Genomic DNA, 109,603 nt, shown 5'->3' with positions numbered 1-109,603 from the left:
TCATAGTCCGGCTTGACTTGGTATCTACTCGGATCTTTAGTCGACACAGTAGCAAATTGAAAATATCGGCAACCGCTTGGACCGCCTTTTGGAAAGCAAGTGGGGAAGCAACACCCTGCGAAGAGGGGCACGAATTCTTGGAGACATTACACACACACGCACAAAAAGAACCCACATGACAATTTTGGCCAATCGTTCGTCACCCTTTTTTTAATACTAAAAATGCACGGTTTTGAAATCAAGACCTTGCAAAGGAGGAAAATCTACAACAACTACGAACATTATTTGCAGAGGCTTTTTGACTTCCGAGGTAGTACTGGAAAGTTCAGACATAACGAAAGTGTTCTAAGGAAAAGACAGAAAAGTGACATCTCGTAGAATTGGAGAAGATCGTGAGCATTCTTGGTTGGTGATCTTTGGGATCTAACTCTCTCTCTCTCTCTCGAAGAGATCTTAAAAAAAAAGGGCGAAAGGGGTCGTCGAGATGTTCACGTGCAATTAAGGGTGACGTTGTACGAGGCAACGGGGCAGGCTCCTTAACTACTCACTCGTGCAGCTTTTACCTAAATCTCTCCTCTTTCATATCATAATTAAGTGATCGTAATCGCGATGTGTTGTTTCTTTACACGGACATGAAGCTGCGGTTCAGTTGGGGGTCGGGGCGATTAAAGAAAGAGGGGTTTGTTTGCTTACGTGTAAAGTGAGTGACGACGACGTCGAGTCATTGACTACCGCCTCAATTATTTGGCAGGGGCCTTACGTGGATGGGATGGTGCATGTTCCCCCCCGCCCTTGTTTTCTAATACCGGACTTTATGATATCGCGACCAAGACTCAAAAATAGGTAATGGGGAAATGGGAGGAAAATTATTCATATTACGCTCGATTCGATCATAAATCTTTTAATTTTATCGCTCAAATTCTAAATATTTTCGTGTTCTGCCAATTGAGTCTATCCGATCAATTTCAATATGAAAATGGTTGACGTGGGCGCTCGCCGTCTTAAGTGGCGCGGCCGACGCCGAGGTGGATAATTATTAATAACATCTCAATAGTTTTTTTTTTAAATTTTTAAATTTCTTCTTTTCCTTTTCTTTGTTTTTTTATTTTATTTATGGAAGTGGCAGGCGAGAGCCCGGTGAAAACGTGAAAATTCCAGGATTCGGTCGGTAAAATTAAAAGGTCTAGGATTGAATTGACAAAAGTGCAAAAGGCTTATGATTATCTGGACAATTTTTCCTAGACTTGTTTAGCATTGCTTAGATGAGATCGAATGCGCCGCGATTATTCTGATGATCGGGAGGATGGAATTGAAGTGGGATTATAATTTGGATAAGAGGAAAAAATTCACTAGTTAGGGTTTTGCTTTGCTTGCTGCCAATGCAACGGGGGCGATGGATCCCACAGTGTTCATCCGAGTCCATGTGCAACGAGTCAACTCCTTGCCTTCTTCCCATTTCCAACTCACTTTCTTCATTTATTTATTCGGTTCCCTAACTCTTATCTTATTATGAATTATTCAATCATTACGCCTTGCCCATCACTCCCCCAAAATAAAATAAAAAAATAAAAGAGAGAGAGAGAGAGAAAGGAAGGAAGAAATCTTGGCACCAGCCAGTGCTGTACCACCACTTCAGTAGCAAATTCACCTATCACCTACCTACCCAACATCATTTATGTCTCTTCTCATATGTGTGGATAGATCGTCTTCGTTGCATTAAACTAACATTGAATACGCTTTTAAAGACAGGGCAGAGACTTGGAAAATATACACAAGAACAAGTGTGATCGGATCGCATTTTGATCCCCCGACCCTGAGTTCTGAGATTAGGAGTCCGCCGCCGCGATACGGCTACTATCGACTCAGCTCGATAGACTCCTTGCCCCGAGGATCGGATCCGAGGGCCGCTAGCGAAGTCCCTCCCCCTCTCGAGTCCCTATCGATGCGAGAGACAAAACAAGCGCGAGAATCACCACGGGGCTGCTCAAAATTACATGACAGGCAGTATAATGTCGAGCGAATGCGCGTTAAATTAGGATAAATTAGCCGTCCCACGAGAAGGCATGCCGATTGCAAATGGGAGAGGAAGACAGCTCCACGCCCTGGAATTTAACCACTTCTTGACTCCCTCTCAAGTTGACGAGTGCAGCTTCGAGAGAGATAAGTCATTGTGGTTGGTCTGGCGCGAGATCAAAAAAGCATGCATTGAATTCCCTCATTTTTTGCAACGTAGCCCCCCGAATGAACAGATTAGTGGACGTCTGTAGCTGCTGTTCATCGTGGGCAGTTTTTACAGGTGAGAAGATTGATGTTTGGTTGACAAAATTAATTTACGAGACATGCGATTCAATCGCAGTTTATTTGGCCGGCCGACGCCGACGTGAACAGTTTATAATAATATATATTTTTTATTTTTTTCTTTCTTTTGTTTGTCTTCCTTCTGTGGCCGGCGAGAGTCACGGAAGGGCGAGGGCCATGAAGCTCTCGCAAATAAAAAAAGGAACAAAAAAAGGAAATTATTAAAAATTGTTCACGCTAGAGCCGACCGATCAAATGGACCGAAATGACGTAAATGCGAAAGGCTTAGGACCCAATTAAAAAAAAAAAAAAGGTTCAGAACTAAATTGGTCCAATTACAATAATGTCAGGAATTTTTTGATAATTCTTTTCGGTCTGATGCACGATATGTGCATATGGATGTTTGGTATTTATTATTGTGCCTTCGATCAATCGAATGGAAAGAGAGACGAGAAGCCAAAGTGCTTGGCAATCATGTGGTGAGCTTGATGTCTTCATGTTCGAACGATTGAAATGGAAATCCAAGTTTCCATAAAGGGAAAGGGCGAATTCGGGTTAGAGATTTTCACGGCCAATAATTCTGGTGTCCCTAATGATTAGGCGGGACCGTGATAATTGCACGTCCATTGGCAGTGGCATTATTGATCCTACTACCCACATTTCATCATCGAAGTTAACTAGCAAACAAGTTTGGATCTAATTTAACTAGTTCATGATGCCTCGTGGGACCAAAACTATCTTCTCATCGACACGTGGCTTGTGGGATCGAAGTGCGTACTCGTCGAATCAACAAATTTCGACGCTTTTCGAGAATGTCTTTGCCCATTTGGAATGAATAATCGATTATTTCGGCTCACATCAGTGCGAACTCATCAAAAGTCGCACTCCTATGACCCCCAACCAAACGGATACGATCCTAGATTAGTTTTGAAACCGCTTAGGGGAGTTCCAATCAAGATCTTCCAATCGACTGACGGTGACCAGATTTCTCGCTTGAACTTGACGGCCCACAAGACAAATCCATCAAGATCTTACCCTGCACCCCTCCTCCGCATTTCCCTATTCGACTTGGATTCGGTTCGCAGAGCCCGAAGTCTCGAGTTCCACTCTAATTTCACGGACACAATCCGAGAAAATAAGGGAGGAATCCACTGTCGAATTTCTCGCTCAGAGGAAAGAAGAGCATATGGATTCGAGTTCCTTCAAGTTGGCTTCGGCCTTGTCCTCACACTACACCAGAGCCTCTTCCAAGTTCTTCGGACCTTTTCTTCCGATCCACAACCAGAACGCAAACGATCCTAAAACAACCTCATTCGTCGAATCAAGCCCATGCCGAAACGTAAGTGGGCTTTTGTCGAGGCCGCAAGAGCCAGATCGAGCCACGGGGACGGCTGGCCCACGATCAAGCAGGGTCGACAGTAGCTATCCGGTTCTTGCTGCATGAAGATCCAGCCCACTCTTGTCGATCCATAGAACGAGGAACAACGTTGGACTGTTTGCCTCGTGAATCACTCCGGTCGTGGGACACGGGGTCAAGTCAACTTCGTCTTCGCCAAAAAGAGATACAAAGGGAAGCCAAAAGAGTAGTAGGCCTACCTCCTGCGATGTTCGGCATCTCGATGGTGGTCCACTAATGAGGTGGTGTTCATCTTTCGCCAAAGCAATGATTCTGATCTTGTTGTTTCCCACTTTACATGTGCTTATCTGAACCCCGGCTTATGCAATGTTTTTTTTTTCCAGTATTTATTCCCCTCGAAGGGATTATCTAGTGCGGATCAACATCACTAAAAAGCCACACAAATAATTGATGTACAAGACATGTTTCGTACAAAAATAGCAGCGGCATAGATTCTACGTGACGGTAGCTATTGAAATATATAAATATTAAACCACACATTCTTCTATCGGTTTAAACTTTTAGAACAATTAACTGTGGTCTTATCAAATCTTTTATGGTATCAGATAGGAGTGAGTATGGACCGGGTGAGCTGGGTCCATATCTAGACCTTGAAACCGATCATGTTATAACCGGTTCCCAATTTTTGGAACCGAGAACCGACCCTGTTTGTCTTGGAACCTGTTTTGGAACCGACCCTATTTTTCGGTCTAGTTTCGGGGTCTACCCGAGAACCTGTTTTTCTTTTTTTTTTTCATCAAAATAATATGAACATCGATGAAATGAGCAACAAAAATTATAATCCACCAAAAGCAACAATCCAAAAAAAATAAAAATAAATAATAGTATGATCCACCAAAAGTAACAAACCCTAATATAAAAAATAAAAGTTACAATCCACCAAAAGTAACAATTATCCTCCAGAATGCTGAATTAACATAGTGCAAGTCTTTCTATCACACTTCAATTTTCGTTGTACCCATTAAAAAATAACTAAAATTGTAGGATCCAAATGACGTGCTAAAAGACACCACATTAAGCGCGCATGAACCAGCATGAGCATAAAACCAAAATCATCGACGAGGAGACATCAGAACCGGAGTTGTACAATTTTTAATTGCCCCCACAAGAACAATCCGGCGAAAGAAAGTAAGAACAGCAAAAGATCCCAAAGAACAAGTCCACTGAGCATAACTCCTCCTCCAAGAGTGATGTCACGAGCCAATTTACTTGGTACGAAATCTCTCACAAAGACCTGAAATTCCTACATAAAGAAAAATAAAAAAGAAACCATGCTCTAGAGACAAATGCAAAAGTGCCGATCGATGAAGTCTATTTACTTACCACAAAATCGTAGTTTCCACAAAATGAAGTCTATTTACCAATGATAATGTCTTCGGTAAGACAATCCAAATCTAAAAATAAAAAAAGAGATAAGAAAAATACTCATTCAATAAATAGATATGCGAATGAATTACAAGAGAAAGAAATATACACAACTTATCCGACTCAAACTTTTCCGCATTCTCGACGCACTCTTCAACATTAATTGGCAGGCGAATGACTCTCAACCAATCTTGAGTGCAAATCAGACCTTCCACCACTCTAGGAGTCAAAAAACTTCGAAAGTTGTCAAGCACACGGCCCGATGTACTAAAAGTCGACTCTGAAGCAACAGTGGTAATGAGAATAGACAAAACATCTCGAGCCATTAATGATAAGGTTTTGTACTTTGACCCAGTACTCTTCCACCACATCAAAAGGTCAAGATTAAGGACATTTTCACTTTCAACTTCAAGATACCGATCAAGCTCAGATTTTTTTGTCATCAAATGCATTTTTCTTCAAGTGAAGAAACCTTTTTTGCCAAGCTTGGATGACATGGTCGCTGTTACCTTCATTGTCACCACTATTGGAACCACTACTACTAGTACTCACACTCGAACTACCAAAATTTCGTTTCTTGGAAGAACCACCAAAGGATTGCTCATAAAATACAAACAAACTCTCCAAGGCAAGCTTCACCTTATCATGCATCTCATCAATTTTCGCTTCATCATCATACATTTTTTCATAAATGAACTTCACATAATGCAACTTTTTTGTAGGATCCAATGCAACCGCAATCAACACCGTCATATTCACTTTATCCAAACTCCCATAATACTTGTCAGACTCCTATTTCATTTTTGTTCCCATAGCTTTAAACTTAGGGTCCAAAACATTCGTTGCATCATTCAAATATTTATACAAAAAAGCTATCTCCTCAAAATACTCATTTGAAGTAACATATGAACTCCCCGACATCCGTTTGGTAGCATCATAAAATTGTTTCAGAAATTTAGAAAGAATGATGGCATTTTCCCAATCTTCATCTTGAGGAGCATCATTGTCAATATCCCTTAAGAAAGATAAATCATCTTCTTCCATTCTTTTAAAAGCTTTTCTAAACTTTATGGCAGTATCCAACATTAGATAAGTAGAGTTCCATCTAATGTTAACATCAAGACAAACTGAACCCTTGTATGTGATCATTTCACTCTCAATACAAGATTGAAATGTTTTTGCTCTCATAGGAGAACTCCTCACATGCCTAACTACGTTACGGATACGTGCAATAGAATCATGCACCTCTTTCAATCCATCTTTTACAATCAAGTTTACTATATGAGCTGTGCACCTCATATGTAAATAATCACCATTCAAGATTAAAAACTTTTCACTTGAGAATTTTTCCTTCAAATAACCAACGACCACATCATTGGAACTAGCATTATCCATGGTTATTGTGGATACCTTTCTTTTTATTCTCCACTCATAAATGCATTTCTCCACCATCTTCCCAACCTCTCTACCCTTGTGACTATGCATCATCACAAAATTGACGATTCTTTTATGCAACTTCCAGTTTTCATCAATAAAATGCTCAGTGAGACATAAATAGTTTAAGTTTTGAATGAAACTCCACATATCAGTCGTAAGTGCAATCCTAGAATTAAGCTTGCCAAAGTAAGCCTTCAAACAAGTTCTTTCACTCAAATACAACTTCATACAATCTCTAGCAAACGTAAATCGTGACACATGCTGGAAGAGAGGTTGTAATTCAGTAACATAATCACGAAAACCAACACACTCAACCATGGAAAAAAGTTGTTCATCAATAATGATCATCCGAGCAAGCATGTGCCTACTATGTTTTTGGTTAAACTTCCATGTTGTTAAGACATTACCACCACTAGTATTTTCCCATACCTCGCCAGCCGTATCTTTGCTACGTGGTGCAAAAATGGTTTGCTTCTTATCCGCATGAGGATACTTTTTGCACTTGCTTAAGTGCTTCCGCATAGTAGATGTTCCATGATTGACATTATATTCATACTCAATCCCACAGTGAATGCACTTTACCTTAATTGTTTTTTGTGTCTCATCATCTATGATTCTCGAAAAGTGATTCCACATCTCCGAGTGATTAGCTCTCTTTTTGCTAAGAGGAGGACGGGAGCTAGGCATCGTTGCCTTGTTTGTCGCACTCATGGTCGATTCCACTTCAACTCCATGGAATGGCAATTCCATCATTTCACTATGTCTATGTACTTCCATTGATATGTCTTTGTCTTGGTCCATCTGAAAACAAATTATGCAACAATGTTAGGATTCTACTGAAAACAAAAAAGAAATCTATTCACTTCCCTATCTCAAATTGCAGATTTAAAGCAAAAACAATGTTCTGTCAAACTTTCAAGAATCGGAGAAAAGTCCAACTAATACAAAGGGGCATCTCAATGCTAACATTGGGAACTCAAGACTCGAGAGCATAAGCTAAAACAAACTTGGCACAAATAAGCTCAAAGAATATAGAAGAGGAAGCAATCACAACTGCAAAGTTACGTGCATCATCTACCCATCATTCAATGGCCCGAAAAAACAATCTACTACTAATAAAAGCAAACGTAGAGAAGGCATGACAAGTTTTCTTTTTCCTTTTTTAATGGCTCGGTTTCACAGTTATTTCTCGTAAGAATACTCGGAGAAGTGCATCAAGAAGTTGTTTATCCTAGTAGTTGGGTTGGATTACATTTGTTATCGCAATGCCATTTGTCCTGAAACTCCCAGCAAACACATGGTGTGCAAGGGATGTTCGATGAATGCAATAAACACTATCGATGTCGGTGCGCTAAACACCATCACCGAACCGTCGCTAGCAACACGGAACCACAAAAAAAAAAATAGTGGTCGTTTGAGCTTGCTCAAATGCTACGATTGGAAAAACCATAACATATCTTAATAAGAAAATCAGAACAAAAACAGCATAACTCGAAGTTTGCTTTCGTGGAGCATCCGCCGAAGTTGGCAAGGGAGGTGAGACCATGGAGAGGGCCGACCACCGACAAGGCGTTCCGTTGTGGAGGTGAGGGCTGTGAGGCAACCAAAGGGTGACGCTAGATTGGACACTACATTAGGGTTTCTTTTTTTTAAAAGTAACTAAAAATCGGTTTTAAAACCGATCCGGGTGGGTCTTCACCTAGAACCGGGAACCAGACCGGTTTCAACCAATTCCCAAAAATTGGGACTGAAACTCGGAGTGGTTTGAGCAAGAACCGATTCTCGACCCTATTTTTCGGGTGGGCCGATCCGGGTTCTGGGTAAACCCGGTGCAGTTGCACACCCTTAGTATTAGAGTAAGATGTCCCGAGTTCAAATTTTTCCAGGCTCCTATTTACCTCCCCAATAAAATATTTCCACGCTTAGTACTAGACAAAAAGATCCGACTAAGCGTGAGAGGGAGTGTTAGAGTAATTAAATATTAAATCACGTTTTCATCTAACAGTTGGTCGTGGTCCCATAAAAGCAGCCTAAGCTTTTAGAGCAGTTGTGGTCCCATAAAATCTTTCATGGTATCAGAGCAAAAAAAACTCGATACAATCATGTCGAGATTTCCATTTCCTTCAAACATCAATGTGACAAATTTTGTCACGACGTAAGAATCATTGTAAATGATGATGGAGATCCCATGCGGGAAATAATGAACAACCCTAGTTAAAAAATCAAAAGAAGGTCACTTAGTCCTCGTCTCTTCTCGGCAGAGGAGGTCGTCCGTCTTCTGGTTCATCGAGAGTCAACCCCAGTTTTGATTTTGCTGCGGCTTTCCGGTGGTGGCATTGCAGAGGATACTCTGCTTCATTTTTGTTTCTCTATAGATGGGAGTGTCTCTCTTCTTCTACACCAAGTAGTGATTATCAATCGCCACGTCATTCGAAGATATGCATCCGCTCGATCGTTTTGACCTTCTTTTGCAAGTGAACACCGGCTCACATGCATCATCGGTTTGCTAAACCTCATGCAAAACTTACATGATATAAGCATACATATAAACAACTTAAGTATACAAGATGCCACTAAAACTTGTCCTGTGTAAGAACATAGCCATTGTTTTATCTTTGCTTTTAGTTTTTTTTTGTGAAAAAAACCCCAAGAAAATATTGGGCTTTTTTTTTTCCCAAAATAGGTTAAATTTTTTTTTTTACCAAATTAGGTTAAAAAATATATTTACCGTTTTGGTTTATGAAGTCATTGCGGAGATATATCACTAGCAGAGAAAATATTTGTATAATATCAGACAGCTATATCGGGATTCAAAGAGTAATGGACACAGAAGGGTGGTGTCCTCCACATGGCCACCATAGGTATTGCATTCGGCATGTTGTCGGTAACTATAATAAAAATTTCAAAAATATCTAAGGCAAACAACTCATTGAAATGGCAGGTAAGTTTTCGAATTTGTAAATTTGATGAAACTATATGTTCATAAATTTGAGTGTGAAGTACTTAATTCTGTTGTAATGTACGGCTTACGAGAATCAACAGTGAAAGTTCAATCGCATCATGAGCTGAATTAGGGAGTCGGATTTACGCACGGTTGCATTGTGTGACTAGATTCCAAGAGAGAAATGGACCAAAGCTTATGATGAATGGATGAGATATGGATCGATGACAACAAATTTAGTCGAATCAGTCAACGGGATGCCGAATGGTTTTCGTGCTCTGCTAATAATAGCTATGGTGGATAAAATATTCTATCGGTTAGTCCACTATTTTGATACGAGAAGAACGATGTATATGATGCGGTAGGCAAACGAATGGGTATATACGCAATTTGCGGGTGAGACGCTCAAGCAAAACAGTCAAACCGCAAATAAGCATGAAGTGACATGTTTCGACTTTGATAGTGGAGCTTTCAAAGTTGAAACTGGATGTGATAGATCTAGAGGATCAGGGGGCAACAAACACACGGTGCGCCTATACCTGCGAACGTGCACATGTGAGAAATTTCAAGAGATGAAAATCCCATGTTCGCGATTAATTGCAGCATGTCAAACACGTGTAATTGATTATCATGTGTACGTAGATGAATGGTATACATTGGATAAAATCCTTCAGTGTTATCGGTACATGTTTAATTCGTTGGGATATCCCGCTATCTGGCTTGAAGATTACGGGCTGCCATTACTACCCGACCCGAATGGTATTAAGAAAAAAGGAAGGCCCCGTGTATCATGGATATGTAATGAGATGGACTGGAGAACGCCGAGCAGCAGCACTTCGTGTAACCATTGCATAAACCGTGGAAATTAGGGTACAATAGGCAAACTTGTGCATACAGATCGGCTTGAGAATATATCACGATTATCCGAATTATGCAAATTAGATACATGAATTTTTAATATCATAATTGTGCAATATTTATTAAGTTCCTTTGTTCCACTTGTAGATATGGCATATAGGACTTACATTCAGCCGGAACCTAAGGATGATTCACTACTTATACGGCGGGCTCGATATAGATCACGAGCCATATGGGAAGCTCGGGTAATTGAGGAATTTAGCAGTTGATCTGTCATTTGTAACATTAATATCAAAATTGCTACTAACAATTTATGTCACATTTCACAGATCTATCAAAATGAAGTCTTTAGATGTCGGCAATCGACGCTACACGTAGATGAATTTGATCGGCGCATAATCCCGTATCTTCGACCTTCATGATATTACGGAGTTTATATGATGAGATTTTTTCAGCTTGATTGACATTTGATTACTGCATTGGTCAAGCGGTGGAGGCTCGAGACCCACACCTTCCATATGCCGGAAGGTGAATGCACAATCACACTACGGGATATTGCGGTGCTTACAAGGCTTCACGTTGATGGACATGCGGTTCTTGACCCTACTAAGATGAATTGGGACACTCTCTGTGATGATCTACTTGGTTGCGTGGCACGTAGATAAAGTTAAACTGGTTGAGACAACGCTTAGTGAGATTCCGGACGATGCCGATGAGGTCATCATAGTACAGCATGCTAGGGCATTCATTCTCCGGTTGCTTGGTGGATCTATTTTTGCGGATAAATCATGGGATAGGGTTAGTGTTAGTTTGTTGTTTCTTCTAATCTTGGCGCACCTCGACGGCTCTAAGCGGTATAGTTGGGATTCAGCAATACTTGCGTGATTATATTGGGAGCTATGCGGTGTAACCGATCCATCATCGCAGCAAATAGGCGGTGCTCTACATGTATTGTAGATTTGGGAGTGTAAGTGCTTCAGATCTGTTTCCCCATCCCTGACGAATCATGACCCTTTACCATATACATCTCTCGATAGTCGATATATGATCTATTGTTTTTTCAGTTCACAAGTCATTAATTTTTTCTAATACGTACAATATATGAAAATCCCATGTTTTTTGTTTATGCAGCTGGAGTCAAGGCCGATAGACAACGGAGGTCCCCACACATATTTTGCTACATCTACTCTACCAACTAGATAGAATGGCATCCGCAGATGTAAGTAATAATAGCAATCAATGAGTTTAATATAATGTTAGCTTTTAAATTAATTCTTCGTTTAATTTGATATGTTTTATTACGATAAGAGATTACTTGGGAGCTCTACACCGATGATATTCTAGAAACTCTACCATATTACTGCCTGCGGGGACAAGACATTTGGAGGACTCGTGTTCCACTCATCATTTGTTGGCTAGTTGAATGACATTTTTCAGGTCGAGTATTTCGTCGGTTTGATATGCGACGAGCAATACCTACTCCTCCCCCGTGATCATAAAACCTTTCATGATATTGAATTAAGGCCGATTGCGAGGGATTGGGTAGATAAGCACAAACGGTGGATTGATATGTGGGACAATCGTGTCGATTATATAGTCTATGGTGATCCTGCAACGAAGCCACTTCACTATCATTCGGGATATATGGAGTGGTACCGTAAACATACACGGAAGTGGATTTCTATGAAGGGAGCTGCAATGGGTGCAACGGTTCGTGCAAACACTTTCAATTTAATTCATTAATTATTTTTTAGTAACATAAATTATTGGCATTTGATAACTTTTGTTAATTTTAATATAATTGCCAGGGTGATGACATCGAACAAATCTTACATATGACAGATTCCGCCGCTCCATCTCGTTAGGCTTGGGCGGCTATGAAGAGGATAACTAGGGTAATGCTATATGCTCGAAATGAGAAAAGGCGGTTAACAATGACGCCACCACCCAAACCGACAACTATATCAGCACCTCTTTGGCCCTACGAGGATGATCCACCCGAGACTATTCAGCCGACCCAGAGAACCACTCGAGCTCATCCAGTTAGTGATGCCGTCTCCTATCTCTTGGAATATCATACGACAGATTTCACTTCGGGGTTCACTCCAAGGTTTAGCCAAGCAGATTCAATCCAAGGTTCACCCGGTTTGCCGGCCCATTTCACGGGGGATTCGCTTTTCAATTTCGTGACAATCAATAGCCTCAGACTCCGGCTACTTCTCCAACTTCATATGGATCCGATTTTTCTCCTCTTTTCCCATGCCCTCCCACAATAGGATATGTACCGTTTGAGCATGACATATTTTCTCACTTTGATGATGCATCCACATCACAAGATATGCATTCATTATCTACATATCCTACTCATCCGGATTCTCGTCCTCATTCTCGGTACAATATTAGACTCGCCGAACAACGGAGACGACTCGATTGCGGAATAGGAGGTCATGTACAAGGACGATATCATTAGTAGATATAATTGTGATTAACAATTATTATCTATTATGAAAATCCTATATTTTTCATATATCTTACCAATTTTATTTTATGAATATTTTAAATTAATTACATAAATACAAAATTATTTATTAATTATATATCTTAATAAATTTTTTAAATAATTATTGATAATTATGTTACAAAAATAAGGTTCAAAAGAAAAAATTATAAATAAAATAAATGTTATAACTATCAATAATTTAAAAAAAGTAACAAAAATATGAAAATTTTAAATTAAAAAAAACCCCTTCGAGACATTGCCACTCTTGAGTGAGGCCCTGTTCGGCGGCTTAGGTGTCGCGCAATGTCGGTTTGGCACCTAAAGTGCCGAACGGGTGTCGCGCGGCATTTTGATCGCTGCGCGATACCCATTTTGGTAAATATTTTTTGTTTACCTAAATTGGTAAATTATTTTTTTTACACCTATTTTGGAAAAAAAATCCGAAAATATCCATTGTTAAAGAGTACGAAAGTCAGGTATGGAGGAGGGCGGGAGGGGAATGTTCGGGGCTTCGAGGCAGCCATCAATTGTGGTGGGGGGAGTCAGCAAGCATTGTCGTAATTTCTCCTCCTCCTTTGAAGGTGTCAAGTCGTACTCATTTCCACGAACCCTAGTCTTTCTAGTGAATGACCCCCACTTTCCTCCATAAAGCTAAGCTTTTTCTATACCTATTTCGCAGAAAGATCTAAATCAAATACTAACTTAGATATCTCTCCCCACCCTTCTCTTGGCCAAAACAGAAGACCTTTGTTCTTCATTTGGCGAAATAGCTCATCTTAGCTTTGTGATCTCCCCTTTTAGCCTGCCAGAGAAGATGATGAGATCAGCACACAAGACGAATAGTCGTTTACTTTAACCCCTTTTGGGTTAATTGTTTCTAATGGTTTAGGACTGCAGATTTCCCCCACGACAGGAATCGTTAGGCGGCGTTGTACTTTACTTAACACTAGTAAAAAGACCCCCACAAGAAGTGAGAAAAAAAATTATTGGGACAGGTTCATTTTCTAAGTTGGGATGATCATACGGTGGACAGCCGGAGTAGAGGGATTGCATGGCAATTGGCAACTCAATTTTTTCGTCGCATACTTTTTGATGGTACACGATTGACTCGATTTAACGGAATTAGTCGTTAAAAGAGTTAAGCCAAACCCTGCAAAATTGGAGACAATGCTGATGAACTTAAGCTTTTCATTCTGATGAGAAAAGGAAAGGAAATGGGAAACCTTTGGAATTCTTGCATGCACTCTTTTTTGTATCCTATAGTGGAAACCATATATTAAAAAAGGGAATAGATACTGTAACTTCTCAACATAATATTTACATACGACTTGCGTTCAATGTGATGATCTCTGCGGGGGTCTAGGGAGACACATTTGACAAATGATAATGAATCATCATTAGCTCCTAGGAAAGAAGATCAACTTGGGAAGGAACCGCACAACATTGGGACAACTCCAAGCCTTGTCCTCCATAGTGACCGTGTTTCACGATCCTCACCCGAACGCGTCGCTATGCCCACCACCTGCTCTCCGACTCCATATGGAATACGCTCTGAAACCCTCCTCTTTACTTCACAATCTCCTTCCTATAAAACCCCCTGTCGACCCCCCCACCATTTCATCTGTGTCTCTTTCTCTCTGTCTGCTCAAGAAGAGGAAAAAGAAGGAGAACAGAAAGAGAGAGCGAAGCGAACTCGAATCTGATAAATAGTGAAAAGGGTCGAGTTTCGTCGATACGCTATGTTGCCGAGGAGTCGGACTCTTCCGTCGAGAATTCACAATGGAGTCGTAAAGTTCAAAACTATATAACCTCTCTTACTTCGGATGGAAGCGCTGCCTATTGTTAGTTCCTTACGATTACTACTATGCAGGTGGAAGAGAGGCATGACATAAGGTCGTATTTTCAAGTGGAAGCCCAGCCTAAGCCCCATGCAGAGAGCGAAGCCATGAACCCTCAGTCCAACTACTCCAAGTGTTTCGACGACGATGGCCGGCTGAAGAGAACAGGTCGCTCTAGCCTAAGCTACGTAGTAACAAACTTTTAGCTACTTGGATCTGTTTAGCACAGGATTGTTCCATCTGGTTCGGATTATCTTTTATTCATAGAGAAAATAAGAAACTCAATTTAAAAAAAAAAAAAAACAGCTGATAACAGTCATCATACCATCTGTTGACATAGGTTGAGAAATTTGCAGGGACGTTTTGGACGGCGACGTCGCACATAATAACTGCAGTGATAGGTTCAGGAGTGTTGTCACTGGCATGGGCGATAGGCCAACTGGGGTGGGTTGCAGGCCCGGCGGTGATGGTCCTCTTCGCCTTTGTCAACCTCTACACCTCCAATCTTCTCTCGCAGTGTTACCGTACCGGCGACCCCATCACCGGTCAGAGGAACTACACTTACATGGATGCTGTTAAGGCCACCTTAGGTAGGCCTTTTCTAACGCCATGTATCGCAAAGATTTTGCATTCTTCTCCCTACTAGAAGAGATGGGGTAAGAATGTTTTCTTGAAATTGTTTTGAGTATCGAACGCATTTCGCAGGGGGCAAAAAGGTCATGCTATGCGGGATAATCCAGTATCTCAATCTATTCGGGGTTGCGATTGGGTACACCATCGCTGCATCCGTGAGCATGATGTGAGTCCTATCGTATTTGTCAAGTACTTAGTTCAATTATTTCAGTTTAACTTTTCGGACTCAATTGAATGTATGACACAGCATCCATGTGCCCCATGATATAAACTTCATGTAATAAACTTCCCTTTGCATAGTTGTCCGAAGCTCTACATCGTCGTACCAGTGGTACAAAACTTACTGCCATGCTCTTCTATCTGATTTTAGGGCAATAAAGAGATCGAACTGCTTCCACAAAAGCCACGGGAAAGATCCGTGCCACATGTCGAGCAATGGGTTCATGATCGCCTTCGGAGTGATGGAGATTTTACTATCTCAGATCCCAGATTTTGATCAAGTCTGGTGGCTCTCCATTGTAGCAGCCATCATGTCTTTCACTTACTCCACAGTTGGTCTTGGTCTTGGGATTGAAAAGGTTGCAGGTGAGTTGGCTCTCTCATGTTCATACACACAGTCATGCATACATGATGCACACAAACTCATATATGATACGAATTGCTCTGAACCGTCCTCCTGTATACAGTAGGATTGGTCTCTCCAGATGCAAAATCCTAACACTTTATAAATTGCAGAGAATGGGAACTTTCAAGGAAGCCTGACCGGCATAAAGATAGGGACTCCAACACATGCTGGAGTTGTCACTTCAACACAGAAGTTATGGAGGAGTCTCCAAGCTCTGGGAGCTATCGCTTTCGCATACTCTTACTCTATCATTCTAATTGAAATCCAGGTACCCAGAAATGTTTCCTAGGAAGGTGATGTTTCGCTACCTTTTTCTTGATCGGTTCGAGCAGCTCCAGAAATTTGATTCAGTGAGTAACCACGATCTCCTTTTCTTCTATTGTCAGTTTGATTGTGTTGGTGCTTGTGCAGGATACAGTCAGGTCACCTCCTGCTGAGCACAAGACCATGAAGAAGGCTACTCTGTTCAGCATCACAGTAACCACTGCCTTCTATTTGCTTTGTGGATGCATGGGCTATGCTGCTTTCGGAGATCTTGCTCCCGGAAACCTCCTGACGGGGTTCGGGTTCTATGACCCTTATTGGCTTCTCGACATTGCTAATGCCGCAATCGTCATCCACCTCGTGGGTGCATATCAGGTGAAATTTCTACAGAAACTCTAGTCTGACAATAAAGTGTATACATGATTATAAGCCGACATATACAAATTTTTGGGAACTACTGTTGTCAACAGGTCTATTGCCAACCTTTGTTTGCATTCATAGAGAAATGGAGTGCAAAGAAGTGGTCGAAGAGTGACTTCGTGACTGCGGAGTACGACATACCTATCCCTTTCTTCGGTGTGTACCAGCTCAACTTCTTCCGACTGGTATGGAGGACACTGTTTGTTATCCTCACCACAGTCATAGCCATGCTCATGCCCTTCTTCAATGACGTTGTCGGGATCCTCGGGGCCTTCGGGTTCTGGCCTTTGACGGTGTATTTCCCTGTGGAGATGTACGTATCGTCGAGGAGAATCGGGCGGTGGACGACCATGTGGGTGGGACTGCAGATACTGAGCATGACATGCCTCTTGATATCTGTAGCTGCTGCGGTTGGCTCTGTGGCCGGAGTCGTGCTTGATCTGAAGACATACAAGCCTTTCAAGACTACCTACTGAGATTACGGATTAATCTGTATACAATACAAGCATAGTTTTGGACTCTTGAAGTTGTTAAGTGGGAGAGGACAATAAAATAAATCTCAGATCTTCCTCGAAAGGAATAAAAGATAGGATTTCCTTGCAGTCTTTACACAGTAGTCTTTCGTCGGGTTACCCTTTTTGAGTCTCTCCTGAAATGTCCCTACAAAAACTGAATTAAAAATGTTTTCTTAGATCATGATCACATAAGTTACGCGACACCAACGTCGTAACAAACAACTGGTCCAGCTCAACAATGATTCAGCTAATAATTCCCTAAACTGCAGAGACTAAACTAAATTCTGCGCAGGTTAAGCCTTTCCTTGTGTTCATGATATTATGAGATAAAGGCAGGGAACTGCATGCACATTCACCAAATACAGCCAAGGAAAAGCAACAAGCAGATTTCAGAACAACTGCATTAACCCTCTGTTACAACCACCAGAAAAGATCACCCCCTAAATATATTACACACAAGAAGGAAAGACAGAACTCCTTTTTACATGATTATGCAATGTTTCATCCCTCTATCTCTCTCCCCCTCTTCTCCCCTTTCTTTTTTCCATACAAATGTGCCTGTTCTCTCTTAAGATAAGCAGCCACAAGGAAGAGAGCGCTTCTCAACTATCATTCTTCTTGCCTTTGGCCTTCACTTCAGCAGAATTGGCCTCGGCAGCAGCTTTTACGAGAGTCGTGGGTTTCAAAACGCTCTTTGGATTAATAGCCTTTCTAATCTTAAACACAGCCCAAGCAGTCCCGATAGCATGTCCTGCAGCATCTAGGCCTTCGTTCGTTGCATGAGCCGCTTGTTCTCCATACCTGCGTTGCACAACAGAACAGACTTAAAGCCCCGTAGAACTTAAACCTTCTGACTTCATTTTGTCAGAGTAAAGAACGAAGAAATGTTGTCCCGGGAAAAGATATCAATTCTTATGCAGAGCAAATAGAAGGATATCTTGAGCAGCAATATGTTCGACTCATAGCAAGTTAGCAACTAATCTTGGTACTCCTCATTGGTCGTTAGGTCTACTTGGCCTTTACGTGACTATTAGCCAAATGATTAAGATTAAGAAAGGACCTGTCTCAAAAGCAACAACATAGTTATTGCCAAAAGGATGATTCCACGAAGATGGGACGCTAGTGCTATGCAACTTGCCCAACAATATGTATGATTACCCCAAGGAACATAGCCCCAGTTATTCCTCCAACACCAACTATTATATATGCAAGTGGAGTCGTTAACTCGATCATATTGTGCCAATATACCTCTGTGAAACAAGTCCTGTTGTCACCACTGACGTAGTTGACATGACATTCTTTCCAGCAACTTCAACAGCATCGCAAACCTTATCTGCAACAATACCAACAAAAGGGTAAATGAAAATGACCAATCAAAGAAGTATAGTATATAGTCTCCAAAAGAGTAAAGACGTTAAGAATTCCCACCAACTAATTTGTCAGCAAATGAGATTATGACTTCTGATTTCCTACTACATGGAACTTTCACCTCCAAGTTAAAGCTGCTTCGACTTAGAAGGGGAAAAAAACAGAGAGAAAGTAGAAGACGCTGCTACTGATCCAGTCCTTCTTCCAGGCAACTATGCACAGTTTTAGGCGCCTTTTTTTTATCTCTATTAAAGTCAATTCCACAAACTCAAAGTACGTTTTATCAGTTGTTAGTGTCTATCAAACTTAGCATCTTATATTGTTTCCCTCGAAAAAAATGTGATGAACGGTGACACAAATCCACAGATATGAAATTCAAAGATGGTGCCAGGTGACGATAATCTATATAAAGCTCAGTGGATAAGTGACTAGCAAAGGTAAAATTACGGAAACCATACTACACCCATTAACTTGTGTTACCACTGTGATAATTGTCGACTTTTTATATAACTGAATCATGAATATATGCAGACAGAAGGTAAAAAGGCAATGGTGACCTCATTCAGCAAAGGGACATGTAGTAAAGTCCGTGAAAATTGATAAATACAGTAGTGCTTCAGAAGAAACATTTATTTCAATTATATGATAGAAATAAAGACCAAAACAAGATGGAAGACTTACTAAACCCATCCAAAGAAGCAAGCACAATCTCTCCTGGAAGGAGGCTAAAGAATTTCTTGCCGGCTCTGGAATTTACAATTGAACCAGTGATGAAGCCGGATACTTTCACAACTCCAGTTAGGACTCCAGCCGCCACTTCCTCTGACATCTTCGTCAGTTTTTTAACCCTGAAAAAGTTTAACAGAGTTGCACTTCATCACAGAAAGAAACTAAATATACTGACGTGATCAAGATCCAATATGGAAACTATACAACTTAGCAAGTTGTCAGCTATCGAGTGAAGACACACAAATTATCAGAAGAAGTGACAATAAAGGTCAAGGAATCCACTTTGACTTTCACTGAGATCATCAAACGTCCAAGCACGATGAACTATCATCAAACTAGGGAATACATAACACTGCCGACTGCTAAACTCTCCCGCTTCTTACTAAAATGGAGATATCTTCCACATGAAACCAATCATACAACAAGCCATATTTAACCCGATGTAGATCAGAACATTCAAACAGCTCCAGAATACATCTCAAACCAATTTACCATGACTATTACTTCACTTAAACTTAGTCTAAACTGGTGAAGCATGTTCACATTGCAGGGAAACTCAAACATTGTCATCAAATCCATGCCGGTTGTGCACAAAGAACACAGTCTATAAGCAGAGACTACAAAGAACATTCTGAAAAAAGAACCTTGCAACCTAGTACTAGAATATTACAATGTCACGCATCTAATGACACTTAATCATGTACAGGCGACACCTATCTAGAAGAACTATATCCATCTTGTTGGTAGAACTTTCGGGGTATTCAGCGAACTAGTTACAAGCAAGTAGCGAAAATGAAAGCATCAAATGCAACATTACCGATATCTTATTAACCCTTTACTAGAATCAAGTAAATTTCGTAAAATGTATCTTTGAAAGAGTAAAGGAATGGAAGGACACAAACAAGAGTAACCAACATGCTAAGAGGACATCTGTTACCTTTTAATCCTCTTCATGGCTCCTGCACTGATCTCCGACTTAGAAGCTGGGCCCAACCTCCTCCTTAAGAACTCATCTGCCCACTTCAATCTATCCACTGTTACATCGCCACACCACAGAATCCCCTTGATCAGCTGCCCTGACCCGGCTGCGATCAGCCTTGCGACCCGCCCACTGTATTCCTCCACGTTGGGCGCCAGCGCGGTCCAATATGCGGCCGAGTTCTCTTCCACCAACTCCTTCTTCTCCTTCGACCTCAAGTCGTCCGGCGATAGCTCCCTTGCCACCATCTCCCATTTCTCCATCTCCTTCACCTCCTGCACGGAAAAGCAACTGTGCATCTCCAAAACCCTATCAAATTCCTTCAACAAACCCTCTTGCCCTTTCGCGGCAAAAGTCAATCCATAGTTCAGCATTTCGAAATCGTCGCCCTCCTCGCGGTCATCGTCCGAAACCCCATTCGCGGGCACGCGCAGAGTGAAGAAATAGTGGGTATCGTCGAGCTTAACTGCTGGCTCGTCCTTCGCTAGAGGCCACTGGATTTCATCGCCGACGCGCGCGAGCACGGCGATCACGTTGTCGCCTTGCCGGAGGCCGACTATGGTGAGTTCGCCGCAAGCAAGTTCGATACTTTTCTCGGTTTGGATGAGGTGGACTATTGCGCCGGGAACCTTGACAAGGGTTTCTTCAGATGGTTGGGAATAAAGGTTGTCGCTTTCCTGGAAGAGGTTCTCGGCAGCTTCTTTCATGTCGACAGGAGGGTACAAAGATGAGGAAGAAGAAGACGAAGTGGGGGTCGCAGGGAACGGTGACGTTGATTCTGGGTTGGAGAGGATCACTTCTGGGTAGAGCGGGTTTGTGCGATTTTGAGAGCGTTGTGGCGAAGACATGGCAATACAGAGATTCTATGAGCCTGCGTGCGTTTGGTGAAGATTGATCGGATCAAGCAAAGTGACACAGAAGGTGCTTATGAAGATGGTGAAACTTAAGAGGGAAGAAAAATGGTGGACTTGTCGGTCAAGGATTGAAATGCACAGAGAGAGGGAGGTGGGGAGAGACGTGTCCGGAATAGAAGAGGCCGTGTGAAAGCGGTTTTTTAACTGTTCTTTAAGAAGATGAGCTTCTGTCCCGCGCTTTCATGCGATTCCCAAGTTTTATCGGATGTCTCCGAAGAGACATGCGATTCCCAAGTCGCGGTTGGCTTTTTTGCAATTATCAAAATTGGAGAGTTTGCTTGTTGCAGATTATGAAAAAAGAAATAAAGATTGACTTTTCATCGGATCGATTTGATTCCAATCGCGAGTTATCTGACCAAGATTTTCGCAGTTAACTTTGTTGTTTTGAGATATGCAAAAGTCGCGTCTTTGACTCTTCGTTCTGTAATCCCATGATCTTCAGGAGCAACCGAATTCGATTTCAACTGAAGAACATTTGCACTCTCTGCTCACCTTCTGTTTCTAGAATCGCCAACCCCTACGAGCCCACGAAAATTTTGAGCAGCCACTTCAAGTTGGGTAATATCAGTGAAGCAGAAAAGCTGTTCGAGAAAATTCCTGAGAAAGATGTAGTTTCCTGGTCAATCATGGTTCATGGGTACGCTAAACATGGGTATCACGAAAGATCCGTGGAAGCTTTTTCTCGAATGAGAATGTGCGGTGTGGTCCCGAATTCTTTCACCATGGTTGGAGCCATCATAGGTGTTGCAGGTTTTAGTGACTTGTGGCTCCAATGTGTTCATGGATTGATTGTTAAGAATGGGCAAGAGCATAATTTGATTGTTGGCACTGCATTATTAGATGTTTATGCGGGGTGCGGAAATATTGGTGGATCTTACAAGGTGTTTCAGGGACTAAAGAACCCAGGTTTGATTTCTTTCAATGCGGCCATTACTGGGTTTGTGTATAATGATCTTTTTAAGGAGGCCCTTGTGCTGTTTAACCAACTTAGAATGGTTGGCCTTGTACCTGGTATCGCGACAATGGTGTCCATTGTCCAGGCATGTGCTGCTTTAGGATCACTGCAACTAGAATCTGTTCACTGCTTGATTATGAAAGTTGGTCTTTCATCACATGCATCGGTAAATAATTCGATTCTGAACATGTATTCTAATTTGCTGGACTTATCTGGTGCTTCAAAAATATTTCATTTGATGGATAACAAAGATATTATTAGTTGGGCTACGATGATGAGTTTATTTATCCGCCTTGAACGTGCAACTGATGTGATGAAGCTTTTCCATGAGATGACTGCTGCTGGTGCCAATCCTGATGTAGTAGTTGTTATCAACCTGATCTCTGCTTGTGCAATACTAGGAGATTCAACTAAAGGTAGACAAGTACAGGCTCAGGTTATTGTTTATGGGTTCGTTAATGAGGTTTCTATTCTGAACTCTCTTGTTGCAATGTATTCGAAGTGTGGTCAGTTAGATCTTGCAAAAATGGTTTTTGATCGTACATCCAAGAAAACAGTAATTTCTTGGACAGCGATAATTTCAGGATATGCACATTTTGGACGTCCACATGAGGCTTTGCGCCTCTGGGTAAGAGCACGAGAGGAAGAAAATTTTCGCCTTGATTCAATTTCATTGGTTGGTGTTCTAGTCGCTTCTGCAGAGCTTGCTGCACTGGATCTTTGCGAGCAGCTTCACTGTCATGCTTTTGGATCTGGTCTTTTACCATGTAGAGCAGTCCAGAATAGTCTCATATCGGCATACTCAAAATGTGGGCTCATGGAACCGGCTCTCCGTGTGTTTGAGGAGATGGGTTGTCATCGGGATATAGTCTCCTGGAATGTAATATTGAAAGGTTTTGGAGTTAATGGTGCAGGAGAAACTGCAGTAAGTTTCTACAATGAGATGAGGATGCAGGGGGTGGCTCCTGATAGCGCGACTTACTTGATTGTCTTGAATGCTTGTAGTCATGCCGGGCTGGTGGAAGATGGACTAAGTATTTTCAATGAAATGGCTGATGAGAGCAGAATTAGGCCTCACGAGCAGCATCTGCGGTGCTTAGTTGACTTGCTTGCTCGTGCGGGATGCTTGTCAGTTGCGCATGGCTTTGCTGACAAAGTTTTGGAGCAGGCGGGCCCAGACGTTTGGAAGGCCCTGCTTAGTGGGTGCCTGGTTCATGGAAATGTGGAGCTTGCGGAACTGGCAGCGAGAAGGTTGTCCAAACAGGAAACGAGAAAATCGGATCAAGTTGTGCTTCTGTCAAATGTTTATGCATCGGCTGGGAGATTTAAGGATGCTGAAGTTCTGAGATCCAGTATGGAAAATGAACGTTTAACAAAGAACGAAGCTGTCAGCGCAATCCATGGAAGGGTGCATGATTTTGGATGAGATTGCTTATATGAATAAGTTTTATTTTGTCAGCCTGGATGGGCGGGTTTTCATGCACGAATTCACTGAGGATCCTACCTCTCTGTTTCTCATCAATTGGCAATTCGGTCAAGGGAGTGTTCTGTCCTGCAAAAATATTTTGCTATGAGTGGTCCTAGGAGAAACATAAGAATAAATGGCAGAGTTACTCGAGCAAGTTTTCACACTCCATCGTATTGGACAATGCTGCGCAAAATTTCCTTCTCAGGCTTCTATGACTACCAGCAACTAATGTGTAACCTGGCCTGTTGCTCCCAGTTGGTTCGACAAAACTATGTTCACTCAGAAGAGTTGATTGGTGATATTCACCTAGATGACAATTATATAGCAGCGTAACATCTCAAACCTGAAGCAGGAACCATGTTCCTCTGACATGACATCTCTCGTGGAGAAGCATTTGTCCAACCGGGAAGTAAGGCGTTCAACCTAAAGACGGAGTAGGGCACTTGAGACACTCGGGCATCGTTCATTTGTCAGAACTGGGGACTACATTTAGAGAAAATGGTGGAAATCCATTTGGAATTTATCCTGATGTAGGAGGATGCCTTGAAGTTAAAACTTCTCCTTACAGAGCAAAGCGTCCGCTAAGTAGAGCTGTGATAGTCTGAAGGAGAAAGAGGGTATTCCATATCAGATGATGATGATGATTGAGTTTGATATAGTATTGTCTTGGTGGGTACCACTGCGGCTTTAATTCCATAACTTCTTTCCCAGATCGATTCGCTATAAACTAGGAGCAGCATTAAAGCCGAAGGAGTGGATCAAAACTCATCGGTTGAATTGCCAGATCTAGGCGCATTGCATTTGCAGTGGACCCCGGAACGAGCGTTCTTCTGGTGGATATAGTGAGTTATGAGGATATCGGATTTGTCTAGCGTCATACTGGAAATGTCTCTGGCTCAGTATTGTGTTGATCATGAAATCACTTGAGCTGGTTGGATTGTTCTGTCCTCAGGGAACCAGGTGGTCTTCTCTGCCTCTTCTCCTTCTCTCTGCGACTTTGACCCTTCATAGTAGTATCTGTTCGCTCTAGTCATCGACGTAGCGACGATCCTTCAATGCGATTTCTGCTCCTGATGCTGGAGGAGCTGCCGTGGAGGCATATGTTGGCACAAGATCACTAGTTGCAGAATCCTTTGCGACGAATACCAGGTCATGATGGATTCCACATGATTTCGAGCCTTTGGAAATACATGTGCAGCTTCAAATTCATCACACAGCATAAAATTCAAGTGGCGAATTATTTGTATACGTGTTTCCGACAATGCATGGGGGTGAATTCTCCTGAATAACAATAGTTAGCATGTGAGCGTTCCGAATTAACAATGCACAACACTATATTGCTTCAAGTAATAATGGACAAAAGATTTGATTTCACTAATGATCTTGCGCTCGCTCAGAATAAATAGGTTGAAAGATTGGAGATAAGGCTGATTACGTCAGAGAATTGTGCCAAGTGAAATTGGCCTCCCCACTCAAACAAGAGAATCAAATTTCGATCTAAGAATGCAAGATTGTGCAAGCCACGCGGGAATCCAACTTGACCTAAAATGATCAGTCTCTCTCTCGATTGATTCTTTTAACTTTATAATGTTAAAAGAAATATTTGATATAGTATCAACAGATTCTATGATTAGTATCTTATAAGTCTTAAATATTTTTCTTCTCGAGGGAAGAACGGTCAACATTATCATTTAAATCGGGTAAGCACATGTGATAACACACCTGTCGTTTTAAATTTTGGCGAATGGAAAAGAGCCTAACCACTCGTGCATTTGGCGAAATTACGTCAATCGCGTATACCTTTCCAGCCTTGAAGGATTGGTGGATGGAACGCGAGTTATTGCATTTTGCTAGGGAGGGGAGGTCTCGGTCGCTTTAATGCTATAGCTCTGATTAGGCATGGCGACGAAAAAGGGCTAAGGCCAAGAAGATCCTGCCATTTCCATCATCATCATCATCATCTTGCTTCAGCACACGCGGGACCCATCGTCGGTCGCTCTTGGTGAGCATGATCTAGTAAACTTCATATACCTGGAAAACTTACTTCTACGGAGAACGTGAAGAGGAGTTGCCTTCTTTACAAACAATTTTTATCGTACCAGAACTGAACGAACCTCAGGGCTTTTTTCCGGGAAATTTTTCCAAATTTTTTTATGTTTTGAATCGTCTTTCTAGATTTGATTCCCGTCATTAAAAATAGCGAGAGGATACGGGAAAATGAAGAAGAAAGGGCAGTCGGTGGGTTTTCGCAATCCGACCAGACAACCGACTCTCTCTCTCTCTCTCTCTCAACGGCTAGTGAATCTTTTCTCCTCCCGAGTCAGCGGACCATTGTTCCACACCCGACAGTGGGACATCAACCGGAATTCAAAATCATTTAACAAATCCGTTTCCATCTGTATTATTATACGAGAATGTTTCGGATTTGAGGTTTGCTCCACACGCTTATCAAAAGTGCTTGTGCTCAAATTAGGAGGAAATAAAACAAGAAGGAAAAGTGCGACAAGATCACTTCTGCTCGAATCAGTTCAAGCCTCCTTCGCAATCTGACTGTTTTTACATGACGTTACTGAGAAGTAAGAGCATGTGCATCATCAGAGTGAAAAGAAAGTCTGCAGTTAAGCAGGAAAAAAACTTCAACTTGCATATGTTAAAGACTACGACACAAAGAGAGCCCAATCCCTACGCTTGAAATACGTTCTCCTCGCTCTTACTTCACACTTGATTTTCCCTAAGCAACTCTTCCCCAACTATATAACATAAAGCTAAAACCCATCTCCTGATCAAGAACCGCCATTTGATCAGAGCAGCGAATCTGCAAGCCTAACCGTTCACATCATGGTTATTTCCGTAACCACGATGGGGCTCCTCACCACGTGCTTCCCGTCGGACCAAGAAAGCGACCCGAAGGCCGCGCCGGAGTCCCCGAGCTCCAAGTTCCGGGTATCAGCCGTCACAGTCACCGTGTAGCTCCACTTCTTGACGGCCTCTGTGAACACCAGCTTGGCCGGCTTCACGCTTATGGTGACCCCTTTAGGCGCCGACTCGACCTTCACCTGGTAGACTGCGTTCGGTTGGCCGACATTTGTCGCAGTCCTGATGAACGTCTTGCTCTGGACCCCGGCTGACGATGTCGAGAAAAGGGCGGATATCGACGGGTAATTCAGGTTCTCTGGTAAGGGCTTCTTCTTGGCAGGGCAATTCGCCGGCGATCGAGTGATCACCTGAATGACCTTGTTGGAGTAACTGATCCCGCACAAGAAGCTCACATAGTCATCGTTAGTAATGTCATAGACTAGTCCCGGGTCCATAGCGAGATCAAGATCTAGATGCCCTGCACCGAAATCGTAAGGGCTCGCAGGCTTCCCAGTGGATTCATCACTGATCAGCTGGTTCCTGTTATCAATCAAATTGGCCGTGGTCATCATTGCCGATCGGATCATGGCAGGGCTCCAATCTGGGTGCGCCGACTTGAGCAACGCAGCGGCGCCACTCACGTGGGGACAAGCCATCGAAGTCCCTGACAGGATGTTAAACTCGGTCCTCCTCTTGTCTGAGGCCAACCCAGTCGGACCCACTGCGTCTGTCCAAGCTGCCAAAATGTTCACCCCGGGGGCAATCAAGTCTGGTTTCAGGATTTCCGGGTTTAGCCCGTTCGGGCCTCGACCCGAGAATGAGGCCACTACTGGAGCTGGCTTGATCCCGATCTGGGTACCGCGGAAATCGATGGTTGCAGTCGGGTTCGCAGTCGACAAAATATAGGACTTCACTGCATCACCCTCGTTAGCACCGAGTGCAGCAGTGGGAATGACATGAGCATCACCAACTAAGCCTTCACCATTAGACATTCCATTCGCGAGAATCATGCCGACGCCACCGGCTTTCTGCACCACCAGGCCTTTCGAGACCCGGGCACTGCTGCCACGGTCGCAAATTACGATCTTGCCCTTCACGAGATTCGGATCAAGAGAATTCTCCATACACAGGGAAACAGATAAAACCCCTGATTTGCCAGGATAGACCAGGGGATACATTTTGCCCTCCAAGGACGGTCCAGAATACAGGGACACGCCGGATAGCCTGACTCCGTTGCCGAGTGTCACGTCGGCCGGGAAGTTCCGGTCGATTGTGCCAGCACCCACCGTGGTCAGCCACGGGGCGAGGTTTGTCACCGACATCCCGTTCGGCCCGTCATTGCCCGCCGAGGACGAGACGAAGACCCCATTTGCAACGGCCCCATACGACCCGATTGCGATAGGGTCTAGATAGTACGGCGAGGAGACTCCGTCTCCACCACCGATCGAGATTGATATCACGTCAACACCGTCCTTGACGGCCGCGTCGAAGGCCGCGAGGATATCAGAATCAAAACAACCAGAATCCTTCCAACAAACCTTGTAGGACGCAATCCGTGCTTTCGGCGCGACCCCCTTCGCGATCCCGAAAGCGTAACCGGCCATTGAAGCTTGGAACGTGTATCTTCCAGCAGCCGTCGACGCCGTGTGCGTGCCGTGCCCGTCGGCATCTCTGGGCGACCTGTATTAGAACATTCACAAAAAAGGTACTAAAATCAACTCAGTTTTGCACAGTGTAGGACTGAATCAGCTCAAGAGCTGCCAATTATATCAGATGAATCACCTGAACTCGACCGTCTCGTTGATGCCAATCGCCGGACCGGCAGATCTTCCGGAGGCCTCGTTCCCTTTAGAGAAAAATCTCGCTCCGACGATCTTCCGATTACAGTTCCTGGAAGAGAACCGGACACCCGCCTCGCAAACGCCCTTCCAGCGTTTCGGCACGGGCCCGAGATTGCGGTCCGAGAAGCTGCGCCGCTCGGGGGAGATCCCCGTGTCGAAGACGCCGATGACCATGTCGGACCCGTAGTCGGAATCGGACCAGAGGCCGCGCTGGTTCCGGAGGCCCAGGAACTGGGGGGAGCGGGTGGTGTGGAGGTGGCGGCGGCGGTCCTCGAAGGCGGCGAGGACGCTGGGGTGGCGGAGGAGGGCGGAGGCCTGGGGCTGGGTGAGGGTGGCGGAGAAGCCGTGGAAGACGGTGTCGTAGGTGTGGAGGATCCGGGCCGGGTCGGCGAACTCGGAGGAGTACCAGTGGTAGTGGGTGGGGAAGATGGAGGGCTTGGAGGTGGAGTCCACGCGGACGATGTAGGTCGCCGCCGTCTCATCGGAGGAGCAGTGGACGGAGAAGAGGTAGAAGAAGGAGGACAGGGAGAGAGCCAAGAAGAGCGAAGAAGCCATCAGAGAGAGAGAGAGAGAGAGTGGAGTGGGAGTGAGTGAGTGAGTGAGTGAAGTGCCGACAGCGAATGGGAGTGATATAAGGAGAATTATTGTCTTAGATACATTTTCTAAAATTAGCTAATTTTTATCTTTAGAAATAATATTGTATTGTTTTTGTTTTTGTTTTTGTTTATGATAGGTTAATTCGATTAAATTAATGTTTGTCTGGGGGAGTCGGGGAGGATATGGTTTTGTCGCTTAGGATCAAAATGGCTCCACGGGTGAGTCAGCCTAACTATCTGCGGGCCCTCTTTGATATTTCAACCCCTCTTTTTCATCTTTTTTTTATTTTATTTTCTTTTGTCTGCTCCCATGGGACCCCACTCATGGATTTTCTTTTCCCCATCTTTCAATTCAATTTTGATTCCAAAGGCCCTTTTCATTGTTGAGATTGCGAAATCTTTGCACCTTCCAATCGAGCGCTTCCACCCACGCCGAATCTGAATTCGAGAATCAAATGTGGGGGTTTCCCGATTATAGACGCCTGAGCATATTCCGTCATCTCGTTTGATCGGCAACGTCGTGAAAATCAGAGTATTCGGGATAGTTTTATTCCTTTCTTTTTTATTGCTTGAAAATGCAATAAATAACGGTTGGTTTATTGTAGGGTGCAATCGTGCATGCTGTTTGAAAGACGCAACAACTTCAAAAAGGTGGGAAACAAAAGAAGGGGGTGGTGGTGGTTGCTTTGAATTCCATGTTCACGCAGATTTGACCGATCAAATGTTAAATTCGCGCATCCATGAAGCTCTCATGCGGTGCCTAACGGCCGAAAATTACCAGCAAGCCCTCTTCCTCTCAGCTTCCGGTCACGTGCCTAACAGGCGCGTGGTCCCCACCGTACCCTCTCGGGCCCCTTCCTGTACTATAAATAATATCCCTTTTGTTAAAAATATCTTCTTCGCGGGGCCCTTCTACGGGATTTTAACTGTCCGTCTTTCTTCATTCTTTCTTTTCGAAGTTTCTTATTAATCCATAAAGGATTTTTTTTTTCTTAACCATACTTAACAGTTAACGGGTAAAAATTTTAAATGGAGAAACTTACTTTTGTATTCCGTTTCTTCAAAAGAAAAAAAATCGCTAAAAACGCTCCTTAGTGAATATGGCCAAAGAGCATGCTCGAAAACTCTTGAATGTACTCGCATTTGTTTAGGGAGAGAAAAATTAATTAAAAAAATGTTAGGTCGGCATTTTTGTGTTAGGCAAATTGACAGTATTGACGGAAGGACTTAATTGCATTAATTTGATAATTTTTAGGACTTGATTGCATTTCTTAAAAGTTTTAAGACTCAACTACACTTTCGTGATGATTTTTAAGACTTATGATATATTTGTCCTGCATTTATCCTTAATTTTATCTTCAAAGTTCAATTTGCAACTTGATTTCACTTACAATCGTGGCTTTTTATATTTTATTTTTATCTTGTTGGGTGTCTTTTCATCAACAAAAACTCTAGATTCATTGGTTGGGCATCGTAAATAATAGGCGATTCTATGTAGAAAAGTTTTCTTAATTGGCGAGTTTACTTCGCAAAAATGGAATGATTTGAAAACTATCTTATTAGAATCAATGGTTTGAATCTCTTAGAAAAATTGGTATTCTGAAGAAAAATTCATTATTAATAACAATTTACATCTATTGAAAAATAAAAAAAACATAGATGGGTAAAAAAAGAAAAATAAAATTGAGCCCCGAGACCCAATCTCCAACAAAACTTAAATTTGACTTCAAGAAATCCTAAGGGTAGCTTTGTAACCTTTACAAAAAGGACTGGAAGAGGCCGATCTGATCCTTGTAGATAATATAAATTATGAAAAATATCGAAATACAACGTTGATCTTGATTCACTTCCTTGCTCGATCATAGTTTGGTTTCTATTTGGGGATGGCACAAATTACTCATATACCACCTTGAACATCCGAAACCAAATTGTACTTGCACATTTCTCTTACTCAACATTTTTGGGTATTCAGCACTTCGGCTTGATTGATATTGACGAGTGCAAATTCTGTTCAGGTAAATAGAGTTAAGACTCCCTCTTTAGTGTGGCTAGCACAGACTTTCAAGATTTCTTTTAGGACAAGATGTCGTGATATGGTAAATCAACCGTTCCACCACTCAAACGGAGTCCTCTAAGATAATTGTCTGTACATACCGACATTGGACTTAGTCAATGATCTTTCATGGTACTTTCTAAGCTGCTAATTGTTTGCTGTTAGTATGCTAACACGTTCTTTGTTTGATGGCGAGATGAACCGACTTAGAATGGACTCGTCTCCTTTTTTCTTTTTCTTTTTTGTCGAATCGCAGTCATTTAAACCACTTCTATCAAGTTCTCCAGAACTCTTTTCTTTATTAATACTTGATAATCGTTCGACGGTCGCTTTACGTCATGCTGTATATTTAATTACTGCTTTTAAGAATTGAATTATATGCTTCATGAATCGTGAATTTTTTTTTCACATTTCAGTGGCAAATAAATAGTACACGAGACACCATTAACATAGTCATTATTATTAGGGTTAATATTACGAAAAATCCCAAATTGATACACTCGTGATAAATTTACCAAAAACTATTTTTTTTAACACAAAAAATTTAAAACCGATACACTTGTAATAAATTTACTCCAAACTGATACATCCGTGATAAATTTACTTTATGTTAGTTTTCATTAAATCTAACCGTTAAAGTATTAAGTTGTATGACACGTGGTAATTGATGGGTATATCAATTTGGAGTTTTTACCCTCTATTTGTCACATGTGTATCGGTTTTGAAATTTTCGTGGTATTAACCTAATTTAACGGGAGATAAATTTATTACAGGTGTACCGGTTTGAGATTTTTGTGGTCAAAAAAATTAGTTTAGGGTTAATTTGCCACGGATGTATCGGTTTAGGGTTTAAATAGTTTGGAATAAATTTGTCATAAGCTGTACCAATTTGAGATTTTTGTAGTCAAAAAAATAATTTATAATAAATTTATTATTAGTGTATTAATTTTGAGTTTTTCATTTTATTAATTCTTATTATTATTATTGCTATCATTACCACTATTGTCATTATCATCATCTTTTCACTTTTTGTGAGAAAAAGCGGGGAACAACTTGACGGGCTGATGAGTTTTGTTGAGAGGCTTTTTCCTCCTGCTTTTCAGGCCCCACGTAGATGATTGGCACAACTGGAACCGCGACCTTTTAGCTTTTGATCCAACGGCAGTGACCCATGTGGGAGGCTGGCCCACAATTACTGGACGGTTAGATGCCCGCATGATGCAGAAGTTCCGGCACGTGGAATGATGATCGTGGGATCATGCACTGTTGTCCGATAGTATCAAATTATGAATGGGCCAAAAGGGCGAAGGAATTCCGGCCTAAAGTTGGCGCAATTGACGGAGAATGGGCAAAACAAAAAAGGGGACGGTGCCTATGTTTTTGAGCCTCAATTTCTAATTTTCTTACAAAGTTCGACGTGGAAAATTGCTTTGACCTTGCTCTTTAATTGAAAAGAAAAAGGAGATGACGATGATTAGTACATGGTTTTGGATGTGAATTGATTTCCAGGTTGTTCGAGGTAAATTTTCTGGAAAAAAGGGGATGTTTTGGTCCAACGGGTAACTGTTACCTGCCTCACTCCTGGGTATATCAATGCTTTCAAAAAAAGATAAATTCTTGTCCAGTTCATTCTTTTGCCACTTATGATCAGAAATCATCCCTCCAAGAATTCCGAACCGAACTCGTCCACAATACGATGAACATCATCAGACCATAGCCCCCGCCACCCCCAGACTCGTCCGCCATAACCCAACTTGTCCAAGCAAACACCACATGCGGACAGACTCCAATTTGAGGTCGAAGCCCCGAGCCTGAGCATGCGACCATGGAAGCAAATGAGATTATACGTAGTTTTACCTTATAACTTAGGAGATTTAAATCAAGGTTTATCTGCGGCGGAACTGGCAGAGACTTGAGAAACAATCTTAAATAGGTGGAAGAAGTTGTTGGATGGATTTTAGCCTTGTTCGTCTCCTAGTCCCAATAGCTTATTCAGCACTCGCATCCACAAGAACTTTCTGAAAAATTCTGGATTTGGATTATTAAAAGGAGGTGTTTCGACCGGAGAAGTTAGTCCTTTTGTTTGGTTCAATCATTGTATTTCGTTTTCAAGTGTTTTAGGTTACGATGTTCTAATGTCAACCAAATATACTTTAGTAACCTATGATACATGATTATGCTCCAACTTAAATCGTAGCTTCCTACCTTCAGAAATTATGTAAGGTTCTTGTTTACAAGTGTTTGCCTTGAGAGAATTTGTCGAGGGTGCATTCGTTGACCGCACTTTGGCATGTCAATAGTTATAGGTTTGTGAAAGTTTTAAGTATTCCAGATTAAAAACAACTTGACGTTCACTCAGCCTATTCCGATCGTGCGATCATTGATCCGGCAATCCACTTCGACAATGATATCCTGTATACCAAATTACATGAAAATCAAGCAATTATAACGCTCATGTCCAAACAATTTTGCTTCTCTAAGAAGTTTTATAGGGCAAAATATCATAAAACAACTTTGTGAAAGAGTTTGGTTAGGATTTGAATGCTCTTGTATGTTCGTAAATAGGTTGACTGTTGTTGGGGGGAAAAAAATCGCTTGAGTGACTCCGGCAACATATTTCGTACGCTGAATCAATACGTGGATATGTTTTAAGCATATTCAATGTCTATTTCTCGATTCTTGCCGTCTTTCGCGGCAGTACTATACTTTTTCCTCTCACCCATGGCATCACCGATCAGATGACCTGCAATTTTTTTTATTTGCAATGAAATATGAGTTCGAGGTTTTCGAATGAAACCTGATTAGCCTCAAATCATCGATTTAGGGCTAGGAAATGGCTCAAACGACCTGCTTCTATATGCTTTTAATGATGATTTCCTTGTGTTGCTTGTTCTTTGGCTTGATAAAGTTTCAAATTGTTGAAAATCAGTGACCGGCGGAAAGTGCACATATTGAATTAGTACCAATTCAATTATAAACCTTTCAATTAGATCAATTCAATCACAAACCTTTGTGTACTGACACTAGTTGAGTGAATTCAGCCCATTGTATTTTGTTGTAGGATAAAAAATTTGTTTGCTGACGTGGAAGCCGGCCGTCCTACGCGATACGATCGACGCCGACACGGACATTTTTAATAATATTTTAAATATTTTTATAATTTTTTTGGTTCTTTTTTTTCCCTTTTATGTGCTTTACTTCTTTTATTTTTTGTTGTGGGCCAGCGAGGGTGGCCAACTGTGGGCAAGGACGTCACAGCCGTTGCAAGGTCTAGGCGAGGGTCGCCACGCCCTCATCAACCGTTAGGATGAAGGCTCGTGCGGCCCATCACCCCTCACCTATAGCCCTTGCTGGCCCTTAGTCAAAACAAATGAAGAAAAGAAAAGAAAAGAACAAAAATTTATAATAAAAATAAATAATTGTTAAAATAACATTTAAAAATGTCCATGTTAGCGCCGATCGTAAAAATTTATAATAAAAATAACATTCAACTTAGGTATCGAAAATGCGTCAATGGAAATATTGGCGTAACTAAGTTCCCGTTTTCAAATCTCTGATTTCGTTTGAGTCGTATGGCTTCTCCCACCGCCCGACGAGATTTCCGATCTATCTTTCCTAAATATCGGTGGCAACTCCAAAGCATGTATACTTATACACATGTCACCCGACCACATTAAGGTCGAAACCGTCTTTAAATCCCACCGTCGCGAGAGGTGAGGACTTGGGAGAGTCCAAACCGACCTATGGATCACCACGGATCTTTGGGCATGGTAATCACCCCTAAACTCCTCGGCTCTGCTCGTTGAGAGGGTCGTGACATGCACCAAAGAAGGGGAAAAATAACCGTCGTGCATATATTCATTTCTCTCCCTAATCTTCTGTGTTCTGTCTTATTTTTTAAAAAGCATATGTACATATGTGTGTTGAAAATCCCTATGGTTAAATTTATGCATAATTCGTTTGAATAAAAATGATGAATCAAATTGTGTGTTCTTTCTTGTTTATTAAAGCATATGTATATGTGTGTCGAAGATTCAGATAGTTAGATTTATGCATCGATCATTAGAAGAAAAATGATGAATCGAATTGAAATTGGCACTAAAGAAGGGGGAAGAATAATCACCGTGCATATATTCATGTCTCTCCATACTCTTTTTTGTTCTGTCTTATTTTGTAAAGCATATGTTTATATATGTGTTGAAGATCCAGATGGTTAAATTTATGCATCGATTATTAGAAGAAAATTGGTGAATCGAATTGAAATTGGTACCAAAGAAAAAGGAAGAATAACCATCATGCATATATTCATTTCTCTCCCCACTCTTCTGTGCTCTATCTTGTTTTGTAAAAAGCATATGTATATAAGTGTGTTGGAGATCCAGATGATTAAATTTATGCATCGATTAGAGGAAAAATGATGAATCGAATTGAAATGGGCACTAAAGAAGGGGGAAAAATAACCAACATGCATAGAGAATCTACTAAAAATAGAGAAATGGATAAATGGGCTAGACCCCACTATGCCGTATGTGTCACGGGCCGACTTATCGAAACACGGGTGTGCGCGACTAATTGCACGATTATTAGTCGCACTTATCAATAATATTTTGTTTTGTTTTTTTTCTATAATTAAATAACAAAATTAACTGTTGAGTCGTACTGACATTCTTTCGGGCTATGTGGTCGGGTGGTTGGCTCATGGAACCTCCGGTCCGTAACACGTGTGGGTGCGCGAATAATTGCACGATTTTGGCACTATTATTAGGCCCACTTGTGAATAATATTCTATTTTTATTTTTTGTAATTATAATAATAAACTAACTATTGAGTCACACTTCAAGTCTTGTTAGCCTTCAATGCCCTCTTCTCTTTGTTTTTAAATGCCCAAAAGTTCATCCCCTACATCACCAACTCCCTAGTCCTCCTCACAATCTTCTCAACCCTCCATGTGTTCAAATCAAATTCAGAAGGACGCATGGGGTTTCTAGTGAAAAATATGCACTAGAGCTTGTGTGCACCATCGGGGCCTCAACTGATTACCGACTTGTTCTATCCCTTACCGAACTTTTTTTCATGAGGGTCATAGAGAAGGAGACGGTTGGGGCAATTTTGGACATGGTTGTGTACCAATCTTCACCGTCCAATGTGATTATTATGGTGGATTTTTTGCAAGTGGTGAGTGGGAGCATGTGGGGAGAGAGATGAATGGTTATGAGCTTGTGAAGGTGAGCTATGTGATGAACTTGGTCAGGATGATAATTTCTTGGCAAGGGTTCACGCTCGGCTCGGTCGGTTGATATTTGAGTTTTCGTCTCTGTTCTCAAACTCAAATGATGCAATGGGGTTGCCGATTATGCCCGTTTCTTGCGGCCACGTTCTTTAGGGAGAGGATGGATGGCGTCAAGGTGATTGCTATGATTTCGGTCATTTGGGAAGTTCATTTTGTTGATGTTTGTTTACACAAAAGTGCATTTTCCTTATCCTACATAAGAAAGATGGGAGAGTGCAAGACACTTTATTAGGTAAAGGCTATTATAGTTTTTCAAATAGAGAAATGGGCAAGTGGGCTAGAACTCACTATACCCACATATGTCATGGGCTGATTCTTGGGATTGAACCGTGCGGCGACCTACCGACGTTTTTAGTCTACCTCTGGTCCGTGACACGTGTGAGTACGCAAATAATTGCACAATTTTGGCACTATTATTAGGCACACTTGTCAATTTTATTTTTATTTTTATATTTTGCAACTATAATAATAAGTTAACTATTAAGTCCTACTGACATTTCAAGTCTTGTTGTTCTTGCGGGCTATGTGGTCCAGCGGTTGGCTCACGGAACATTCGGTCCGTGACACGTTTGGGTGCGCGAATAATTGCACAATTTTAGCACTATTATTAGACGCACTTGTTAATAATATTTTATTATTATGTTTATTTTTTGCAATTACAATTATGAATTAACTTTTGAGTCCTACAGACACTTCAATTCTTGTTGTTCTTCCGGGCTATGTGGTCGGGCAAGTTGGTTCACGGAACTTCTGGTACGTGACACATGCGGATGCACGAAGAATTACACGATTTTGGCACGATCATTATTATTATTATTATTTTATAACCAAGGTGTCCGGGCCAGCTTACGCGCACCTCGGTTATTCCTCGGGAGAGACTAACACAGCAACTCACCACCATGACCCCCACATTTTGGCTCGATTATTAGGCGCATTTATCAACAATATTTTTATTTTGTGCAATTGTAATATAAATTAATTGTTGAGTCCTATCAAAACAGTGTGACTGTTCACGGGACGGTACACGATAGTGGCAGGTTCAAAGCAACTACGTACGATGGTTGCGCGACGGCTAGGCTGGCGGCTCTTTCTTGTTGGAGGGGAATCAAAGGGGGATGTGTGTTATGATTTTCCAGTGTATTGGGGTAAATTTTCTGGAAAAAAGGGGATGTTTTGGTCCAATGTGTAACTTTTACTTGCCCCACTCTTGAGTATATCAATGCTTTCAAAATTTTTTCTTCTTTTCCATTTCATTCTCTCGCTACTCATGGTCAGAAATCATCCTTCAAGGATTCAAATTTACTTATAGCTTCAACTGGGAAAACACCATGTGCTAAGTAAAATTTTAATGAAAACCAAGGAAGAGTTGTCGTTAAAGAGACCATAATGTTGAGTAAATATAACATACTCGGAAACTTATGTCCTTAATTATACACTCATATAGTATATATTATATCGTTCATTCAATTGAGTCATGTGTATGAAATCCACAAGTCTTACAATATGTCTAGTTGTCTACCATGCTTTCATTATATCAGAAAAGGGATAGCTGATCTTGATTGGCTTATGTCCAAAAAAACAATTTCAATATTTCATGTACTTTGAAGGAACCGCGTTTCATGTATTAAAACTAACCAACAACGAAATTATAAAATGAAGACGGTGCATTTTTAAACGATGGGACTCATTTTTCGATAATCTTTTTACTTTGTCAAGGCCAGAGTAATGCAAACGCATCGATTTTTTTATCACGCCTGAAGTATCGAAATCGAACATGGGTGACTGTTAGTTTCTCTAGTTATCGAGTAATCTTTTGGCTCCAATGTGCGGGTCGACAACATAAGAAGGTGGTTAATTACCGGTGACAACGATGGAGATCATTGATAGGTCTCCTGTATTTAATTTGGGCATATGCGCGAAACACGCATTGATTTCAGTAAATCTCCCTCTTTGGACTATGTCTCTAAGGTTGAATTTTGACTAGTTTTCCGACATGATTTGGTAGTTGAGTTGGTGTCGAATGCTGCATGGAGCAATCAAAGTTCGACATGATTTGCCGGAATGCACGCAGTTAAAATGCGACTTTCTCGTGATTAAAAAATGTAGGTCTTAATAATGACTAGATGTGTGCTTGATTTCCTAGTGAAAAAGTGAAAGAATTAAGATATGAAGAGAATAAATAAATATAAAACATAGCATCGAAAAAAATTTGATTGCCCTGAGCTCGAGATAAGTTATTTGAATTGTTACGTCACGATATGTCCATTTTTGATTAAAAATAAAGAAACAATTATGCATGTGCAATTTCGAACACGCATGAATTGTTATGTCACGATACGCCTATTATCGATTACTTCGAGGGGCGACTTTTATTTATTTTTTTCATTTTTTTTCTGATTTTCCTCCTAATTTTGGTGATCATCATTATAGTAAGTTGGTGCGATGATGGGAATGTCCTTGGTGATGGGCCCATCCTCGTCCTATGATCGTTTTTTGGGTATGGATGGGCCTTGTTGGTAGATGGGTTTTCACCTCAATCATCGATCATCATTTTCGGTCCCAAGACGATGCTTTTCTTGTCATCTCGGCCAATAATTCGCAGTCTTATAATTGCTTTCCCTAAACATAAAATCCAAAAGATAAAAATATCAAGGGTTAATACCACGGAAAACTAAAAACCTCAAACTGGTATACTTGTGATAAATTTACCCTCCGTAAGTTTTCATTAAATCTAACTCTCAAATTGCTATGTTGGATAGCATGTGGCGCTTCATGGGCTTACCAGTTTGGGATTTTTACCCCATGTTTATCACAGATTTATCAATTTGAGATTTTTCGTGGTATTAGTTCTATTTAACGGAGAGTAAATTTGTACCTCAACTTGGGGTTTTTCTTGGTCAAAAAATTTAGCTTAGGGTAAATTTGTCACAAAAGTACTATTTTAATATTTTTGGTGGTTAAAAAATTTATTTTATGGTAAATTTGTCACGGGTATACTAGTTTGGGATTTTTGGTGGTCGAAAAAATAATTTGGAGTAAATTTATCATAGGTGTATCAGTTTGGGGTTTTTCATGGTATTAATCCAAATATCAAAGCGAGGAGAATTTGTAATTGGGGGCCCGAAAGATCCAAAAGCCCAGCCCAGTCAATACTCAGAGCCCAGTTCACATATAGTTTTCGCTCAGAGGGCGTGCTGTTCACACACGTGGCCGTCCCTTGCCGTGTCAGCTGTTGGATAAGCTCAATTGCACAGAAAAGTTAATGGGATGGGTATTCTAGTTCCTGTCCGAGAAGATATCACATGCAATTTTGACGCCACGTCATCCTTGCCGTACTTCGTTCGCATGGCGGCACGTGTTCATGCATATTTATTGGTTCAATTATTTCTCGACTTTCGAACTATTTTGAAATTCGACCGAACTTAATTGAAGCCATCTATAAGGATCACGATCTTTCAATGTCTCAATCGCCTCGGCTTTGCATGATTAGAGAATCGCTTCCTCTAATTAGTGAAATACAAATAAGAAGATTGACAATTTTTCGTCGTTAGGTTACCGAACGCCATTAGCCGAAATCCTTATTACAAGATTAGAGAGTGGGGGGGATTAACTTACATTAGTGCGCCAAGTACCCTAGAAAGGTAAGAGGCCAAAACATCAGGCAAATCAAACACATCTACTTGGAGTTATTTAAATAAGAGGGGGCCCCCCCACAACAAAAAAAAAAAAAGGTGAGATGGGGGCATGGCATCCTCGATGATTAAGGTAATTCATCAGGGTCGGATCTACTTGGCCCGGTCCATAATCACATCAAAGCCCATCTCGGTCGGGTCGGTCGCCTGGAGCTCGTAATGGATACCCTCCAGCGCTCTCCTCAGCCCATCTTTGGAAGTCGCATACAAAATCTTTGCTCTAATTCTCGACGCCGCCGGTGACCTGAAAAAGCAAATAATTCGCGCCAAAATTAGGATCATCTATAAAGTGGAAGAATTAGCTAATTATCACTCCGCAAAGCGCAAACATCTTCACGTTTTTTTAGCTCGTTCATCTCCGATGATGCCCGCCTTGCGTTCCATGTGATTCACGACGTTAGTGTATCCCTTCATTGAACTTGATCATCATGCTAGTGAGTTTGCTTTACACGATCGCCCATTTCCGCCACTCGCCGGAGCAATTTCGACCCCTTTCGAACCTGGGTCAATGATCTCGGCACGGACCTATCTCATTGAACCTAATCTCCGACGCGAATTGATGCGACACCGGATCTGATTGATCTACCGGCCGGTCCGAATGGGAAATGCACCATCATGAGATGGTGGGATCCAACGTTACCATTATTAAAGTTGACAGCAGAATAGAAAAAAAATGAAAGTTGTTACCGCACTTGCAAATAAAGCCAGATTATAAAGTGTAATCTGTGATTAAGATTGATTAGCACCTATCTTTATTCTCTCTCTCTCTCTCTCTCACCATACTAGAAGACAAGTAAGGTCAGATTCGAGATCTACGACTTTGTGGGACAGCTCTTATCAAGTTACTTAGTCTAGAAAACTATCTAACTTTCAATAAATCTCAGGCATTCACATCTTATAATTTCTCCAAATCTCCGATTATGATTCGGTACGTGCAATTTCGTACGCATCATTACGTCATTATGATGATTGTAGGAAGCTTAATTTATACGCTAAGGTCAATAATTGACATTCTTCCATATGACTCCAAGTACGTATTGATCTTAACACACGTCAGATTTTTTCACAAGGGACAGATTGATTGGTCCCACTAAATTATAAGCTAAGGAGAAAGATATTAAAATATGGGTCGTGATCGAGAGCATGAATATGATATACGAACGTTTTTGACGTTTTAACTGAGAGAGAGAGAGAGAGAGAGTGGGACGGGAGGGACGGACCATGCAATGAAGAAGATCTTGCTCTTCCGGCAGTTGTCGACCGTGACGAAGTCGAAGTCGAAGACGGCGTACCGGCAGTCGTCGTCGGGGAGGGACGCGGCGAGCTGGTCGAAGCCCTCGCCAGGCCCGCCCACCTTGTCGACGGTGACCAGCCTCGACTTCTCATCGATCTTGAACACGATGAAGCGGTGCACCTTCTTCCACTTCATCTCCATGAACGAGCTCTTGCACTCGTCGGCGACCCACATCCCGGTCGTCGCCTGCGCTTGCCCCGCCGGCACCAAAGTCGATGTTAACCCCAAATCGAATCGACAGACAAGACAAGCTCACGGATGGATAAGAAACAAACGAAAACATTCGGAAGAGAGAGAGAGAGAGAGATCGAAATCGAATTTACCATCTTGAAAGCCATGGCCATGGTTGATGCGGACGGAAGGATTTCCAAGTAGAGAGTTGTGTGAAATGCTTCTTCCTTCTGTGCTTTTTGTCTCGGAGGGGAAAGGGGTCTGACCAGGAGGAGGGAGAGGCGCTTCTTGATCTTATATAAAGATACGAGGGACTACAATGCCACTAAATTTTGCGCATTATTACAAGTTTGTCCACCCCATAGGGTCATCGATCTTGTGCTATTACTTTGACCTCGTTTTTATCCTCTTCATGTACATTTTTCATTTTAATTTTTTTAGCTATATATTTTTTTTTAATTTTGGACTTTAGAAAGTCCAACTTGGTGTCTGCATTTGGTGGATTTGCTTTGTGTTTGATTTGGCATCAGCCGGTGGAGTGTCTGCCAATTCAGCTCATATTTCCCAATTTGCACCCACCAAATCAATTAATGAATTCCTCTATTTTGGCAAAGAAGAACCACATTAGGGCTTTGTCAATTAGGGAATCATGATATCAATTTGAAAGATTTCAATTGAAAAATCTTGGTTTCCTACCTCTTTTCCCCCCCAAATTTTTGTACCAAGTATTGTACATCATCATGCTTAACTAAGATTTGACAACCCAAGCATCATATCAACCTGATAAGATTCTAATTGAAAGTCTTTTGGTTTATTCTCTTCTCATTTTCCCCATTTCGCATCGGACATTGCTGAGTGGTCATGTTTAAGTTAAGTGTCACGATCCGAGCACGATTAGCACCACTACAAGAGTGACGAACCAATCGATAAAGCCTTAGAAAATCACATCAATCACTTAAGCAAATAAATGGGGAAAATAGCCAAAGAAGTCCTAAACCTTTAATTAGGCTAATTTAGTCTTAGATTTTTTCATGATTTGCCAATTCAATCATAAACCTTTCAATTGTGCCAATTTAGTCTCAAAATTTTTGACGATTTGCTAATTTAGTTCTTCCAACCAATTTAGACCAAAAGTCTCCGATGTAGCGGTCTAGTCGGTGCCGATTATCCTAAGTAGAACGGCCGGTGCTTACGTGATTAAATTTTTAATCGTTTTAAAGTTTCTTTTCTCAAAACTTTTCTCGAGAACCAAAAGATTTATCCAAGCATAGGAAATGAGAATGAGATATGGTGGCATGGAGTGGTCCCATCTCGGACTTTACCCCCGCATACCCGCCTCTCTTACTTTCTGTTCCCCTTCTCCAAAAACCATAGTCTTTACGTGAAAGCAAAGCAAGATTAAAAAAACTAAAAAGTTAAAAATAAAAAAAATAATTTTTTTTTTTTGTTGCCTTTTTTGCAATTTCAAGCATGGATAAGGGAGAGGAGACCAGGTTAGTGGACGAATGGTAAGGCAAAAGTCGTGAATAAGCCTCGATAGAAATGAATCAAAATGCATTGCATGTACATCTTCATACGATGCCTCCAACCACCGTTTACCCTTGATTGCCATGATTGCTTTGTTTCCCCATTCTTCAACACATGCATTAACTTTTGATGATTTCGCATCCCCATGGATTTGTGAGCATTCCCATGATCATTCCATGTGGAAAGATGAGGGAGACATTCTCTTTTGATCATGTGGTAAAATACTATGATATGGTATTTTATAAGAACGGGGCCTCGGAATACACGGCGAGCGTCCAATCGGAGCTTCCATCATGTCTGCAAAAAGGCGAGCCTGTTAGGGTTATCGGTGCGCGCGGATGCGTGGCTGTTGTGTGATCGGAAAAGTCAAATTTCGATTGATCATATCGTTCTAATAAAGAAAAACCCTTTCGGATTTTTACAAGGGCAGCACCGAGTTTTGATGTTGATAATCGCAAGCTCGAGAGAGAGAGAGAGAGAGAGAGAGAGAGAGAGAGAGAGAGAGAGAGAGAGAGAGAGTACAAGCACGAAAAAACGAGTGAGAGGAAAGGCGTACAAGCACAAAAAGACGAGTGAAGGAAGGTGAACGGATGTGGTTGGGGGGAAGACAAAGCACTCATGTGGATCGATGGAACCACACTTTGACGAAAACCACGATCAACAGGCCCACAACTGACCGAGCAGATTGCATTTGTTCCTAGAATCTCACATACTTCTTCACATGGTCCAAATCCCACACGACAGATTTACCGGTTAAATCCTGGGTGTGATCATATATGGCCATGGTTGATCTGCGTATACCTGCTTCTAGTTTAGTTGTTTAGCTTCTTCCTGGTGGAAGCACCCCATTGATTGTCCAGCTTCATTCTTGCTAAATGTCCCTACTTGTCATTCACAATCACTTGGAGTTCCTGGCCATCTGTCTGTGATTTTACAGGATTCTGGGTAATTCTTCTCGGATGGCATAAGTAATACCCAAATCTGAAGACACAGCATTGCTGAACATATTAACATCCGAATGCAATCTTTTTTTAGCTGCCAGCACCTGGAATGTGAAGTCCTCGTTTATCCTTTTTTTTTTCCCCTCAGTTCCTGCTTCGATCGGGATGATAGATTCTTCACAACGAGGAATGCAGCGATGACTGGTTCGAGCTAGCCCTGAAGACATGCTTTCCTGCCTACGATATAAGAAAAGAGACACTCATGATATGTGCGCAACTGCCCACATTATCAAGAAACCTGTTCCATTTCATGCCTTATTTTGGGAGGTGATGCCCGGGACACTTACTCCTCAATGAAGCCACAATTGATAAAGCAATTTCAGATAATTTTTCCGTGGTTCTGTAGTTTCCTTTCTAAGGAGAGAGATTTATATACCTGGATGGAGATGAAATCAGCTAATGCTCCTGTTTTTCTTTTGTAAGCCAAACACTGCATGACAAACTTAACTGTCCATCCCTTGTCAAAAGAATCACTCTTTATTGACAGCCTCAAAATTGTACAATCCGATAATTGAAGGTTGAACTTGCCAACCGGGCAGTTATTACTTTCACAGAGAACAATTGGAATTACAGAAACACAGGATTTCAACACATGATTACTCATACAGCATGGGTCCGCGAGACGAGAGACGACCTACTGTTTCTACTGAGGGGAAGATGAACATAGACCTCGTGGACATCCTGTTTACAGACTTCCCCTCTATCCCTATCTATGGCATAGCACACGTACACGGTGTCTATCACATTGTCTAAAACATGGATAAAGAAACACAGCACCACAATCAGCAGCACCCATGCCAGAACTGCCAAAAGGTAAGAGTCCACTCCAAGGTCGCTTACGCCTTGTAATATAGCCCACACCTGAAAATTCACAAGATCAGAGTACAATACCAGGCTACCAGCAATGAGAGGAGGGGAGGGGGGGGGAGAGAGAGAGAGAGTGGCCATATTATCTACGGTGTTCAAGGTTCTGTTTGGTTTGTGGTGGTGGTATTTTCAGTCCAAACCAAACTTATTGGTGGGAAAATCTCAACCAGAACCAAAGCAAACCAGTACACTTGCAACTCAGATCACACCAATAACTTCGATTTGTTATTGGTTTATTCTGTTTCAAACCTCTACGATCAAGTCAATGTACAAGTGAGAAGTTTAAAACATACTAGAAAACTTCAATGCGCAATGTAAATCAACCAAAAAAAAAAAAAACAACTATTTTTTACACGCGTATTGGAAAAATGAATACAATCCAATTAATTATCAATAACATTAAAAACATTATCTAACTAAATATAAGAACCACAAAACATAATGGAAAAATATTTAGCAAGTACTACTTGAGATCAATAGTCAATCAATAATGAGCAATTTGAGAACTAGAAAACTTTCACATAATAGTTTAGAGCAAACTTAGATGGGAAGAACTACAAATTTTATTGGTGGAAAGGAAAATAAGTTTACTTATCAAACTTATGAGTTTGGTCGACCAAAAAAACAAAAAAACTTATCAGGTTGGTTTGATTTTATCGGTTTCAGCATTATAAACCAGCAAAAACCAAACCAATGACAAAAAAAAACAGAAAAAAAAAAAAAGAGAAAGAAAGAAAGCAGACCCAAAACAAAACCGATAAACAAATATTAACAGTTTTATTAGGTTTGGTTCGATCTAGAGCAAGCATTTCAACTCTTATGAACATCAGAGTGGTGCCATCACTTTTTTAAGTCAGAGGAGGACTACCTATGTCGAAGCAAATCAAGAGAGAGTCCACGATCTACACCAAAATCTACTCTTCATATTTCACTATGATTCAAGGGCATTGGTTAGGGTAGTCCGTATATTCAGATTTCTATGCTCAAAAGAAACTAGGGTCTTCAGTGTTGACTTAGTCAGTTGATCAGATAGGGCAATAAAAAGGGGAGCCACTCAAAGGCTCAATATATGTGTTCTGAACACCTGTGACTACATGCTTGTGAATGTCTTGAGTAGCACATAAGTCATAAAATTGGATATAGGGACCGCAAAGACGACAACTTGAACAAACTCAAAATCACTCTCGACATGAGACGTTCAAATGAAAGACTTAAACCTGATTTCAACCACTTACCACAACTGCATATATTGCTGAGAATACAAAAACAATCCCCCCTAGTAATCGGGTTGAAATAGTCTCCACAAAGACAGCAGAAAGGAGATTGCGCTTCAAAAGCTCATATGTCATCCTAGCAGATGTGCAGTAGGCTTCACCTGTTATGGCCGCAAAGTTTATGGTGAACTTATTTAAAAAATCAACGGCTGATAGTAAGGTGTTAACACAGCAACGAAGCACAAGGTTCACGATTCCAGGGGCATCTTCCCGTTTTGCACCATCAACTGCAGTCCGCACTAGGCGAACTACACAAATAAGCAATCCAGAGAGACATATTGTTCCCGAGGAGGGACCAAAAGCATTCCTGTATGATCACAAAGAAAAGGCATTTTCAATTAACATGTCATTACAATTTTATCATTTTCAAAGACAAAAATGTCGCCAGAGACTTATAATGTTTCTCTCCAACAACTTAGAGGAATAATGTTAGAACTGCTTAATTTTTTTTTTTTTTTGGTCCAAAGAACTGCTTAACTTAGATAATGGCTATAATGCTGGAACTGCTAAGGGCTAATCCACCTGTGAGTACGTTAACCAGACATTCATGTAAGCTTTTAAAAGAAGTAAATTGCTATTGCCCTCTGACAGAAATAGAACTTTAAAGGGAATTATTTTGATTCAACCATTCTCCCAATAACGAAAAAGTGTATCATGCCTGAATCTAATTGGGGTAAATGCAAGCTCAAGCTAAGGACTCTCTCTCAGCCTATTCTGGGCGATAGTAAGACATAGCTCATCCTCTAGGCTATCCACTCGGAGGAAGATCTTTTCGTAATGGATGACAAGGTAGTCGTAGAAGTGAAGCCTACCGCCACACCAACCGTCAAATACAAGATTTGGCCCCTTTTCAAAGATTTGATGGTGCCCCCTAGGAGGGCAGTCTCCCACAAGATCGAGTTGGAGCCTACGTATGAATGACAGTTGTTACCGGAAACAAGTTAAAGCAATCCTACTTACTAAAACTACTAATGAAGCAAGAGAATCATGTGGGTAGTAGTGGAGCCTTTAAAAGAGAGAGAGAAATAAATCCAAGAGGAAAAAGAGCATAATGAGAAGCAATGCCAGAATCAGAAAAGAAAATGGCCAGAGAACATTCTATCGTTCAGGCCATTCAAGAAGAGTTCAAGGCAGATAGAAAGTCCATATTTTCAGAGACAGCGAATGACTACCGAAGACGGTACTTCCAATGCTCTGCGGTGGCTGGTACTAGAAAAAGAGAGCTGCGTTCTGAGCTTATGTAACTGAAAAATGGTTTATTGCATTTCTGCAATCTACAGGGCTGAACTTGCTTGAGTCTCCTCAAGCTTAGATCATGTGCAATCAAAATTTCGTATAGCATATTTCAATTAGCTCCTCAAGAACAGTGACAATGAGTGGAGCGGCACCTCACAATGTTCATGAACATTTACATCAGGGAAAACAATTTACCCGTGCAATCATCCTGCAGCATTATACCCCCGAGTAGGGCAGTCTCATACGAAGAAGCATGGGTGACTGAAAATGGAAGGTATTGGAATTATATGTCACTCCAATGTCACATGGACTTGATTCACATTGGTGAGTAAAGATTTGTAAGATATTAAGAATTATAGAGAGGCTAAAAGCATAGCCCAGTTATGGTGACTACAAGTCCATTCAACAGCCCAACACAATGTTGAAAGCTAAGTGAAAAGAAGAGTTCATGCAACCAAAGGACAAGATCAACACTTCCAAGTTGATTGATAACCAGCAGACACGTTTTCTCTTTCCAATTTCTATTGTGGATATCTAGTCAATTGTTCACATTGATGTATCTACAAGGGTCACTTGGCACGCATGCATTAACACCTACAGCAATATTACACAAGTCCCATTCTAGTTCCACTGTCCCCATCAATATCTCGTAGTGACTCAAGTCAGTTCGACCGACTCTATGTGTGATGGTTATTGATAGTCCTTCTAAAATGTTGCTCATTCAATATTTCCCAGCTATAATAGTAGATGCAATCAAGAGCGAATCCACTCTTTACTAAAGTTGGTGCACAGCGTGTCTATGGTTATGGCACATGTGTACATTTCTTGCTGACTCACAGCATTGTAAGACTAACCATCTAAATTGTGGACATCAACAGCTAATCTGGGTAAAGGTCAAAATATTGCCGTATGGAATCTTCTAACCTAGTTAGGAACCATCTTCTTTTCACTGAACAAGAGAGAGCCTGCAAGAAACCGCGTGAGAACTTGTAGGAAATTACCTTAAAGAACTTCTAATACTCCTCCTTGGAGCTGTATCCTCCTTGGAGAAGTACCACTGGGCAATGGTTCCGCTGATCACATAAGCCTGAGCTTCGATCGTCACCGTCAAAGACCACATCATAGTAAGGATCGCCAGTGCAAAATAAGCAGGCACCCAGCTATCTTGCTTCCATTCACAGGTGTACTCTCCATCCGATTCACTCGCCACAATTTCCCCATTTTGCCTGGCGAGCACCAAGAACACAACAATGGGAGCATAGTAAATCAACAAACCTAGAGTCATACACGGCAACACCCCAAACAAGGCCAAATTCCTCGACAGAGCATCAGAGGCGACCCCAATTATCGTCACGGTGAGCTCGATTCTGTGCCAATTAGCCACAAAAATCCAGACGATCACCCCAATGACCAAGAACACAAACACCAGCACCAAAATCCGATAAACCAAGGGAAAATCGTCGCTGCAGCTAGAGCTGACCGTGCAAGCAACGAACCAATAGACATTCAAGAAGACCGGAATGAGCACGAAGAAGGGTAGCAAGGCGTAAACGACCTGCTTGGTGTAGTGCTTGAGCAACAAGAGAAGCGAGAAACAAATGGGCACGCTCAAGATCAAAGTAATAACAAGAACCCATATCAAATCCGTCAGAACAGTAGAAGATAAAGAGGAAGAAACATTAAAGGCGTTACGCCAAGCAAGCGAAGTGGAGTTCTTGACGCAAGACGAGGAAGTGGAGCTGTAGGAGTAAGAGGAGACGTCGGAGTACTCGGTGTTTCTGTGGAAGATGGAGAAGATTCCGAAGGCGAACGTGAGGAGGACGAGGAGGAGGAACAAGACGAGGAAAGGGAGGTCCTTGAAGGGTCGAGGGCCGTAGTTGTAGGTGATCTGGAGGTACTGGGTCGGGTCGGACTCGGGATGCGGGTCGGCTTCAGGCGGGGGCGTGGAGAGGAGCGGCTGAGAGGGCGAGGAAGAGTCGTAGAGGGAGGAGGCGGGCCTGTTGGGTTCTTCCGTGCTGCCCATAGCTAGAGAGAGAGAGAGAGAGAGAATCAGAGAAGATGGAGCTGCAGGGGAGAGAGTGACAGCATATGCGTTTGTGTGCGTTGACTGGTGCCACCGAGAGAGAAAAGGAGATCAACATGAACATGGACACGAACACGGGCTGGCAAGCAAGGTCGGCTGTAAAGAGGAAGATGGTGAAAATTTAGCCACGGCTTTTCTCCTTTTTTTTTAATTTTTGTTTTCTCTATCCTTCTCGTCGACTACTGGTTTGGTGGCAACTGGTGTGGACCAGGAGCAGTTCTGTCAGGTGAAAAAGTCGAACCTTTGTGTTGGGGGGCCGGGGGGGGGGAGAAGAAGGGAGCTTTGAGAATATATATGATCACCGTTCTGTTTTTATAGCTGAGGCTAACTAATTACAAGTCATTAGGACAAAGTAGGCGCGTTCTATCTTCGGTTTGTCAAGAAACCGACTTTCTTTCATTAAAATGGAGAGGAACTTGTCGCGAGATGGGAACAAGAGAGTAATAATGAATCATATCTTGTACCTAAGTCAGAATCTTATCTTGTCTTAGTTTAAAGAAAATAACTAGTCCAACCAAACCACTGCCACCAAACATTGTCGCATGAGAACTAAAAGCAGCATGCTCTTCCCAGCGGATCACGAACTTTCCCCCTTCGAACTCGAAATTTTACCTCGCGCGGTTCTCCATTTGAATAGGGCATAGATCTTTATCACAAGAGAACACCTTTTCCTTCCCCTCCTATCGGATATCTTCCTTTTCTTTCTTTGTATGATAAAAAAAAAAATCATTTTAAATAGCTAAATCTGAAATCATAAAGTAATAAATCAAATAAGAGATGAGTCAAAATCAGAACGAGTGATCCGAATATGAGATTGCTTATACGGAAAAAACCTAATGGGCCGCATTTTCCATGATCTTTCATCGGAGAACTCCGCAACCTTACGTCTTATTTCCAAAAAAAAAAAAAACAAAGAAAAATTATCCACTTCTAATTTTAGTTAAGTCTGCCTGCATATCAATCCATAGTTTTTCAACCAAAAAAAAAAGTACATAGTTTAGAACCCATCTCTTAAAGACAAGGTTTTAGGAATCCTATAATCAGAGATCGATGGAGAAGAACGCTCATTTCTTCAATTCCGTAATGAACAGGTTTAACATGCATCACGTCCTCATCACCGTTCCATCAATTGAATATATTCTTTGCATGTGTAATATTTAAAACTAACACAAGCACATCGAGCCCAAGACAAATACCAAAATCAGGCAAGAAATTCCCCTCAGGCGCACACTTTATCTGTTCAAACTTTGTATCAATCACATCGACCGGGAGGTGAAATTCTTATCAGGACTCGTACCTCGTGGACTTGGTGATGAGACCACACTCCTGTAGATTAGCTCGTGAATGGAAGAGCAGACCAAAGCAAAAGGCCAGAAAAATAGTTGTGTGAACCTATTCATCTACAAAGAATACACCGTAGAACTCCGGGTACAAAATAACAACCCTATGGCATTTCCAAGAACTGTGACACTGTTAATTGTGACCGTTGGAGTTAGCTGGGGTAGCCAGCTTTCAGGACAAAAGACAAGGGGCGACATATGTAGATCAAAGGAGAGAACCTCGCTTCTAAGTCCAGGTAATGAGATTGGGGCTCTCATGCCAGTTAGCCTAACTGCGTGTACCCAAAAATAAAAGGTGGTCACCTTTCCTCGTCCCACTTACTTCTCGGAATCTCTCCAGAGTCGGCGACTATGACTTTCTTTCTGGGCTTTCCATTGTATGTTCCAGCTCCACCTTCAATTGCATAGACAATGTCCATGCCTTGAATTACCCTGCCGAAAACAACATGCTCTCGATCCAACCTGACACATTCAGAAGAAATGAAAGCAAATTAACCTAAGAAAAACAAAAGTAACGACGACAAAAATGAAGAATGGAAACTCAAGAAACTCATGTAAAATACTTAATTTTAGAACATCCTGCAGTCAATTTGTCTCTTTGACTGCAGGTGCAGTGTCTCATTCTTGAGTAAAAGCAAGAAAAGAAGATAGAAGAAATAAGACGCCACGACACGAACTTGGAGAGCGAATAAATATTTAGTGACACCTATTCAAGTCTTTTATTCGACAAAACTACTTTTTGGCTGTCAGCCATAACCAGATTGACCAAACGACCTTGGCATCCAACCTGCAGAGTAGTTGAGATCTTAAAGGACTACATGAAGCCCGTAAGGCACTAGAAATATGAATTTTATGAACCACGTTTATTAGGGAACACAATACATCTTATAATCTAAATAATCCACATAAAGCCTTACCAGCTGGCTTTGATTGTGGTAATAAAGAATTGAGATCCATTAGAGTCAGGGCCCGAATTCACCATGGAAATGACACCTGTAGTTTAAAAAGAACAAAGACGTCACAATTTTTTAATCTCCACAATATCCAAGATTTGTGACTGTAATGACCCAAAAAAGACTACTCAATCATAAAAGAACTGACACCTGCGTGGGAATGCTTTATCCTAAAATTCTCATCAGCAAAGGTGCCACCATATATAGATTCATATCCTCTTCCATCACCATAGATAATATCTCCACCTTGAATCATGAAGCCAGATATTATACGGTGAAAAGGTGTTCCTTTGTAGTGGAGTTTTTTCCCACCGGCACTCTTGCCCTTTTCCCCTACAATTATACAAATTAGCGGATGCTAGTTAAGATGACTCAACATGCTCTTCTCAGCAGTTCTGGGTGCACTAAACAAAATGCTGTCAAACTGCTAGTAAGAAAAACCACATACCTGTGCACAAAGCCCGGAAATTTTCTGCAAAAGAAATAACTAAAAGTCAGGCAAAGCTGCTGCTTGCGCATATCATAAATGCCCAAATATGAGAAATATCTCTAAGAGAAATACAAACATCTGGATCTTTCATAAAAAAGAAAAAAAAGGTGTAGAGCCTCAAAGAAGAAGAAGATTGGGGTAGTTGGATACGGATCTAAGTATCTGTCATCGAAGCAGTACTGCTTTTCAATTTCCGGATCATCTAAGCAAACTGGTCAAAACAAACATTTCCATATTTAGGGCAGCCCTAATACTGAAACTGAAAATGGGAAATGGTTACTCTCAAGCTCATGATTAACAAATGACAAGGCAACATGACTTTGGTAGAGACACACTCAGTACTTACGAACCTACAGTTCTTGGCACCACCTCGCCATATAATCCAATCACAATTCTACCTGCATAAGAGTGTAATCTTAAAAAGGTTAGATCATTGATAAACAGCATCCATTATAGCAAGCAGATGCTCAAATTGTTTAAGTCGCCATGGTCTATCATTGCAATTCGACACAGAAGTCGATATAATTAGGAAAAATCTATATTGAGAAGTAGAGTCAAATTCCTACAGATATTGAAAAAGTTCTACATATGATGGTGAGTTGTTTCGCCTTCAAGGCGTGCCTCGGGTAAAACAAGAACCACCTAGAACCAACATATTTTGCTCAACAATATGCGGAGAAATGACCTCATAGATAAACCTGATTTTAACGAAGAAAAGACAGTATAAAAAAGGAGGGAAGGGATTTTAAGAATGGATTTATGAAACCTTGTTTGGTTGGTTTGATAGGAGAGAAAAGAATGGCTTTGGAAGGATGTCTTTTTGCTCTCATATAGTTGATTTCAGTAAGTTTTTAATCCCTCTGAATCCCTTCAAAAGTGATGGCATTTTTGAGAGATTTGAGAGTTACTATTGTTCGTGGCCTTTTTTTTTTCTCATTTCCTTCCTTTTTCCTTCAATTTTCTTCGTCCCATCCAGACAATGAAATTGCCATTCCATTTGTTTCCATTTCTTCTTCTCATCCAGTACTTGTTTAAATCATTCCTTTTCCTTTCATCTGACTCCATCCAAACAGAGTGTAAAAAGAGGGAAAAAGAGGATTTTGCTATGAAGAAGAGAAAACAGATACACAGAAGATAGGACATAGACACCTGCACTTGTGCTCACATGAGTAGACAAATCGAGGTGTGTGTGTGTGTGTGTGTGTGTGTGTGTGTGTGTGTGTGTTTGAGAGAGAGAGAGAGAGAGAGAGAGACCGAAATGCTGTTCTTCAATGTCAACATCCAAGTATACTCTGTGGGTAATTTCAGGCACTTCTTCTTCTTGGTGGTCTTGGTGGTCCCCTCTCTAAGCATTAAAGAGGAAGTAATTAGATTATCCATTAGTACTAGAATTACAAATAGCATTTTCTGCAAGAGGATTAACTAATATAGGTAAAAAAACACTTATATAGCCAATAACGCTGTCGCTGTATAGGGGTGATATCCCCTCGGTATCTTTCCAATAGAATAATGTTTGTCTTTTGCTAATATAATACTGCCGTGGGTGTCGAAGAGACTATCAGCGAAATATGAAGTTATTCTACCTTCTCAAGTAGTTATAGATGGATTAAAAAAAGAGTATATTCTCATTTTAGTACTGTGGCTATTCGTTTCATAACTCTAGCAAGCTGCATGACGCTTGAGAAGGTAGAATAGCCTTCTCCCTTTTCTACTTCACGAGATACGCATACTAGAGGATTCTCCAGCTGTTCAAGTAATCCGAATACCTGCCCATAAGACAACTCTTCTTTTTACAGGTGTACTTACTTCACATCCTCAACTTACTTCGTGCTTTCTTTACCTCTCTTTTTCCCCCCCACTCCGTGGTATACCCGATACAGTCCAGTCCAAGTAAACATCAGAACGAGGGCTGAGACGTGTGCTAATATCTAGAAGCAAGTTAGCAAGCAGCAAGATCAACTTCTTTCACCCAACCATGGGTATAATATCACTATATGTTAGCCTGTATATCAGATTCTCAGACTTCGTACTGAGATAATAGATGGGCTACTCCACTTATCTATCTCAGACTTCATACTGAGATACAGTCCAGTCCAAGTAAACATCAGAACAAAGGCTGAGACATGTGTTAATATCTAGAAGCAAAAGCAGCAAGATCAACTTCTTTCACCCAACCATGGGTATAATATCATTATATGTCAGCCTGTATATTAGATTCTCAGACTTCGTACTGAGATAATAGATGGGCTACTCCACTTATGTCCTCTCCACATGTTCATCTGCAAGCATTCCCGTCAGAGGCGATTGCCCTTAAACTAGAATGCTAAATTCCGCATACTCCTCCGCTAAACCATCCCAAACATGAAAGCGAAACATGTGATCAGTCCAATATCATCCAATGCCTCACAAGATCTTCCCAGCTCCTGTTTATGAAGCCAACTAGAGGCAACATGCAGGGGGGAAAAAGGTCCTCCAGCTAACTCTCAACACCAAAAGCACCAGAAGCTCAGTATACTCTGCATCCACATTGAAATCAATGCTTGTCAATCGGAGCAAACCAAAGAATCATGTAAGAAGTTCCACCGAAACTCACATCTACTATACAAAAATTTAGAATACCCAAGTTACATCTCGGTCCTAGCCAAAGGCACACCATCTAGTATTTCAACAGCATCGGATCAGCCTAACCTGAACGCTCAAAGAAAGGCTCACAATACACAAAAGCATTCTCTATCAACTTGACACCGAGCTTCTCCTCCAAAATTAAGAAACTGAAAATCGACAAAAAAAAAAGGCTTATGATCGTGAACAATTGCTAATCGTTGACGATGTCTAGAATATGCTGGAGGCAAAACACAAAGCAAGGACTTCAGATGCTCACTCCGCAACACCAAACAAGATGTTCGGAGTTCCATTCGATAAAACCACTCCAACAGATTAGCTCTAACGCCGAAATGCACAGCGCGAATCGATGATCAACACAGATGATTACTACGAGATCCGAATAACTCAGAACCCAGTTTCGCGATCAAATCCACGTAGACAGACAACACGCACAACTGAACAGGAGACCGCACCTGTCTCGAGAACGAGAAAGCGAAAACGAAGAGGACGGAGAGGGCGAGGAAGACGAGGATGAACCGAGGCTGGACCAGAACCGAGATCGCCCGAAGCATCATTCCCGAGTTGCAGAAGAAGACATAGAAGCGCTCGATCGTCAAACCGCCTCCCGTCGAACCTCCAACGAGCTGGGAGTCACGACTCGCGCGAATCCTCAATTTCGATCCGTTTCTGCAGGAGTCGGAGCTGAGCGCATGTTGATCGACGCAGACTTCAGCGAACTTGTGGACCGTGCTACTCACTGCTGCTGTTCGTCAGTCGCAGTCGCAGCATCCGAGTGAGATCGGAGTGCAGATGAGATATTTATTAGACCGGGCCTACTTGTGAAGTGGATATGGGCTAAATGATTCGGGCCTAGTTTAACCAATTAAACGGGCCGGGCCTTATTAAAAAATGGGTCGAGCCCTACTTAGTTTCAGTCATTGGGCCGGAAAAAGTCCCTAGGATGCTTTGACACTCAATTACAATTGGATCACCCAGCTTCACGGTGGATCTTTTCTGACAAGGATATTAGTTTTTCGAACATCCCAATGTAGTAAAGCAACGGCTTAGATACTCAATACCCATGAAGATCCCGCCGAAATAAGATCGAAATATAGTAAACTGCTTAAATACATTATAAGTATCAAAACTTATGTACAGTGCTCATTGTCTTTTCAAAATTTTCAAAACGATTACTTAAGTGTCAATTTTTTTTTAAAAACAATCACTTCAATGCTAAAATTTTCAAAACAATCACTTAAATGCCAATTTTTTTTTAAATGTTCACTTCAAGATCAACTCCGGTAAGCCACATCAGCTCAAATATTAATCAAAATTAGGCCATGTTTGATTTTCGGCGAGCCATGTCAGATATTAAAATCGATTTTGTCACCGAAGTGAGCGTTTTTGAAAAACAAAATTGATACATAAACTATGATTTTGAAAGTTTTGGCACTAAAGTGAGCACCATATATAAATTTTGGCACTTGTAGTGTACTTTAGCCGATAAAAAAGAAACATCGGAATTTGAATTCAATAATACCTATGTTGATATCATGTTAATTAAATGCATCGTCTTTTTTCGATTTCACCCATTAAGAACTTTTAAGAAATGGACCTACTTCGACGCATGTAAAGCTCATCTCTTAAACAAAAGAGAAACAGTTACTTCTCTCGACACTTTGAAATGTTAGAATTCGCATTGAATCATGAAAGTACGCAAAGTCCCATGCTTTCTCTCTTCTTTTTCTTCTTCTTTTGTCGAAATGAAAATCTTCATTTTATATGAAAGAGGGGAATATAACTTCAAGATAAAGATGCAAATCCCACAAAACAACTAAAACAGCTAATCTAAAAAGAGAATCAACTTGGTACACCCCGCAGCGAATCGCCCAGTCCACAAGGAAGAATCATTTGAAGCATCGAAGCACAAATAGCATCTGATCACCGAATCTCATATCAACATCAATGGCAAGAACAGGCCAAGAAATCTCTCTCTAGTAACTACGGTTTTGCCAAAATGCGATGTATGCCCGAGTTCGGCGTCTCCAACACCATTACCATATAGAAAATATAATGACACCAAAAAGTTAAAAGAATATAGAAAACACCTTGTAAATCCTAGATCTATATCTAAATTGGGATAGAGGAGCTCCCAACTCTAGATCTAATTCTAGATCGGGAGAAAAAAAAACTACATAAGAGATATTGGTTAATCACAAAATCATTTTCAGAAATACCGATTGCCGAAGACAGAAATAAGGGGAGCGCTCAACAAGCCAGATTAAGTACCCAAAGTCGGAGCGAGCGAGCGGTTTCGGAGAGAGTATTTCTTTCGAGCCTCTCACAATTCGATCTTCAAATCTCAATGATATCGATTGCGTCGTCTACGTAAACAACTAAAAATTCTAAAAGATAGAGAAAAGGGAAATAACCTAAAATTAAAAGGGAACCGGAGATGAGAAGGGAGAAGAAGAGAGACCTCGGGAAATTTGCTTGGGCGGCGATCGCTTTGTCCTTTAACAAAGCACCACGTCGCTCGTGTTGCACTTGTAACGATCTAGTTCAACAAAAGCGGGAAGTGATCGACAAGGCAATGAAAGCCTGGACAAAAAGTCGCTTTTGACAGTCTTTTCATACGGTAAATGGGACAAGAATGAATCAAACTGTGTATCGAACATAGGAAGATCGATTCTACAATATATATATATATATATATATATATATGTGTGTGAAAACTGTAATCAACTCATGAAAAACATAACTATGATTTAAAACTCTAAAGTTAGGCATACACATGCCTGAGCACTTTCAAAACGGATTACCTTCTCGAAAAGTATTTCCTTGCATGTTAAAAGTACAAAACCGTGAAGCTCCCGAAATGCCGCAACACACGTCAGCCGCGTCACGTTCATGTCGAGATTCGTTTGTCCTTCCCCAGGATGTGGATCTAGATCTGATGTGGGCATACTGAAGCAGGATGTTGCTTCATAATCAGCATTAAACTAAAAACCCAGCTAATAATCTCAGGTCAGGAATCAGTTCCAGGCAGCTTATCTCATTAAAGAAAAAGAGGGCAAAAAATATATATATTAAAACGTGCTGCATGCCTGACTGTCAGCACCTAAAATTAAATGCGTTGCAGGTGATCGATCGAGTCATTTTTTATTCTAGTGACTATCATTTTTCTTTGATTATGGAGCTCTGAATCCTCTCTGATGATCGAGTAGATGCATTAATCAAACGTATCAATGCTGGCACTTGTTCTAAGCAACGGGTCTTCACCATTTGATCGATTAACCCTTTCTGTAAGAAAAATAGGGATGAATACCGGACACATTAAACCTGATTTGTAAAGTTTGCATGCCGAAGGGTTAAACTCTCGGCCGTCGTTGAATACGACCCATTTATTTACGGGCATACTTGTAATCGGACACATCATGTTACGCCTAACTTACATAAATCGATTGCCTTGGTGAATGTAGGGTTAGGATTCCGTTTTTGGACAAAGACATGCGAATGCGTAGTTGTTCATATGTAACGAAACAAACTACTAAATTGCATGCGAGCAGTGCCAAAAAGCACAAAAGAAAATTAAGGAGGAGAATTATCAAAAAGATTATAAATTCATTGCAATTATGCCAATTAAGTCTTTTTTTTTTACCGATTCGATCATAAACCTTTTGCAATTATACCAATTAAGTCCATCCGGCGAATTTTGGCCGGCTAGTGCCAACGTGGATGCCAGCCACCCAGAGACCTAATATTTTAATATTTTATATTTTTCTTTCTTCCCCTTCTCCTTCCCTGTTCTACCTTCTGCTTCCCTATTCTACCTCCACCGGTCGCCGGACCTCAACGACCAACAAGGCTCTCACCGGCCTCGCCCAACCATGTTGAGGCTTGACCTCGCCGCCGCCAAGCGAGGACGGCCTCTCCTCGCACGGCCATGGCGAGGCCGGCAAGAGCCTTGTTCGATCGTCCTCTATGAACCTCGCTAGTCGTCCACGGTATTGGAAACTCTTGTGGGGCACAGTAGAATAGGGAAGGGGAAGAAAAAAAGAAAAAATAAAAATTCAAAAGAACTTAAAATATTATTAAAATATTATGTCGCCGGCCAACCTGCGTCCACATTAGCGCCAGCCAATCAAAATTTACTGAATGAATTGAATTAGCATAATTGTAAAAAATTTAAGACTGAATCGATAAAAAAAAATTAAAACTGAACCGGCACAATTGCAATAAATTTATGAATTTTTTGATAATTTTCTCAAAATTGAGGAGGAAGTTTACCGGGTCGATTTTGATAACAATGACGCAAACCAACGTGAAACGCATGGAACGCATAGAGTAAGCTAAATTATATGATTGGAAAATCAAGTTGGCGCCGATTTTGATTCCAAACGATCCAAATTAAAGCAACATGTGCGGAACACGTGAAGTCAGATAAATTATACTATAGAAAACAAAATTCCTGAGGGAAAGAAGATGTGGGACCCGTGACAACTGACATTTATGGGACAAAAATCAGTGGCGATTATAATATTCCGATGATTCCTAAGATAAAGCAGAGGGGCGATCCTCTCCATGCAAACACCAGACGTATTTCCCTTTTCTTTTGACAAGAAGAGTGGCCGTCGCACGTTTGGTGAGACGAAGCACGCACCGAGAAAGAAGCTTCGGACTGTTGTGTATAAGAAGCTGATGTTGGTTTAGCAGTGTTATGAAAACGGTCAAATGAACTCAATTGACAAAACGTGAAAATATTCAAGATTTTTTAAAAAAAAATTCGCACGTACGAGTTATGACGAGCCACGAATGGGCTCTGGAGCACATTCATTTCATATTATGGCACTTATGATATGGATAATGGAGGGAGTGACCTTATTGTCTAACTTAATAAAAACATTGGCCCACTTGGTCTTGGCGCGAACCTGTGATGAATGAATGGCCTCGATTCCCCGACTGTTTGAAGACCCTCCTAACTTTCCAAACCGCCAGTCAAAGAAGGCGAGGCGAAGCAGTTGCATCTACACATCCCCCTCAAACTTTATAGTCGATCTTAGATTCTCTATTTATTAGCCTCCGATCCAACCACCAAAAAAGTAAAGTACAACATTGACTTGGAAAAAGGGGTTCTTCTTCGACCTTAACTCCTTAAGTGTTAACTTTCTGTCCCCGTTCCAGTTCAGTGGGTTCTTGCGCAGCTAGTTCAGACATCCCCCAAGCGCCGCCGCGCCATGCACCGATCTTGTGTTTTCCCGCTCTTGCTACGAACCAAGTATGACCCCCCCAAGTATATGATCAGGCATACGTATAAACCTGGTACGTCCGTGTATCCATAACCGAAAAGAGTTTCCCACTGGCAAGATGCTGACTGACTCCCATTACATGGTTCTGGTGCAAGTAGTTTTTTTTTCAACTTGATCTCACCATTAATCGCATGTCCTGTAAGCATTAGAAAAAAGATTGGACAAGATCCTACTCGTGTTTCTATACGGACAGAGACGATAGACAAGTGCCCATCTCATGAAAACGTTTTGTTCTTTTCCACCCACTTAACTTTTCGGACGATCCAAACCCTAGAACTCGGGTGCTGTGTCCCTTCGTGTCTCCGACACGACATAGAATATTTCCGAAACGGAGGCCCTTCGTCATTTACTGGAGTGCTGTGAGATTGAAGCAACGCCGACCTCCCTCGAGGTTGTATGCTGTGATTGTTGGGAAAAGTATCAAAAACGTCATAAAATTTATTGTAATTATATCAATTCAATCGTAAATATTTTTTTACCAATTAAGTCATAAATCTTTTGTAATTGCATCAATTTAGTCCATTTTGCCATTCGGCGCTAACGTAGACAATTTGAAATAATATTTTAATATATTTTTTCTTTTGTATTTTATTTCTCCCTTTTTTCCACAGTAGGACTAGGAAGGACAAAAAAAAAGATAAAACTTGCCGGCCAGCAAAGTGAACTGGATTGACAAAGGCTTGAGACTCAATTGGCAAAAAAAGAAAAATAGTATTGAATTGATATAATTACAATAGATTTAGGATATTTTTGGTAATTATCACTCAGATTATTTATCGTTCACTATTGTTGTATTCGTCTTTAGATCCAGAGACAATGAAAAAATAGGTGTATAATCATAAGATAGTGCTTACGGAATTCATAAGCTTCCTACTTTCCTTCACATTGAATATTAACCGATCTTTACCATGCAAGACTAAGGAAAAATACATCGCATTAGCTTTCTGTTTCGTTGATGCGGCATTGGGAATTGAAAAAAGTTTATGCGCTGTTGATTGTACATTAGATTGGGGAAAAGTGTCAAAAAAGTACCAATTCAGTCATAAACCTCCTTTTAGTATCAATTCAATCATAAACCTTTTGTATTGGTGCCAATTAAGTCCTAAACCTTTTATTAGTGCCAATTTAGTCATAAACCTTTTACAATAGTGCCAATTTAGTCCTAAAAATTTTGTATTTATGCCAATTGAGTCAATTCGGTCAATTTTGATTGGAAATCACCGGCATGAACATCAATTATCCTACGTGACACGGTTGGCGCTAACGTGGATTTTTTTTTATATTTTTTTGATATTTTAAATAATTTTAAAAAAAAACAAAAAAAATGCTTAAATTTTTATTTAAAATATTAAAATAATATTAAAAAATGTCCAAGTTAGCGCTAGTGTCATGTAGGGCAGTGGATATCCACGTCAGCGATTTTTGGTCAAAATTGGCGAGATTAACTCAATTGGTATAAATATAAAAGATCTAGGACTAAATTGGCAACAATACATAAGATGTGGGTCTAAATTAGCACCAATAAAAGGTTTAGGACTAAATTGGCACCAATGCAAAAGGTTTAGGACTGAATTGGTACCAAAAAAAGGTTTAGGACTGAATTGACACTAATGCAATAAGTTTAGGACTTTTTTGACACTTGTCCCCATTAGATTGTGATGTGGTTCGTACTCATCATCGATAGGAAAGCATGGGGGTCCAGCTTTGCTTGATGTAGCTCAAGTTTAAGGATAAATCAAGATAAATCTTATGTTTCGATTTGTCTTTTTCACTTTTACGTTCTATTTCATTGTGATTGCATGTTGAATCCTAACAAAAAGCACATAGATGGAGAAAGTATTAGAACACTTGATCAGCTGAACATTATTTTTTTATAAAGTTAATTTGTAACCTAAAGTCAGCACATTGGGCGATATAAATAATGTAGTACTCGGAACGTCACATGCTTAGACACCTCCCTAAGTTTTCTCTATAAAAACACTCTACTTTTCAGAGCCGTCTCTCTTCATATCTCTCTCTCTCTCTCTCTCTCTCTCTCTCTCTCGGAGTGTTGGCTTCTTCCCCTTCCAAACGCCCCATGGTGTTCCAGCGGCACTCCAAGTCGAACGCCGCGAAATGGCTGGGCTTGGTAACGGCGGTGTGGGTACAGGCCATCTCCGGCAACAACTACACCTTCTCCAACTACTCCGACGCCCTCAAGTCCATCATGAACCTCACCCAGGTCGAGCTCAACGACCTCTCCGTCGCCAAGGACATCGGCAAGGCCTTCGGCCTCCTCGCCGGCCTCGCCTCGGACCGGCTGCCTCCGTGGGTTATCCTGCTCATCGGGTCCGTTGAAGGGTTCGTGGGCTATGGTGCTCAGTGGCTCGTGGTCAGCGAGAGAGCCACGCTCTCCTATTGGCAGGTACAAATAACGATAAAGATAGAATATGCGTGGCCAAGTAGGGTTTTGATTTTTCTAGTGTACCTTCGGGGTACTTTGCACTTCTTTCTGCACTGATCTTTTTGGGTCTAGTTCGGGAATTTAGTGCGACGCTGCTTTCTGCGGAAAATTCTTGTCTGAACCACACGTCAAAAACTTAATGAGACCCGCTCAATTTCTTTGGGGTCGTTTTGGTCATATTACCTGGGAAGCCAAATAGGTCAAATGAAATTGAAGTCTTGAATTAATATTGTCTTTAAGCACAAAAAAAAAAAAAATCATTTTTCTGTCTTGCCTCCAAACATTTTTTCAAAGGGCTCCCTTTTTCTTAGGATGAAAAATAGAAAACGTCTCAACTAAGCCAAATCTCCGTATATATAACATTTTTACGCCATGTAATCGGTTGATGTGTTTCGATCATTAACAAAAAAAAGATGAATTGATGTTTAACCAAATTCAGATTAAGACCGATGGAATCAAACCCTAGACAATGTTGCTCGTATGTATTGTGCGAAGGATATTCGATGTTTCAATTTCCATGCACGCAGATGTGCATAGTCATGTGCATGGGGGGCAACAGCACAACGTGGATGAACACGGCAATCCTGGTCACCTGCATCCGGAACTTCCGGAAGAACCGGGGCCCGGTCTCCGGCATCCTTAAGGGCTACGTCGGCCTGAGCACTGCGATCTTCACTGACATCTGCACCGCCCTATTCTCTGACAGCGCCGCGTCCTTCCTCCTCATGCTCGCCGTCGTCCCCTTCGGAGTCTGCCTCACTGCCATGGTCTTCCTCCGTGAGGTCCCGCCGTCCGCCGCCGACGAAGGAGGCAATCAGGACGAGTCCCGGTACTTCACCATCCTCAACGGGGTCGCTGTCGTCGTCGCTTTCTACCTCCTGGCCTACGACTTCATCGGGTCGTCCTACGGAAGCGCCTTCAACCTTGCCTTTGTGGGCATATTGCTGGTCCTACTGGTGTCGCCCTTGCTGATACCTTTGTATGATCTGTTGAAGAGCTTCAAGGAGAGCGGCTCACTGGACGTCGAGGGCGCCGAGGCCGTGGGCGAGCCGCTGCTCGCGAGTCAAGAAACAGCGGAGGCCGAGGTGCAGTGCCAGCAGGCGACGGAGGAGCCGGAGATGGCGGCCGATGGGGCGGAGGAGGTAAAGAGAAAACCGGTGATCGGAGAGGATCACACGATATTCGAGGCGATGAGGACGTACGATTTCTGGATACTGTTCACGTCGTTCCTTTGTGGAGTGGGAACGGGTCTGGCGGTGCAGAACAACATGGGCCAAATCGGGTCGGCGCTCGGGTACAGCGACGTGTCCGTGTTTGTGTCGCTGATAAGCATCTGGGGGTTCTTTGGCCGGATCATCTCCGGCACGGGCTCCGAGTACCTTATCAAGTAAGTTCCTTCATTTCTTCGCGCGCGCGCGCGCGCATACACGACAGTCTCTTGAGGTTCTGCTCAACCCTAATGGCCATGGTCAAGCTGAGGGACGCGGTAAAATGAACTAGATAGATTAGATCTGACAGGAGAGACGAATGACAACTACTTGGTGATGTCCCTGTTTCACTTCTTTTGGATGTTGACCAGGTAGAGAGAGGAAGTATCTACGCGAGACGAGAGTGGGGCCCACATGATCTTCTTGTCATTCCTGACTGACGGGCGGTCTTGATGGGCCCCATTAGCTCGGCCCAAACCTAGCAACTACCAATCTCCCCTCCCAACTAAAATTCCTCCCCCCACGCATGGACTTCTTGCTTCTTCTTCTTTTTTCGTCCGGATTTTTAGCCATAATAGAATTGGATAGAGGATCAGATATAAAATCCAAAGATTTTATCATATCATATCCACTATTTGGAGAAAGGCAGTAATAGAGCCGGATATGTTTATATCATATCATGTTCATTGTTTGGTATTTACGACTACACAAAAGTAGACTATAAAAATCTCTCATAATTCACTGCCAAATCTAATAAGAGAAAGAAAAAGAAAGTATAACTACTCACCTGCGACTATGAAAAGTGTTGCCTCTCTCGCTACATTCGTTAAACTTCAACATGAAACACAAAGTTACAAAGAATAATTAGAATTGACTCTCTTTCTGCTTTTCTTAGGCTTTTGATGTGAATTAAAAAGCTAAGAAGGAGAAGAAGGAGGAGAAGTTTCAACTGTTTTTTTTTTTTTTTTTTTGTAGAGTTTTATCGTGAACTAAAAAATTACAAAGCAATCATGAAATTTCAACATGAACTACATATGTTCACTTAAAATGTAGGTTCTTCTACTTCATTTTTTACTTATTTTTTAATTATAAATCTCTTTTTATCATTATTTTGATTCCCTTCCATCATTTCTTAATAAAAATTTATTAAATAATAAACTATACTATTATACTTAAAATACGTAGCCTAAGAAATTACACATCACAGACTTTGGAAAGTATTAGATTAATCACTTTTATTGAAGACAATTTTTCCTTTCTTTGCGCAAAATTCATCTTGGGTTTCTTGCTGTTTGACTAGCAATCTCACTCCCTCGAGTGTGGGGGCAATAATTATCTCGTTTAGTGGTCCAACACACCGTTAATTGCGTTGAGATCTCACTGTCTCTTTTTGCCCCATCTCAACCTATCACGACTCGCCCGGTCTTGCTCTTCCATGTGAACCCACCGAGAACAGATCAGCTGGGATGTTGATTACGTGGGGCCCGTAGCCAAAGTCACAAGATCAAACGGTTCATATTGTTGTCAGTCCACATGTCTATGGTATTGAAACTTAATCTTATTTTTTCTCCTTTCAGGAAAAAGGGATCGCCAAGGCCTTGGTGGAATGCGGGTTCCCAAATAGTGATGGCCCTAGGGTTCGTCGCTATGGCGTGGGCTTTCGAGGGATCCCTATACGTCGGCTCGATCGTCGTCGGCCTATGCTATGGCGTCCGTCTGGCCATCACCGTCCCCACTGCCTCCGAGCTCTTCGGCCTCAAGTACTACGGCCTCATCTACAACGTCCTCATACTCAACCTCCCGCTCGGCTCCTTCCTCTTCTCTGGCGTCCTTGCCGGCTACATATACGACGCCGAGGCGACATCGACGGCCAGCGGCGGCGACACTTGCAGCGGGGCGCATTGCTACCGGATCGTGTTCATAGTCATGGCCGTCGCGTGCCTGATTGGATGCGTGTTGGACGCGCTCTTGGCGATTAAGACCAAGGCACTGTATGCTAAGATTCAAGCTAGCAAGAACTCCGAGAAGAGTTGAGAGAACCGAGGTTGGCAAGAGCACCAATTTTGGAGCCAAACCCATTAATAATTTCCACCAATCAGTGGTTTTTAGCAAGGAAGAGGGCATTATTTTCTTTAGTCAATTGAGATATGATTAGTTCGCTTGAAATTTGATGTACTATTGATTCTTTATGCTTTGATGCTCGGTGCTCTCCATATATTTTCGACGCTCTTTGAAAATCGAAGAGACGTGCATTCTGAGAAGGATTTCGCTATCAAGAAACTAACTTCGGATCAAAGCCCTCGACATATTTGCCCATATAAGTTTGGCTTATCTTTTTTATCAGAATCTCTAACATGGATGTTGGCCATGCTACGTAAGATGGTAGGCGTGAATGTGGGCAAGTTTTGTAATTTTTTAATTTTTTTAAAATTATTTTCGGATTGTTTTTCATAATTTCTTCTTTTTTTGGATTTATTTTTTTACTTTGTAGTGGGCGAAGGCCTTTACCAGATTTGGGCGAGGCTCTCACAGGCCACGACGAAAAAAAATTTACTCAATTATTCAATATTCAAAATTTGTTAAAATTGTCTGCGTCAAGAAATTCGGGCAAAATTAGTTGCTAGGGCTAAATTAGCAAATTTTCAAAATATTTAATTATAAATTAGGTTAAATTGAAAGACTTATGATTGAATTGACTTTTCATACAATATGTTTATGATTTTTTTGGGAATTTTGTCCCTCGCTCATCAATTTCACATGGATCCTTATTTGGTTTGCACGCGAGAGGAAGTATTGAAATATTTCAAAGAGGGGACGCTATTTTCACTCCCATTTTAGCTAAGATACTCCTCTTTTCAATCAATAGACCGAAATATCATTCTCCCTCTTCAAGTTATTGTTTTTTCTTATCAACCTAACCAAAATAACTACCTTTATTTATATTTTTCTTTTTAAATATCAAATTCACAATTTAAATGTCAAATTATACCCAATAAAATATCATTCTATAATGCATCATGTTATCACTTTTCCTAGAGGAGTTCGTTATTCTTAATTTATGATCTCATGCTTTTAATAAGAAAACCTATATAAAATGTTAGAAATTTCTAGTTATAACGACTTATGAACACACAATTAACTTATGAAATAATTTAAGGGAAACTTTATTTCAAAGTTGAAATTTAAAATCTATTTAATTATCAAGAAGATTTTGATCTTGTGGGTAATTTTCAAATAGACTTTTTTTTTTTTTTGGTAAGGTAATTTTCAAATAGACTTGCAAGTTTCTAAAGTTACAAATCACTTATTTGTGCTTTTTTTTTTTTATAGCTTTTCACAATTTAATATGAATTACAAGATGAGATTGAAAATTTGTTTATACATTCTGCACTTTCAAACTCGCGTAAGATTTTTTTAGAGGAAAATTTTAAGCATGTTTTAAATTTTTTATCCACTTGCTATGATATTGAATTTACAATCGATATTAATTCCTTTCTTTATATCAATAGTTGAACAGTATGAAATCTCATATTTTTTCCTTTATGTGTTTATCCTTTGTTAATACATTTCTAAATTCAAATATGTTCGACATTTTGTTATGCTTTTAACAAATTAATCTTTTCTATTTTGTGATCAATTTTCCTTTTCCGTTTTTATCAAAATCGACTAAAAATAAAGGTAAATTTATGGATTAGTCTGATAAAAAAAGAAACGTTTAATTAAAGAAAGAGGAGGTATTTTAGTGAGTTAACTAGTAAAAATGAGTGTCTTAGCCAAAATTAGAGTGGAAATAGCACCGCCCTATTTCAAATCTTGTCTATAGAATGTCCATGAGTATTATACTGATGTTGGCTCTCCCCGTCTATGAGCTTAAGTTTTTAATCGGACTTTCTTACATTTATTGCTTCAATCTTGTCGACCTCACACTTAGCCGACAGGTTGCTTTTCGATACAGAAATTCAACGGAAATTCGAATGCCAACGGAGAGGAAAGTTTTCGCCTAAATTACTCGCGTACTATCGAGGTCTCTCATGTGAATCCCATCGGTTTGTGTAAAAAATGTCGCAATTTGCGTCTATGAGTCGACAATGCAAAAGATATGCTCACCACTTGATTAACTTTACAAAAGTATTCCGGAATCATTTTTTTTTTTTTGTTCCAAGAAAGATCATCGTTTTATCTTAAGATGCTCGATTCTCTTCGAAAGATATGCATGCGTGAAGAAAGATAATCCACCACTAGGCGGAAAAGGACAATTCAAGAAGCTTATTATATGTTCGCCGTGCGATATGCTTATTAAAGGAGAAAAAGATCCAACTAATAACGTCAAATTGCAAATGATGGCAGATAAGAAGCCGACAGAGCCCCTTCGACCAATGAAACACGCCGTTCATGCGAGTCCCCGTGAGAAAAGCTCTTTTGCAGTCGAATAGACAACCACATTATAAAAACATTATTGAGACGTGATCATACTTTCCTACGACACTGAAGTACATGAGTCTCGCTCTTTGGATACCAAAAGACCTTTACGATTTATGCTCGTAATTTTTCATTAGTAGTTTGAACTTAGACTCATGAATAGCTACTACTATATATACTCTCTTTTTCGCTTTTAATTGAGTAATGTGACGAGAGGTGTAATGTGTTAATTATAGTATAATCATCTACTAAACGCAGCCCTTATTTTAGGGTGAACCAGGATAAAATCTCATGTTTCGATTTCTCTTTCTTACTTTACATCTTATTTCGATTTGATTGTGCGTCGAATCCTAACAAATATGAATTTGGGCAAAGCCTCCAAGGTGTGATCAATTATGCATACTATCTTGTTATTGCTTTAACTATATGCACTTGCATAGGTAGAATAGTCCCCGACCAAGAAATTATCCAAAAAGCCCTAAATTTATTGTACGTCGGCTAATTTATTCCCAATCATTTCAATTTTGTCAACTTATTCCTAAAACTTTTGACGATTGGCCAATTTAGTCTGAAACCCTTGGATTGTACTAATTTAATGCTAAATCTTTTGAAAATTTGTCAAGTTAGTCATAAAATTTTTGTCAATTTATCAATTTAGTCATTCCGCCAAATTTTGGCTGTAAATCGTTGACGTAAACATCAACCAACAGTTGACCATTCTATGTGGCATAATTGTGGATAATTTTGTGTATTTTTTAAAGGAATTCTAAACATTTCCTGTTTCCCTTTCCCTTGTGGCGGATAATCGACCATGGCTAGCAACCGGCCACAAGCGAGGTCTTGACCCTCACGACCCGACTAATGAAGCCCTTTCCAAATATGGCGAGAGTTGCGATGCCCTCACCAGCCCTCGCCTATGAGCAGTCATCGGCCACAGACAAAAGGAAAAAAATACAAGAATTATCTACGTTAATGTCGGCATCGCCACGTAGGATGGTCGACGGCCAACTAGCATCCATCTCGGCGATTTTCCGTCAAAATTCGCATGAAGGGTCAAGGGAAAATCATGAAAATATTTAGGACTAATACAGTTAATATGTTTATGACTAAATTAACAAATCATTAAAATGTTTAAGACTAAATTGACACAATTAAAAAGTTTATAACTGAATTGATCACCCTATAATTGATTTACAACTTTACGGACAAGTATCTCGTTCCTTGACACTAATCAATCAACATTGAACGTCGAATCTAAAAGCAAGAGAAGGGGTTAAGGATGTTATTGTTTGCGAGACATAAGTGAATCAATATAGTTAGTGGAATCACGGGAGTTTGACTTGATAACTATCGAAATCAAAGAGTCTAATACTAGCTTGATCTCTAGTTCAAGTTACCTGTGTAGCTTGCTCCTTAACAATCAAATCAATAGGCTCCGAGTTTTATTGCAAACCTATAATTCTTATTGGCCTTTAATATTAGTAAAATCAGGCAAAGACCTTGAGATAATTTGTTTTGTATATATACATATTTTTAAGCCTAGTCGAGTTGAGTTCGAATTTCTCAAGTACCTTTCTAATCGAACTCCTAGGAAAACTCATAATATGTTATTGAGCTCGAGATGGATTTTAAATATCCAAGGATATGAATTGAGCCGAGTTTCAAGCGGGATGGTGCATCCACCCACAGTTCAACTTAATTGCATCCTTGATTGCCCGTTCTTGTTGCCTCTCTAACAAATTCACAAGCATAAGCAGGCTAAGGCCCCTAATAGGTACGGGTGATCAAAATTGACTAATCGAACAAAAAATCGCTCGGATCAAACCGATTTTTTTTTTTGTTTCTTAAATACAAACATAATTTTAGTAAATATATTAAAATTAAAGTCTGCGTTGTTCACTCTCACTGATAATCTATCAATTTCATTGGACAGCTCGAGAATAAATCCGATCGGGCCGATCCGATCTTAAAATCATTCGATCCGATTCTCGATTTTTAAGTGAGACCTAATTGGACGCTCCCACTCATGGCTAAACAATGGGAGAGAGAATGTTATGTCACTGGAGGTCGTCGGTCGTCTTCAAGAGAAAGAGCTGTTCCAATTGTGAATTCAAATCAGTGGTCCGATAGCTACGGCGGCTGGCCACAAAACGTGCCGGACATCACCATTGTCTCCAGCTTCAGCCATCAGTACTGATCAGTACAGCTGTCGAAGATTTGAACTGATAAGTCGAAGGTCGTCTTATCTGATAAGTCGATGTCTCATCTCTGAACAAAACCGGCCTCCGCTTTGGCCGCAAGTTGAGGGCGGCCGCAGTCTCCCATGTGGTATTTTCCAAAAGGATCATCTTCTCCGTCATAATTAATAAATCTTTCGGGACAAAGAATCGTACGAGCCTGTCTGGTCGATCACGTGTGTGGGAATTGATTGGAAGAAAAAAAAAATCTTAGACAGGCTGTACGATCAGGCCATACCCACCACATGCAAAAAGTCGGCATCTTATCAACTCGTGGATAGCTGATAAGCGCAGGTCCCTCTCTCGGTTTGGAATTTTCTCCACGGCCAAGATGCGCATCTTCCAACTTGAGTCCCACCATCTTCCCCACGAGAATTCTTGGCTGAACCGACGAATCAATCGCGATGCTCCGTGATCGTCCGTTGTTTGTAACTCTAGATGGCGCCGCCGGATAAGTCTTCCCCTTTGATGCTGTGATTTTGTAACTGGAATTACTGTGGGCTTTACAAGAATTGGTATCTAAGAAATGGTATTCGTGTTTTGTCGAACGATCTCGATGGCCGGCCTGACTTTTCAATTTTTTTGGTAGGAAAAGAAGGTAGAAATAGGTTGACAATCCTCAAGAATTATAATCACAAGAGTTCCACACCCATAATTAGAATGTTCGGTTTGATACAAATCTCTCGCGATAATCTTTTGAATGCGCTTTCAACATAACTCTACCTTTTTTTTTTTCATTTCTCGTAAGGTTTTGAAGTTCCACCGCTTCAAATCTCCCAAAACATGTCAATATTAGCATGCAAAATCATCTGAACAACTTCCCTTCTCGCAATTCAAAGCGATTGAATAATTAAATATCAAATCATGTCTTTATCTGCTAGTTTAAGCTTTTAAAATAATAGGGAATAATAATCTCACAAAATCTCATATGATATCAAAGGAAGAGGTTCAAAATACTTTCAACTATCTCACACCACTTATGCATACAATATCTCTGCAATTCATCTGCCCTCCATTTTCTAGCTTCAGATCCAAACAAAATCAAGGGCATCTCTAGTTTTTTTTTGGTCGAAAGGGGCATCTCTAGGTTGACATACACAGATGTAATGCGTAAGGAGCCAAGGTGTGTCGGCCATGGCAAGCAAATTGCCTCTGCCAGTATTCCGCATACAGACGAAACATATTGACAGGGCCACGCATGGGAACCACGTTCGTATCAATCGCCTTCAATCAAGCCCGAGATCTCTAGCTAGATCCATCGTTCTCCCCATCAACCCGCTGATTGATGTGCTGTGTGCCGTCGATGGTGGGTAAGTAGTACATCAATCAGCGAGTATGTGACTCAGGACAAAGTTGGATCTTGCTATGGCATTGTTTCACCCCAATTTGACTCCGCAATGAAATACTTTTCACCGAAATTCGGCTTTTTGTTAGACAAGGCATGTTCCGTGGCAATTCCGAATAGAAAACATCACCGATAGACAAGAGAAACGGTAGCTTCACTTCAAACATACAAAAAATATATTGGAATTTAATTGAAAAAAAATCATGAGAATGTGAGAAAGCAACGCTGGAATTTAATCGCCGATGCAAATCTGGAAACCACAACTTGGAAATTCCAAGTCTCCGAGAATCTTCGTTCCATGCCTCAATCTCTTGGACTTTTGCTGCTGAGTTAACTCTATTCCTTCTCCCACGATTTGATGGACTTCATCGTTTTACCTATCGATGGTTTTAAATATCATAACCGAGTTTTGGCGGTTTCTAGATATTTGCTCTTCACTTGGTGTTTCAATTCGGTAATCTTTCGATCCCTTTTTAGTCGTTGTCGTTATCAACCAACTCTCCCGTGATAATCGCCAACATTTTCACTATCGTGTGCCGACAACACAACTCATGGTCATCGATATGCATCGATATCGATAGCAATTCTCACATGAATGTTGGTATTTGTTCTTTACTCGGTGTCTTAATTCAGTAATCTTTCGATCCCCTTTTAATCGCTGTCGTTATCAACCAACTCTACCGTGATAATCGCCAACCTTTTTCGCTATCGTGTGCCGACAACACAGCTCATGGTCATCGATGTGCATCAATATCGATAGCAATTCTCACACGGGCATCGGTATTTGCTCTTCACTTGGTGTCTTAATTCAGTAATCTTTCGATCCCCTTTTAATCATTGTCGTTATCAACCAATTCTGCTATGATAATCGCCAACCTTTTCGCTATCGTGTGTCGACAACATAGCTCGTGGTCATTGATGTGCATCGATATCGACAGCAAATCTCACACGGTCGTCGATAAACCCAAGTTTCTGATATGGATAACCTCTCGCCACATGCTTGCTTGTGCAGACGATCTGGTTAATTCCTTGGCGCCGACAAGCGTACTTCATTTCCACGACTGGGGAAACTCAACGACAATAAGGAGAAGAAAAGAAAACAAGAGGAAGGTTTTTCAATATGGAGTTGATGTTTATGTCGTCCTAATGTCTCTAAGGCCGGATCTGATCCGTACGCGATCGCTTTCGTGTGTTAATTTCTACTTCTGCGGCCCCGGGCATCTAAGCATATGCTATCTTTCGCCTGTCTTATATCGCTGAAACAACTTATCACTCAATGTGAATAGCATCTTCTCTACCAAAGATTTCAAAATTCCCTTTTTAGGCTTGGCTGGAAGATTAGGGTGGATTATTTTATACTGAGTAGACAAGTATTACTCAGTCAAATCTTAATCCAGCTGGCAGGCACGACCTCGACTCTTCATTTGACAAAGTTCTGTTTATTTACTCTATAAACCTGGGAAGTGAATGGATCTTTACTTCTATAGTAAAGAGGGAAGTGATAATTGCCCTCCACTGCGCATTTCGAAAAGAATCATAGATGATTGGTCGATTTATTTATTAATGGGGTCACTCGTCGATGCCCAACTAAGGTAAATCGAAAGTGTTCGTGTAATGTTGTTTCGTCCCTTCGGTGCTATTTTCATTTGCTTCCCAAGATATATTTTCGTTATAAGAATGAGGGAAAAACCTCGGTCGAACCAATGATGGTCCTCAAGGTTATCGAAACATATATACCAATCAAAGGTCGTCTCGCCGGCATTACGCGTGTCTAGTGAATACGATATTTCAAATCCAAAGTCGCCCCTCCTAAATTAAATATCTACCAAACATAATATTTCATGTGAATCGTGGTCTGTAAAATCCATGCGTCATGTGTGTAGTGGCTTAATTGCGAGCTGTTATAGAGCTTGTAACTCAAAAGTTAGGAAAGTTACCCAAAAAATCTTAAACCTATTGCGGTTGTGTCAATTCGGTTCAAAACTTTTTTCTTTGGCCAATTGAGTTCTAAACTTTTTACAAATGTGCCAATTCAACTCACTTTGTCATTCGACGGGAACTTGAAGTTTTTTAAATAATATTTTGATATATATTTTATTTTTTTCTCTTTTTCTTTTTTCCTTCCTACTCTTATTGTGGCTAGCGAGGGTAGCCTTGCCATGGCCGCCTTCGCCCGTGGACGGCAAGGCTTCTCTCGCCCAGTCTGGGCGAGGGTTGTGAGCTCCGGCGAGGCTTTTTCTGTTGGTGATGTAAATAAGATGAGAAAGAGTGGTCGACGAGGGCTCAACAATCCTTGCTGGCCACGCATACAGTAAGGAAAAAGAAAAGAAAAGAATAAAATAAATTGGAAAGTTTTTAAAATATTATCAAAAAAGACATCCACATCGTGGCCAACTGTGCCATGTAAGAATTAATTTACGTCAACAATTTCTTACCAACATTGGCTCAATTGATGAAACGTGAAAAAAATATGAAATTCAATTGGCATAATTAAACAATTTAGGGTTGAATAGGGAAAAGTGCAATGTGTTTATTATTTTTGGATTTTGACTTTGAGATCTAAAACTTAGAAGTTTCGAATTTAATTTATCATACCATCTTCTTGTGGATTTTAAAGATGCAGATGCTAGTGTCACTGACCACAACGAGCACCGCCACGAGCCATCAAGCTCGACCCCCATCTCATTTCAACAACATTGAGCCTCCGCAACGCCACATCCATGGCTGTCAAGCAAGTTCTCTCGGAGGCGACGACCAGCTTGCTCAAATATTTGTGGTGGGATGTCGGCAAGGCGGTTGCGACAATGACAGCGACTAGGACAGGGGCGCAAGAGATGGTTGAGTAACGGTTGAGATAACTGAAAGGACATATGGTATGATCTCACGACTATTGCCCCCACACAATCGCATCGATATTTGTATCTCTAAAAGGCACCGAGACTTCACCAGTTCTCTTCCTCGCTATGTAAAGAGCGACTAGGATTGATTCGTCAAGAGTCCTAGAACCCTAATTATCCGCTAGCCTGCCCTTGATTCTCAGCACATCTCATTCCAATCCACCCCCATTGTTGTGAAACCACTCTCGAGTCTTTGACTATGAACGGTGAACAAAACGTCTTCTTGATATTTTCCTGACGCTCCTGTTTCCATTAGGGTTCCCCAAATTAGTGAAATACGTGAGAGCTCATTGGCGACAGGAGTTTCATAGAAGACAAAAAACAGGCATTACCACCATGCTTTTGTTTTTTTTTTTTTTTTACCGTAAAAAAAGAAGAAGAGACAGGCGCATTAATTCACGAACTGCTAAAAAGGAGGAACATCTCTTGGACTTTGCTGCTGAGTTAACTCTATTCCTTCTCCCACGATTTGATGGACTTCATTGTTTTACCCGTCGATGGTTTTAAATATCATAACTGAGTTTTGGTGGTTTCTAGGTATTGCTCCTCACTTGGTGTCTCAATTCAGTAATCTTTCGACCCCTTTTTAATCGCTGTCGTTATCAACCAACTCTCCCGTGATAATCACCAATATTTTCGCTATCATGTGCCGACAACACAGCTCATGGTCATCGATGTGCATCGATGTCGATAGCAATTCTCACACGGGGCGTCGGTATTTGCTCTTCACTTGGTGTCTTAATTCGGTAATCTGTCGATCCCCTCTTAATCGTTGTCGTTATCAACCAACTTTGCTGTGGTAATCACCAACCTTTTCACTATCGTGTGCCGACGACACAGCTCGTGATCATCGACGAGCATCGACATCGACAGCAATTCTCACATGGTCATCGATAATGACCCAAGTTTCTGATATGGATAACCTCTCGCCACGTGCTCGCTTGTGCAGATGCTCTAGTTAATTCCTTGGCGCCGACAAGCGCACTTCATCTTTGCGACTGGGGAAACTCAACGACAATAAGGAGAATAAAAGAAAACAACAGGAAGGTTTTTCAATATGGAGCTGATGTTTATGTCGTCCTAATGTCTCTAATGCCGGATCTGATCCGTACGCGATCGCTTTCGTGTGTTAATTTCTACTTCTGCGGCCCCGGGCATCAAAGCATATGCTATCTTTCGCCTATCTTATATCGCTGAAACAACTTATCACTTAACGTGAATAGCATCTTCTCTACCAAAGATTTCAAAATTCCCCTTTTGGGCTTGACTGGAAGATTAGGGTGGATTATTTTATACTGAGTAGACAAGTATTACTCAGTCAAATCTTCATCCAGCTGGGAGGCACGACCTCGATCTTCATTTGACAAAGTTCTGTTTATTTATTCTATAAACCTGGGAAGTGAATGGACCTTCAGAAAAGAGGGAAGTGATAATTGCCCTCCACCGCGCATTTCGAAAAGAATCATAGATGATTGGATGATTTATTTATTAATGGGGTTACCCGTTGATGCCCAACTAAGGTGAATCGAAAGTGTTCGTGTAAATGTTGTTGTCCCTTCGGTACTATTTTCATTTGCTTCCCAAGATATATTTACGAGGGAAAAACCTCGGTCGAACCGATGATGGTCCTCATGGTTATCGAAACATATGTACCAATCAAAGTTTGTCTCGCTAGCATTTCGCGTATTTAGTGGATACGATATTTTTCTTTTTTGGCAAAGTAGAGGATACGATATTTTAGGTCCAAAATCGCCCCTTTTAAATTAAATATCTGCCAAACATAATATTCCATGTGACTCATGTTGTATAAAATCCATGCGTCATGTGTGTAGCGGCCTAATTGTGAGCACTTATAGAGCTTGTAACTCAAAAGTGGGAAAGTTACCAAAAAAACTTAAACCTATTGCAATTGTGACAATTTAGTTCAAAACTTTTTTTTTTTGGCCGATTGAGTCCTAAACTTTTTTACAAATGTGTCAATTCAGTCCACTTTGCCATTTGACACTAACTTAAAATTTTTTAAATAATATTTTGATATGTAATGTATTTTATTTTATTTTTCTTTTTTTTCCTTCCTACTCTTATTGTGGCTGGCGAGGGTAGCCTTGCCATGGCCACCTCCGCTCGTGGACGGCAAGGCTTCCCTTGCCTAGGCTGGTAGAGGGCTTGCGAGCTCCGGCAAGGCTTTTTCCATTGGTGATGTAAATAAGACGAGAAAGAGTGGCCGGTGAGGCCTCAACAGTCCTTGATGGCCGCCGACATAGTAAGGAAAACAAAGAAAAGAAAAGAATCAAATAAATTGGGAAGCTTTTAAAATATTATAAAAAAAAATCCACATCAAGGCCAACAGTACCATATAAGAATTAGTTCACGTCAACGATTTCTTACCAACATTGGCTCAATTGGTAAAACATGAAAAAATATGGAACTCAATTGGTATAATTAAACGATTTAGGGTTGAATAGGAAAAAGTGCAATATGTTTATTATTTTTGGATTTTGACTTTGAGATCTAAAACTTAGAAGTCTCGAATTTAATTTCTCATAACATCTTCTTATGGATTTTAAAGATGCAGATGCTAGTGTGACTGACAACAAGCAGCACTGCCACGGGCCATCAAGCTTGACCCCCATCTCATTTCAACAACATCGACCCTCTGCAGCGCCACATCCATGGCTGTCACGCAAGTTCTCTCAAAGACGACGACCAAGCTTGCTCAAATATTTGTGGTGGGATGCCGGCAAGGCGGTTGCGACAACGATAGCGACTGGGAGAGGCGTGCAAGAGATGGCTGAGTAGCGGCTGAGACGGCCGAAAGGACATATGGCGTGATCTCTTGATTGTTGGGCCACACAATCGCATCGATATTTGTATCTCTGAAAGGCACCGAGACTTCACTAGTTCTCTTCCTCGCTATGTAAAGAGCGACTAGGATTGATTCGTCAAGAGTCCTAGAACCCTAATTCTCCGCTCGCCTGCCCTTGATTCTCAGCACATCTCATTCCAATCCACCCCACTGTTGTGAAACCACTCTCGAGTCTTTGGCTATGAACGGTGAACAAAACGTCTTCTTGATATTTTCCTGACGCTCCTGTTTCCATTAGGGTCCCCCAAATTATTGAAATGCGTGAGAGCTCATTAGCGACAGGAGTTTCATAGAAGACAAAAACAGGCATTACCACCATGCTTTTGTTTTTTTTTACCGTAAAAAAAGAAGAAGAGACAGGCGCATTAATTTACGAACTGTTAAAAGGGAGGAACATCCCAGGAACCTCCACCGTACGTGTCGATTTCCCTCCCAGCAGTCGCCAACCTTGAAGCCCCCTCAAGTTGTCATAAAAAACAAAAAAAAATACTCGGAAAAAGAAAGGAAATTATAAAATATTGTGGAAAATATATCTCTTTTTGTGCTTTAAATACACGCTGCCTCCTCGTTCAAAGCACCCACCACCCACCATTCAAATCCCCTCTCTCTCTCTCTCTCTCTCTCTCTCTTTCTTTCTCAACCCCAGCTCGGACTCGGACTGTTCGTTCGGTCCAATGGGCTTCCGACTTCCCTCCTCCTCCTCCTCCTCCTCCGCCTCCGCCGCGGCCTGGAAGTGGCTGGGCTTCGTGACGGCGGTGTGGGTGCAGGCCATCTCCGGCAACAACTACACCTTCTCCAACTACTCCGACGCCCTCAAGTCCCTCATGGGCCTCACCCAGCTCCAGCTCAACAACCTCTCCGTCGCCAAGGACGTGGGCAAGGCCTTCGGGCTCCTCGCCGGCCTCGCCTCCGACCGCCTCCCGACGCCCGTGATCCTGCTCATCGGGTCGGTCGAGGGTTTGGTGGGCTACGGGGCGCAGTGGCTCGTCGTCAGCCGGAGGATCCAGCCCCTCCCTTACTGGCAGGTAAAAAAACACGCAACGCCCGTCCCACGATTCGGAGAATATTCGATAATCTCCCTTGTTGCCCTAAATAAGAGCTTGACTTACTAATATTCGCTCTTGTTTCTTGAATTTGGAACTTTTGGAGGCTTTCTTTTGATGAACATATGCTTTTTGCTTATTCCTCGTTGCACCCAAAGCGAAGATTTCTATTCTGTGTGGCTACCGGGAAGGAGCCAAAAAGGTCTCGAACCCATTGAAAGCCGACAAAAATATTTGTGGTTTTGATCCCCCACTCCTTAAAAATAACATACTTTTATCCACTCGTTATGTCATATGATAAACTTCTATTTCTTAATTGAAAATCATATTTTTAGAGAGTACCATTTGTTTAATTATGTTTCACATTGCTTTAACGTAATTGACAACTTTTCGCTCGATGTTATAAACCGTGTGCAAGCATATACCCACTTGCACCCCGTGTTTGTTTTGCTTAGGAAGCAAGCTTTCGCCTTTAATAATTAATTTATTTCAATGGACAAAGGAAGGAATAAGCACAAGAAGTGGATATTTTCCCCCTTTTGCCCCTGTTTTTTCCTACTTGGTTCACGATATGTCGGTTGACCTAAGACGAAAGAAAATGAAAATAAAAAGGAACAGAATGAAAACCCTAAACCCATGAGCAGGAGCAGATCGATTCGCATGACGTTCTTTTGGTTGTGATTTGTGATGGGATGCATCACGAGAAAAATGGTGTAAAAGAATTTTGCCTGCTCTGCTACGATCCACGTTTTCGCCCGTCACTGAACCGCTTGGAATTTATGGGGGACAGATGTGCATCTTCCTGTGCTTGGGAGGGAACAGCACCACGTGGATGAACACGGCGGTCCTCGTCACCTGCATACGCAACTTCCGCCGCAACCGCGGCCCCGTCTCCGGCATCCTCAAGGGCTTCGTCGGCCTCAGCACCGCCATCTTCACCGACCTCGCCTCCGCCCTCTTCTCCTCCTCCCCCTCTTCCTTCCTCCTCCTCCTCGCCCTCGTCCCCTTCGCCGTCTGCCTCTCCGCCGTCCTCTTCCTCCGCGAGTCCCCTCCCCCCGCCGCTTCCGAAGACCCCAAGGAGGAGTCCCGCTACTTCGGCGTCTTCAACGCGGTGGCCGTCGCCGCCGCCGTCTACCTGCTCGCGTTCGACGTCACCGCCCCCCACGGCCGGGCCATCTCCCGCGCGTTCGCCGCCTTCCTCATCGTGCTCCTGGCCTCGCCGCTGGCCGTGCCGGCGTACTGCTTCTTGAAGAGCTTGACCTCCTCGGGGCCGTCTCTCGAGGGTTCCGACAAGCCGTCCCGCGCGGACGTGGAGAAGCAGCGGGGCCGGGACGACCTGGCCGAGCCGCTGCTGAGGCAGGAGGTCGTCCCGGAGAGCCAGCAGAAGCCGGAGGCCGTGGTGGTGGAGGAGGAGGCGGCGGGGAAGAGGAGGCCGGTGATCGGAGAGGACCACACGATATTGGAGGCGATGAGGAGCGTGGATTTCTGGATCCTGTTCGTGTCGTTCTTGTGCGGGGTGGGGACCGGACTGGCGGTGATGAACAACATGGGGCAGATGGGGTTGGCTCTGGGTTACACCGACGTGTCCATGTTCGTCTCGTTAACCAGCATCTGGGGATTTTTCGGCCGGATCGGGTCGGGTACTCTGTCCGAGTTCTTCCTCAAGTAAGTCTCCCCTGCTCCCTCCCCGTAATTCTATGGTTCTCTTTATATTTTTCAGATGAGGAAACGCAATTAATAAACCAATAATTTCATACAATTTGAACCCGACTTAGCACTAATATCCATATTCCGGGTCATCTAAAACGGGTGCCCAATGCAGCAATTAAAAAAATTATAAATAAAAAGGGCTTAGCGTTCACATAAATCGAGTGGAATGTAATGGATCTTTTATTAATGTCATTGTCCACCGAAATTGGTCGGCCAAATTCGGTATTTGAGTCCATTTAGGGGGGACGACTTTTCCAGGTCGTTGTCCAAGTTTTTATCAAATGGAGGTACGTCGCTTTAAGAGCAGTTTGTGTGTTTTAATCAACTCTATAAAGAGGTCACTAGTCGAAGGCGGGATTGCTCGACATTGGTCGTTGAATGTCCCCACTTCTAAAACGTCATGTCGCTTTGTAAGTTGATTTTAAATACCTATCTGGGTATTGATAGCATTACCCTGCTGTGCTACGACATATAGAGATCAATGGTATGAGCGAGGTCAGCCTCGTTGGCCACGGGCGAGGACCGTGATTTGCCAGTAGGAAAAAAAATAAATAAAAGTTTTGAAAAAAATATTTAAGTATTATTAAGATTTGTTCACGTCAACATCGGTCAGTATCGACGGTGCCACCTGAAAAAATCGGTCTCTACGTCAGCGATTTTCGATCGGATGAATATTGGTCAAAAGTGAAGGTGTAGGAATTAGTTGATAAAATTAAAAAAAAAAAAGATTTAATTGATAAAAGTATGATAAATTTACGACTTTTTGAAAAATTATATGCCTGGAGTATGTAGTTGAAAATCAAGTCACTTCTTACCTGTCACATTTGCAGTTGAATTACTGTCTAATCGCTTGTTGTGTATATGCATAGCAAGAACGTACAGCTTTTGACTATCGAGGTTTCCCAGTGATCTCATGACTCGTTCAATGTTGTTCTCTTTAGGAAAGCCGGAACTCCAAGGCCGCTTTGGAACGCGGCATCCCAGATTCTAATGGCCGTCGGCTACATCATCCTCGCCATGGCCCTGCCCGGCTCCCTATACATCGGCTCAATCGTGGTCGGCATCTGCTACGGCGTCCGTCTCGCCGTCACGGTCCCCACCGCCTCCGAGCTCTTCGGTCTCAAGTACTACGGCCTCATCTACAACGTCCTGATCCTGAACCTCCCGCTCGGCTCGTTCCTCTTCTCCGGCCTCCTTGCCGGCCTGCTGTACGACGCGCAGGCGACCCGCACGGCCGGGGGCGGGAACACCTGCGTGGGGCCCAACTGCTACAGGCTCGTGTTCGTGGTCATGGCGGTTGCCTGCGTGGTGGGGTTCGGATTGGACGTGCTGCTTGCGGTGAGGAGCAAGAAGGTCTACGCCAAGATTTACGCCAGCAAGAAGTCAAAGAAAATGGGATCCGACGGTCAATGATACGTTAGTAATTCCTGGGCTGATTTTTTCTTTGGCCCAGCGATGAAGTCTACAAATAGAGAAAGCGCCTTAGGTCAACGAACAGTTTTAGAACCTTCCTGCGATATTTTGGAGGGTGGGTGGGTTCTAGGCAAATGTATGATGCAAATTCGTTCACGAGTCGATGAATCTTGGCTTGATTTGCTGATCTTTCCTTAATTACTTGTATCCTTCGTACGAGTCTTAAGTAGCTGTCCCCTACCTTTCTTGCCTGATTCTTCATTTGGTGAACTCTAAGTGGCGTGGCGTGTCATGTCATGGTCTTACTCCAATCTCCAGGGCAATCGTCTGAGAAATTCGAATATGACCCGAAAGGAAGCAAAAACACGAGGAAGACATCTATGTACAAAAATTGGTTGCGGAGCTTCTGGCTCCACTAGCTACAGGCAAAATAAGAGTCGGCTTTAGCTTGCGGGGATACGAGAATGGAGCCTTCTTCTTCTTCGTCTAAGGCGCGGGAATGCTCCTGATAAAAACTGCTTCGATACGGTCTATCTGCCTGGAAGTGTCCAGGCCAATGTCAGTCACGGGAGGGGTCATAAGTACGGCCGCAAGACCATAACTGATGTTAGAACAGAGAGAGCAAAACCCCGAGCATATCGAGCTCGCATCAGACCTGAAAATGAAGCGCCGCTTGCGTACTTGCTCATGATGTACATGGTCGTCTTGTTCACCAGAGGTAGCTGCACCGAATCTTTGCGCGCGCTCAGGACCTTTTGGCTGCATATTTCAGGGCAAATTCTCGGTCAAAAAGACTGATCCGTCGTGAATTGAGAAGATAACAAATTGACAGGTTGAACATGGACAAGTGATGGCATTATGATACTGAGATGAAAGAGTTATGGACTCCCCAGAGTATAATTATCTCTTCTAATTTCATTAATAAATCGCAAATGAGAAAATTCTAAATATTTTACAAGAGCATTCTATCTCTGAAATTAGCTGCCTTGTCAAAGATAAAGAAAACCAACTCCAATATTTGAAGGAAGATTTAGAGTTCAAAAGAAAGGAACAAAGCCTTCTCGAACTGAAAATTCAGTATAAAATAACATCCCTGCAATCACACATAGAACAAAATATTCTTTCCACTTTACCCAATGCGTTCTGGGAAGGGGAAAAACATATTGTTGAATTACCTCATGAACCCGAATTTTCTGAAAAACAAGTCCCTATAAAGGCCAGACCGACTCAAATGAATCATGAAATTGCCAAGATCTCTTTGACAAGAGACTCATCGGACAAAGTCAATCACCATGGAGCTATTATGCTTTCTATGTCAATAAAAATGCTGAATTAGAAAAAGGAGTTCCTCGACTAAATTACAAACCATTAAACACAGCCTTAAAATGGACTAGATAGCCGATTACTAAAAAGGAGGATTTTTTAAACAGACTTCACAATTTGAAGAAACATCCTCCACCATGGACATCAACCCATAATTGTCAGGCAAATTAAAACCAATGTTAAAGAAATAACCTGTCTTCATTTAGTTGACCCATCTACTTTCAAGATAGTAGAAAGTACAGATACTTCAGAAATAAATAGGGTATGGAGGAATCCTCAAACAAGGCAAAAATAAAAAAGAACAAATTGTTCAATTTGTTACTAAACATTGGAACTGAACTCAACGAAATTCCAACCAAAAAAAAAAAAAACTCAACAGAATTACTCCACAATCAAAAAAGAAATATTAGCAATTATTTTATGAACTTCTAAATTCCAAGGAGATTTGCTAAATCAAAAATTCCTTTTGAGAGTCAATTCAAAGAAGCATTACAAAAGGATATTTTGAATATTCCATCAAGACGGATTTTTGCAGGATGGCAAACCATTCTATCAGTTTTTTATTTTGCTATTGAATTTATATATGAATCTTCAAAGTTTTAAACTGATTTTCTCACAAGAGAATTTTTACAGAGGATAAAATCATGCCACCAAAACCCTCCAAAAAAGACAAAGGCAAAGCTATTGCTGAATCTTCATCACAATCAAAGCCGAAAACCCGATCACAAGCCCAATCAGACTCTGGTCAAAACATGGGCAAAAATAGCTGAAGAAGGCTCATCACCTCCCATTACCTCTCAAAATACTCTCACATAATCACCGATGAAAGCATTATCACAACTGGCCAAGTTATTACCGAAAGAAAGATTAGAACTTACTCAATCCTTGCTAAACCCAAAAATGAAATACAATCATCATCAATTCAGGTAAGCCTAAACCCATCACCACTTGCTTCTCACAGACAGAAAAAACAAATAAAACTAATTTCTAGTAAGGTGGTTATTAGGCCACATGCAACCCCTCCAAACCCAAAGATTGCAGTTTTTTCCCAAAAATCATTTTCAAATATAATTACAGTAGTGGATGGCTTTTATAGCGATAAACCAAAATTTTTTGCAAAAAAACAATTCCCAGAAAACTGGCATTACAAACCTCTTGATGTCAAAAAACCCCTTGCATATTATGAAGAAATTTTATCTGAAACAAAATCTGTATTATTTAGACATTTTACAGGATAAGAGAATCGAAATAACATCACCCACTCAACTGCTACCATACTTCAAATTATTCATCCATCTAACTGGGGATCCTCACCCCATAATCCTGTACAATTCCAGGCCCGCTTGACCTCTGTGTTACCATATCACTTTACCTTCAATTATTGGGATTACCAGCAAACTTGGTGGAGTGCATTTTACCGCCAAAATAACAATGATCATCACTCTTGGCTTTTTTACCTCAAATCAGAATTCCAAAGCAACCACTTACCACACTGGTTTGATGGTTGGTTGGAATACTATGGCCCTATCACTAAACTATTATCAACTTTCAAGTCTCCAAGGTATTAGCCTGAGAATTTGATTAAAATCGTCCTCCCCAAAGACCACACGTCCCTGATTTTGTCGGAAGGTTTAAAAGCAAATGGTGGGATAGCTTCAATTTTTTGAAACAAACCTCAGAAGAATCGGTCATGAACTGGCTAAATCACAAAAATACCCAAATCACCTCAAAGCCACAAGGAACCATAGCTGGTCCATCAAATGTATCATTTTTACAACAAAAGTCTATTGCAACAGCCCACCTTGCAGCTATACATTCATTAAATGAATATGTTGCAGCATAAAAAAAAATCATTACAGAAATCAAAGGATCAACGGACTGCCGTAGTTCCACCCAATCACATCATAGCGGGATATCAATGAAGACGACTGCTATGGGATCGACTTGTCAGAAGAACAGTAAAAATCACCAAAAGAAGATTATCTGTAGCAGCATAGACACAGAACATACCAGACAAATTACTATAGCAAATTATTGTCGCAAAAAACTGTTCAATCACTGTAGACTTTTTATTATACCATCACATGGCTTTTTCCTATAAAACCTTGCTTCTTCTTATTTAGAGGACACTTCTCTCTCCACTTTCAAGAGCTTTCCCCCTCCGTCTCTTGTAATCTATCCCCTCATCTTTTCCATCTTTCCTCTGGGGTAACCTCTTTTTCAGATCACAACCTGTATCACCACACTTCTACCTTTGTATCACAATTACTATGTAAGTTTCTTTATCACATGTAAGATTACCCAACCCATTCATGGTTGGATAATCACTTTGTCAATATCAGTCCTTTGAATTTTAGTTCATACCACCCTTGACTGCAGACTACCGCCCTTGTAGATGGTCTATACTTTTTCTTATTTTATTTGTCATTTTACATATCGCTTTTTCAATTTATACTATTTTTAATGCTCGTGGATTTATTCTTAAAGCTAAACAAAATCAGGAGCATTAAAATTAATGTAAAATGTAAAAAGCAATATGTAAACAAGAAATATATAAACCATCCACAAGGGCGATAGTCTCCACTCGAGTGTGCCATGAACTAATATTTAAATGGACTAACATTTCAATTTCTATGGGAAAGACCATCTGCAAGGGCAATAGCCCACACTCAAGGGAGGTGTCATTTGAGAAGATATTTACAAAGTGATTAACCGACCATGAATGGGTCGGGTAATCTACAAGTGATAAAGAACTTACAAAGTAATTGGGATACAAAGGTAGAATGGTGATACGGGTGGTGATCTGAAAGGTTACACCAAATGAGAGACTGAAAAGAGAAGAGGAGGAAATATTACAAGTGAGGAAGAGGGAGAGGGAGAGCTCTTGAAAGTGGAGAGAAAGAAGTGTGTCCTCTAAAAGAGAAGAAGTAGGGTTTTAAAGGAAAAACCACATGATGCTATAGTAAAAAGTGTATAGTGATTGAACCGTGAATGAACAGTGATTGCTACAGTAGTTGGCACAGTGATTTGCCCGGCATGTTTCTGCGCCTACGCTGCTACAGATAATCTTCTTTTGCTACAGTAATTGTCTATTTTTATGTATTTGTTTGCCAATTTAGACTAGATATGATTTCGGACCTATTGTAATGCGCTCCAACAGTTTCTCCTATGGCTATACAGAACTAGGACATTGTCAGAGCAAATTCCAATGTTCCTTCTCCATATCAGTGGGAAGACACGGAAGGTATAATGGCACAGGGAAAAGGAAACATGTATACCAAACGAAACTTAGGTAACATCTCATTTCCTCAGAGCAGAACTTAGAATCCCCCGGATCAGACAAATTGTTTAGAAACCCCATTTTTCTCTTTTTCACCTAAATTGGCCAGACACACAACTTGACTTTGAAGTGTGAAATCCACTACTACAACTCCTACATTAACAGCATTTCCAGTAATCATAGGCCAAAGAAAGGGTGGGTGCATCAACATGTAGAACAGCTTCTCAATGACAACTATAATATTTTGCCAAATCTGCTTAGCACAATGTAGCTAATTCTACAACGAATCACTACATATTACTATGAGGGCAATGCTACTGTGTATCTGCGTTTTCATAGGGAGGATTCACAAAATAAAAATGCACATCGGTTGAACATCTTGAAAAGGCCAACCAACTAGACATAAAAAGAAATCCTAACGTCATTGACTCTCTTGCATGGTGTTCCCTAAATCTGATTACTAGAAATTCAGGCCATTTCTTAAGAGTTTGATTCACTTTAGATTGACTGTAAACATGACGATAGCTACAACTATGGGCAGTAACCCGAAGAAGCAGTGGGGACAGTATAGCAGGAGCATAGACGATCTTCATGCTGACAAAATAGCAGCACTTAAGAATGAACAAACACCCCACAGATAAACCTGGTGTCGCAGCTAGCTATGTCAACCATGATGACTCCATCGTACCTATTCGCAAGCTTGAAAGGAATTTTAGGTCTTCCTACACTCAAAAAGCATGGTTCAAGTTACTTCAAAAGCCTCATGATGGAGATGGAGTCTAAAAATGCCTTAACTAATAGTTTCCTATTACTGCTGCGAGGATGATACCTCAGCAAATTACACTACCACAACTTCCTCCTGTGATTAGCACTTTCTACACCACAGATGACGTATTACTGGTTAATGCGTAGAGAACTTCAGATTTTCATCAAGTAGCTAATCAACTTTGGCTTCGATTCTCTGAGAGAAAACACCAACCTCAATTATTTTTTGGCCATAAGTATGCGCACAGGTGCTATCAAGCATTGTTTCACAGATGGAGAGATTGATGTCACATTGAGCTTGATCTTCATCACATAACTATCTTACAGTCATGATGGAACCCCGATTGGACTATAAAACTTGATGCCACTAAGCTGAAGACATGGCTTCTTTATGATGCAGAAAGAATTTCATAAAACCCATCTCGCCACTTCACCTCTCACGTGAACAAAGCTCCACTTTTGGAGCTTAAACCAAATAGAAAGTAGAAAATCACCTTAAGTAATCAAGAATGCATCTCCACTGTGACACTACCTCACACTAGTGTCACATCCTCATCCCAGAGATACTGTTTTCACAAAATGCTCCCATCTCGAAAGCGAAAACACGCCATCTTTCATCAATGCACAGGCTAATAAAATTCAATTTAATAACAGACTAGAAACTTTAGAAACAGCAAGCGAAAGCAAAATTGAAGCTGTGCAAATTTTACCTGGTGTAAGGCAAGGGACAGAATATGATTATATAGTCGGCCCCCGCGCACGTGTATGTGCTCGTCTTGTCGTCGTACGCGTAGCTATACGAGCGTGGGCAAGCGTTCTTGAAGAAGAGCGAGTAGGCAGACGGCTGACACGTGTCGGGCGTCGAGTACGCGCCGCTGCAGCAATACTGAGGGTCGCCGAACGCTTCGCACGCGCTTCGGCACGCCACCCCCCTCCCCGTCCCGTTCCCAGTCGCCACCCTGAGCTGTGCCGGACAAGCGCCGTTCAGGTCCACCAGGCATCCGGTGGCGCTGCACCCGCCGCCCTTCCCACCCCTGGCCACCACGAGCATGGGGAGGTTGTACCCGTCCACCAGGCTGACGTCGTAGAAGTCCAGGCCGCCGGCGCCGTTGAGGGTGAACTCGGCGAGGGTGGCGGGGGGCTTGGCGCCGCCGCCGGCGCACTCGAGCTTCCCGGAGCCGCAGTCGGCGGTGACGCAGGCGAACCTGCCCTGGGAATCATGGCCGCAGAGGGTCCGGCCCCAGATCCGACCCGACCAGGACCTGGGCAAGGGGACGGTCCGGGAGGCGCCGCTGGGGAGGGCGAAGCCGGTGGTGGGGAGCTGGGCGGTGTTGGCGCCGGAGAGCAAGCCGGGCCAGACCGTGCGGCGGCACTTGTTGACGATCTTGAAGGAAGTCGAGTGCACTTCTGCGGGGGCGACGAATCGAGAAATTGTACACAAAATCAAGAAAAGGGTCGAGAGGAATCCGCAGGACGATACGAGGGAAATTGCAAAAAAAAAAAGACACGGTTTCTTGTTTAGCGGTCTGTAACGGGATTTACCTGACAGAAGAGAGAGGGCGAGGAGAGAGAGAACGGGGATGGTGATCACGAGGAGGCGATCCATTGGAGAGCTTTGTGCAATCGAAGACTGCGGATTTTTGAGGTTTGGGTGGAGATTGAAAATGGAAGTTTCCGGGCTTGGTTGGGTGTCACGGTCACTCCAAGAACTTCACTTTTCTGGAGTGAAGAGAGAAACAGAAACAGAACGAGAACGCATTAGCAGTCAGCACGACAGCAAATAAAACTTTTTGTTAACATATATATATTACGCGTCTCCATACGATAAATTGTGACTCGACATTTATTTTCTCCAGACCACCTTCGAAAGTGATTTGGCGATGTGGCCCGACAGTGAATTTAGCAATTCAAAATTTTGCATGGGGCCCATTACATTACGCTATTGAAATAAGAGAAAATTTCTGTCATTTCCCTAAATAAGTGGTTCGAAATAAATTTCATTTCAAATAAAGATAAGAAATTGCTCCCGTTGAAATATTTCAACGAATGATTTAATCAAATGCCTTTTCTTTTTTTTGTTTCTTTTTTTTCTCTTTCCTTTTCTCCGTGCCGGCCATGTCGATCACGTGTGAGGGCTCCGGCTGCCCTCGCCTGCCACATTTTAAAAAGAAAAGAAAAGAAGAGAATCAACTAAACTCCAGGACCACTCCATTCCAGTAAAGAAGATTCTTCTGTATATTAACCGCAGTATCTACACGACGAGCCTTTACTGAATCCCACTCCGGTTCGTCTCAACTTCGTGATGACTCGGGTCTCGGGGAGCCTTCTTTGGAAAACCCATTTGCTAAATCTGCAAATGCTAGAGCCCGGTCTACGAAGCCCGCGTCTTGAATGGGAGAGAGGTCCATGAAGGATGCTGCAATTTTTCTGCAAGCTGTGGAAGCCATGGCGGCAAAAAAAAAAAATCAGAGAGGAGTGGACGCCAATGACTAGGAGCACCGGTAATTATACGGCGTAAATTCGAGGTTACAGAAGGTATATCAGTATGTGTAGCGGGAACGAGATGCTACCCAGAAAAAGAAAGAACGCTGCTCGGAATACGGCATGGAAAATTGATTTTTGTCAGTAGTAGCATTACATATGAAAACGCAAGTATCCCAAACCAAAAGAAATTAAGTAGGTTAGACGACATTATCTAACGGAAGATATATAATCAAGCGAAAGATTTCCCAGATGAGTTGATGAAAGTAATACTATGAGGCGTTGGGAGACTATAGTTTAATTGCTTCGTTTTTATGTTAAGCCGATCTCTCATTTGGTTGGCTGATCAAATTGTATAATCCCCCTCATGTCAAACCTTTCGGCGCTCGTCTCGAGTTTTCAACTTTGATGACGCTCAGGAAATAAGGGATTCCCGGTCAATGATCTCATCTGCAACATAAAACTCCACTGAGACCATGAGACTATTGTGCAAACTGCAAAGTGCAGAGGAGCAACCGTCCAAGAGTTCGGGAGAGGTGCCCCTGGGAACGATCAAAGTCGTCATGGTCGGTCGGGTGGTCGTCGTTCAGGTTCTGATTTAGCAGGTGAGCAAAGCACAACAAATCTCACGCACCAAACAGACATGCCGGGACACTATTCACAAAATGTTACCAACGACCTCCTGCCGTCACCACCGCCGCTCAATACCACCGCACCTCCGCCGTCCCACGACCTTCGTGGTAAAACCCAAATACCCAGAAAGTTTCCAACTAAACGAGAGACGTTTGGCTCGGTCACCCACCTCGTAACGTGTACATCTCAGACGCGCGATATCAATGCCCGTGGCCTGGGCTTTGCACCCACTTAGGATAGCGACAATTGAAAGATAGGGGGAAAAAAAAGGGAAAAAGTATGAAAATTGGAGATTGATGTAGCTAGCTTTCACCATAGAAATCGCTTCTTCTTTTTTTCTTTCTTCTTTTTAACAACACAGATAAAAATGTATAATTTGTACCGCCCACGAATATTCTGGGCTGAACCTGAAGCCACCACTATAATAGAAAAAACACATCTTTTGAGGCGTTACTGTGCAAAAAATTGGTACAAGAGGACAAGAACTTGGACCAAATCGCCATCGAGCATTCAATTAAAGTGGACGTGGGGGACAGACGATCGACAAAGAGTGGGGAGACTCGTTTCTGACTCACTCTAAAGGGTCCTCCCAATTAAATGACTAAACAGTAAACACCATCCACAACCTTAACCACGGTCCTAATCACCCACAACTTCAGCAAAACATCTAAAAAACTCTCCCTCTGGCCTTTTCACCCGGAGTCGATCTCAACTTCTTGCTTATTGACCGAAAAAAAAAAAGATCGACTTCTTGCTCAGCGCCTCGTACACATCGTTCGATTACTGTAGCCCTAAGGAAAAACAGATGGGACTGACCCCCCTGACCCACCCCCCACTGGCCACTAGTAAATAAAGGCTAAAGCGCAGAGAGAGAGAGTGTGTGTGTGTAATGCCCCCCGAAACAGTGTGTGTTCCTATAATTGGCGAACACTAATGTTCTGCAACATTCTCGTGACCTTCTTCGCTACAGCAATAATCGCGTCTAAATCGAAAATGGGCATCTTCAGATTCTGGTTTTAGGACGGCCAGTCCGCCATAATCACACCCCCACATGAACACACTTGCACATCGTAGAGAAACAGGGGACGAACTGTCAATTAGATTGGTGCATTAAAGGACCTAATCCTACACAGATTAACATCATTGCACCACACCCAACAGCATTTAACAAAGTAAAAAAAAAAAACGATTAAAATAAAAAGACGATTTGCCAAGAGAAAAACATAGTCCTAAACACAACAACAATGTTGTCACATGAAACGCATTGCATTAACAAAAGAACCCTAGCAGCAAAAGTCACGCGCACACAACCGAACGGATAAAGATGTCAAGAGGAGAGTCTAGGCTCGGGGTGAAAAGATGAGCCCCGTTCGGGAGCTCTATTCACCGACCTGAGGACACTCCCTTGCGAAATGCCCTGGCTCCCCACACTTGAAGCAGTTCCCACCTCCTCCGCCGCCGCCGCCGGAGGAACCACCGTACCGTCCGCCGCCGCCTCCACCTCCGCTGCCCTGGTAGCAGTCTCTCGCCAAGTGCCCAGTCTCCCCGCAGTTGTAGCAACCACCACCTCCTCCGCTACCGCCGCCGTATCCACCTCCGCCGCCCCCGTAACCGCCCCCTCCGTATCCCCCGCCGCCTCGTCCGCCCCTGCTTCCACCGCCATAGCCCCCGCTGCCACCGCCGTAGCCCCCGCCGCCACCGCCGTAGCCCCCGCCCCCGCCGTACCCGCCGCCTCCGCGACTGCCCCTTCCTCCTCCGCCGCCGCCCCCGCCGCCGCGGGTGCTGCCCTGGACGGAAGCCCCACCGGGCCCGGTGACGTCGACGGCCTTGGTGCGGCCCCCGTCGGACTCGATCTGGAACTCGACGGACTCGCCGTCGCCGAGGCTGCGGAAGCCCTCAGAGCGGATGGAGGACTGGTGGACGAAGAGATCGTCGCCGCCGTCGTCGGGGGTGATGAAGCCGAACCCCTTCTGGTCGCTGAACCACTTGACTTTCCCGGTGAGCCTCTCCCCCATCTCCCTCTTGTCACGAAACCCTAGAATCCCAACCTCCTTCACAGAGAAAAACCCCCCCGTCCCTAGACCCACACACTCTCACTCTCTCTCTCTCTCTCTACTTTCTCTCTCTGTGAAGGTTAGAGTATCTTCTATTTCCCAGCGCGAGCAGTGTGCTCGATATATACTAAAATGTTCTACGAGTGCGACACGGCATCGGGACGAGAGTGTGTGAAATTAAGTAATTGCCCCTCTTCCGGAGCCTTTCGTGGGGCCCGGCCGGTTGCCCTTTCTGGGGAATCCCAAACGACGGCGAGAATTGTGTGAACTCTTTTGATCCAACGGTCGGGGCGTCGTGTCAGAGCGGACCTTCTTCCCCCGGAAATTTGAGCGCAAGTTGAATCGGTCAAGACTCTTCATTCTTTTTGCGTTAAAAAGACGATTTCATCCCTTTCGAGATTCTCTCCCCCACCCCATCCTGCCCCGCGTGAAATTTTGTGTTGGCCAATTTTCTCCGAATTTTCCGCGATTATGATTTCTTCGAATTGATATGGAATTTAGATGATATATTTCACATTTATTGTTTTGGTACTTTGGAAATTAGGTCCGACTCGCTTAAAATCATATACCGACATTATTCTCTTTATGGTGCTTATTTTGAATTGACTGATAACGAATACACGTCATACGGATAAATTTCAATTTCAATATGCGCCGCCGCACGACTCTCTCCAAATTAGGCTAACGGCTCGGACTGTGACGTAAATTATTCTCCCAGAGAATGAGCGAAAAAAAAGGTCAATTGCAAGTCGGCGAACATGTAACGCTCGCAGGTCTTTTGATAAAGATCAACCGTTTATTTCCGGATGCATTGACATTCCCTTTTTTCTAGACTACACAATTGAGAGACGAGTTCTAATCATGGCACTCGTTTGCGATTATCGATAACAAATACACGTCACGCGAATAAGTCTAAATACGAGCGGCCGCACGATTCTCTACAAATTAAGCTAACGGCTCACTAAACTGCATGACCGAGAAATGAGTTCTAATCATGGTACTTGTTTAAAGTAACTGATAATGAACACACATCATGAGGATAGATTTAAATATACGCAGCCGCACGATGTCTCTACAAATTGGGCTAATGGCTCAGGCCATGACGTGAATTATGCTCCCAAAGAGTGAATGGAAAAAAGGTCAATTTTGGGTTAGCAATCATGTGATGCTCGGCTGGATTGGATGACCAAAAATGAGTTCTAATCACAGTACTTATTTGAAGTACCTAATAATGAATACACGTCGCGAGGATGAGTTTTATCTACAAATTAGGCTAAGGGCTCGAATCATGACATGAATTATTCTCCTAGAGAATGAATAGAAATAGGTCAATTACAGGTAGACGTGGCCACGGGCCATGAACCGCCGATTCTAGTTCATGAACCAATGGTTCCGGTTGGCGGCCATGCTTGAACCGGAACCGGCCCTTGAAGGGGCGGTCCTGGGCAGTTTCGGTTTGGCCCAATTTTGGGCCATTGGGAGGGAAGAGAACCCATTGGCTCTTTTCCCCTTTTGTTTTGTTTTTTTTTTTTTGTTTGCAGTTCAGAACCGGCCTATAACAGCCGGTTCTGAATTTTTTTAAACCGTAACCGGCGATCCTAATCAACGGGCCGGTTCCGGGCCCAAACCGGTCCTTGGCCATGTCTAATTATAGGTCAGCAAACATGTAATGCTCAGCTAGATTACATGGCGGAGAAATTAGTTCTAATCACGAGACGTCTAAAAAATATCGAAACAACGAGATTCCGAGTAAGTGATAATGAGAACAAATATTGTTTCCTTTTTTAAGATAAAGGTTAATTTATGTATTGACAATTTTCGCTTTAAATTTTTAAAGAATTTGACTCATTTTTACAACAAAAAAAAAAGGATAGAGAGAAAATAAAAAACATTAGACGTATCTTTCGTTCCATTACAAGGTAGCAAATGTACCAAATTTGGTCAAAATACATGCCACCATATAACATCCACATTAGTCTATTAGTCTATATTTTATACGGGATATAGCTCGTCCTGCCGTGAATGATATTCATAATTTTTTAAAAAAACTTTAAGAAGATTTTTTTCCTTTTTTACCTATTTCCCTCCGTCGGTCGCCAAGGTCCTGTTGATGGTCGTCCCCGTCAACATCCGTCATGTCACATAGAATGACCGATATGCAATTGGCCGGAAGGATTGTATTGGAAAGTAGTCAAAAAGTTACCGAATTAGCCAAATTGAAAAGTTAAGAATTGATTTAATTGCCATTTATGATTTTTTTGGATAATTATCTCCGTAAATACGTCGAGATTCTCGTGGATTTCACTAAAATCAAGATCAACCGCACTGTGGACAAAATCGACAAAATCGTAGCACTAAGGTTCACATAAACAATTGCTATGTAAATATCCGGTTTTTGTGATAAATTACGTCCATTATTTATTGTAAAAGGGCTGTTATAGTAATTGTCTCCAAATCCATTGCTGCCAAACTATGCCATAGTATGAAGCCATCTTTAGGAGGATAAGATGGACGTGGGGCAGGGCCACACCAAATAGCTTTTTAATTTTTGAGGGGAATGGCAGGGCTGGTGCAGCATGTCATTGTCCTCGATGGGATTACTCACTAATCATAACAATTCGAGATTTGCAAAAAATAAAAGAAGCCCTCGAAAACTATAAATTATGCCCGTCGTAAAATAATTATTTCAATTTTTTTACACTGAAATTTTTAAATTTGTATCTCGGGACATATTTACCCCACATTTTTTTGTGACATTAAAAATGACATCAAATACCCTGAACTTATACCCCCTATAACACATTCAATTCAAATTTTTTAAATAAATGTGTCACGCGAATACAAATTTGAAATTTTGGTGTTACTAGAAAAAATTTGAAATAAACATGTTACGGTGGGAAAAGTTTAGGATTTTTCTATCACATAAAAAGTTGGGTAATACCACGAAAAACTCTAAACTGGTGTACCTATGACAAATTTATCCCAAATTACTTTTTTGACCACTAAAAATCCCAGATCGGTACACTTGTGACAAATTTACCATAAACTAGTATATTTATGATAAATTTACCATAAATTATTTTTTTGACCACTAAAAATCCCAAAGTTGTACACTTGTGATAAATTTATCCTAAACTGGTATACCCATGACGAATTTACTATTTGTTAGTTTTCGTTAAATCCAACCGTCGAATTGCTAAGTTGAATGGCATGTGGCAGTTCCCAAGTGTACTAGTTTGTGATTTTTACCCTTTATTTGTCACAAGTTTATCAATTTAGGGTTTTTCGTGGTATTAATCCAATTTAATATGGGATAAATTTGTCACGTATGTACCGGCTTAAGTTTTTTCTTAGTTAAAAAAATTAGTTTAAAGTAAATTTATCATAAGAGTACCAGTTTATGATTTTCAGTGGTTAAAAAAATAGTTTATAGAAAATGTATCATAAATGTATCAGTTTATGATTTTTCAAGGTATTGACCCTAAAAAGTTTGAGGTAAATGTGTTATCTCGATAATAATTTAGGGTTTTTTGCGGTTTCTATTTAAAAACAAAAAAAAAAAAAAAGCTAAAATGTAGGGGGAAAGACCGGTCAAAGGGTCAAATGGACGGTCAAACTGGAAATGATCTCTCTCGGATGGGACTCGTCAATGGTGTTGTGGTCCCCGAAAAGCGGAAGCTTCCATGCCATCTCGTTGCTCGCTCGAGTTCAGCCGCTAGCAGTTCGCGGTGCTCACGAGGTTCGTGTCGGATCGAATCGATGTTACATTACCATGTCCCAATCTCAAGTGAATCATAGCTTCTTTGTGCAAATGTTATGTAGTTGAACCATGTTAGGGGTTCCTACTAACATAAACGCGTATATAAAATATTCCAAAAAGGCAAATATTTTTCTGACAAGATTGTCAAAGACGATACAATCTCAATCGTAGATTCGCGCACTATTACCGCATATTTTGCATAAAATATTAATTTATCGAGATATCGTGTGGTCAGAAATAATTGATATTATTGTCAGATCGTCGGATTAGCAACTTCATTTCAAAAATTTTGTAGCCCCAACTAGGCGAATAGCAAAACTAGAATTCGATATGTTCAAATAGACTCGTGGCATATATTTTGCGCGACTTTATACTCTCGATCTGCTTTATTTATTTTAATTTTTGCAAGTCACGTGTATTTTGTCTCGCACATAACTTCACAATTAGACTCGTCAAACAAGCGAGTCGAGTCGGGTCAAACCTGATCCGAACCATATTGCTAAAGTACTTCCACATATAAGTCAGTTTAGAAAAACACACATACTCAAATTGAGGTGAGAGCGACGAGTGAGCAAGTGCGAGATCGAGGGAGGACGAGAAAAAGTAAAGAGAGAGAGAAAGTCCTAGAGATGAGTTGAGTCTAAGTAAATTGTGAGCCAATTTAACAATTGTCCTATTTTCAAGTTTTACTGTTCTAAACAAATCTAATGAATACAATTAACTCATACAACAACCCAGTCCATCAAATATGGATTAAAAAATCGACGGGTCTAATCACGACATGTTCGCACCGAGTCCCGTAAAATTCACGTGATTCGGTCACGCGATAGCGTGTCGCGGGGGGGTGCGGGGCGTGACCCGATACTCTAGAGTCTAGATCAAGACCGTCTTCAAGTGTCGAGCATCTCGTTCCGCCGTGCAAAAGTCACAGGCATCATCGGCGTGTGTCCTCCATAGAAGTCGATAAAACTCGGTTGCGGAGCAGAGGTGTCGGTCAAATTTGCGAAGCCTCGCAGCATCTCGTTTGAACGGTGCGACGTACGGGGGCCTGCAAAAACTTTGTTTTGTCCATCCCCATGCTTTTGGTATGCTCTCGCCTGTTTCCTTCCGTCACACGCGAACTGGAGGGGGGCCACGAAGAAGGGCGTGAGGGGGACGGTCAAAAAGCACCTTTTGGCCCATTTAGACTGCTGCGAAAAAACCACAGGCGGACTGAGCAAAAGCAAAAATGCCTGCCAGCCCCAGTTTCTGAATTCCTCTTTTGTTTAATTTTTTCTCGTTTTCGATTTTTTTCTTATTTATTTTGTGCATTTTCCGGTTGAAAGCTGCTAATAGACATGACCAAATGAAACCACGGGCCCGAAATCGGCCAGTTGACCGGCCCATTTTTTTTAAAAAAAAAAAAAGGGAGGAGGCCCGGGGAAAAAGAGCCGTTGGGCCTAGGAACCGGCGGTTTCACCTTTTTTAGGAACCGGAACCGGTCACGTCTAGCTGCTAGTACGACAGTTTGACAAGATTGTCGCTTATTTCTGATCTCAATCAAATAATACTTCATATAAAGCACACGATCATGATGTGTGAATCTACGAAAGCATTTCCCTTACCAGTTTCCACCGAAGCTTTATTTACCGACACTCAATCGTAATTTATTTTTCACTTTTAATTTAAGATTTCAGTGGGCTAGCTCTGTACGAGATAAATGCTTTTGATGGGGGTTCAGAAATAGAAGCACTTGGGCCCAGCACCAGCGGGAGTGTACCGAGTCCCATCGAGTAGCCCAATTAACGAGAGATTACTTCAAGCTGGGTCAACATTTGTCGGTCCTCATTGTGACGGGCTCTCGCCAAAAACTGAGGATTGGACTCCTCCTTCTTTTATCTTCGAAGCATTCTCAAAAGCACTTGTAATTGCTTCAAAATGGATATGCGCACTCTAAATTTCTAAAACTTGCAAAAAAGTGAAATTAAGTCATAAAACTTGTTAAGTTGGTGCAATCGATTCATTATTTTAGTTCTCTCCAACTCGGCTAACGGAAAATGCTGCGGTGACTTCTTTTAACATTTTTCTCTCTCTCCCGCGTGATGATGACGTGACTAAAACGCTAATTTTAAAGGCGTGGTTTTAATCCAAATAGGACTTATAATACACCCTTTTACTTAAATCAAATTGAAAATTTTGCTAAAATTTAAAAAGACAAAGCAAAAAAAAAAAAAAATCTAGAACCGCCGCTCCACCACCATCTAGAAGGGCCGACGGCAAGGGAGAAATGGTCAGTGGGGTTGTCGGGCCCTAGCCAATGCTCGGCAGTGCTGGTGGCCCTCACCCGGATCTAGTTGCGACTCCAGGCAATCATTCCTCTATCATTGCTTGGTTCTAATTTTTTTTAATTATAGCTTATTTTTAAATTAAATTTAAATAAAAATTATATCAAAAATCGGTTTTGGACCAAAACGATGTGTTTTTGCCACATCAACGCAAAGTAGGAGAGAGAATATCGAAAAAAGCCATGTCGGTTTGCCTTAGCCAAGTTGAACGCGACTAACGTAAGAAATCGATTGCATCAATTTGATAAGTTTTATAACTTGATTGCATTTTTTTGTAAGTTTTAGGATTCAATTAAGCTTTTACGATAAATTTTAGAATTTTCGGTAAACATATCACTATTAAAAGGTCTGCACTGATATTCTATTTTGTTTCACTTGTTTTCGTTTTCAAATTTTGATGGGAAAGCGCAAAAGATACAAATTTTTTTTTCTTCTAGTAATCCAAGCAATGGGCCTAGTGTCACGAGTTTCTTACCTAATCTTTGATGGCCTTCTCCGATCATGCGGCCACATCACGGTGCTTGCCAGAGGTAATAGATGTAGAGAATCGAGATGGTTGTTGCTGTTGACGGGCCAAATTCTCTCTCTCTCTCTCTCTTATAGTGTAAATGAACCTAAAAGTTACACAAACGAAAATGGTAGGAATCCCTCGTGACACTCTTGCATAGTTCAAATTTATTGCTTATTTTTTTATTAATTTTCCTTTTCTTTTTTTATTTCTTTTTTTCCCTTCCATCATTCTCTAATAACATTTTACTAAATAGTGAATGGTACTAATATTCCTAAAATACTAAAATACCAAGAATATGTAATAAATATAAATATAGCATAATATAAGAAAAATTTATATTATAAGATAGAAAGAAATTTGTATACATAAATAAAATGGAAATAAATAATAATGAAATCGTGTTTATTTTTTTTTGAATTTTTTATATTAGAAATCAAACATTATTTATATTATAATATTATTTTAAATTTATTATTTTGAGAAAATTGTTATTCGAAAAAAATAACTTAGAAATCCTATCAATTTTTATCTCACCTCCCCTATAGGATAATTTTATCGGGGCTATATCCCACTTTATGCTGTCATGGGCAAGCACCAAACACAGGATATGATATATTTTATCATATCCTGAATTTTATTCCAACTTTCAAATGCAGCCTTAGATCACTTCTCCGGTTTGTCTATTCATAAATCATAAGGTCTAGCATTTTTGTGACTGCAATAAAATTTTTGGATGATAGATGCGACTTGTGTTGCATAGAAAGAAGAGAACACACTCTATGGACTTGAAGATCACACCTAAATGCTCTAGAGGTGTCAGAACGTGCATTGTCAATTAAGATAATAGAAAGAACCAGATTTCTTTTTTTCCGATTCGTATTTTATCGATTCGGTTCGATTCATAACCAAATCGAACCGTCCAAATATAAAGCCTTAATTGCTTATGGTTTCTGGCTTCTCAAAGACTAACACGCTAAATCGAGAATAGCTCTCTATTTACAGTTCGTTCCTCTCGTCTATCTCTCTATCTCGGACACAAAGGATCCGTAGGCTCTCATTGTTGTTCAAGTCTTGTTTTTTTTTTTTTTTTTGAATGATTTTGGTAAATGGAAGACCCTTGTACAGCTTCTGCGTCAAGCAAGGCGATGTTGTGTAGCAATTGAATGAACCGAAAGCTAGATAAAGAAGGTAAAACCAAAGGGCATACCGACAAAGGCAATTAAGGACTCTTTGCTGAAGGGTAGTGATTGAATGTGACGATTCTATTTTATTTACATTTAATGTGGATCGCAGCAGAGACAAACTAAACCAAAATTTCTCTCCGCCCAATCGTTCTAATCTCTAAGCATTTTCATTTGTCGATTACAGCTCCCGATCGGATCAGTGGAATCCCCTCGAACCCCTGGACTGATAGAGCTCGAGCCGGCTCTTGGCCTCCGGCAACAGGTCGTTGATCGTGAACTCCTCGTTTAGGTGCGCCTGCTTCGTCGACCACTCTAGGACTATGAGCACCTCCTCCTGCGCCAGCGTCTCGCTGTCGGGGACGTGTAGCGCGATGTAGCATAGCAGTATCAACGCCGGGATTTGGACCATCTGTTCCCCGAAGTAGACGAGCTGAATCAAGTGCTTGACGCCGCCCGCGCCGATTATGGCCTTGCAGTGATTGACGTGGAGGAAGTTGTCCGTGCACGCGAACTTGTTCAGCGCGATGGTGGACTCCATCGACACCTCGGGCTCTCTCTCGTCGAGCAACTTCACCAACGGGCCGATGATCCTCGTCTCCGTCGCTCGGAACGTCCTCGCCAGGCTGCCGATCGCCTTGATGCAAGTCAGCAAGAGGTGCGATTCCCCCTTCTCGATCACCTTCAGCAATTGGTCCACGACCGCCCTGGCGGCCGGGGAAGTCGGCTTGAAGGCGGAGCGCCTCAGCTCCGAGTTCTGCTCGGCTACGTCGGCGATCTCCATCAGCGCCATTGCCGAGAAGGACTGCACGTCCTCGGGGCCCTTCTCGAGCAAAATGGCGAAGCAGAGGAGCGCTCTCGACTCTGTGATGCTCCGGCAAATCCCGACATTCCCCTTGGAGAGCTGCCAAAGGGCCCGAGCCGCCATCGCCTTCATCTGGGCCTTGGTCTCGGGGTCTTCGAACTCTCGGCCCTTGATGCTACTCCCGGCCAGCGCCACGTGCTGGGGCTGGTGGTGGTGGTGCGGCTGCTTAGCGCCGTGCTGGGCGGTCTTACCATTGTTGGGATGGTGATTTGAGGCGTGGCTCTGCGTCGAGGTGGGTGGCTTGGAGTGTGAGGAGGATGTTTGGTGCTTCATGGCCAGGGTGTTTGCCACCACATTCTGCATTTGGCTTGGGGTTTCATTGCCCATTGGATGAGCCATGTGGCCGACCACAGCTTGCTTGTCGTGATCAACTTCATGTCCATGCGCATCACAGTTATTGCTGCTGTTACTTGCCATCAACACTGAATGTATCGACATCTTCTGTTTGCTTGCAATTGCATACTTGCTATGTTCTTGTACGGTCTCGAACGCTAGATGGCTCACCAGCAACCTGATCACGTTGTTCTGGGCGAAATGGTCCTGGCATTTCGGGTGGTTCGCCGCCAGCTCCGACACCGCCCACGCCACCACCACCTGGACCTTCATGCGGCCTTCCTTGAGGATCTTGGCAAACACCGAGCACACGCCCGCGTTCACAATTTGCTCCACGCTCTCCGGGTCCCGCCCCAGCAGCCCTATCGCCCTGGCCGCATTCTCCTGCCCTTCCAATCGCCCTTCCTTCGCCAGCTTCAGCAGCGGCGGCACCCCGCCTTCCTCGATGATCAGCTTCCCGTACCGGTCGTTGTCCCGGGCCAGCGAGACCAATGAGGCGGCCGCGTCTGACCTGTCCTCTACCGACCCCGTGTAGAGGATCGCGATTTGCTCCCATATTAGACACAGGATGGGTTCGTTAGAGGCTATCGGCGGGAGGCCCAGGTACTCGTCGTCCCGGTCGTCCGCGGAGGCCGACACCCGCAGGAGCCAAGAGACGTCGCCGATCGAGTTCTCCAGCTGCATGGAGGTCTTCCGGAACGCGGCGGCGGGGATGATGGTGAAAACGCGCTTCATCAGGCTGTTGCCGCGGCACTTGACCACGAGGGCGAGGGCCTTCTCGAGGACCTGCTCGGTGTCGGCAACGATCCGGCGCGTGGGGCGCTCGTAGAGGTCGTTGCTGGCGCGGGCCGCCTGGCGGAGGAGCGCGGCCAGCTTCTCCGTCTTGGCCTTAATCTCGGCGCAGTCCGGCTTGAACGACACGTGGACGTCGTCGGCCGTCTTGGTCACCTGATCGGCCAATTGGATCGGCCTAGCGAGAATCTGTTTCACTATGTCCGCCATGGCCAAACTAGCGGACCAGAGAAGAAGAGAAACAAGGAGAAGCCGAGATCAAGCCGACCAGTTTTCCCGAACGATTCTGGCAAATTTCGCAAAAGGTGGATATTGGGATTCTTGGGTGACGGCGAGGGTCCCAATTGAGAAGGTGGGTTCTTTATAAGTATGTGAATGTGGAGACCACTATCAATAAGGCGACGATTGAAGCTCGGAAATTGCAAGTTTTTTGGCCTTTCTTCAAGCCCCCTCGAGGTGGTGGTGGTGGTGGGGCTGGGATTTGGGTTTGGCTTCGTACGGCCGGTGGAGGCGGCGGAGCGAGGTGGTGGCAATGGTGGGAAGGAGGACGAGGAGAGAGAGAATTGGTTCTTCGGGGCTGGGGGGGTAATTGGCCAAACGGGTTTTTCTCCAACTTCTTTCGGACATTAATCTCGACTGCCTTTTTTTACTTCGGTTATATATAGGAAGTGAATTGGTTGGTCTAGAAAAACCTCTCCCGATTCCGATTCTCGGTGCCAGATTCTCACGCTCTGTGGAGCCACGTGATCTCCATCCGACGACGGCTGCGTGGTTTGGTCCCGGGAATCGCCTGCGGCGTCGGATGAGTGGCGTGGGGTGCACGCGCTGGGTTCCGCGAGTGGCGTGTAGAGCGATGACGTCCTTCGACGTGATTTTCGCACGGGGAAAATTTGCCTCTGTCACCGATGACATCGCTCCCATGCCGTGGGGCCGCAAGAAATATAGGCTCTTCGTCAATTATTGCTGTTGACCTTTTGACGCTTTATAAAAGAAACACATATGAAACTTACAAATTTTTTTTTTCTTAAACTCTCATAATATTTTCTACATTCAAACTAGGGTTGGGCAAATCACACGTAAAAATCAAGAAACAACCGACAAACACAACCACAACCTCAAATTATATCGTTGATTATTGGAAAGATTTCAAATAAAGGACCGAACTGCCTTTGTTTTCTTAAATAAGAATTTGAAATGGATATTATTTCAAATAATAAGGGCATGAAATGCTCTCATTATTTCAAAGAAGGGCATATCTCAAGGGTATTTTCGTCCTTCCAGGTTTTTTGAATTTTTTTTTTCTTTTTCTACTTTCCTCTCTTGCTTTTCTTTTCTTTTCTTTCTTTTTCGTCCTTTTGCTGCCAAGCCAAGGACCAGGGTTCTCTCCTCCAAAAGCTGCCATTACACTTCCTGTCCCTCCTCTTCCATGGCCCTTCACCACCCCGCGCCCTAACTCTTTCTCCAACCGCAAGCACCTGTTTTTTGCCTTGCCCTTCCAAAGCGGAAATCCACCTTATAGAAAGGAAACCACGCCCAGCTGCTGAACCTGTAGAGAGCTCCATTTTTCCAGTAGACGACGCCGCCAGCTTCGATGCCGCCGGCTTCGTTTAAACGGTGTAAAGCACAGTTTCGGAGAAGAAGCTTGAGAATGATTTTTGTAAATTTCTCTCCCTTCAAAGTGTCGGCGACTCACCGTCGATGGTCTCACCAACAGTTTCTTTCTCAATAGCCTGTGTATTCACCATCATTTTCAGGCCCCTTTCATATGGTTATTACATTTACTTATAGAGCGTATTTGTTTTGCGAAAAAAATAAATGGTTTAGCAAATGTTTTTCTAAAAACAGTTGTATGTATTGCTTATAAAGATGGATGAACAAAAAAAAAAGAGAGTTAAAACCATGAAAAATCATGAACTGATACACATATGACAAATTTATCTCAAATTATTTTTTTGATCGCAAAAAAATTCAAACTGGTACACCCGTGATAAATTTACCCAAAACTATTTTTCGACCATCAAAAATTCCAAACTGATATATCTGTGACAAATTTATCCCAAATTAATTTGTTTGATCACCAAAAACCTCCCAAAATTAGTACACATGTGACAAATTTATCCTATACTGGTTTCCGTTAAATTGAATTAATACCATGAAAAATCCCAAATTGACATACATGTGACAAAGAGAGGGTAAAAACTCTAAACGTCTACACCCGGTAATTGCCACGTGTCATCCAACTCATCGGTTTGAGGTAAATTTATCAAGGGTGTATCGGTTTATGATTTTTAGTGGTCAAAAAAATAGTTTTTGGTAAATTTATCACGGATGTACAAATTTGAGGGTTTTTCGTGGTATTAATCCTAAAAGAAATTGTCATCATTCTTGAAAATATTTGAATAAAATATTGTCAACAATGATTATTTTTTCATTATTTCAAGCGATACTATCAATCATTTTTGGGAAAATATTTAATTATTTTCTGTGAAACAAACAGAGCCAAAGTATTTAGATTAACTCGAAACCCTTTTTAGCTATTTGATTGAGATACCCTTGTCATATTAGGACAAGTATTCATCCACAATACATTTTTATTTATTAATACCATAAAAAAAACCTCAAACTAATTTTTGTGCCACAAAAACTCTCAAATTGGCACATTCGTATCACATTTATGCTAAACTAACTTTTATATCACAAAAAATTTCAAACTAGTAAGCGCACACCACATCTACCTCAAACTAGTGTACTCGTGCCACATTTACCAATAAAATTCTCAGATTTCACACTATTTTGAGTAAAAGTGGCAAGGGTATAAATATGATACCAGCGTACCAATTTGAGTGTTTTGTAATATAAAAATTAGTTTAGTATAAATGTGGCAGTGATGTAGGAGTTTAGGGTTTTTGATAGTGTTAAGTCTTTTTTTTTTTCCATAACAGTTTTCCTGTATTTGTTCGCACGTGCAAAGTCAACTTGTCTCCTTTCTGTGAGGAGGAAAAAGGAACTAATCTATATTTATGGAAGAAGCTTGGTTTCTCCTTAACTATCCACTCCTCCACATCTTAAATATATAGAAGATCGATAACGAGAAAGATCGATGATTTGAAACATTAATGTGCAATTTATATGTAACAAGAGGCCTTTCTTTGATAACGTTTATATATACACACACTCTAACTGTAATTAATCATTCCTATAAATTCACATTGTAAACCCTAATTGAGATTGGATCTTCATAAGAGGAAAAGATAAATATTTGCAACTTAAAAACTATTGCAAAAGATAAGAGGAAAGCACACAAACAAGTGTTATCTAACAAACGAAGCAAAAACTAATTTATTTTGGAAAAAAATTGTTAAGATCGGCTAGCTGGAAAATCAAATTTTTCTTTAATGATCAATATGCTTAATTGCAAATTTAGAGTATTATATAGATTTCGATATGGGGATCTATGGTGATACTTACTTTAATTAGCACAAGTTTAATTGCTATGGAAGACACATGCCTATCCACGGCAGCTTTAAACTACTTTACCAATACATTCAAGATTCAAGAGATTAAATGTAACCACATCACTGAATTTTTTTCGTGGTATCAATCCAATTTAACAACCCAAATGAATGGCTTGGATGGCACGATCCTTCTATCACCCCCCGAAATGAAAAAAAAAAGGGGCGATCTCGTAATTTTTTGTCCGTGTAAATAAGCTGCTTGCATTTACCTACAAAAAGGTAGGAATATACCTCTAATCTATGTACGGTTCAAGCTTGATTGACGCTCCCTTAGAATAATTCCTCCATATAATTCGATTTGACCCTCGCGATTAGCTACCAATTTATTATGCGCGACACGGTCAAAATGTGTATTAAAAATGTCGGAGTGCTAGATGTAATGCCCGATGATATTGCTACGTCAGAGTCCAGGTTTACTGAATCTTTTTTTTTTCAAAATAATTTTAACTGGATTACGTCATGTGTTGCTTTTGACCAAAGCCCTGTTGATCTTCATATATGATTAACAACACGAATCCGCGTTCTATTCGATGTTTAAACGCCAGTGAGATATAGTCGTATATATGTTCGGATGATTTTTCATGAGGTAGATTCTCTGAGGAACATATAGAAAATCGAAAGAGATAATTATCATAAAAATCATAGACCTATTACATTTGTATCAATTTAGTCCAAAACTTTTCAATTTGACTAATTTAATATTAAATCTTTTAACAATTTGTTATTGTAATTCATCCGACCAATTTTGGCAAGAAATCGCAGACTACGTGTCGACAGTCCTATGTAACACGGTCGACTCTGACATGTATAATCTTTTTAATCTTTAATATTTTTTCATATATTTTATTAAATTTTATTTTTTTCCTTTTATTTTTTAACAGTGGTCGGCAAGGGTCACGATGCCCTCACTTGCCGAAGGTGAAGTGGCCTCGCTTGTGGCAGCGATAGTTTGAGTTTGGGCGAGACTAGTCTTGCCATGGCCTCGTAGCATTTGGTAAGGGGTTCGTGGCGCTTGTCGGCGGTCAGCTAGAGTAATTTAAAAAAATTGTTCACGTCAACGCTGATCGTACCACGTAGTTAAGCCAATGTCCGCGTAAGCCATTTCCGGTCAAAATTGGCCGGATTGACTATATTGGCATATAGTCAAATGGTTAGTACTAAATTGGCCAAATTGAAAATTTTTTGATTGAATTGGTACAAACATAATAGGTCTAGGAGTAATTTTTTCAAAAATGAAATGCCCCCAACCATTGATCGAGTATCAATTGCTGGTTTGGAGACGACGGATCCTTTATGCGAATGGAAGCGTCGCCCACTTTGAATGGATGGCTTTGCCTGCGTAAGGAAATTAGTCCAATAAACAAATTTAGATGCTCCATTTCGTTTAAAAAAAGGACAAAAATTAAAGTCTAAATAGTTATATTAGCAAGCCTTTTGCTTTTGTGTCATTCTATAGTTTCAAGACGAATCAAACCACCAAAAAGGAGAGTTGCTTACATGGGCATTTTCCCTTCTTGAAAGTCGTACAACATATAAAATATAGAGCATAAATAGGCCAGCCTCTCTTCGGACGATACGTTGAAAAAGTAAGTTGAATTGTAATTAAAAAACTATCAATTCGAGTCCGAATCAAATGGGGTTTTCAAATCATAGTAGAGATTGTCAAACTCCTCCCTTTGTCTTTTTGCAATTAGTTATTATAGGTCCCGTTCCAACTTCTCTTTCTTGGGTCTTTTCTCAGCTTGATGATCAATTGATCAGCATATCGTTTGGGACGGGACCATATGTAATTCTCCGTGAATAAATACAAAGTCCCTTCCTAATCCTCTGCAGAGGAACACGTGCTTTCCATCACACATCACCATGTTACGTGCAAGAAACTCTGTTTCGAGTGTTACAGCATGCTGATCGAGACAACCGAAAGTGAAGAAAAGGAAAAAAGGGGATGTAATACTAGCCTAAAAGAATAGAATGAATGGAGAAAGAAGATAAAAAAAGAGTAAGCGGGAGATTGCATCTGAAGCTGTGGAGCATGACGCATGTGTTCCTTTCCGAATGCTGAAAGCGATTTCTCTCGTGCGAGGCTAGTTTTGATTTTACCTTTGTTTTGCGATGAGAATCGATCATAAGTTGTGTTGCTTTTAATTCTTTAGGTCGAATGTGTCGGTTGGAGATAACATTGCGAAAGAGCGAATTCAATCTCCTTAAGTAAGACGTTTGAATTTGCTGGTAGCACCTGGGCGTTGGGAACTGGTTTCACCATGACCTGATGTGGTCCTGCCACAAGAACGTTTCATCTTTTTTATTTCAGAGCATTGTTTAGGGTAAGATCTAGATGCATTTGAGAGTTGAGAATTCATCTAATTCCCCATTTTGTATATTCGATGTGACATTCTAGTTGTGAATGGGCTGTGTCGACCTATTCGTATTTGGATTTGGTAAAAAATGATCCGATTCAAATTGACCCATTTAATATATTTTGATCCATTTTTATGCAATACAAATCTAGCGACCCATACCCAACCTATACTAAGGATAACATTTATAACTTTTTAAAAAGCCATTATAAATCTTTTTATTTTCTTTTCCCTTTTTTGTCTTACGAAATTTGGCAAGGGCTTCACTTAAGCCTGTTAGGTGACCCAGCTAAGCTCGTTTTTAAAACTTATGGTAATCCGATGTGGATTAATGCGAGACCACGTAAACATACGCTAAATGGATTCTTTAAAATGGTCAGTGCATTATTTGAATAATAAATCTATATAGCATAGTCTCTATAGCTACGGGGGAAGATGATCTGGCCTTGTTTATTAGAGGGCGATATAGATTGAAGAAGTTGATGTGGGGTGGCTCCATGTTCATGCTATGGTTGATGGAACCCCAAACATTTATCCCAGGCAGGTCGTTCCGGCTTATAGAAGTCAGTCTACTATTCTGCATCGCAAACTTGGACGGTTGAACTTTTAGGGACTTTTTTAAGTCCCCTCACCATCCAGATCGATAAGCGCTCGTGCTCAGATCTCCTTATTACCTACCATTCATGGCGGCCTTGGAAGCTAGGTTGAACTGTGCAACGCTGCAATGGCGGTTTCACCAGCAAGAACATAGAAATGGGTAAAGCTTGTGTGCTTCCGTTGACGGATACGTAGGGTTACTATCTAACCGCAGATTTGCTGAAACTGGCGTTACCCCTCTTCTTTTCTTGGAAACTTTCGTTTTCTTTTTGTTTGCTCACAGTTCAGTACGGTGAAACCATTATCAAGTACCCAGTTATCATCCACCAACCCCCAGCGTGACCTGTCCACCGAAAAAGAAGACGAACCCGGGGGTGGATGGACAGGACGCGTACAAATGTCGCTTGATGTATGCTAACAGCTAAAGAACAATCAAGTGCAAGTCTCCAAAGATAAAGAACCCTGGCTCCTCTATTTGATAAAAAAACTCGAGGGTTGCAGTTGCACGTCTTGATGTCATTCTAGTGTCAAATGCAGAAGTTGTGTCCCTTGTCCTCCTCGGGAAGTCACTGAGAAGGTGAAACGTCAAATCCCATGTGCCCTGCATTACTGAAGATGGGATTCAGACGGAACAAAAGTTTCTAGGGTTTTCGCTGAAATAGGACACATATGCTTCATATACATTGGAAAGGTCTACCGTATAGTTTCCGTCTCTATGTTTCTGTTTTCGGGTGGTGGTCATTGTATATGTATATATGTTGCACCTTAAGCAAAAAGTAACGACGGAGCCTTCTGTATTGTTAATTCTGCCTTCGAATCTCGAGGAAGGTTGATTTGATTTCGAATCCAATATCTAGTATCGGATTCGAGTGAATTATCCTTGAGGTTCGTATGATAAGCATGCATTAGTAGCTTGTAGCAAAATGATGGTCCGACATGCTATCCAATGTTGTTTTCTGATATGATGTGAAAGTTGATGAAGGTGGCTTAGTTAGACAATGTAAAATTATTAAAATCTGAAATACGGTATTGTTACCTCAAAGTTATGATACACCGATTTAGGGAAAATTGTCAAAAAAAGTTCCAATCTTTTCGCATTTTTGTCAATTCAATTTCAAATCTTTTAAATTTGTCGATCCGGACCTAAACATTTTCACCTTTTACTAGTTCAGCCCTATTGGTCGAAAATCATTGATATGGATGCCGGCCGTCCTACGTGACAACTAGCGCAAGCATGAATAATTTTTAAT

The 109,603-nt window shown here is 41.7% G+C and overlaps 12 protein-coding genes and 1 pseudogene across 20 annotated transcripts; 5 read left to right on the top strand and 8 right to left on the bottom strand.

Annotated features, from left to right (window-relative positions):
- Positions 1-14,410: 14,410 nt before the first annotated feature.
- Positions 14,411-17,537, top strand: LOC115735875 (amino acid permease 4-like). Its single transcript, XM_030667304.2, has 8 exons — positions 14,411-14,603; positions 14,687-14,822; positions 15,011-15,244; positions 15,360-15,453; positions 15,658-15,872; positions 16,023-16,180; positions 16,324-16,551; positions 16,647-17,537. The coding sequence occupies exons 1-8, from the start codon at positions 14,556-14,558 to the stop codon at positions 17,070-17,072; spliced, it is 1,539 nt and encodes a 512-aa protein (XP_030523164.1). The 5' UTR covers positions 14,411-14,555; the 3' UTR covers positions 17,073-17,537.
- On the bottom strand, positions 17,472-21,226 carry LOC115735876 (protein EARLY-RESPONSIVE TO DEHYDRATION 7, chloroplastic-like). The gene is made up of 4 exons (XM_030667306.2): positions 20,146-21,226; positions 19,161-19,327; positions 18,360-18,444; positions 17,472-17,912 (listed from the first exon to the last, which is right to left on the bottom strand). The coding sequence occupies exons 1-4, from the start codon at positions 21,033-21,035 to the stop codon at positions 17,714-17,716; spliced, it is 1,341 nt and encodes a 446-aa protein (XP_030523166.1). The 5' UTR covers positions 21,036-21,226; the 3' UTR covers positions 17,472-17,713.
- Positions 21,227-21,532: 306 nt separating this feature from the next.
- Positions 21,533-23,482, top strand: LOC125312969 (pentatricopeptide repeat-containing protein At1g31430-like). Its single transcript, XM_048273073.1, has one exon. It carries the CDS (start codon positions 21,533-21,535, stop codon positions 23,480-23,482), a length of 1,950 nt encoding a protein of 649 aa, XP_048129030.1.
- Positions 23,483-26,142: 2,660 nt separating this feature from the next.
- LOC115735874 (subtilisin-like protease SBT1.6) lies at positions 26,143-28,831 on the bottom strand. Its single transcript, XM_030667303.2, has 2 exons — positions 28,163-28,831; positions 26,143-28,060 (listed from the first exon to the last, which is right to left on the bottom strand). Exons 1-2 carry the CDS (start codon positions 28,774-28,776, stop codon positions 26,356-26,358), a joined length of 2,319 nt encoding a protein of 772 aa, XP_030523163.1. The 5' UTR covers positions 28,777-28,831; the 3' UTR covers positions 26,143-26,355.
- Positions 28,832-35,547: 6,716 nt separating this feature from the next.
- Positions 35,548-36,392, top strand: LOC115735732 (annotated as a pseudogene).
- A 3,288-nt stretch (positions 36,393-39,680) lies between these two features.
- LOC115735676 (actin-depolymerizing factor 5) lies at positions 39,681-41,625 on the bottom strand. The gene is made up of 3 exons (XM_030667051.2): positions 41,470-41,625; positions 41,073-41,332; positions 39,681-40,096 (listed from the first exon to the last, which is right to left on the bottom strand). Exons 1-3 carry the CDS (start codon positions 41,488-41,490, stop codon positions 39,946-39,948), a joined length of 432 nt encoding a protein of 143 aa, XP_030522911.1. The 5' UTR covers positions 41,491-41,625; the 3' UTR covers positions 39,681-39,945.
- A 2,682-nt stretch (positions 41,626-44,307) lies between these two features.
- Positions 44,308-53,333, bottom strand: LOC115735673 (CTL-like protein DDB_G0288717). The gene is made up of 4 exons (XM_030667049.2): positions 53,316-53,333; positions 48,224-49,270; positions 45,948-46,293; positions 44,308-44,706 (listed from the first exon to the last, which is right to left on the bottom strand). The coding sequence occupies exons 2-4, from the start codon at positions 49,243-49,245 to the stop codon at positions 44,446-44,448; spliced, it is 1,629 nt and encodes a 542-aa protein (XP_030522909.1). The 5' UTR covers positions 49,246-49,270; positions 53,316-53,333; the 3' UTR covers positions 44,308-44,445.
- Positions 50,495-55,470, bottom strand: LOC115735675 (peptidyl-prolyl cis-trans isomerase CYP21-1). Its single transcript, XM_030667050.2, has 7 exons — positions 55,166-55,470; positions 53,343-53,433; positions 52,439-52,486; positions 52,047-52,070; positions 51,749-51,931; positions 51,563-51,638; positions 50,495-51,107 (listed from the first exon to the last, which is right to left on the bottom strand). Exons 1-7 carry the CDS (start codon positions 55,265-55,267, stop codon positions 50,945-50,947), a joined length of 687 nt encoding a protein of 228 aa, XP_030522910.1. The 5' UTR covers positions 55,268-55,470; the 3' UTR covers positions 50,495-50,944.
- A 2,604-nt stretch (positions 55,471-58,074) lies between these two features.
- On the top strand, positions 58,075-81,769 carry LOC115735653 (protein NUCLEAR FUSION DEFECTIVE 4-like). Its single transcript, XM_030667013.2, has 5 exons — positions 58,075-58,080; positions 58,658-58,661; positions 78,063-78,441; positions 79,250-80,124; positions 81,111-81,769. Exons 3-5 carry the CDS (start codon positions 78,091-78,093, stop codon positions 81,580-81,582), a joined length of 1,698 nt encoding a protein of 565 aa, XP_030522873.1. The 5' UTR covers positions 58,075-58,080; positions 58,658-58,661; positions 78,063-78,090; the 3' UTR covers positions 81,583-81,769.
- Positions 61,955-65,818, top strand: LOC115735654 (protein NUCLEAR FUSION DEFECTIVE 4-like). The gene is made up of 3 exons (XM_030667015.2): positions 61,955-62,405; positions 62,972-63,831; positions 65,230-65,818. Exons 1-3 carry the CDS (start codon positions 62,079-62,081, stop codon positions 65,684-65,686), a joined length of 1,644 nt encoding a protein of 547 aa, XP_030522875.1. The 5' UTR covers positions 61,955-62,078; the 3' UTR covers positions 65,687-65,818.
- Positions 81,770-81,895: 126 nt separating the features above from the next.
- LOC115735655 (thaumatin-like protein 1b) lies at positions 81,896-88,716 on the bottom strand. Of its 8 annotated transcripts, XM_048272119.1 has the most exons (5): positions 88,493-88,716; positions 87,661-88,357; positions 82,758-82,790; positions 82,238-82,341; positions 81,896-82,120 (listed from the first exon to the last, which is right to left on the bottom strand). In XM_048272119.1, exons 1-5 carry the CDS (start codon positions 88,554-88,556, stop codon positions 82,113-82,115), a joined length of 906 nt encoding a protein of 301 aa, XP_048128076.1. In that variant the 5' UTR covers positions 88,557-88,716; the 3' UTR covers positions 81,896-82,112. The 8 variants fall into 8 exon arrangements, 7 of the variants coding, with proteins under 7 accessions (XP_048128076.1, XP_048128074.1, XP_030522877.1 ...); XM_048272117.1 differs by having other exon boundaries at positions 81,896-82,341; XM_030667017.2 differs by lacking the exon at positions 82,758-82,790.
- A 2,424-nt stretch (positions 88,717-91,140) lies between these two features.
- LOC115735656 (glycine-rich protein 2) lies at positions 91,141-92,225 on the bottom strand. Of its 2 annotated transcripts, XM_048272124.1 has the most exons (2): positions 91,643-92,225; positions 91,141-91,531 (listed from the first exon to the last, which is right to left on the bottom strand). In XM_048272124.1, the coding sequence occupies exons 1-2, from the start codon at positions 92,077-92,079 to the stop codon at positions 91,444-91,446; spliced, it is 525 nt and encodes a 174-aa protein (XP_048128081.1). In that variant the 5' UTR covers positions 92,080-92,225; the 3' UTR covers positions 91,141-91,443. The 2 variants fall into 2 exon arrangements, with proteins under 2 accessions (XP_048128081.1, XP_048128080.1); XM_048272123.1 differs by having other exon boundaries at positions 91,141-92,225.
- A 7,726-nt stretch (positions 92,226-99,951) lies between these two features.
- On the bottom strand, positions 99,952-102,788 carry LOC115735652. The gene has a single exon (XM_030667012.2). It carries the CDS (start codon positions 102,092-102,094, stop codon positions 100,094-100,096), a length of 2,001 nt encoding a protein of 666 aa, XP_030522872.1. The 5' UTR covers positions 102,095-102,788; the 3' UTR covers positions 99,952-100,093.
- Between the last annotated feature and the right edge of the window lie 6,815 nt (positions 102,789-109,603).

The sequence above is a fragment of the Rhodamnia argentea genome, chromosome 11, assembly GCF_020921035.1.
Source record: "Rhodamnia argentea isolate NSW1041297 chromosome 11, ASM2092103v1, whole genome shotgun sequence".
In the NCBI taxonomy this organism is placed as follows: domain Eukaryota; kingdom Viridiplantae; phylum Streptophyta; class Magnoliopsida; order Myrtales; family Myrtaceae; genus Rhodamnia; species Rhodamnia argentea.
The sequence above is the reverse complement of the archived record's forward strand: the minus strand, read 5'-3'. Positions and strand labels throughout refer to the sequence as shown.

What these genes read in the sequence shown, in the direction of transcription:
- LOC115735875 (XM_030667304.2), top strand. Translation starts at nt 14,556, where the DNA reads ATGTTGCCGAGGAGTCGGACTCTTCCGTCGAGAATTCACAATGGAGTC. An exon ending in TGGCCGGCTGAAGAGAACAG is followed by an intron (nt 14,823 to 15,010) that starts GTCGCTCTAGCC and finishes AGAAATTTGCAG; the next exon opens with GGACGTTTTGGACGGCGACG. An exon ending in TGGGATTGAAAAGGTTGCAG is followed by an intron (nt 15,873 to 16,022) that starts GTGAGTTGGCTC and finishes TATAAATTGCAG; the next exon opens with AGAATGGGAACTTTCAAGGA.
- LOC115735876 (XM_030667306.2), bottom strand. Translation starts at nt 21,035, where the DNA reads ATGTCTTCGCCACAACGCTCTCAAAATCGCACAAACCCGCTCTACCCA. An exon ending in GCCATGAAGAGGATTAAAAG is followed by an intron (nt 19,328 to 20,145) that starts GTAACAGATGTC and finishes AAACTTTTTCAG; the next exon opens with GGTTAAAAAACTGACGAAGA. An exon ending in TGCTTCTTTGGATGGGTTTA is followed by an intron (nt 18,445 to 19,160) that starts GTAAGTCTTCCA and finishes GTATTGTTGCAG; the next exon opens with ATAAGGTTTGCGATGCTGTT.
- LOC125312969 (XM_048273073.1), top strand. Translation starts at nt 21,533, where the DNA reads ATGATCTTCAGGAGCAACCGAATTCGATTTCAACTGAAGAACATTTGC.
- LOC115735874 (XM_030667303.2), bottom strand. Translation starts at nt 28,776, where the DNA reads ATGGCTTCTTCGCTCTTCTTGGCTCTCTCCCTGTCCTCCTTCTTCTAC. An exon ending in AACGAGACGGTCGAGTTCAG is followed by an intron (nt 28,061 to 28,162) that starts GTGATTCATCTG and finishes GTTCTAATACAG; the next exon opens with GTCGCCCAGAGATGCCGACG.
- LOC115735676 (XM_030667051.2), bottom strand. Translation starts at nt 41,490, where the DNA reads ATGGCCATGGCTTTCAAGATG. An exon ending in TGGCCATGGCTTTCAAGATG is followed by an intron (nt 41,333 to 41,469) that starts GTAAATTCGATT and finishes GGGCAAGCGCAG; the next exon opens with GCGACGACCGGGATGTGGGT. An exon ending in AAGATCTTCTTCATTGCATG is followed by an intron (nt 40,097 to 41,072) that starts GTCCGTCCCTCC and finishes TTGCTTTTTCAG; the next exon opens with GTCACCGGCGGCGTCGAGAA.
- LOC115735673 (XM_030667049.2), bottom strand. Translation starts at nt 49,245, where the DNA reads ATGGGCAGCACGGAAGAACCCAACAGGCCCGCCTCCTCCCTCTACGAC. An exon ending in AGTATTAGAAGTTCTTTAAG is followed by an intron (nt 46,294 to 48,223) that starts GTAATTTCCTAC and finishes GTGATCATACAG; the next exon opens with GAATGCTTTTGGTCCCTCCT. An exon ending in CAGCAATATATGCAGTTGTG is followed by an intron (nt 44,707 to 45,947) that starts GTAAGTGGTTGA and finishes GTGAATTTTCAG; the next exon opens with GTGTGGGCTATATTACAAGG.
- LOC115735675 (XM_030667050.2), bottom strand. Translation starts at nt 55,267, where the DNA reads ATGATGCTTCGGGCGATCTCGGTTCTGGTCCAGCCTCGGTTCATCCTC. An exon ending in CTTTCTCGTTCTCGAGACAG is followed by an intron (nt 53,434 to 55,165) that starts GTGCGGTCTCCT and finishes TTTAATGCTTAG; the next exon opens with AGAGGGGACCACCAAGACCA. An exon ending in GATAAAGCATTCCCACGCAG is followed by an intron (nt 51,639 to 51,748) that starts GTGTCAGTTCTT and finishes TTTAAACTACAG; the next exon opens with GTGTCATTTCCATGGTGAAT.
- LOC115735654 (XM_030667015.2), top strand. Translation starts at nt 62,079, where the DNA reads ATGGTGTTCCAGCGGCACTCCAAGTCGAACGCCGCGAAATGGCTGGGC. An exon ending in CCACGCTCTCCTATTGGCAG is followed by an intron (nt 62,406 to 62,971) that starts GTACAAATAACG and finishes CCATGCACGCAG; the next exon opens with ATGTGCATAGTCATGTGCAT. An exon ending in GGCTCCGAGTACCTTATCAA is followed by an intron (nt 63,832 to 65,229) that starts GTAAGTTCCTTC and finishes TTCTCCTTTCAG; the next exon opens with GAAAAAGGGATCGCCAAGGC.
- LOC115735653 (XM_030667013.2), top strand. Translation starts at nt 78,091, where the DNA reads ATGGGCTTCCGACTTCCCTCCTCCTCCTCCTCCTCCTCCGCCTCCGCC. An exon ending in AGCCCCTCCCTTACTGGCAG is followed by an intron (nt 78,442 to 79,249) that starts GTAAAAAAACAC and finishes TATGGGGGACAG; the next exon opens with ATGTGCATCTTCCTGTGCTT. An exon ending in CTGTCCGAGTTCTTCCTCAA is followed by an intron (nt 80,125 to 81,110) that starts GTAAGTCTCCCC and finishes TGTTCTCTTTAG; the next exon opens with GAAAGCCGGAACTCCAAGGC.
- LOC115735655 (XM_048272117.1), bottom strand. Translation starts at nt 88,556, where the DNA reads ATGGATCGCCTCCTCGTGATCACCATCCCCGTTCTCTCTCTCCTCGCC. An exon ending in TGTCCCTTGCCTTACACCAG is followed by an intron (nt 82,791 to 87,660) that starts GTAAAATTTGCA and finishes TGGCCTTTATAG; the next exon opens with GGACTTGTTTTTCAGAAAAT. An exon ending in AGAAAATTCGGGTTCATGAG is followed by an intron (nt 82,342 to 82,757) that starts GTAATTCAACAA and finishes TGAAATATGCAG; the next exon opens with CCAAAAGGTCCTGAGCGCGC.
- LOC115735656 (XM_048272123.1), bottom strand. Translation starts at nt 92,079, where the DNA reads ATGGGGGAGAGGCTCACCGGGAAAGTCAAGTGGTTCAGCGACCAGAAG.
- LOC115735652 (XM_030667012.2), bottom strand. Translation starts at nt 102,094, where the DNA reads ATGGCGGACATAGTGAAACAGATTCTCGCTAGGCCGATCCAATTGGCC.